This window comes from Pholcus phalangioides, unplaced genomic scaffold, assembly GCF_987345545.1.
Source record: "Pholcus phalangioides strain wild (caught in Gottingen) unplaced genomic scaffold, Ppha-v1.0 ptg000015l_1, whole genome shotgun sequence".
Taxonomy (NCBI): domain Eukaryota; kingdom Metazoa; phylum Arthropoda; class Arachnida; order Araneae; family Pholcidae; genus Pholcus; species Pholcus phalangioides.
In genome coordinates this window covers 114,805,738-114,931,327 of record NW_028301608.1, presented here as the reverse complement: position 1 = coordinate 114,931,327, position 125,590 = coordinate 114,805,738, and the positions used below count along the sequence as shown (strand labels likewise).

The window sequence follows — 125,590 nt, the reverse complement described above, 5'->3', positions numbered from 1 at the left end:
AAAATAGTTGGACTGTCGAAAGTCTCCAAGTGCAGGATACCCACTAAAATGTTCTAATGTAATAATTATTAACCTAATAACGTTTTGTATTCAAGTGCTGAAATGCTTCATGTAACTTTTGTGGAACAGTGAGGCAGCCCTCTTGTGTAAAGAGTCATGTTGAGACAAGTTGGCATCCCAACTGAGGGGGGAGGGGCATGTTGACATATAACACGTAGCATATACCAACTTACCGATTTTGTATAACCACAGCGAAATTTTGAGAAAATTATGTATAACCACCCACTTAATTACATCACCAAATTACAATCAGCTCAAGTGAGCGCGATCGACCTACTTTCTTTTCTTGGTAGGCTGTAATTTCTTTGTGGGTGTGAATTGATTACTTCCTTGTCCTTTTTGGGTTTTTTTGTAACTTTTTTTATTACATTCGTTTTCTTCTTCAAAATATTGAGTACTTAACATGCACATCACTTTTTTTTCAGCATTTTTTACACCTAAAGTAGGAGATTCGTAGTTACTAACTTACGTTTATTCCTCAGACCCTATTAACCATCATGCTGTTCAACTTACCTCAGAGGTTGTGCCTACTTTCCCCACATCTGGGGTAAGTTGACATAGTTTTTAACAATTTTTAAACAAATTTGACTAAATTAGCGTACAGTTTTAAATGACATTTTCATCATTAATTTGTAGCTATGAAGTGCCGCGATGCACAGCATCGGTCACATTTGCTATAATTATTACAGGAAAAAATAGAAAAATCAAAAAGGAAAAACTAAGCCAACTATATATAGTCCCGGTCTCCCCTCCCTTCATTCATGAAACAGTGTGTTAATATAATAATTTTTGACGTGTGTATTGCCTTTACAGTCGATATGCATGTACGTTTTCGTGCATATGTGAATGCATAACTCACAAAAGTTAGCATGACGTGTATATATATATAATCTGTTATGTATTATGCGTCTCTTTACGTATACAATTATAATCTAATACTGTATATATAACATGATATGTACAGGTATATGTAATCAGTACGTATGGTGTTGAATGCAAATCTCGATAAGTCGAATGTGCAGCGGCTGACAAAAACTTGGAGTTATCGTTAGTTTGACTTATCGGGAATTCTGATTTCAGAATGAGGGAAAAGAAAGTATTAAAATGACAGTGCTATTTACTAATATCGGCATTAGTGAAACATGTCAAACTACTGGAGAAGAAGAAATTCAAAAAGATAAATTATTCTTATGTAATCCTGGTATAATTATTGAATGAGAATATTTAGAAATTAACTAGACGTGTACATACTGTATAATAAAAACGGACGCATATATAATTCTCGTATAAATGAAACGAATTACGGATAAAGTGTGCACAAGATTATTTTCTGTCAAAAAATGCAGTGATTTTCGATTGTCTCGCTTTACTTTGCCCTTCTTTCGTGAGAAAGTCATACTTTTTGCTAGCTTCCAAATGAATTCCTTGAATGAATCTGCTAAATTATATTGCTAAATGCTACATTCTATTGTTAAATGCTATTTTTTAAATTATTCTCATTCCAGAAAACTTTGAGTTATGGGAAATTTCTAATACTAAAATACAAAAAAAGTTCTTGACTGAGTGAAGACTGAATTAAACAGATATTCAAGTTATCGGAGTTCGACTTATCGCGAATTGACTGTATATATAATCTGATATGACCTGTATGATGTATTATGTATAAAAATATCATATGCTAGCTTTCCGGCATCGTCTGTGATGAACTGCACATCTGCAAATAGTGATCGGCCCAAGGACGATGTTCGGTAATTATCTATCAATGGGAAATGAAAGCGGTTGATGTCTGAAATTTTAAATTTTATGTGAGTTTCGCGTTGAAGATCTGCCTATCGACGCATCCACTGTATTTTCTACCCATATCTAAAAAAGGAACCTATTTGAATGGCATTAGTTCACAGAACGCAGAAAAAGTAGGCGAATGTGGAATGCCATACTCATGCTCAGATAGTGCTTGGTCCATACTTGCCAACAACTATGGAATTTTCGCAGTTTCTCTACATATTTTCGTCATAAGAACGGATCTACGGAGGATCGTGAAAAACTACGCAATTCTTTTTTTTTAAAAGTATTACTCAAACTTAAAGACAAATTTCGTCAATTTAGACTATATATGAATAAATTTATTAATTACTACGTTTTACTTCTCTGTCTTCATACTTCTGATTGTGTGAGATTTAGCTGACAAACAGCATTACGTACAAACTATGTTTCTTTATAAAAAAATTTAAAAGCAAAGCTATAGAATTCTGAATATCCCTCGCAAATATGACAATTCTAAATTTATTAAGATCGTTTTCTTCAATTGAAATTCTGATGGCATTGTCGATATGTCACCAAAAGATGCTCATTAGTGAAATCTGGTGAGATGAATTTGAGCGGTTTTTCCATATTTGTCTCATCTATATCAACAAATCCAACGGATTCTGTCATTTCAATTATGTCATACCTCTAATGTGGAAGACCATTTTCAGGATTAAAATCAATCTACAGACCAAATTTTTTGCGGGTAGCAAATTTATAAAATTAACTTTTTAAAATCGCGTAAAGCGAGGGGCATCTATCAAAAATCGTATTCAAAATATTTTTTTCTAGGCCAATAAAAAAAAACTGTTATGATAATTTTCGCATTATTAATTAAAACTCATACTGACCTGATAATACTATCCCACCGGAATATGAGAAAAGAAAAGTGAAATCCTCGGTTTTTCTTTTTATGGGGGAAAAGAAAATCACGCAATCGCACACGATTTCTCAATTCACGATCCTCGGTTTCTCAAACGCAACTAGATCCCAAACGGCAACCGAAACAGCTGGATCATCGCTAGTATCTTCAAGTTTTAGTTCTATCAATAGTCACAAAATATCTCACCAGTTCGACCGACCGCCTAGCTGCCCAGCTGATGGTAAACCCCGTTCGTCTACCCGTGTCTTCTCTTGTTCAGACTTTGATACTCGTGTCCTTCTGAAGCCAACGGAGGCTGATTATTATTATTATTATTAGATTGAGCGTTGTTTATAGAAAGAGAGACAAGCTGTACTCTCACTCTTTTTTCATCCTCCCACTTTTTACGTAAGAATTCCACCTAAATTAGATAAGATGGAATTTGTCTTTGATGGCCCCCTATCCACAAAAATCGTGGGTTCAACCGAGAGCGAAACCCGATCCTTTGAACCTTTCTGGGATGGGTTTTCTTTTTCTCCTTGCGTCAATCCGTTATCGAACACACTAAAAGTGGGGAGGGGTTGAGAACGAGACGATTGGCGGGATCTGATATCTACATATCTAAGAAACTGACCTTTTGACTCATTCCCTCATTCACAGACGGCAATGGCCAATGAGGTATAAAAAATAATATGTATATGCATTATAGTAACAGACATGCTGTGAAAGCACTTGGATGTTTCATATCCTTCACCAAGGAAAAGATATTTCAATTCTTTCAGCCTCTACCCCAAGGACACTAGAGCTTCGCAACTGGTCATGCGGTGGTGGTAATAAATTGTTTCGATGCTGTTTTGATATAAAAACTAGCTGTTACCTGCCACTTCACTCGCGTAAATTTAGTTATCGGAAAATTGGTCGGCTATGATTCCTTCATATATCATTTGAATCCCCCCCCCATGACCCCCTTAGGGGGGGGGGGGTTATTGACAATGATGAAAAGGACAGCCTGATTTGTGACACTGCAATTTCAGTTGTTCTCTATTATCATTATAAAGTTGAAAGTTGATATATGTAGTTTTATTAAGATTCAGGACTAGTTTATTATTCAGCCAAATATTTATTTTACACAGATCTGCTTCTGCATGGTTTTTCAGAATATCATAATTTTCTGCTGCTATGGTTATGGCTGTGTCATCAGCATAGCTAATTAAATGCCAATTTAGTTTAAATCATTAACAAAAATTAAAAGCAATATGGGCCCAAGAACTGATCCTTGAGGAACACCCGTGTTAATATATTTATAACCGCTAACCACATTCCCAATTTCCACAGCTTGCATTCTATTTGCAAGATAAGTTTTTAGCCAATTATACACAGCACCTCTCAAACCAGCACGATAAATTTCATTCAGAAGAATTTTATGATCAACGCTATCGAAAGCTTTCTTTAAATCTCAGAATATGGTCAGTGTTTTATTATCTTCATTTATATTTTTATGGATATTTTCCATGAGTTTTAAAATTGCCATTTCCGTATTTTTATCTCGTAGAAAACCAAACTGAGAGTCCGAAAAAAACGAATTTGTATTTAGGAAATCCATTATTTTCATTTTAATCACACTTTCAACAACTTTAGACATTATTGGAAAAATTGAAATCGGGCGATAATTATTTAATTCATTTTTGTTTCCATTTTTATAAACAGGGATAACAAGAGCTTTTTTTAGTTTTTCAAAAAAAACACCCTCTGTAAGAGATCTATTGATAAGATATGTAATAAAACGAGCATGATATTTGCAAACAATTTTGAGCATTTTGGCGGAGATACCGTCATACCCAACTGCTTTGTTGTATTTTAATCCAAATATTATTCGTTTTACTGTAGATTCTTCAACGGGAATTATAGCCATAGAATTTGTGAATTAGGTATATATTGTTCAGGAGGTATGTCAGTATTTTGGTAATTACAAACATTTATAAAAAAAAGATTAAAATCATCTACAAGGCTATGAGTATCACTATTTGTTGGGATAACAAAATTCTTGGTTTTTTTATTGACAATATAATTTACAATTTTCCACTGTTTTTTGGAATTTGTACCACAGAGGATAAATTTAGTATGATAATAATCTTGTTTAGTTTTTTTTTTATTTTATATTTCAACATTTTGTTGTAAGTTTTATAGGCTAATTCGTAACAATTATTTGAAGGGTTTTGTTTATGCTTTTTGTACAATTTTTCTTTATAATCAATAATTTTTTTAATTCCAGTTGTGATCCATTCGCTTTTGAGTTTTTTACTGTTATTTCTCGATGATTGCTGTTCCCAAAATTTTTCATGTTTGAAAATAATATCAAGAAAATTCTCATACAAAAATTTTACATCTTGTTCATTATACAAATTTTCATCTAATTTTTAGCTTCTAATACAAGTTTCAAATTTGCAATAATCAATTAAATGGTAATTTTTTAAATGTGTTTCATTACTATCCAAGTGTTCAATATTATCAGAACATTTACATTTTATGATTAATGGCCAGTGATCAGTAATTTTTATCGCAGTACTAAAATTCCAATCAGATTTACAATTTCTAACAAAAAACATGATCAAGACAAGCATATAAGCGAGTGGGTTTATCTATATATGACTGAAATCCATATTCAGCCATTAGACCTGTGTATTCATCTGATTCATTATTTATCTTCAGTATGTCTATATTTATATCACCTACATATATGACATTTTTATATTTTATGGTATTTACGATTAATCGAAATTCATTTAAAAATTCAAAGACAGTATAATCAAAAGATCGATATAAAAGGATTACACAAAAACATCAAAATGATCATGATATAAATACAATGCTTCTGCAGTAATCATATTAATTTGCAATTTTCGAAATGCACTCAAATGGTCCTTTATGAATGCTATAACACCTCCCGATCTATTTCGGGAACGACATTGGTAAAAACTATAGTAACCGGGGATATTATAAAGGTCTATTTCATTATTTTTTACCCAAATTTCTGATAATAATATCAGGTCAAACGAAAGAGCCAATCTATTTAAATATACTAATAATTGATCAAAATTTTCTCTCATACTTCTTATGTTTAAATGAAATATGTTCAGATTACCTGCAAGTTCCATGAATTGCGATATCGCAGAGAGAGAGAGAGTTAAGGTAAGGCGAGGAAATATATATTTGTATATCGTCTTGAAAATCCATTTTCTCTGAGTAATTTTGTCGAAGTCATCTAAACAACGAATGCGATTTGTTTTTTCACCCTCTTCTTTTCGAAGCAATGATGCACAAATTGTCGACACATTTTCTGAAAGGTAACGAAAACATCACCTCGACTCCTATTGAGTCCACCTCTGATGCTGAAAAGGGTAGGAATAAGAGAAAGAAAAAAAATAAAGCAAAAAAGACAAGAAATATCTCGAACTCAGAAAGTGAGGGAAGTTCTGACAACTCTCAAATTGACACGACAACTAAAAATTCTGATGACATCCCCAGCACTAATTCTGATTTAGAAAGAGGGTCAAAAAATAATAGTGATATTTGCCCTGAACTTTCTAGTAGTTTTCACCTGATTCCAAACGATGTCGACCCAACTCCCCCAGTTGAGGACAAGAGTTTGTGATAACTCTTTAAGTTCCTCAACGAGTGAGGGAAGCTCGAAAAATAATTCAACAAGTAATTGCTCAACGTCTGAGTCAGAGTTGGCAAATAATACGGATGAAGGTGTAAATAGCTCTGCAAGTGGAGATTTAAGTATGAAATATGAATCTAGACGCAGTGGTGATGATGTAATAATACCGGCATGCACAGAAAATGACACTCTTATTAATACTAATCACGCACAAGCTCAGGGATCAAATGGCTTGACTAATACTGACAATGCAGTGGCCGGTACATCTACCACCACTGTCATTGATGATCTGAATGCCCCGATTAGATAAGGCACTAATGAGGGGTCTTCTGAATCGCCTTTTACACCTACAGGTGTCAACAATGGACAAATATCAAATCCATGAAATCTTTTGGCTGTCACTGACAGTTCAGAGAGTGACAGTAATGACAATTTCACAGTAGTCACTAAGAAAAAGAAAAAAAAGGACACACGCACTGGGACTACATCTCAACCAACAAGCAAATCAAACAACAACAACATAAACACTAATAGACGCACAAAAATTCCAGCAATCATTATATCAGACTGGGGTAAAAATTGGATTAACGATTTCGTGGCAGCCAAGAAGCTGTGTGATTTCCCACCGACAGCCAAACCTACAAACAATACTGTGGTTGTCCAGGTCTTCTCTGAGAAAGACCATAGAGCTATTACTAAATTCTTCGACTCTAAAAAATTCAAATATTATACATATTTCACCCAAAGCGAAAGGACTCTCAAGTTTGTTGTGCGAGGCTTGCCTGCAAACATCAACACGCAAGAGATTAAAGCAAACTTAGAAAAGCAGAAGTCCAATCCCGTTAAAATTAGCAATATGAAGAACTATCACTCCGGAAGAGCACTTCCACTAACAAATCCAATCCCAATAACAAAAAAGGACTTTGCAAATATCACTAGTATCTCAGATTTGCCTATTGAAATTGAACGGTACAAAGGGCTGCAGAGCCCCGTTCAATGCAGATCATGTCTAAACTACGGGCACAGCTCCTTTCGATGCAAACTTACGCCTAACTGCGCATTCTGTGCCAATCAACATGAGACTCGGATGTGTCAAGTTAAAGGAAACATCGATAAAATCAAATGTTATCATTGCGGAGGTCCGCACACGGCGACCTATTCTGGGTGCAAGGCCAGACCCTTCGTTAACCCAGAATAAGGCACGATTATTTGTCCCCAAAGTTCCTGTGAACTTTCAGGACTGGACTTTCCCTGGACTTTCAGACTGGACTTTCCCTCTCTACAGAGTAATGTGTTGAATGAAGAACAAGATGATGAATTTGCAATTGGGCAAGAGCCAATTACTATCACACGTAACCTGAACAACAAGAACTGGACTACAAAAATCTTTTTTTCGGTTGACAATGATTAGTTGACACAAACCAATATCCAGAAACAAAAAGACCTTGACAATACTATTAGATCTGGAGCACATCCTCTTGCAAAGCAAGGTTCAAGCTCAAAAACTTTGCAAGAAATCAAACTTGATCTTATAGAAAGACACGCCAGAATTACTTATAACAGAGTGTTAAACCAATTCATTACATTCACCGAGAGGCTGAACATTACATCAATATCCGAAGCAAATGAATCTCTCCCAGATCTGCACTCTGAAAAGGACTTTAACGCAAACACAAATTGCTCAGCTATAGATGATGATGCTGCCACGCCAATCGCCAATTCCCCAAATACACACCCATTCATTAACAACACTTACACCATCAGCACACTTACAGATCACCCAGCAAGTCACCCTATTGACACAAGTGATACACACAAGGCTGTGTCTACAGCAGGCTGTGTGGCCAATAACTCCCCAGATTCAAACAACTTCTCTAATGGCAACTCGGTAGAAATCAGTCACCTTAGTGATAGTTTTTGTCAACTCCTGAACAAAGCAGGTATCTCCAAGGACAAAATTGAACAGATTCTCCAATTTTTGATTTTGATCCTACAGCCCAAAAATTAATACATCGAATATCACGTATAGTAGGCCATTGAGCGTTATGGCTTGGAGCGCCAATGGTCTCAAAAATAGTATTAGAGAATTAAAAGAGGAATTATTTATCAATCAGGTGGACATTCTCTTGGTCTCAGAAACCTGGTTGCTTCCAAGCCAAAAAATCAAGCTTTATGGATATAGTGAAGTTATAAGAGATCGGCTGCACAATCGAGGGGGAGGGACGGCCATTTATATTAAGGCTGATAATCCTTATCAGATTAATACCCTCCCACCCTCCACTCAGATGGAAATTTGTGCAATAACAATATACATTAACAGAACACCACTGAATTTTTGTGCAATATATAAACCTCCAAGGAACGCCATTGATGTGCCCCTCCTTGAGTATATTTTTAACACAAACATTCCAACGCTTATTGCAGGTGACTGGAATAGTAAAAGCAGTATCTTCCATAGTAGAGGTAGTAACAGGTGTGGTCGTATACTGAGAAAATTTTGTCTCGATAATTTTCTCGAAATTCACTCATCTGATATTCCTACACATATACCTTCATGTGCTAGATATAGTCCTGATGTCATAGACTTTGGTATATCAAAGAACTTTTTATACAACATACATATGTACACCAAAACAGTACTTAACTCCCCGCATAATCCTATATTCTTCCAGATTGATTACCCTGTTCCTCACAAACAGAAAATATATCGCAAAACTGACTGGAGTAAATTTAAAGAGTTACTCGTGAACGAAGGCACGCATAATAACATTCCAACATATACCCCTGCAATAGATAGTGCAGCAGCTGATCAACTAACAAACAAAATTCAAACAGCAATTGAGCAATCCACAACCATTTCTATACAAAAAGAAAACAAATATGGTCTAACTAAAGAAATATTGCAGAAAATAAGACACAAAAATCGGGTTCGAAGCCTCTGGCAAAGATTTAGACGTCGATCTGACAAAATTACACTGAACAAGCTAAGTAAAAAGATTAAACTTGAGGTTGAGAACTTTATAAATTGCAGATTCACAAGCTTTATAGAAAATGCCACATGTGAAAACAACAACATATGGAAAGCCTGGAAACTTTGCAAACCCTACAATAGTAGGCGAATAAACAAGATTCTAGGTTCAGGGGGCATGGTATTTACAGACAGTGAAATAGTTGAAACTTTTGCGGAGGCATACAAAAGGCAACTTTCACCAAACCATGTTCAACCGCTTCACACTCAAATAGAGCTCAAGAACAGAGTAGTAGGTTATGTCCACCAACATATCAACAAATATGATGAAAAATTCCACCAACAAGTGTGGACGAAGTGATTGACATTATATCTGCTCTCAAAACTAAAAAAGCGTCTGGATATGATAACATATCCAACATGACACTGAAAAATTTACCTTTTAACATAATTTTGGCACTCACTGATATCTTTAACACGACTCTCAAAGTTCATTATTTTCCAAAACCATGGAAACATTCCATAATAAAAACAATACATAAAAATGGAAATGACATATTACTTCCAACCTCTTATCGACCCATTAGTCTTTTGACTAATATTAGCAAAATCTATGAAAAAATCATAGCCAGCCGGTTGGAAACTTTTATTGATGCTAACAATATTTTAAGGCCAGAGCAGCACGGCTTTAGAAGAGAACACTCTTGTGTGACGCAGCTACTCCGTGTAACAGAATTTATCACGGACGCCTTTAATCATAAAGAATATGCAGCTGCAGCTTTCCTCGATATCAACAAAGCATTTGACAAATGTGACTTTGTAACTCTTCTCAACAGAATGATTAATCTCCAATTTCTATATTTCTACATAATCTTTTTCTACCACTACATAACTGGTAGAACATTTCAAGTAAATATTAACGATACATTGTCTACTACACAACCTATAACTGCGTCTGCACCGCAGGGCAGCGTTTTGGGCCCACAGTTATTTTTGTTATACATCAATGATTTTCCAGCGCCTCAGTCTGGCATTTTATCACTTTTTGCTGACGATGCTGTTGTGATCTGTAGACATAAAAAACCAGGCGATGCTGCTGACATTCTTCAGGATACAATATATGACATCACAGAATGGTGTGCAGAATCAGACATAGTCTTGAACAGCAATAAATGCAAATTTATCTGGTTCACTCGATGTAAAATAATACCCAGATTGCGCAGACTATACATTAACAATTGTTCACTTTCTCCAGCTGACCAGACAAAATATCTGGGAGTCATACTCAACAGTGCACTTACATTCAAACAGCACATCAGATATGTGCGCAACAAAGCCAACAGCATACTTGGTGCTTTAAACAAAATTACTTTCCCTAGAGCAAAGCTCTCTACTAAAAATAAAATTTTACTTTTCAAATCTATCATTAGACCCACCCTTTTGTATGCCTCCCCAGCTTGGGCATATGCTAATAAAGCCAACATCAAGTCGTTACAAACCTCTCAGAACAAGACACTGCGGAGGTTCACTGGGACACCATGGTTCATAAGAGATAAGAACATAAGAAAGGATCTTAAAATTACCTGAAATTTGGAAATTCATAAAGAAGCTTAATAAAAATCAATTTTCTCGTATGGCTAACTTTGTCTACCCACACATCAGTGAAATTATCGACTATAGTGAAATTCCACCACCTAGGACCTCTAGAAGAAAGATCTACAGACGTCCTAAACAGATCTTTCATCTCCCTTGGGGAAACATTTGAACGTCTATTTCACTTATTTTTCTCTTCATTGTACAAAATTGTACATAGTGATCATTTTTCATTTTAATTTTTCTCAGAAACGTATTTCAACTTGGCTCCTATTTATCTATTTTGATGGGAGAATTCCCATATCGTTTGCTTTTGCTCGATTTGGCACTTATATAATCTTGACACCTATATAACCTCTTCACTTATACTCTATTGGCTATCCCCTGTGCATTATTACTAGCGCAGTTTTTTTTCCTCTTTGTATATTGGCACCTATTTACTCAATATATATATTCTTGGCACCTATTTATTCAATATTTATGCTCTTGGTATCAATGTTTTTGCAAAAAAATACACCTGGACGGAACGAACTTGCTTTGAAAGATGGAAAGGGGTAGAATAAATAATGGTAGCAAAATATTTGTTGACATACAATATTGATCACTACTAATTTTATGTTATCCTTGCAATTTTAAGTGGACTGCTTTTAGCCTTGCTCTCCTGGTTCTTTTTTATTTTTTCTTCAGGTGTGGCGGCATTGCAAAAAAAATTTCTACTTCACTAGGCTAAAATTCTTCTGAAGCATGACCATTTTTGACCAGACGTTGACAAAGTTTTCTCAAACACAACACAACATACACCCACTCTCCGACACACACCAACCACAGTCTCTTCTTTCAACTTCTTCATAGGTCTATCTGGACCCGTCTGTAACCCCCACAGTCAGCCCCCTCGGCTGCGCATGGGGGTAAAAATCTAATGCTGGTCTGGTCTGGACGAAGCAATATTTTACCGTTCTTGATCCAGGCAAATTTGAAATTGTTCGTTTTTTTAAACTGACGAAAGTGGAAAAACAGATTTTTCAGGTTTTTTGTGAGATGTTCGTTAATGAAGATCTTTGAATTTGGATATGCATCGTCAATCTCTTCTGCATTTAAACTTTTTTAAAGTTTCATAGCTTTCAGCCATTTATCACGGACCACTGTCTAAATTTCACAATGATTGGTCTAGTCCTGTTTTTATTAACCGCGTTCACCCTGTGTTGTTTCACAATGTCTTCATTTTCATACACGTTTAGGACTTTCCCAATATTTGATACGATTTTTGGCACATCTTCTCCAGTTTCTTCCGGGACACCTACCATTTCAATATTCATTGATTTAGATCTATATTATCTAATTCATCATACACATTTTGAATTTTTCTCCGCAGCAGAATATTTTCGGATTGCAGTTTCTCATTTGCTAGTTTCATTTCCTTTAACTCAGTTTTCACATCCGTCAACTCAGATTTCATTTCTCGCAAGGTGTCATCGTTGAATTCGATCGATTTTTTAAGTTCAGAGATTTCACCACGTAATCCACTGCATTCCTCGGAAAATTTATCAGTAATTTTTTGATACATCGCACGCATTTGTTTCTTGAAACATTCATACATTGTCAAGTCCTTACCCTCCAAGGACTCACAGGTCTCGCATTTCCAATTCTGCTTAGAAGTTTTAACAATTGGAATATACTGAGCCTTTCAGACGAGCCGAAATATCTCCGCACCTAGGAAATGTTCATGCGGGTCCGGACGTCGTCCGCATGTGTCGAAACCTAAGTGCAGGTTCCGCATCCGCACATAGAAGTTTTCACAATAGGTTTATTCGGAGCTATTCACACGATGCATGTCGGGGCCCAAATCAGACATGGGGGGTATCCGTGACCTGGATCAAAGACGTTTTGTGATGCGTGCATACTTCCCTTAATCAGTGAACGCATGTTGTTTAAATGTTGGAGCTCCGGATCCTGGGTTAAATTTTCGACATTACAAGGGGACGCCAAAATACTTGCTTGCTCCGACTGACCAAGTATCTATTTGCGGTCCTGTCCCAGAGCAAATGCTTCACTTCCCCATGCGGAAATCAGGCCCTGTTCTATGTTCTACAAGTAATGTGGGAAACCGATGCTTGGTCAGCCAAGCAAGTACATATTCTGGCGTTCCCTTGTAATCAGCGTCGCAACTGGGGGGGGGGGGGAGGGGTCTTGTCCCCAGTGCATGCCCCCCCCCCCACAAGGGGTGGGCTGGCAAGGCTCCAGTTCTGGGGCCCCGGGATGATTTTCATTATTTTTTGTTTTTCACGCTATAAATCCAGCATAAAAGGGCTCGTGAAAGTCTGGTCGGGGGGGGGGGGGGGTGGGGTCTGCAAATTCCAGCCTAGGGGTCCCACTCCATGATGTGGGGGCCATCACCCTGGACAAGAGGGGGCGCAAATTTTATTCCCAAGCCTCTCCTTCAACATTACAAGGGGGCGCTAAAATGCGCACTTGCCCCGGGTGACCAAGCATCTAGTTGCGGCCCTGCTTGTAATGTTGATTGAAGGAGAGGTGAAAGGATGAAATTTGCCCCCCCCCCACCTGCTCTTCCCTAGTTGCGACTCTGAATGTAAGGCCCAGTTATACGAAAAAGATGAAAACATAACTTATTCCAATTTATACATTCCCACTGAACGTTGAATATCAAAAGGCCATCATTTATGGAGAAAATGTTTTCTCCCATTCTGATAATTCCCTTTTTGATTTTACAAACGCGCATACTTCCCATTGATTTAACACTGCATGCATGGGTCGGAAAAAAAATCTGCCAAAAATAAAAAAAAAACTTTCAAAAAAATAAAAAATATATATTTTGATAATCAGCGGTATTTGTGGCATCTACTCTGAAAAAATTATAGAGTTTTGTAAAAACAGTAATTTTACTCAGTGTTCCAAAGGGAGCCGGTCACGTGAGGAATCGGGTGACGTCACTTGATTTTTCGAAAAAAGTAGCTATAAAACCGGTTTTAGGGCATCCCCTGGTTCTCAGCACTGCCAAGGCGAAGACCGCTGACGTCATACTCCCTCCAGCTCGATGGTGCAAACATAGTGCGTCTGCATTTCAGATTCCGAAAACTCGCGTCGTCTTCGATTGGTTAAATCCCGAACTTTTTGGCTTGAAATTCGTTTTTTTAATCAATGGGAGACAAAGCTGCATTGAGAGTAACTTACAATGCATAACTTACAAGCGGCTTTGATCGGAGACGACCTGGGTTTTCGGAATCTGAAATACGGACGCACTATGTTCACACCCAAATACAGGAAACCTTGGCAGAACCGGTTATCTTGATGAATTCTAAAAAAACCGGAACTAAGTTGCAGTAGCAACACCGAGGTTGACGTCACAGCATGACTCAAATGACGTCATCGAAAGCGAAAACTGAAGGAAATTTTAGTGAACCCCGATCAGCGCCAAATTTTCTCGGAAAATCAACGTTATGGCGCAGTACGTAGCAGGAAATTGCTAATGCATAGCTGCCAACTTTTGAAAATGAAAATTCGGGAGATTTTCGCGCAAACCCGTATTTTATGCTAAAACCACTCCCTAATAAATACAATAGGGATTTTTCCAAATAAAATAGGGATTTTCCAAATAAAATAGGGATTTTACAAACATAAAAGATATTGTGTTCAATCAGAAACGCTGTCAACAAACATTCTGCGCGAATGACCCCAAAATCATCGGAAGATGAAGGAAAACACCGTCAATTTTTGAAGAACACTGACTTTTTGTGACACTTGCTTGATGTTTTTTTTTTCACTTCACGACTGTTGATGGCAGTCTTTCCATGACCGATGTTTATGTCCGTAACACAACTTGTACAAAAAGGAAAAGTCAGCCCTCTTCTGGAACGTTTGATGAAAGGAAATTCATCGGAATAAGTATCTTTAAAATTGATTAAATATGTTTTTGCTTATCATTATTCATGCTTTGTTATATCGCACGTACGTAACTTCAACAAAAGAAATTTTGACCATATGCGCGTGACTATAATCTTCAATTATTATGCAGGACTATTGGCTGCAAAGCCTTTTCCCTGCACGATAAGACAAACAACTTTCTTGTTACCATCAGAGGGTTTGTAAAACTTCTTTAAAAAGGGAATTTCCCCATTTACGACGTGTGACGTCATTTCGAAAGGGAAAAAAAAGAGGCTTCATGCCCCACAAGAAATTTCTTAGGGATTGTTTTCATAAGCGGGGATTTTTTTTAATGAAGTAGGGAATTTTTAGGGACAATTAGGGATTTTTGTGATTTTCGTAAAAATTCGGGAGATTTAAGAACTTTTCGGGAGATCGAGCGATGAAGCTAAAATTCGGGAGACTTGGCAGCTATGCTAATGGCACAGCTATCCCATCCCTGGAAAAGTCATCATTGAAGATAAATCTTCGTATATCTCTAAGCGAACACAATTTTTTCAATTTTATTGACGTGACAGAAAACCCTATTAAATTTCCGCATTTCTACAGTAAAATCGGCAATTTTAACACAGATTTTTATAAGATCCTTCGCCTGACCCTCAAAGTGATGATGGCGTCTATTCAAAAAGCCTCATTACTGGGAGGATTGAAAAAGGGGTAAACCATTATAAATGCATAAACTATTATACATATTATACTGGCAGCATTAAAGTAACAAACCATTGCTACTAGGGAACCACAGTAACTAAAGTAAACGTTCCGAAAGTGATTGTTGAGGCCCATAAACCATTTTTGCCAGAGTTTTTGGCCCACGAAATTTTAAAGTAGCCTATCGTTCGAGTCAGGTCCCATTTGGTATACATGCAAAATTTGGTGATGATCAATCAAAAATTGTAGATCTGCAGAGAGAACATGCACATTATATATTCATCATTCAAATTTGAAGACCACAGGAAAAAAAAAAAAAGGCAATCCCACAAATTTGTGGACCATAGGCACCGTATTCTAGGAAGTCAGTGAATGATAATCTGTTCTAATGCTAGGAAAGTAGCGTAGTACTGTTCTACAAGGAATAGTTAAAGAAATTCTGATCTATTATGCAGTTTATATTATCAGATTGGACCATACAAATTTTATTCTAGTACGAGGCCAGAAATTCACTGGAATCCAGCAAACTTCATACCTCTGAGTATATTTCATGATCACTACGTGGTAGTTATTATCTTTGCTATTAAGCAACTTTCAATTCAGCTTGGAGTCTGGGGTCAGTTACACGACATACAAGCTTCATTTCAGTCTCAATTTTTGACATTATAAAACCATGCCAATAAATGAAGACTCCCTTCCCCAAACATGGGAAAAAATTGCCCCTTGATCGAAAATTGAGTGATTCAGTAGTTTTATGGTTGAACACATTTTTGAGATTGTGAAAATGTAATGCAATTACTTAAATGAAAATAATTTCATAAATTCTAAAACTGAACGTGTTTCATTGTATTAAATATTCAATCTACATATTTCACATGTTAAATTTTTTTTACGAAGTCCATTTTATTCCACTATTATTTCTAAGAACTGACAATTTTACGATATTTTTCAGTGAAGATCGAGCGATACCCCAGTCCGCATACTTGTCATACGGTCCTAATAACTTGAAGAAATACAAAAGAATCTCCACACATTAAAACTGGCAGTTGGAATATTTTGTAGAGAAAAAAAAAATCAACTGGAGTTAGTATCAGTTTTGAAGTTTTTTTTATTGTTATCAAGAGTCCAAAACAACAGTGACCGCTGTTTTCAAAACTTCATCTTATGTGGATACATTCTGTTTTGTAAAGAGAAAATAGACCCCAAGTAACGGAACATCAGCTTCTTATCAGGATGAGCAGCTACCACATCCATTATCTGCTTATCAACCTCTATCTGATCTTTTTTCCTCTGCTCCGTAACAGCATAATCCTGAAAAATATCCAGAAAAAGAAAGTAAGCATCTTCAATAGGAGAGAGATCATGTCTAGATCTGTAAATTTCATGAATGATTCATTGATGAGATCTTTGAGAATCTATAAATTGTGGGGGGACAGCGATTTCAACACTTTCCAACTGGTATCGATTCATTCAAAGCTTTTCTCACAGAAATATTTGTGCGATATATGTGTGGTTCCAGTAGTTTAACATGGGGGAAGGGGGAACAGTATTCATTTCAAGAATTTCAACTTTTATAAATTTTTCTTTGGTACTGGTAAGTGTAACACAATGACAACTATTGCCAGTGTGTGGTCCCCTGTGACCATCGTAATGGACTAGCACTACAAAGACACAGACTTGACCCTCACAGGCGACAATGGTTGGTTGCAGTTCAAAATATGGCTCTCGCTGGATGGCAGCACCAGCAAGAGCACAAAACAATCCCAATTCTCACAACATAAATACGTTAGGGCCACACACATACTCAGAACACATGATCCGACATGTACCAATTCGTTAGAAATTCTGCAGAGGAACGTGTACGAGGTACATGTATGGTTAAGTAGTAGTGGCTGGTGAGGTGATTTTTATGCTTTCCAACTTTAACGTGGCAATGTGAGCTGGAGTGCAACATAACCAGAAAAAGGTTGCTACAGAAGGGAGGGGGCTTAGCACACCAACCTGTGGGAGAGTAAGTTAAAATGCCAAACAAAGGCAAATGTCAAACACTGCTGTTCAAAATCAGCAATAAATTGCAGGTCCTAGTCTAATAATTAGTTCTTATGTGAGAAAATGACAGCATAGCTGCCAACTTGTGAAAATGAAAATTAGGGAGATTTTTGCATGGACCCATATTTTATACTAAAACCAATCCCTAATAAATACAAAAGGGATTGTTCTAAATTAAATAGGGATTTTACACACAAAAGTTAAATCGTTCGGAATAAAATCCCTATGCAAAAAACAAGTGAAATTTGAAGGCAAAAACTTCAATGGTGATCTAAAAATATATAGTGTTCAATTAGAAACGATGTGAACATACATTCTACGCAAATGACCCCTAAATCATAAGATGAAGGAAAAAGTGCCAGTTTTTGAAGAACACTGACTTTTTGTGACACTTGCTTGATGTCTCTTGATTTCACATGGGTGATGTCAGTCTTTCCACCATGCATAACAAACATTACACAGAAACAAACTTCATGCGAGGTTTCACTACATGTACATTTCAACATGTACCAATTGGTTAGGGGTTGTGCAGGGGAATATGGACGAGGTACACGTATGGTTTAGTAGTAGTCTTTCCAACCATGACCGATGTTTATGTCCGTAACACAACAAAAAGTCTGCCCTTTTCTGGGACGTTTGATGAAAGGAAATTCATCAGGGGAATAAGTATCTTTAAATTTGATCAAATCTTTTCAGTCATTCAAATTTTCTTATCTGTATTCATGTTTTGTTATCGCACGCATGTAACTTCAACAAAAGAGGAAGTTTTTACCACACGCGCATCACTATAATCTTCAATTCTTATCCAGGACTATTTGCTGCTAAGCTATTTCCCTGCACGATAAGACAAACAACTTTTCTTGTTACCATCAGAGAATTTGTAAAACTTTTTTAAAAAGGAATTTCTCACTCTTCCCCATTTACGACACGTGAAGTCATTTCGAAAAGGGGGAAAAAACAGAGGCAAAAGACTTTTTGCCCCACAAGAAATTCCTTATGGATATTTTCAGAAGTGGGGATTCTTTTCAGATGAAGTAGGGAATTTTTGTGATTTTCATAAAAATTCGGGAGATTTAAGAACTTTTCAGGAAGTCGAGAGATAAAGCTAAAATTCGGGAGACTTGGCAGCTATGTGACAGCAGTGCGACAAAAATGATCAAATGACAAGCAAGTGAATTAAAACTCTCAAATCAATAGATCTTGTTTCACCCAAATAGCAGCATATGTAAGGTGATTCTGTAAGCCTTGTTTACACAAGAAATAAAATATCCCAGGAAGTTACTAGCAACAGGGATTTATTTTCGCTACAACCGGTTTACACAGTGTTTAGTTTATGCTAGTATCCCCCCCCCTTTTTTAGAAGTCATAACAGGTCACGTGAGTTGAATGGAAGTGGTTCGCTCAAAAGCTGACAGTTTTCATGGCACAAAGGATTGTTTAGGATGAGGTCAGAGTCACCCCACCATTATTCCGCAATAAAAACAGGTCTATTTCGAGGGATCTCCCCCTCCCCCCAAGATGAAAAAAGTTGCCACGCAGGTAATAATCACCAATTTTTAATCTAATTCTGAACTTCCCTTCTTTACTGGGTTTATGCCTCACCTTTGCAGCAGAAATGAGATCTCACACACTAAAACCCCCAATTTTTAGGTGGACACTTATAAAATTATCGAATTCCGAATTGGTGGGAGCGGCAAGACAGTACAAAAATCCTAGTTATGGCCCTGCGTCATACTCCCTCCAGTAATATAAGCTCAATGGATTTCAGCGCCGATTCACCCATTGAAGAACAGCTCGCATTTGGCGGCATTTTTGTCTGGCACACTCAGCAACCAATCTTGATAGAAGGGATTTTTCAGCCACAAGTAATTAAAAGTACACACACTTGCTACTCATTTTTTGTTTTCTTTCTTTAAAGAACCTTGTACAAGCGCTTCACATCACTCCTAAATAAATATTTTCTTGACAGCATGGGCGGAGATACGGGGAGGGGGCCTAGCGTGAAAGGTGAAGTTGACTGATCTAATGTATATATGCATATAGATCAGAGCGGGCCAGAGCGTGCCGACTGAGCTGAAGAAAAAAACCAATGACCGGAAGTTCATTTTGAACACTAGCTTTTATTCCATAAAAGTTGCAAGGAAAAAAACAAGATCATTTACGATCATAAAAAAAATAAATAAAACGGCCGACAAATAACAACCGGCAATCTCAGGGAGAAAAAAAACAATGCAGACATACACGCGGGAAAAAAACCAGCCTACAATATAAAGCAGAGCTCCCGTGAGGGCGAGAGCACGATGCCCGTGATTTACATATTGCGTCGGGCCGGCGGTTCCACGTGCACAGAGAATAAAAAGGGAAAAAACATCCCAACACAGGTTTTTGGCACCGCATGAACCGAACTGGATCATTTCGCGTCGACAGAAACGTGTTACATAATCACACTACGCGTTTCTGTATTTCTACCATGGCGCATCAGCTACTCTGTCATTTGCATACTCAGGCTTGAAGGGAAGCATCGAGCTCGATGAAGGGAAGTGAAAGAAAAAAATGAGAAGATCTGTAAAACGAGTGGCGCACAACCCATTTGACTCCTCCAGAAGCAGTCGGCCAATCACTACCGACGTAAAACAGCCGCACTTGTATTATTGGTGAGTGGACGGCGTGTCACGCTGGGCGATTCACTTTGCACGCGGCACAGAGAACCTGCTCCTACGAAAACCCAGCTTAAGAATAATGGGAAAAAACTTGCTTTAAATCCAATTATCCAGGGTTATTGGCTGCTAAAGCTTTTTCCCTTACGGAGTAAAAAAAAAGTGGCGAAAACTATTTCGGAAAAAACAAATTTTTCAAGGACTCTCACAGAATTCTTAAAAAAAATTTCTTTTTCAAGTACTTTCAAGGCCTTGAAAATGAACTTTTATTTCCAAGGACTTTTCAATGTTTTCAAGGACCGTACGAACCATGTTTAATCCGCAAACATTTCCATCCCCAGGGTCAGGTTTCTTCCAGAAGAAACCCAACAAAAGAAATGTTTCTGGGGCAGTGGAAGAAATTGGAAAAAACCCCCCAAAAGAAACTGAAAAAAAATTTGCATTAATTACCAGTTAGTTGGAGTACACATAATTAATGCTTGTTATTTCACCTCACCAGTTATGAAGTATCAAATGTTTTAAAAACAATATTTAACATTTAATTATAAATATCTCACCAACATGTGTAGTATTAAGTTTTCCAAATAAGGAACATATTAAAACAAATTTCAATTACTGCTCAAAATGTTAATATCAGTATAAAAATATTATACAATTTAAAAGTATAATTAATACATGTTTGTAGAAAATGATTAGTTTCATATTTCAGCACATTCGTCTAATTACCTGACAACATATAACTATAAGGAGAAATGTCGTGTTTAACAAAAATGTAAAAGGACTTTAGGAATTATCATAGGACATGTGTATGATCAACAGGTGTTCCCTATGCAATAAGAACAAAGCTGCTGAGAGACAAGCTGTAATAGCCAAGTGAAATGCTAAGAAATATTTTTAATCGTAATGTTTTTTCATTATTGTGAGTGACTATCGCCACGAGGAGGATAGAAGCATACTTGACATAATTATATAAATTGCACTTAATATATCAGCTACAGAGAGATTGTACAAATAGTGCTGGGGCTTTTTACAAAATGCAGACTTGATGCCTTATTTGTAAGTCATAAAAGTAAGATGAGAACAAATGATAGAGAAAAATAGTCTCTTCATGTGTCTTATCCTAATAAATATTAGGATGAAAGATTGCATTCTGAACAGAAACTGTAGCAAAGTATAGTAACTTATGATTTTTTTTAACTGCTAGTGAAAAACTCCTGTCATACCATTCAAATTTTAATATTGTATTATGGTAAAAAAGATGTAATAAACAAGTAATGTGTTCAATATCTGAAATTCTCAAAAAGGTGTGATTGTGTTGAAATGCTTCCAAGTTCTATAATTCAGCAGGTTTAAAAAGAATTTTACATGTGTTTTTGATTCCTCCACTCAACTTTGGAACAACCTAATGGCTGTCATACCAAAAAGGTTTTGTTACACTGAACTGATGAAAGTGAACAATTTTAAAATGGTCATATTTCTTGGCAATAAAAGTAATTTGAAGTTCATAAATCAAGGACTTTTTGTTCATATACACAACTAATAAAAACCTTTCAAAATTAGAATATAACATCACAATTGATAAAATCCTGTAACAGGAAACCTATTTCTCCCTGCTGTTTTTTTTTCACAGTTTTTTGCAACATGGAGATCCTAATCTTGGCAGTGACATGCATGATGAACTTTGTAGATATGTCAAAATGCTAATAAGCAACCTTTCAAGTTCTATAGACTCAAAAGAATTTACTCTTTTCAATCCACACACAAAAAAAAACATAACACTTGTTTTTCAATGTTGCATTAAAGTGAGGAAAATGAGTATTTTTATATTTTCTGATATTTTGTAATTATTTTTTTGTAACTATGTTTCCTAAGTAAAATAAAAATGTTCATAAATTGTCTCATAGACCGAATTCAAATTTATTAGAGGTGTTAAAATGTTGTAACACAAATGATGAATACAGAAGGAAGACTAGTTTCTTTCACACGGAAGAAAATCCAACTCTTTAAAAGACTGATGCAGTTATTAATTTGCATACATAATTAAATTAGTGAAATTAAATTTACTTAATGTTATAAAAAATAGAATTTATGCTTTAGATATAGCAAATGTATAACTTATGAGGTAAATTATTGAAGGAAAACTAGTTTCTTTCGGCCGGTTTTTTGGCTTTGTAAGAAACTGTCCAACCCTGCCATCCCCCAACCTGACAGATCAACTGCCAGTGGGGGAAGTCTGCTATTGTTCAAAATTTGATAACAGAAGGAAAAAGACTCATTTCCCTTCACTTTGGGGTCTTATAGGAATATGTGTACAGTGAAAATAATAGAAAAAATAAGAATTTTCTTACTTGATTTCTAATAGTTCTCAATATTGAGAGGTAAAAGCACATGTCACTTATGCAGCAGTTTGCAGAAGGTTTAGTGATTTTTACAGTGGCTATAACTGCCACTGTACTGCCACTCTTTGTTAACTGAAGTAAGTTTGTCAGGGTCTGATGAGGAAATTGTTAAAATTCTCTGAAAAAATTCAAAATTTAGAATTGAAGAAAATGTGGGTTTTTTCTATTCTGTGTGAATACTATAATTTTAACTCTTTAAGCGGTTTCTAAAATTCTAATGTAGGTCAGGAGAATTTTAGAAACCGCTTAAAGAGTTAAAATTATAGTATTCACACAGAATAGAAAAAACCCACATTTTCTTCAATTCTAAATTTTGAATTTTTTCAGAGAATTTTAACAATTTCCTCATCAGACCCTGACAAACTTACTTCAGTTAACAAAGAGTTCTGAACAAACAAGAATGGGTAATCAGGGTTCTACTGTATTGCCATGAACTTCTGGATATTGATTGATAATAATATTGAATTATTTCTCTCTATCACATTAAATAAATTTCAAAATAATACAAAGATTATAGATACAATACAATTCATCACTCACTTCTTTCTTTGTTTCAAATATTTCAACCTCGTCTTTCTTGGATTTCTTTTCTTTTTTCTTCCTTCTGAAGTATTTGTCATCCAGATGTTCTGGAATGTTCACTTTGCTAATATCTAACTTTGTGCTGGTGGCTATTACATAAATCTGATTGATCCTCCTCAAAGGACAGCCATTGACTTTGAATGGCCCTATTGGAGAGAAATCATATTCTATTAACTCCCTTGTTCAAAAAAAACAAAACGAAGAATGAAATTTCAACTCCTCTCAAGGAAAATGGGAGTGAGAGGAAACTTCTGGCTAATTATTTTTGCAACATACTACACAAAGTAGGCTAATTATACAATTAGCCCAACATATGCTAAATGTGCCAGTGAAGTCACTAATGCATTATCATATAACATGAAATTTCTGAAAGTGGTGCATAAAAATTTTACTCGCACCACTCACCAATGCACTTTTACTTGGTAAGGCCTAAGTGACAAGGCCGCCTGAGAGTTAATCAAGGATTACACTATAAAAGTTTGATAAAATATGTCTTACAAAACTTTTATAGTGTAATCCCAGCTTTAGAATGTAACAACATACAGAACATATGCCAGATTTTTTTTTTACAATCTATTTTTAAGGATATTCAAAGCTTTCTAACAATAAAAAAAATATAAAACAAAAATATTATACCATATGTACAAAACACCCTCTGACCATATTTTTGATGGTCATGTTTGTGGTTCCGAATGTCTCTAAATTCTATGAATTGTCACACACAAGAGATCTTTTTCATTCAGTGGTAACTTAATTTTTTGTGTGCGAGTTCTTGATTCATAATTTTTTGATATGAATAGGCAGCTGTCATCCATTATATTTTTTTCCAAACAGGGATTTTCCCATAAAAAATGAGAGTATTAGTTTTTCTCAAGTGGCACCAGTACTTCAAAGAACACCACCTTAGAGGAACATAATTACTGTTCTTGGCAAAAAGGGGAGTGCCAGCCCCCCCCCCCTTTACCCAAACATGTACGGGTAACATCTTTCACACTTATTTGCCACGTGTAATTCCACACCCCCAAAAATTAAAAAAATTCCTAGACTTGAAAAATCTGTAGTTTGTCACATGGCAAAATATTTTGCTGCCAAAAAAAATGAAGGAAATCAGAGATTATATAGGATGACCATATGTTTATGACACTTGTTTTCGCAGAACAGCCCCCCCCCCACCCTCATCCATAATTTTGGCAGTCTTGATTTCTTTCTTTTATATGAATAAAATTATCCCACATTTCCATAATAGAGAAATTGGAAATTTTATCCTTCACTGAAATCAAGAGACACAAAATTGTTTTGTCAAGTGAAATAAATTATGTTATACTGTTTTTTCTTCAGCCCCAGATATCAAGATTGACTTTTTTTCTATACATAAAACAAAAAATTAGAAGGCTAACAAGTAAATCAGACTTCATGAGATAGTGCTAGAAGATAAAGGTATAGATACGACATACATTCCACAACATGGCTATATGATGCAGGTGATTTCATAACAATATCAACTGTTTTTAATTGAAGAATTCAGATTACATAGCTGCCAACTTTTAAAAATGAAAATCTGAGAGATTTTCACGTGAACCCATATTTTCTACTAAAACCACCCTTAAATAAAATACAAAAAGGCATTTTCCAAATACAAAAGGGATTTTTCACTTATAAAAAATAATCTGTAGGGTATAAAATCCCTACTCAAAAATTTGAAGTCAAATAAAATAGGTATTTTTCCCACATGTACGTTAAACCCTTGGGAACAAAATCCCTACATAAAAAACAAGTGAAATTGGATGCCAAAATTTCAATGGTGATCTATAGCATTTACAGAAAGAACATAGAAAATTTATTTTAAAACACGTTCAACTGAATACAGCCTCTTTAGAAAAAGTACTTTAATGTAAATTTACTCATATGTGGGAACGCTTTCTTTAAAAAAAAAAGTCAAAGGACTTTTAACAAGAAAATAAAAATGTGATGTAAAGGTTTGACTTAAAAGTGAAGTTGTGCATGTATAGCAGACTTAGCTTACTTCACAAATTCATTACTGAAATCTTTTTGAAAGCACTTAGTTTCCTGACAATTGTTTAGCTACTAGTAAACTTTCCAGGTTATCATTAGAAAGAGATGATCTAAAGTCAGTTTTTATTTTTCTAACCTGACTGAAAATTCTCTCGCATTCAGCATTGGAATGAGGAATTACAAGTATAGACAGCATCACTTTGAATAGTCTTTTGTATTTTTTCCCCCAATTGTGCTTGTGATTTTACCAATCCGTGTCTATTTATAAACTTGTTTTTCGTTATTTAACAAGTCAACAAAATCTTCCATCTGCAATTCGCAGAACTGTGACTCTAAATTATCCAAGACCTTTTCCGTAGTTTCATCTTCTTTCTTAAATGAAATGACAGGAAACTTTTTTCAACAAAATACTTGACTTTTGAAAAGTCAGAATATGAAATACACTGCTGGCCAACCGTAAATGCAACACCCTGAAGGAACCATGCAAATAATATGAAATTTACAACATGCATTAGCAGAGGTGAGATATGCAAATGATTAGAATTTCAGCGCAGACGCACATCACGCGCGCCTGTGGCGCCACTTCAAAACCCTATTTAAGGCTTGAGATTTCGACGATTTGAAGTACGGCAATTGTGTTTTCCTTGTGGTTTTTTTAAAAAAACGATCAATTATGCCTCGTAGAAAACAGCGATCATCGTTTGATCAAGTATCCGAGTTCGACAGAGGAAGGATAATGGCCTACCGAGATTGTGGATTATCTTTCAGGGAAATCTGTAGTCGTGATGGACGAAACCAAACAACTGTAATGCGGATATGTGATCGTTAGATGCAGGAGGGTACGACGGACCGACGTGTTAGATCGCATCCACCTCAGTGCACCACTTCACATGATGACAGGCGTATTGTGCTTATGGCAGTGACGGATCGCTCAGCCACATCACAAACCATAGCACAGCACATTCAGTCTGTACCGCATCATCCAGTGTCTGCGCGTACCATGCGACGCCGTTTACAGCAGAGTGGTCTGTCCGCAAGACGTCCATTGCTTCGCCTACCCTTGACGCAGAACCACAGACGTCTCCGCCGCTAATGGTGCGATGAAAGAAGGATGTGGATGGCACAATGGAATGAAATTGTCTTTACTGACGAGTCACGCTTCTGTCTGCAACACCACGATGGTCGGATTCGAGTCTGGAGACACCATGGAGAGAGGATGCTGAGCAGCTGCGTTATGCACCGCCACACTGGTCCTGCACCGGGTATTATGGTATGGGGCGGTATTGGATATCACTCTCGCACTCCTCTAGTACGCATTGCCGGTACTTTAAAAAGCCAGCGCTACATCTCCGAGGTGTTGGAGCCAGTTGCCCTTCCTTACCTTCAGGGCTTGCCCACAGCCATATTTCAACAGGATAATGGGCGACCACACGTGGCACGCACTGTCCAAAGGTTCTTCGTCAATCGCCAGATTGAATTGCTTCCCTGGCCAGCTCGCTCTCCGGATCTTTCGCTGATAGAAAACACGTGGTCCATGGTTGCTCAACGATTGACCCAGATTACATCCCCAGCTGCCACACCAGATCAACTTTGGCAACGCGGGGAAGCTGCTTGGTCTGCTGTACCCCAAGAACACATCCAAAGTCTCTTTGAATCAATGCCGAGGCGTGTGGCAGCGGTGATCTCCAACAATGGCGGCTACTCTGGCTACTGATTTTGGCAGAAACCACACTTCACAGAAGTCTATAAATTTAATCATTTGATGCTTGGTCAACATGTTATCTACAAAATAAATATTGTTGCGATATCTCGTCTTTCTTGGTGTTGCAATTTGGGTGGCCAGCAGTGTAGTTACTGGATTTACTACTTTAGCATTGACCAAAATTAAGAGGGAAAGTGTGATGTAATCCAAAATATTTTCTTACATTCAAAAAGACAAATGCTACCTCTATCTGGCAAAGAAACTAAGTTTGAAGTTAGACTGCCAACGACAATCTCAAGATAGATTTTTTTTTTTTGGGTTTTCAGGATTATGGTAATCCACAAGCAGTGGGGATTTTTTTCCTTTACAACATCTGCTTTCACAAACTTCAAGAGCAGCTCCTTAAAAAAATCTATAATCATTCGTCGTAAAAGGATACTGGATACTGTGACTAAAAATAGAGCAAAACTTCTCCAATACAGGTACGATATTTTTCAACAACAAACAGAGAATACCTTATTTAAATCAGATAAAAGAAATTCAACGATTCCTTTTTGATTTCTGGGTGTATCAATTTTCTGTTCGTGTTTTGATTTTGTACCTGTTCGCTCCTTCCCCTTGAAATTTTTACTCAAGGCTGGGAACTTCGGGAATTTTATTGAAATTCAAACCTATATTTGTGGTCTGGGTTGTTTCTGATAATCCCCAAAGCAGAATGTTTAGCACTGTTCTGCAACGAGCCCTCGGCTGACTGGAAATGTTCTGCGGTAAAAATCCCTATACATATAATAGTGTCTTTTGCCGCAGAATGTTTAGCACTGTTCTGCAACGAGCCCTCGGCTGACTGGAAATGTTCTGCGGTAAAAATCCCTATACATATAATAGTGTCTTTTGCACTTTTTCTTAAAATTCTTCCAAATTGTTCTGCAGTAGTGGTAATTGTTCTGCGACACACGTCGCAGATTTCGGCACATTCTGCTTTGGGGCTGATAATTTTCGAACTTTTGGAATTCCATAAGAATCCAAATTTGTGTCTGTTGTTTTTTTCCTACAAGTATTTGAAACTTCAGTAAAAAAACTCAACAGTGGGTCCCACTGTTCAATCAACCTATTCACACATCGACCCATGGATAACCACTGGTTTCGACACGTGAGGCCTTTTCTCATTTCTGTTCCATGCAGTTCGTGTAACTGCTCAAATTTACTCTTTCTTTACACTCCGTTTTAAATAGTAATAAACATCAAGTAAAATTTCATCTACATTTAAGGGCAAAGAGGCCATTCCTTGTCCAGCAGCGAGATCAGTGACATGGCTCACACAACCCATTACAAAAATTTCACTGTGATTGTCAGCTATAACTCAAGCAACACCTTTGCAATGCCCAATCATCACATTTGTATTGTCACAACCAAGGGCAATACAATTTTTTATTGGAATTCCCCTGGACACCAAACTGTCAATGTTTCTCCTTGTTGCATCACCATTCAAAACAGGAGCCCACAGTAAATCACTTTGAATTTGCAGTTTTCCCGTCGAAATACGTCACAACAATAGGATATAGTTTGTCATCCTTGTTACTACCATTGGTAGCAATAGCAAACGGTTTCTGACATAGAACCACAATTAATGAAGATTGTTGTTCTTCAGAAATCACACGAATTATAGCTGTTGCTTTTGTGCAAGCACATCCATACTTTCAAGCAGTTTCGGAATCCGGAAACATTTTCTTCAGTCAAAAGTTCATCAAAAATGATGTGAACAAACATTCTGCGTGAATGACCCAAAAATCATCGGAAGATGAAGGAAAAAACACGTCAAATTTTAAAAAGAACATTGACTTTTTTTGGCATATCACATGGGTGATTTAATTCTTTCCACCACGACCGATGTTGATATCTGTAACACAAACTGTACAAAAAAGCAAAAGTCATGATGGAAGGAAATTTATGGAAAGTATATAAAATTTAATTACTTTTTCAGCTTATCAGTATCCATGTTTTGTTATCACATGTACATGATTTCAACAACAAAGAGGGTTTGACCACATGCGCGCCACTGTAACCTTCAATTATTATCCAGGACTATTGGCTGCTAAGCTATTTCCCTGAACGATAAGACAAGTAACTTTTCTTGTTGCCATCGGAGGGTTCACACTGTAAAACTTCCATAAAAAGAAATTCCCACTATTCTCCACTTACCACACGTGACATCATTTCCAAAAGGGAAAAGAACAGAAGCAAATGACCCCCCCCCCGAAATTCTTAGGGATTTTTACAATTTTTTATAAAAATTCAGGAGATTTAAGAACTTTTCGGGAGGTTCCCAGAAAAGTCGGAAAAACCATAATGCATGGTTTGGCTGACCTTAACAAAAACCGCTCTTTAGCCAGCCATCGCCAATTCACACTTGACGGCAGTTTTATAATGTGTAACCATTTTTCTACATGCTAATCAAAATTACACTAAGAAATTGCATCAAGTCATTTGCTGATAGGGCAAATAAGCAATTGGCCTTCAGATAAATTTGAAATTTTTCTCGAAACAAAACAGCGCATTGCGATTTGGCACAAAGACAATAGCATAAATATGAATTGCCACAATGACTCCAAAACATGGGCATTTAAAATTGTACAGCTAGCGCTATGCATGTGGTGCAAAGTTTGCAGCTACCCAGAAATGATTTACAAGTGGAATACACAAAATAATTCACTCACCAGTCACAAGCAACAAACCAGTTGAAAGCTGCTTCAGAAACACAACGCGCTACAAAAATATAATGGGGAGAGAGATAGAGTTAAAAGATGCAAAAAATATCATTTATAAGAAAATTCTGAAATTTACATTATCATTTGGTTTAAAAAGCATTAATCACAATTTTAATACTAATTTATATCATGCTCTTCACTGTTCATTACTACAATTATAAGTCGTCCACATGGAAATATTCAATGTTTTGCTATAATGACCCCTCCCTTATCGTTTCACACAAAAGACACATTGAAAATTGGAAGAAATGAAGTTCATAGGACTCTCATTTGGACGGAATAAAAAATATTTTGTTGCAATGTAAGCAGTTGTGACAAAGCTGCATCCAGGTCAGAAAATGATGAAACTGTATTATATCAATTATTTGCATGCCCATATAATATACTAAACTCTCCAATATCAAGGGTCAAAGTCAAACACAATTTTATACATTTTTCACAAAAAAAGGTGGGGCAGAATAGAGTTCAAATGGTGTATAAGACCGAATGGTCTTTATTGGCCATTTGGCAAAAAAAAAACATGGGATGAATAAAGAAAGATTGTGGGACATTGCACTGGTCACAATAACACCTCGTTGTTACAATGTGCGATGAACTGCATATGCCAACAAGTATATAGAACTTCCCCACTAAAATCGCCATACGACTGATTGAAACACAAGCTGCTGTTTAAAGCTAAAACTGCTTAAAAAAAAGCAAATCAAATAAAAATTGAATTCATGAAAAAAATACATAGTGCCTTTAAAGTTTCCAACTTATACATTTTCATGGATTGCGACATTACATCATTTCCTGCCAACCCCAACTCATTTAATCTTGCTCCCAGCTGAGATTACGGTCTTTCTAAAGACAATTAAACACCACCGAATGAGAAAATCCTACATACACAATGTATGCTTAAATTAGATAAGTAGAAATTTTCAGCAGGGGTGCATTACCCCCCCCCCCCCACCAACTCTGTCAGTCTAAATACTACCCGCAAATCATCGCCAAAAAATTGATGAAATGCAACCTAAATTGAGACAATCATTGAAAGACTAATTTTTATTATTGGACGCCCAAGAATAAATAAAATTCAACCAGATTTCAATGAATTAAAAACCAGGTCATTTAGCCAGTTTCACCAAATACTGCTTATTTTTGACCAGTACCATGACAAAATCTATAAATTCTATCAGCACAATTCACAAACCAGCAAGGATACGGGACAACCTCATTACCAAAAAAATATGATTGCTATCTCCAGATTATTATAATAGACAATTCACACAAACTGTTTACAACAAAAGGATTATCTGAACAAGGTAGGTAGGGCAGCCTGTTAAGTCATCTCAATTATTAATCATTCTTGTGGTGAGCAGGTTAAAAAAAAAAAAAAATGTGCTATGCTATCTTGAAAATAATTAAAAGTAAACACTCACTTTCCCTCTATGTCGTCCAGCCAATACTATCAGCACAGTTCCAGGAGTAATACTCTTGCGCAAATATCGCTTGTGTTTACTAAATGGCACCATCTTCCTCGTCTTTTTAAACTTAGGCTTGTCCTCAGTTGGATAATATCTCCTCTATAAATAAAAACATACATGAAAATTGCAGTCCATTAAGGAATACAGCAATTGGGCAGGAAAAATATTTTATTGATTCTCTGCAGCAACAGCTACACTAAATTGTTCACAGAAACATTCATTTTCTCTAACACAAAATTACTTGTTAACAGTGACATTTGACGGAACAATCCAAATTCATTCTAAGACAACTGGAATTGGAATTTTCGTTTGGTTTTCAAATATATTAGACATCTCTTTTGCATACCTTCACACTGACTTATTATAAATACAATCTTAATTCCCAAGATGTACAATGTTAGCACCACTTCTAAAACTTACGCATAGGTGCCAATTCACAAAGACGGAAAATCTGTACTTTGGTAAATTCCCAATATACAATATACCACAATTTGATAACTTTATCACCAAAATGCTTCGGCACTAGGGTTGCTGCCCAAAAAAATATTAAAACAAGTGGAAATAAAAATGTATACATATATCGAATACATTAATAATTATTAAATTAATTAATTAATAAAAATCAAGAAACACCTGTAGGCCGTATGTTGTGCAGCGCATGCCTGTGGCACGCAAATAGCTTTGCCAACATTGCAACCCTCGGACGCAATCAGCCACAAAAAAAAAAAAAAAAAACCACAACCAGGAAATAGTGTGGAAAAAACGGCACAGGAAAAACCAGCTTTGAGCAGAACAAAATAGCAAAAATAAATAGGGAAAGAAAATCTGATGTAGTGGCACCATCTATGTTTTAGAACCTGGATGAATTAGGTAGGTGACACTGTTTTGGGACATATGAAAATTTGGAGTCAAAACAATATACCGGATATTGGGAATTGGCCACTTTGCATGCTTTTAGCATCATATTTGGTAACAATTAAAGATTTTGGAACAGGTGCTGTATAATGCAAAAAAAAAAAAAAAAAAATCAAACATATACATCAATACATATTCTTATGTATAAACAATTAAAACCCAGAGTTTTTCTGGGTATCCAGATTCTTATAAATAAACAACAGTCCTGCATGTTGTATAAATAAGTATATTCTATGTATGAAAAATTAAAACCTGGACTCTTTCTGGGTATCCACATTTTTTAAATACTAATTCTCAGAATGAAAAAGACTAAATGGCTGTTCAAATGTTTGAAAATACGAGTTAAAAATAACTAGCGCCAGGTAATCAGGAATAATCCTAGCAGTGACGCGTTGGAAAGTGAAAATGAAATGACACTACTGAACAAAGTGAAAAACTTATCCGTTTGAATTGCCCGCATTTTATACTACACAATCTATAATGGATGGGCAAGTTCTGGAAAGAAGCGAGAGAAAAGAAAAAGCAACCCACCGCAATTATGGCAGCAACTTATAGGACACTTGGCGATCTGGATTATACTGCACCTGTTCCAGATACAAAAAAAGGGAAAGAATCCAATTTCTGACCAGAATTTTAATAAGGCTGAAAAATCAGAAGCACTGGCACCTATGCTTACGGATGCATTCACAAACAAATGATAATTAATCCCAATGTTTGACCTTAAACAGAAACAGTTTACAAAGCTCTTAGTAAAATCTGCTTGATCATTTCCTTGACTAAAACTCAAAAGGCAGAGAGTACGTACAGGGGCAAAAGATTTGCAATGACATCACGCACCTTGCCGGGCATTTTAAGACGCGTATACACTAGCGCGTGGATCGCCAACCTGTCCCCTATACCGAAGCTGTTCCGGGAAAAGATATCCAAAATAATTCCAATTAATCCTATACACACACTACATCATATATACGGAAGAAAGAGAAAAATATGAAGAACTATCCCAACAGTTTTTCAAAACACTGCGGCTATAAGGTGACGTCATTTGGAAGAAAAAAAAAAGAATAGAATGGAAAAAAGAGAAACCAGTTTTAAAATGGCAGTAAAACCTGTTTGAAAGACACGCTAGGACCACGGAAAAACAACCAGCAGCGCCACTGCCTCGCACAATTCTTCGAATATTCTGGAACGACAACACAGCAGAACAACAACAAACCAGAGCGCGCCAACAATGGCAACTTATCGCCGGAAAAAAAGTTGCCAACTTGGCGTGTCCCCTATACCGAAGCTGTTCCGAAAAAATAAATCAATAATTATATATTACTGATAAAATTCTGAAAAGTTTTGTTATGCAACTTCTTGGACTATTTAATCACCCTTTGACTTAATCTAGCACAATAAATCAATAATAAAAAAAGTCATGGAAAATACTCAGTTACATATTTTTCAATTGATTGTTTATTCACTTAAGGGGAAAAAAAGAAGCTATATGATAATCAAATACCTCTTTCTTCAGCAAAACTCGTCGTTTTCCACCATTTTTCTCTCCCCCAATAGGTTTGATGATGTACTTCGGCTTCCTCTTGGGTTGTTGTTTCTTTGGCGTTTTAACCATCTTAACCTTGAACAGACCCCTTCGATGGTACATTTTAGATTTGGAGTAACGCCATACTCCTCCAGGTAACATGTAATTTCTTGGAGCGCGGGGCTTTTTCGCCACTGCCTCATCTTTTTTCTTGGGATCAGTCATCTACACAAAATATAAATTCAAATACATAGAACAATATTTATGACATATTTTAACACTTTTTACAAAAATACATAAAGTGAGGAATTTGCTGTTACTGCCATCATGTATGACTAATTTAACAATCGAAATGACATCATTGCTCTTTCAAAAATTTTTTTTAACAAAGCCTTGACCGTATTTTGTATATAATATAGCTAATCCCCACTATTAAATCCATCAAAAAACTATTATAAATTAATGCTGTAGGCAGGAAAACACTTAATGGGAAATCTCGAATGAATATTAACAAAAGTTGGGACCACAAAAATGTCCTACAGTCAATGCTTATTATCACGACCATCATAGAGAACATGTCTTCCAATAACTATACTACATGTATTTTCCCTTTGATATTGCTCATCTTCATATAAATGAGATATAGTCAAAATTCTCAAGAGCGAATTAGTGGGAATGCATTTATAGCTAAGTATTCCCCCACCCCTCCATGCTCTGGAAACGGCCCTGCTACTGGGCATTTCTGGGGGGGGGGTGAAAGTTCTCTCTACTCTAGTTACGATTCATTTTCAGAACTTTATATACTTTGTTACTGACAAAGAATGATGCATTAGGTCAGACCAAGTGACCATGACCCCCAGCATGAAGGGGGGACGTTTCCTGTACCTAATAACTTTATTGTGAATGGGCCCAGGGCCGTAACTATGGTGGTGGTGGGGGGGTCGTACTTTTTTTTTCACTCCTTGAACATTACGGGGGTGCCAGAATGCGTGATTGCTCCAGCTGACCAAGCATTAATTGTGGCCGTAAAAAAGCCTGGTCAGATCTAGTCTAGAATAAGCGGTCACTCCACTCAACATCAAGGATATAGGACTTCATTCTCTCATTAAAAAAGTATAAAGCATATAAAATCAGCGTTGCTTTCCATCAATGAGAAATAACTAGCGTTAAAATAATAATTCAATACAGTATATTATTTCCAATGGACACCCATCAATATTTGATAAATGAATATGATCACAGTCAACTCCTAAAAATCCTTAATACCCAAACCCTTGCAAAAAACACATATTTAATTTACCATTGACTTGATCGCACTCTTTTATTTCCAAACAATTCGTAGGATTAATTGGATTGAAAATTAACTTACCTTACCGCTAATGTTTTTACGACGGCACCATGGAGTATTGAAGGTAAGAGTTGTTTACTTCGAATCCACTAACAAAAAATGAAAAAAAAATGAATTAAACTAATCCAACTGCCTCGAAGAAAGAAACTGATTACGCTTCTTGAAAAATTCATTTTATGAATATTTAATCATGAACTTTAACATTGTTTCACAAAATTATTGATTATTTACGTGAAAATGAAATTTTGAAGTGAAAATGATCGATGGGTGGAAAGACCTCGTGAAATGATATGAAACTTCACAAAAACTGAAGTAAACAAGGGGGACGTGTTTCCATTGGCGATCGGCCATCAATCAGATGTGATTTCGTCGTACATAGAGCATCGTACAGTTTTTTTTAATAATTATTTTCATCGACTAATTATGAACTTGGGTCAGTCCAATCCTCATGGAAATAATATGTTATTCGCCGGTTTCAATCAAGATCAGGGTGAATGTTTATGATGACCATCTTTTCCGACGTTGTTTATATAATATATTTGACATGGTCTAGTTAAATGTCATGTTATATTGCGTGTTTCCATTGATATTAGTATTTTTCCCAGTGTTTTTGTGAAAAGTATGCGTGATTTAACAGGATCGTGTGAGGATGTCAATCATGAATGTTTTATAAATATTGACTCTTTAATATGGAGTACTAACCCGGTTTATTTGATTCATTGTAGCACAAACTGACGATGGTTATGGTAATGAGTTTTGGTGTGTTTAATATGTGAAAATTAATTTGTTGGACTTTTGCTTTACATGAATTATAGTAATTAATAATTAACTTCTCAATTTAATGTTCGAAAACTTAACCATGTAACTCAGTTAAATTTATACTTTCAAACTGAAATTCGTGTAAGTTCTTTGAAGGGTAAGATACTTGTGAGAAGTGTTTCTCACAGGTATCCTATTTCTTTTTCATCAAACAATTCTTTTATCGGATCTACCAATGTCGGTTTCCGTAGTATATTAGAGAACAGAACCTTACTGTGCTGAACTGAAACTGTCTAATTATGGACCCTACATGTGAAAGATGAAGCTGTGCCGCATAAGCATATGCGCATGAATCAGATGTACTTTAAGCTAGGTCACAAATTGTGGGTCAGTTTTCACACAGCAGCCAAATTATTCATTATTGTACAAGTTATAGCGCTGTATGAAAAGGGGCATTTTTGTCCATAACAATGTTTAACACTCGAATAACTCTCCTTTGGGTTTCGTCTCCAGGCTTGCTTGCATTTGGGGGCACACTCTGGTCTGGTAGGATGAACGATGTTGTGACTGTCTTGTTCTGGCCTTAGATGGGTGTCAATTGGATGGGACCTGAGAGTGCTGTATGGTCAGCATTTCACATGTGGGATGTGATATGGAGAGCAGGTCTGGGCGACAGCGGTCAGTCCACCTTCTGCCTACCGCTCTGGCAGACTTCTTCCCCCTATGGGGATATGGGTCAGGACTTTGTGCTGAGCCGCTCTCCAAAGAGTCAACCCATCCCTTCGGGGAGGGGGGGGGGGTAATAGGCACTAAATTGCCCACGCAATAGGCTTGGATTGATGTCGGCACTAATAGTAGTAGTGTGCTATAAAAATAGTGGAAGTTGTCCTGGGAAGGTTTTGGACACCTGGTTTCTTTTGGATGGCATTGCCCACAAAAAAGAAAAGAGAAACCGTCAGCTCTTGTGATCATGCAATGTTTGGCAATCAGGGTGTACAGTTACAGCATGGTTGTGTAGACATTGTGCTGGGCTCTTATCTTGAGAATCCAGGTTCGAATTGGGAGCACAATGGCTGTTGTCTGGAGTTGGTTTTTTGCAGTTTTCCAACTTTGAGGCCCAAATGAGAGCCATCTCCAATTTGAAAAGTCTCTCCCCAGTTGAATCTCGTTATAACAAACTCCAAGAGACTAGAGAAATCACTTTTTTATAACGAAATTTCTTTGTAAAGGAATTCCAGATTTTTGCATTGTTCTTATGTAAACTTATCTGTGGAATTAGAAAAGTGTTTGTTAAAACGAGATCTTTGTATAACGATATTTTTTAAAATGGCATTCAACTTTATTTACTATCTTCTTCAAAATATAGAAGAAAGATAGCAGTGCCAGCTGAAACACAAAACAGGCACAACTCTAATGGCATAAATGGGCCATTCTCCCGAAATAGGATAAAAATAAAAAGAAAATGTTACCAAAAATTCCGTCAAAATTCTTTGGGACACTTCTTTAACTGCTAATAAATGAAATATAGTCAGCAATGAAGTTTGTTTAAAATTCATGAGATGAAAAAATTAATTTAAATTTAACCATGTTAAGAGATAAGCAAATCCAACTAGGTATTTTTCCTGTTACAGCACTTTATTTGATATCTATGGGGTCATTCAAGTTATTACTTCAGCATCGAGAGGGGAGGAAGAGGGTTTCGGATTTGCTGACTTTTGATGGTGGGGGGGGGGGGGTTGAAAGGTTGCTTACGTCATCAATCACCCTTTTTGAAGATATGAAATATTGTAAGCTGCTGACGAAATTTTGCTGACAGGGGGGGGGGGTCAGTGTTTTGCTGACGGGTCAAAAATGGCTAAAAAAATCTGCTTATGTAATACTTGAATAGCCCCTATCCTTTACAATCACAGCATGTTCTATATATTTTGGTCATTTATTTTTCAACTTTGTTGTTTTTATCAATTGCATTCTGGTTCTTATTTTTATTTGTTTATTGCTCCTTTTTTATTTTCAATTTTATGGGAGACAACAGCTTTCTAATTTGCTTTGATTTTGCTAGAGCACGAGTTGCATTCTCGAAGTAGTCTTTAGATGAAGCATTACTGCAGCTGGATGTTGCAACCAAGAAATATGGATTTTGTTTACTTTTCCCCCTTTAACTTATGATCAGACCCATGGGTGGTTCGAGCTGACCTGCCGGCCGCACACAAAGCCTGATGTGCCACTTTTAAAGGCGGCTCCGGTGAGAGGCTGACAGGCCTGCAATCTAGGGGGACCTCAAGATAAAACCAACTTTTTCACCATTGTTATCGGGCAAGTTTTTTGTGGTTATACGTCACGCTGATAAAAAAACGGGAATCAAAGAAAATTATTTCTGTCTGCTCTGGAGGGGCGCCAAATCCGAGATGAGAGGGTGAAAAAAAAATTGAGAAGAAAACGTTTTTTTTGTCAAGTATTAGATAAGTTGTGAGGGAGGGGAGCTGACAGTGCTCCAGTTTGGCCCAGGACTCTCCATCCTTATCATTTTTCTTTTTCACTCTATAAATTAACTGCAGAAGGGGCTCCATGAAGAATCTGGCTTGGGTACCCGATTCAATATGCCATGGGGAGGGGATAGGCTGGAAGCTCAAAAAAAAATAGTCCTGCATGCCTAGAGATTCTGTCTGGAGCCGCCCCTGATAGATTCCATTCTTGTTTCTGGGATTGCAGTCCCAGGCCCTGTCTGTATTCTCTCAAGTTTTCTTCTCTGTTGTCAAATAATGGTTCGACAAAAGCGTGATGTCATGTGAATTTTTATCATAAAATTTTTTGGGGTCTAACTAGTCTATTCTGCTGCCCAAGTGCACCGCACCCTTGCTTAAGCCGTCTCTGATCAAACCTTTCTGCTGGTTACCTAATGCCAGGAGAAACACATTTTTACATGTTTTTGCAACACAGATGAAAAAAAAAACAAGCATGTTGAAAACATGTGCTGTTCAGGGATAATAGATGTCTCCGAACTGAAACATGTGGTAAAGTGAAAATAATTTTTGATTATACAACCTCTGACAATAAAGTTCAGTGAATGAAGTCAGAACGGTCAATCTGGCAACACTGCCAAAGAAAAACGCTGCACATGCGTAGCGGCAGGTGTTCACCATCTGCTGCCACCGTTGTTCAGTTGAGCGTCGTTTGTGTTCCGTGAAAGACTTGTTTTACAAAGTGCTTGTTTAGTGCGTTGGTTCTTAACTAAGAACAGGAAAATGAATGAACTAAAGATCACTGAGGATGAGTCCTGGTGTCTCAGGTATGACCCTGAAACAAAACTGCAAAGCATGGAATGGCGTTTTCCTGCATCATCTCGTCGGAAAAAGGTCAGAGCAGAACAATCATGCATCAAAACGATGCTAATCACCTTTTTTGATAGTCAAAGCATTATCCACAAGGAATTTCTACCTGAGGGAACGACGATGAATTCTGCAAGGTATATTGAAATTTTGACCCGTTTCATAAAACATCTACGCAGGGTACAACCTCAGTACGCACAACAAGGTTTATGGTTTCTTGTTCACGACAATGCTTGCCCTCACACAGCCAATATCATCAAACAGTTCCTGGCAAAAAAAGGGGTGGTGCAAATTGAACATCCACCATACTCTGCAGATCTCAATCCTCCAGACTTCTTCCTATTCCCACGACTCAAACTCGCTTTGAAAGGAAAGAGATTTGACGATATTCCTGACATCCAAGGAAACATGACGAAGCTTTTGAACTCCATCCCAAAAGAAGACTTCTTGCGAAGTTTCCAGGACATGTATAGGAGATCTCAGCGGTGCATAGTAATGGGAGGTGACTATTTCGAAGGACAGTAAGGTAACTTTCGTTAACATTTCATCTATGTTAATGTTACAGGACCATTCACCAAATTTTATTGTCAGAGGTTGTATATTTCTGACAAAAAAAATAGCTAGGAGGAGGACATTTAATAAAAACACTCGCCTCCTTTTTTTCCTGAATACTAATTTGTGAATATATTTACAAATCTAAATTGATTTTAAAAGGAGGTTCAAGTAATAGCTACATTCTTCTCTTAACCTTTTCAACACAAAATTTGATAGGTGGCAACTAGTGTTGTAGGACTTGAATTAATGTTTTCCAAATGTCATGAATGGAAAAAAAAAGCTAGGGAGAATTTTCATTTGGCTATAAACTAATGATAAAAAATGTTTAAAATTATGAAAAAGATTAAATATGAAAGTATACTGGTCCTAAAAATATATATTATTAAAGAAAAATAATATATCTTTGTGTTAAGGTAGAAAGTGATTTTAAAATCCAAAAAATTGGCTGGGGACAGCCGGGAGAAGGTCATTTCCTTAAGAAATGGAAATTGGTTTGAGCAAATTTTTAAAATCTATTGATGAAAAAATTAAAAACAGTGGTGACTTTTTAGAAACTGGAATATAGACTGAATAGAAAGTGATGTAAAAAACAAGTTCTGTGTCAAATATATTTAATGTAAACTTTTGGGGACACAGTTTGGGCCAGTTTCATGAGAATCGTCAAATATGTTAGTATGGCCTCATATACACTCGGAACACATTTCCGGCATTTTCCAACCCACGCCAGTGGGGTTCAAACATGGGCCCTCGTCCTCGCGATTTGAGTTCATCACTATCACCACATCGATGAGAAAAACCAGTCTAGTCTAAATGAAGGATTGTTTTGGTCTCAGGGGTGCACAACCTGCATCCTGTAGGTCGAATGTAAGGTTCACCCACAAGGAGGTCCCATCTGCCCTTAAAGCAGAACATGCAGGAAACTACTGCTACATATGTTGCAGAACAATCAGTGCTGCAGCAGAACAATCTTCCTTAATTTTATGAAAACGTAAAAACACTATTATGGGAATTTTCACTGCAGAGCATTTCCATACAGCCGAGAGCTTGTTGAAGAAAAATGCGAAACATTCTGCTTATGGGCATCTGGCCCTGAAAAAGTTTTCCGGTACACACAGCACGATAGGACTCCTACGCAATGCGTAGATTGACCCTATTTCCTTTGTAAAAATACGGGAAATTGCAAACCATATAGTTATCACCAATTGAGACAACCAAAATTACAGGAATGTCCCATAGAATACGGGTCAATGGTCATCCACTATATATACATTTTTTGCCTATATCTGGCCCACAGACTGAAAAGATTATGCATCCCTGGCTTTGGTGGTTTGGGAAGACTGGAAACATCAAGAAAAAATTTGTGTTTTGTGCTAAGATAGATTGAAATGACTTGATGTGACAAAAAAAAAACGTGGCAAGTCAAATTTCACTTAACAAATTAAAGAATTCACATGGGTTTAAAAAGCTACATGTGTACTGAGAAAAGTGCTTATCAGGCTAAATTAAATTACCTTTGATTGACAACCATTTAATTTTTTACATTCTCTTTAATTGCTCTACTAACTGAGGTGCTTAGTGCCCCCCCCCCCCGTTTTTGGTGTTAGTAGATACACAAATTCGAAAATTTTTGTTGTCTTGGGGTCCTACTTGAATGTGTGTAGACAATTTTAGATGCAACCCATTTTAATCTAGTACCTAGGACAGTGCTTGAAAAAATCACAGGTGTCAGGTTGCCATAGTGTACTTGTTTCGGCAGTACATATACTAAAATTGGAACGATACAGAGGTTGCCGTGGTGACTAAAAACATTTCTATGTGCTATAACTGACGCTGGGAAAAAAATTCACTTGGCTTCTAAAGTATTTGATTGGCTCCTAGATTTTTTTCCCAATTTGTCAAGCTCTGGTTGAATCTAACTTCAATTATTTGTTACAGGGACTGCCAATTTGTAATAATATCCCTGGAAATTTTTTTTCATGGTTTGTAATTAATGGATTTTCTGTATCTATCTTTTGTAGGATGCTTTGCTTGTGGAATGGAAAATGGATTTCGAATTTATAACTGTGATCCCTTGAAAGAGAAAGAAAAACAAGGTATACACAAATTTAACGTAATCTGATAATTAACATATTTTCTCTTTGCATCAAATTAAAATTTATCAGTGAACATTCTTTTATTGTCTTGAATCAAATATGGCATTTCATTTCTGTATTTAGATACAGCTTTTTTTGGGGAGGGACAGGGCACTAGCGTATAATAAGAGTTCGTAGGAGCTTCTAATGTAGTGTAGGATCTCCTGAGTTTGTCAATATTTCATAATATTTTGATGAGAAAAAAAATGTAGAACAAACCCCATTTCTGCTGTTTTTTTTTTTATTATCAATTCATTTATCAGCACTTTTCCAAATTGTTTGTCTCACACTTTTGTCCATTGTTACAGATTTCCAAGATGGAGGTATAGGATATGTGGAGATGCTATTCCGCTGCAATTACCTGGCTCTTGTTGGTGGGGGAAAGAGACCTAAATATCCGCCAAACAAAGGCAAGCGAATTTGTGTGCTTAATCTGTGCATATCCTGATTTCTTTCACTTTTTGCTGTTTCAGATTCTTTTTTTCATATATCTTGTAAGATATAATGTCTGTTGCTCGCCCCACCCCTAAGTGAGCCCTGTGTGGGTGCACCTGCCTAGTTACGGCACTGACCACATGTATACCCTTATCACATAGGACAGTTCTGTTTTGCTGATCACATGGGAAAATGATTTATACGAAAAATAAAAAATGTTGCAGTCAAAATAGTTCCAATTCATTGTAAATAGGTCTGTCACATTTGCAATATTTGTTTCACTGGTGTTTCAATTCAATTTTATATATTGTCCTCTGCATGCCAAAAGCACACATGTGAAAATTTTCCCTTTTCTTTTATCAGCTGGTTTGATACGTTATTTTGCCTGAAACGTGAATGTTTAACCCTTATTGAAACATTTGTTACGAAAAATTTTATGAAAATAATGTCTATAGAGTAGCATGAGTAGAGTAAACATTCAAATGACATTTCAAACGTTCTTTTTTTTTTCAAGGACATTGCACATTCGTGCTTCTGGCATGAGGGAGACAATACTTTTGTAGACTTTTATGTTGTTTTTAAGTGTTTTATTTAATGTTTTAATGTCTTCAGAATATTTAAAATGGTATTATTCTAAGGATACCAAATGCAAGTGTACATAACTAGCCTATTTAAATATATGAAAAATTTCATTTATCTCTACTATCAGGGTATGAAAAAAATATAAAAAATCTGATTTTTTTGAAATTTAAAGCAGATTTTTTTGATTAAAATGAACTGACTGCTTATTATAACAAATTTGGTTGATCATTAAGAATGCATATTTTCATATCATCTAACTGCTTTTTTCCTCCTAATTGCTCAAATTTAATTAAGCATTAATGAATAAACAAACAAACTACAAGCAAAAAATACGAACACTAAAAATCTGTGTTTATGTAACATAAAGGTCATTGAGCCCAAATCAACTTTATGGATTAACATTTTTTGTAGAGAAAAGTGTTTTTATTCATAAATTACCCACCCCTATTAAAGTGAATGAATGGTGGCAACTCAGCATCACACATCTGGTGCAGACATCTCAATTCACTCAATGTGCAACCAAAGGGCCATTCACCATCAACTAAATAAAACAAATTCTATTGGCAAGATTGTTTCTTGCACAATGAATGAGTGTGTTTCTGACTTGCATGATGTTGCTTAATAGTTTACACATTTTACATTCTTTCACAGATTTAATGATTTTGGTAAAAAAACAAGCAAACTCAAAACTTTAATAAGAAAAGTAAAGTCGAAAGCCCAATGATATCTATGTTGGTACAACATCTACTATTATTTTGAATCAGCAATTAGGGCAAGGCTATGTGCAAAAAATTATTCTTCTATTTTTTTAATCATGGGAACTCTAGTGCCACATTGCAATGCATTGAATATAGTGTAGTTTAGTCAAGTTTAGCTCCCTATATTTTCTTCAGTGTTTTCCATGCATAAAATCTGGAAATAGAACAGCTTCCTTTCTGCACTGTATCTAGGGATTAAGTTCAAGTCTATATTTACCACAGAGATCTTCTATGCTTCTTTTAATCACAAACTTTATCACATACCAGTAACATGAAAACCATACCAGGTTACATTTACTTCAGTATCATTGAATTTATATAAAGAAAAAACAAAATTTAAATTTTGTGATTTAAATGAATGGTTTTTTAAAAAAATCAAGTGATGTAAATCTTGATTTTATCATGATTTAAATCAAGCTGATTTAAATTGGCGTACCCTGTGTGTTATTACTATAAATAACTTGGTTCAATTTTATGTTATTTTCATTCACATCGCTTTTGATTGGTACATTGAAAATCATCTATGCAGTTTGTCAATTATAATTAACCTCAGAGACTTGTTTTAATTACTTGCCAACAACATTACAATAATTTCCTCTCGAAAACAATGTTAAAATTAAATTATTAGCATAAATTTTAGAACCTTGAACAAATTATATATTGTTCCCCCCATGCTTGAAGCACGAATGTGCAATGTCCTTGAAAAAAACACAGAAAATGACGTTTTAAATGTTTGCTCTATCTATGTGACTCTATGGAAGTTGTTTTCCTAATATGTTTTTTAATGTGTTCAGTAGGGATACACATTACACATTCGCGTATCTTTTTTCAAAATTTAGATAGCAAAATAAGGTATCCAACAAGCTGATAAGTCCAAAAAGTGAAAATTTGCACATTCATGCTTCTAGCATGAGGAGGACGATATAGAATTAATAAGTTTTATCGTCGAATATTTTCCAGTTCGCTTCGCACCAGAAATATTGCTTTCTCATGCCCCTGATTAAGAACCACCGCTTTTTTGATTAAATTCTCGTGTAAAAAAAGTTCACATTTTGAATTTCCTGTGTATTTCATCACCATCAACCTTTTTCGATCCACTGCTGGTTGAAAGTCTCCTCTAAATGTTTCCATTTTACTCTGATGTTTTTGCCATCCGGTTGACTCCAGTCATTTTTCATCGATCCATCTTGTTTGGGGGATGCCTTCTTAGATGTTTAGCACCATGTGTGGGTGGGGGGTACCAATCCAGAATAGTTGTGGTCCATCTGTTGTTGTGTCTTCTTGCAATATAAGTCCAGCCCATTTCCATTTTAAACATTTAATTCTTTTCATGATATCATATACCATTGGGAGGCTTCTTATCCAAGTGATTTGTTTTATGTCTCTCCCCTTGTGATGCCTAACATACATATTTCCATGTTCCTTTGTATTGTTTTACTTGTGAGTGGCCACGTTTCATCTCTATAAGTCGGTGCTGGTAGTACACACTGGTCCAATCCAATCTTGATTCTTCTGTGTATTTCATTAATGGTTCTGTTGCCCATGGTAATTTCTTGTCCCAGGTATACATAGCTTTTTACTTCTATCTCTAATGTTGAGCAGGATCTTCAAAGCAAAGGAGTTGAACATAACTTTAGTCTTTTACAGATTCATTTTCAAGCCCACCTGAATACTCGCCTTCACCATTTCTTGTATCATTTCTTCTAGTTCGTCTAGATTACTGCTGATAGTAACAATGTTGTTTGCAAAATGCAAATGCTTGAGAAATTCTCCATTTATTTTAATTCCTTTCTCATCCTGATCCAGTTTTCTGAATATTTCTTCTAAAACAACGATAAAGAGCTTTGGTGAATTAGTATTACACTGTTGGACTTCTTTACAAAGTTTAATCTTTGCTTTTCCTTTATCCAAACGAATGGTTGCAGTTGCTTTGTCATGTATTTTCTGCATGATATTGATGTAAGTCTTCGCTACCCCAATTACATCTAGAGCTTTAACAACAGCATATGTGAAGACAGAGTCAAACGCTTTCTCAAAATCAATGAAGGCCATGCACAATGGTAATTCGTACTTCTTGTGTCTCTCTACGAGTTCCCTGATTGTTTGGATGTGATCCATTTTACTAAATCCGCTTCGTAAACCTGCTTGTTCTTTTGGTACTGTGTGTTTAGTAGTTTATCATTTTGTCTTGCAGTAATGGTGTGGGATGATCTGCAGAAGAAGAATGTTATTCAACTTGATTTCACATCCGATGTTAAAGCTGTCAAACTGAGGCGAGATAGGTAAGCAAGTTCACACTATGAAAGATCAATAAGTATTACAATATATCAAAATCTTGGTTATCTGACATATTGGGGATAGTGCTCATGCCAATAAATTGAAATTTACAGATTTTCCATAGTAATAAAAAAATGAACAAAAATTTTTACAGACATGTCATAAATTTGGCCAGGGAATTTGTAATAATTATGTGATCACCAAAGAAAGAGTTACTACAAAGGAAAAAACTTTGATTAAAAAATGGGCTTAGGTAATGAATATTTTACTGTATGTGTAGTTTTATAACTTATTTTTTTGCATGCAATATGCAACATAATTATAAGACCACCTCTTGTTTTTTGAGAAAAAGTCTCGCCACAGAGAGCAAAAGGCCTACAACTTTACAAATATTCAATCATTACACTTCACTCACAATTTGAAGTATAGATGGCAGCACTGAAATATCACACACAACACTAGCTACACACTCAGACTGTTAGGTGCCCTCACTCTGTGCCAGACTCTGCCACAAAGCTGGGCTGGAAGAGATATCTGTAACGGGATAAGTCCGGTGGCAGGGCCCCTGGCGTTCATTCATTCATTGTATTGCAATTTACTGTCATTGATAAGATGTGTTGGAAATGAAGACGCTGTCTATCGGTGGTTGCCTCAAGTTCATTAGGGGAAATATCTATATCTTCTCGTCGAACCCGGAATCGTGACAGCAACCTTCACTGCAGTAGACGAGCATCTTATTGTAACGTACCAGCCGTCATTATATCCCGGATTCTATTTTTATCTTTCCCAACATAATTTTTACATTTGCGAATGACAACAATTAAACAAACAATTTTCTTTCCACTAATAAGATTTATTACAACATTAGAGTTTTTTACAATTAAACATAAACAATTTTTTTAGAGTTTTAACTTTGGTAAATATTGCACATTAGATAGATTAGGTCTCACCGATCTGTCAATCTGTTAGACTGAGTTCATTTCATCTACGCTCCAGCATCTCCTTCAACTGTGTGGGCATCACCGGTCAGTATCCCATAAGGTCGAGTCTGCTCAGCATCTCGTGTGGTGGAGGTTCTATGACAGCATCAGCCCTGCTCCACTGTTCCTGCCGAGGTCTTGTTTCTCCATATGAGGCACACAAGACTAGGTTTCGGTGAAGAGTCTATGTCCAGAAGAAAAGGCTAATACTCCATCTCTCTCGTCTTACGGCTGATAGGAATAAGAGCCTGGTGCCGCTAGGTCGCTGCATCTAACTTAATTAGACTGTCGATTCACCAGAACATAATGACGTACTCTGCTCAAGGCGAGACGCCTTATTAAACACTGATCTTTCCATGTGTAAGTTAGATCTGTGTCTTTTTCAGCACACTGTAGGCTTTTAAGGAAAAACTTCATTCCAAAAACCAATCAGACAGCAGAATCAATAGCCTGTAAAAACTTAGTAAAACTCATTTACATATCATACAGAATAAAACACTATTTTCAACTTTTGACATGGAAGCTGGCAATATAGAAAAAGTAAACATTGAAGACCTGGCCAGGGTCCGCAATAATAGGCCTATTACGCGCTGAAATTCTCATGAAATTATTGACCATGAAATGGTCCATCGCCCACAGACAGCATGAAGGTAAAAACATTGCACATTTTTCTTGTATAATATATTGCAAAACATTTATCACAATTTGATTATTGCACATTTTAATATTTTGAGTTTGATGACGATCCTGTGCAAAACCCCCGTCGATGATCCGTGGGACTTTCCATCAATAACTAGTGGGTCACTTCATATGCCCCCAGTTTTACTAACTAACTATGAGTGAAGTGTTATGGTTGAATGATTTACTGTTGTAGGACTGTTGCTCTCTGTGGCGAGACTTTTTAACGGGGAGATCGGCTCGCATTTGCGCCTTGAAGTTGGGAACCACAGAAAACCAACTTCAGCCGACCACCACTGTGGGGTTCGAACCCGGATCCTCGCATCACGAGTCCGGCATTATAACCACTCGACCACCACAGCGGCGACTTATGTTACATTACCACCACGCCGCTCAGGTGTTTCCATCTCTGACTGGTGTTCATTATGGCGGATGCCTATCAACGTTTCAAAAATATTGCTCATGACAGTTTCTCCAAATTAATTCCCCTTGAATTCTCATATTCGATCAATAATTTAACTGTATCCCGAGTTTCTGAATTTAAATACCATGGCATCATAATCTCAGCTGACCTATGTTAAAACAAACATGTTGATTAAGTCTTCTAGAAATGTCTCGATAAACTTTTCTTCCTCTGTCACAAATTTGAGCACTCCACTCTGGATATGAGACTACTCTGCTACCAAATTTATATTGTTCCTGTATTCCCCTATGCTGCTAAAATCTGGGACCTCTGCATTTCCAGTAATATAGAAAAACTCAAACCTATCCAAAATAAATCCACCCATTTTTACCAGCCACAGGTAGATTTGAATGATTTCTGAAATATTTGAGCAAGAGATAGTTGAGAAAGCTAGATCAGAATGTTTTGAGAGGAAGAAAGTGGTTTTGGGCAATTGCATTGCTCATTTACAAATGACAGATCTTTCAACAATTTAAATATACTTTTTCCACCTAACTATTCTCAAAACAAAAACTTTTAATAGGAAATTGCAGATCAAAACATTTCACGAATTTGTAGATGGAATATAGAAATGTCCAGCAATATAAAAGTATATATACATACATGAAAGATTTTTAAAAATTGTTAAAGGTAAAATGAAGTAAAACCTCATTTACATGACATCCGCTTTAGTATACATGTTTTTTGATTCCCCCTTGGGTTGTAAAGTTATCATGGTGTCACTGCTTAAGACTAAAAGGATGGACTTATTCCTATATGAAATTTCATTCAGTATTATATTTTAATAACTAACTATGGTTATGTCATTCGCCAATGATGGCACAACCACATAATTATAAAATTTTTTCAATGTTTTGAAATAAAAATCTGATACATACGGACCCCTTGCAGAGGGACAGAGGCTAATATTACCAATAGCTGATTTAGACAATGGCTTGTAAACAATTGCTTGGCAATCATCAATGACATGAGTAAATGAAAAAAATTGTTCTCTCATGAAAACTTTTAAAACATTTTATAAATATAAAAATAATATTTTATTTATGATATAATATTTTTAGTGTTTATTTTTTTTAATTCAGTCGATCAGAATGTGTCTTTTTTTTTTTCACAGGATTGTTGTGGTTCTTGACACTATGATCAAAGTTTACACATTCACTCAAAACCCGCAACTCCTTCATATATTTGAAACTTGCTCAAACCCAAAAGGTAACATTTTTTTATACTAAAACACATTGTATAAAATTTACTTAAGGAATCATGTACAGGATTTTTTCAGTCAATTTTCAAATGAAATGATGGTTATGTATGTTTCATTTAGGACTTTGTGTTTTATGCCCAAATACAACCAACTCTTTGCTTGCATTTCCTGGTCATAAAACTGGGCATGTACATATTGTGGATTTAGCCAACACGGAAAAACCTCCAATAGACATACCTGCCCACGAAGCTCCTGTCAGTTGCATATCCTTAAATATAGTGGGTACAAAACTTGCCACTGCCTCAGAAAAGGTATGGAAATTCTTATTAAAAAATAAATTGTTAATGGGATGGTTATACTTCAAGCAGTTACTTTTCATGCAATCCCTCGTGTATTTTTTTTTGGCATACATACAGTCACTCTAGAAACTTGTATCCTAAATTGCGTATTTAACCTTTTTTTTGTAAATGTTTACACTTTAGTTTCACATGGCACCATCATTAATAGTTTGCATTAGGAAAAATAGCTCAGTGAGGAGATTTTTCCACATATTTTGCCTAAAACAATGACTAGCACTCTCAGTAGAGGTGAGAGAGAAACTGCAATGATCCTTAGTTCAGAATATGGTTGTACTTATAAGTACTGGTGAAAAATACAAAATAGACTTTTGTGATTCTACTTTTTTTAAAAACCAAACACACTTTTTCTTAAGAGTCTGTGCAGTAAATGTTATTGTTACCATAAAATGCTCTCATTATTGATTTTTCTTGTACCTGAATCCATTTTTTTAAATACAGGGCACTTTAATCAGGATATTTGACACCAGTACTGGAATATTATTATGTGAATTACGTAGAGGAGCTAACCATGCAAACATCTATTGGTAAGTTTTTATTAATTTTCTATTAACAAAACTATATCATTGATAGCTATTTTTCAAGTTCAGCTATGAGTATATTATACAGTGCATGCTGATACAGATATAGTTGCGATTTTCTATTAAAAGTCACTTCAAAAGTTCCACTGTTAGATACGGATGTAATAAAACTTCATCCAACTATATTTGCTCAGAAGTTACCTGACACGTTCTTTAAGCTAACAGTTTAGTTACAGTTGTAAAAGCTCTTTAAAGTTACAGTTGTAAAAGCTCTTTAAAGTTACAGTTGTAAAAGCTCTTTAAAGTTACAGTTGTAAAAGCTCTTTAAAGTTACAGTTCTAAAAGCTCTTTAAAGTTACAGTTCTAAAAGCTCTTTAAAGTTACAGTTGTAAAAGCTCTTTAAAGTTACAGTTACTAACTAGTTTTTTACACTCTTGAAGCTAATTTCCTTTGGCTCAAAATAGCATGTAAAGTTTTAGTTGATGCCTGGCATTAACATTAAAGTGTTACTGCTATTAAGACTTAAATTAAAATTTTAACATCTGGAGTTAATGAATGATACAATGCCTTTGAAGTAATTATGTTTTTTTTACTCACTGTATATCATCAGACTGTGTCTAGTTAATCTCTGAGCTATTTTTTCCCCCTGATAATAAAGTTTGTTTCTTTTTGCAATTAAAATTAATTGAAGTCGGTGTTGATAATTACTAGGAATTGCACCCAGTTGAACCAAATTTGGCCATATTTGCTAATTTGCTTTGGCTTAAAATAGCATGCATTTTTTCTTGTCTATAGGAAAAAATATTCAAGTGCTGTTGTTTCTCAATTTTTTTAGCATCAACTTCAATTTCGATTCTTCACTGATATGTGTATCCAGTGATCATGGTACAGTTCACATATTTTCCGCCGAAGATAGCAAAAGGAATAAGCAGTCAAGGTAGTTTTTAATTTTTCTTATATCATTTTAATCTATTCATACATTACAGTATAGTTGTCTTATGCATAAAGTGATCATGGTTGCAACAAAAATTATATCATTAAATTATTTTTAAACCAAAGAATACATATGTTTAAATTTTTTTACATCATTTAATGCACAATAGCTACTCAATTTTACAAACTAGCACGTTTTCACAAACTAACCTGTTAGTCCCACACAATATACCATTTCTTTCAGTGCATTTCCCATGTATAAAATTTTGGTTTCGCAAACGATTCTTCAAATTTGTAAAAACCAGCATTGACTGTGCATGAAATTTTGATTATTATAACAATTTTCTAATCAGGTTTCAAAATAATGTGATATCCTTAAGTGTTGTAAAAAGTATATAAATTACAGTAGATATTTTTCTTGAGAAATAAATATTAACTTAAAACAATTCCTGAACAAGCAAAAACGACCATAGAAATTTTTAACACTAAAATTATGAGATGCATAGATTATTGAAATAAATAGATGTAACATTAATGTGCTATATAAAATAATTTTTTCTGTTTTCAGCTTAGCTTCTGCGTCATTTTTGCCCAAGTATTTCAGTTCGAAATGGAGTTTCTCTCGATTTCAAGTGCCTAGTGGGGCTCACTGTATTTGTGCATTTGGGACAGATCCGAATTCTGTGATTGGTATGTTATATTTTATTTTTTCACACAGAGCTTAAATAATTTTTTTTAAACCAATAATTGGTGACCAGACCGAGTCTTTTTTTTTTTTTTGCTTTAGTTATGTGATAGATGCCATATATTAATTCAGGTTTAGCCTAAGGAGTTTCATTAGTGAGATGCTAACTGAATTAGCTCAAATCTTTGGAGTTTAGAGATATTCTTGAAGTAAAATATTATTGTTTCATGTGAAACATGCAGGCAGATATTCATGTTCTAATCATCTTATAACTATCATCATACTTATTGCAAGCCATAAAATAGTGAGATGTCTTACTGAAATCGATGAGTTGAAATTCAAATATGTTGATAAGAAAAACTCACAATTGTGTTCTGAACTAGCTGTTACTATACTATCTAATAATAATAATTTAAATTAGTATTTATTTTCCAAGTTTAACTTTGTAAAATTCAAGTTATCAATTTTTTTGAATGAGTTTACATGTCTCGAATGTGCTGTCTTAAATCTTTTCTTTTCCCCTCAGCTATTTGTGCGGATGGGAGTTATTACAAGTATTTGTATGACGCAAAAGGAGATTGCACACGGGAGATATATGCACAATTTTTGGAAATGACTGATACTGACATTTCTCGAATACAAAATGATTATTCATAACTATATCAATGACTCCAAATTTTTTGATAGATTGTGAGAGAAGTCACTCTGGATGCTATCATAGCATTTCATATGAAAAAAACGAGCCAAAATGTAATCATCTTTTTCAATAACTCATTGTGATTCACGTCATGAAAATAATGATGGACAGGTTTTTCCCCCCGTCTCCTAAAGATAGCTAAATTTTCATAGCTATCTGAATGTTCTGAAGGTCAGCCAGTTTTCACGTTTCAAATGAGTTGAAGCAAAAAATATTTGAGATAGTTCAGAGAGCCAAGCTTTTTTTTCTTTTTTTTCCATTATGCTGTATAAATCAATTTTTGTATAAAGAATTGTGAGAAGTTTTGTGTTTCATAAAATTTTCAGAGTTTGTGGTGGAGCTGGTTTTCACCAGTTTTGTATTATTTTATAGTTTATTAGCATGTTTTACTTTTGAAAACTTGTGTGGAATAACTGGGTATTATCTTGAGTGTTAAAACAGTTTATTGAAAGTATAAAATAGTGTTAACAGAAAAAGCAGTTATTTCATAACTTATTTTTTATTCATTTCCTTTGGGATTTTTTATATTTCATTTTCCGATTTAAAAACTTTTTTTTTTGGTTCCAACTTGGTTGTCAGATCTACTTTAGTGAATGTGTGTGGGTTTTATGAATTTTGTATTAGATTTAAATATACAAAATTATCAAAAAAAGGGTTTTTTATACCTCTATTTTTCAATGAAAACTCTTTCTTTTTTTCATGATCTTGGTGTAATTCACGTCGATAAGCTAATTGTATTTTCAACCCTTTCAGACTCAAGCATTCACTTTTTGGAATTTTTATTTTTCAAGATGTTTTTGCATTACTGATATATTACACAAAATATATAATACATTAAAAACATTAATGTCAATAAATCTTTCATTTTTTTTTTAAATTTTGAAGCTTCATAAATGAAATAATTTACCTCATTCAATTTTTTTTCAGCACTTTGAGTGCTGCCCTCTGATAGAAGCCCTCAAAGTTCATATTCATCATATTTCTAACTCAAAACCCACAATCCTTCAGATCAGGGCTAAACTTGCTGAGGTTGGAAAAAAACATCTACAGTGAGAAAAAGCAACCACCACATTTTTGACTACAGAGTCTGAAAAGATTAAAAAAACTAAATTTTGGAACAACTTTGGATGGCTTGGTGAATATTTTCATACCTAACTATCGTATTTGAACCTAGCAGGGTTCCTGTTGACTTTTTAGTATTGGAAAGAAAAAATATAGCCTAATGGGAGAAAGGGTTAGCTAAATTGATGTGCTATTTGACAAATGGGTACTTTTTTGGCGCAGCTGGAATTTGGTCTTGTGGAATAAAAAGTTGGTTTATTGCCTTGCTTATGACTTAAGTGACAGACAGTTGTGAATTTCTTTTGTGCATTAAACAAATTTCCTCAATTTACAAGTTTTTAATGCAAAACATGCAGGTCTTGTTTTATTTTATACAAAGTATTACTAGTGATCCATCCTTATTAAAGAATGTGTATATTACGTTTGATACAATTAAAACTTTTATTAGAGGGATGGATCTATGTTCCATCCCTTGTTGGTGTTACAGTTGTATCATTTTTGATGAGATAAGTCGATCATTTTGGGGAGAGAAAAAATGAGCATTATTTACGTGCCAGCATTTTGTGAAAAGTTTGGTCTTGAATCTAATTGAACTTATTGATGTTATCAGCCACAATTTGATCGTTTTTCTTCTCTTGATCACAGATGGCAAGGTTTTTAAAATTTTTTTCTTCAAAAACCATGTTGAATTTCGAGCTTACTTGTAATGTATGTATGTAAATGAAAGAGAAGTAGAGATTTTTTTAAAATAGATATTGCATGATTCCAAGGTGTAATGTAAATTACTTTTTATAGTATTACAATGCTTATAATGAAATTGATTCAGTGATTGTGAGAGAAATTGTTGTGTAAACTTCCATTGAGCAAAATCCCAAAAATATTAAAAATGTGATGAGATTTCATGTGATCACATTTGCAATGGCAAAAAATGCACTTGGGCATATTCAAGTTTTTAAGTTTCAGTTCTCAAATTTTTTCTAAAATCTTTAATTCTTATAGGTGTAGAAATAATCATAATACTAATGCCCCTTGCTTACAATAATAAGGAGGAATGCTACCTTCATGCCATTATTTCACCTCTTATATCTTAGTCTAATTTTATTTACCTAAGAAAATGCCATTTTTGTTAAGGAATTATTTTTGTAGTAGGTCCCGTAAGTTTCATATTTCAGTAGAAAAAAAAAATTGAAATCAGTCACTCACTCAGATATGTTTGTGTGTGTGTATTGTGTTACTCATTGCTATATTCTGGAAAAAAGTTTCAGTAAAATTTCATTCAAGCAGTTGAATATTAGCAAGTGTTTCTTATGAAAGTTAGGATTCTTATGCAAACACCTTGAAGCACCCATTTCCGTTTGAGTTTGATATGATCTGACTCCATTTGATTGCAAGTCTGAATTTATTTTTTAAAACTAGAATGAAGATAAAAGTGCTAGCTACAATTTTGTTTTATATAAATTTTAATACTTGTTTATTGATAATAGCCCCTTCCCGGTTACCTGATAGTCATTAGTCATCTTCCTTGATATATATGTATATTTTATTCCTTCAAATAGATCTTGAAAATATATTGCAAAGTAAGATTAGAACTGTCGAAGGATTTTATGTCTAAAAAAATTGATGTAACAGTTCCTATTTCTGTGAAATCAATAGTTGAAATTTGTTTATTCTACTACTGGTGAAAAATTCCAAAATTTTTCTTTTAAATAGATGTAATTTTTGTTTTTTCAATTTACAAAGACAAGATTAGTTTTTTTTCCAATCATGTGTTTTAGTAAAACATCCGGGAAGAAATTTTATTATATATTAGTGTAGATACACAGTGGAACTTGGTTAATTCATATTTTGGATAATTTGAACTTTAATGAGCTGTCTTTAAGTTTCTATTCAAGTTAATGTTAAAATTTCCTGTTTTTTTTCAAATGTTTCAGGCAATTCGAGATCAGAGGGAAAAAAATCATGGTTTTCGTATGAGCAAATTTAAAATTTAGAAAAATTCTATAAGCTGTCAGACTTTTATCTCTCAATCGAGTTGAAGACTAAAAATACATAATTTGAAAATTATGATGCACTTTCAGCACACCACATTTTTTCTATCTTGACTTCTGGTTTGAACTGCTATGCTAACATTCTGTCTGCTGAGCAATGTGAAAAGAAATGTAGAGCCAGTTCTGAAGATATACCCAGTGCTGTCTTAACGCATGGGCCCACCTGGATCTCACAATAATAAGATCTGTTTAAGATTTTTGAGATTAAGCATGACAGGTTGGAGGCCTCAGAAAAATCTCTGGCTGGGGGCCTGTGATGCGCTTAAGACAGCCCTGAATATATCCAGGTTTTATGATAGACTTTTGCTGCAAAAAATGAGTGCTTCTTTGAAAATTCCACCCTTTGTATGTTAAAACATGCCGGAATATAATTTGCTTTTCACGTTAAGTTTATATTTTTAGCAACTCAATTCGCCAAAAAAAAAATTAGTTTTTACCAAAAACCGGCAAAACTCAGTGATCAAATTTCATAAAAAAACCTATCCATGCTGAATGAATAAAAAAAAAGTGCTTGAATGATGAGTGAGCTATTTCAAATAAATGAATTGTCAGTGTAGGAAAATATCAAAATGATAATTTGTAAATTTTAAAATTTTAAGTGTTTTTTCTTTGATCATTTGATGCCTGTTTTAACATTGTTCAGCTGGAGTGCATCAAGAATGTTTACCACTTGATATGAATTATGTCATTCAACCTATGGATCAGTGGGGTGTGCCATTCAAAATCTGAATCTTTTTATTGTCATTTTAAGAGTAAGGAAAGTATCGGAAAAAGTACGAAAATTGCAGTTCTAAATTACTGAAGTTTCAGAAACAGTTTCATAACTGATGATCAAATTTTAATAATTGATAATTATTATCCTATGTGAATATTGATGATTATAATTCAAACTTTTTTCCAGTGACTTTGGACTTTGAATTAACCAAGTTCGACTGTACATATAGGCATTTCTCATATATACAGTAAAACTATGATAATCCTTCATAACGGAGATAGATGAGTTCATATTGATGAAACAAAATTTAATAAAAGTCTGTTTGCCTTGATGAAATCTAAATTATCTATTCAAACACAATAAATAGTATCAAAGTTTTTAATCATAGTGATAATATAAGGAAATCTATTTTTCTTCTATTCTTTCTTTATTTTAGCACATAAAGTGTTTCTTCCATCACCAGTGCTCAAATATAAACAGTGTTTTGTATTTATATTGTATATATTAAAATTGGATTATCTCCGTCTTAGACTCTCCAGCTGTCAAATATATTTTTGGTTGAAAAATAGTCAAATGTTTGTAAATTATTTTAAACCAATTTATCATTATTTTTAAATTGCATTTTATTAACTCATCAAAAATTACCTGTTCTTTCTGGATTTCATTGTAAAGTTTGTTTCATATTACCATTTTAATAAAACAGCCAAGAGGAAATTATATTAATCTAAGTCTCTGTAGGCATTTCTGATGTACAGTAATCCATCATAATGGAGATGAGTTTTCGTTAGTGAAAAAAAATTTAATCAAATTCTCTTCACACACTTTTTCATTGAAATCTAAATTATCCATCCAAAATTTGAACGCAATAAATAATGTCAAAGTTTAAAATCAGTGTTTCCGAACCTGGGGTCTGTCGGATCATTTTCTACCATTGCATGAATGGCACATTTTTTTGTGCTCTGTCAAATTTTAATTTACTCAATTGATAATGATGTGCACATTATAAAAACAATACATTTTTGATTTTATGCTGGGTGGGCGTGTCCTCACAAGGGTGAATCTAATAGGGCTCCATCCAGGGGGTATAGGACGATGCTTGTAATTTTTTTCTCATATAATAAATTCACTGCAGACGGTCCTGCGAAAAATCTTTTAAAGGGGATTTGCCGAAAGTCTTAGCCAGGGGCCCATGGCTAAGCTCACAGTAGTGGGGCTGACAGGGTTCCCAGCCCTGGGGCCCAGACTTATTCTCATATTTTTTTGTTTTCTACACTATAAATTCACTCATAAAAGGTCTATTCTAAAGGCTATTAAAAGATCCCCCAGCCCGCTGCAGGAGCCATGCATGTGGGGGGAGGGATGCTCGAAATCAACCTTCACTACAAGGCGGTCTGGGACATCAAAAACATTGGGAAACAGTGATTTAAATCGTAGTGATAACAAAACGAAAACTATTTGTTTTTTATTTAACACAAAGTGTTACTACCATGTCGACTCTTCCAATGCTCAGTATATTTTCAGTTAAAAAATTATTATTCAAATTTTTTCAATTTTTTCTAACCAATTGATCACTATTTTCAAATTACATTTTATTAACTAATAGAAAACTACAAGTTTTTCTGGATTTCATGGTTCTTAGTTTCATCTATATCCAGTCCGTTATATTGAATTCACAAAAATGTCTTTGATTACTCAGTTTCAAACTGTTGGAAATTATCTTCAAATACTGTGTGGAAGAAAATAAAATCTCTTCCGATTTTCTTCTAAAATTATTTCTTGAAACTATCGAATCTAAGATGATTGGCGTAACTTTGGTATGTGCTTTAGTCGCTAGATTTTCACTTCAAGTAATATACAATAGAACTTTGATTAACCGGGCTAATGGTGAGGAAGGGAACATGGATAACCGAAAAACATGGTTGAACTGCCAGGAGTGAAAAAATAATATTATAGATTATCTTATATGTTAACACCTTACATATGTGAAGCTTTTTCACAAAATGTAAATCTTAAAAATGAAGATCATGCTATGGCAATGTCTGGTTCTCAGGTCTTGTGTGTGCATATGGGGGCTGCCATTCCAACACGTTGCCATGGGACCACTAAGAATGGAGAGGGAGTTCTGTAAAAGAATGAAGAAATCCAGTTCTACGAAACGGAAAAGTATTTTTTCATTACCGCCTTCACAAAATTTCACGTTACCTATGGGGGGGAAAAACAAACAACAACATGGATAGTGAAATTTAAATTTACTTACCTGGTTAAACCATGCCCAGGTAATCAAGGTTCTACTGTGTCAACCACTGGAAAGCACATATGTGCATAGTATATTTTCATTTGAAATACAGTAGACTCTTGATAATCCGGCGTTTTCTAGGTGGGATTTCTTTGAGCATAGAAGAGGAAAACATGTCACTGTATGTCTGTGCACCGAATTTTATATCATTTAAATGGGCTTTTTCAATTGACTTTCAGTAATCTGGTGATTTTGATAATCTGGCACACCCTGGTCTGCTATTTGCCGGATTAGTGAGAGTCTACCGTACAACTACACTGGATTTGTTCATAATGCAGGTACCCTGTGTTATATTGCACATATTGGGCAACGAAGAAAAAGCGTGATATACTGAAAGCGGCATTGAACCAACAACTTTATGTTGCAATTAAAAGTCATTGGTTCAGTTGCACTTTCAGCGTATCATGCTTTTCCTTTGTCTCCCAACATGCATCATATAACGCTGTTCAGTAGTTTCAATGAAAGACAGAAAATATCCAAATACATGTTATAATGAAATAATCTATAACTAAAATCAATTTTTTTTAATCACTACTTAAACTGTGCAAGGAGTCTGAAAATCTGCCAAGCAGCTTCATTAATGGAAGTTTATCCTCTTCCTTCAGAGGAAGGACATGGAAATGAAATGCAGACGCTAAATTAAAATTTACTCCCATACTAAAGTTAGATGGGCGTTAAGATAAGTTTTTTTATAAAATATTAAATGACATGCTTTACTTATAAATCAAGTTCATTGATTTAATTTACTAAATATCAAATAACTTTGGAACATTTTAGGTTAATATATCATTATTTGGGTGTCAAATAAGTGTTATTGAGGGATTTATATATAGCAATTCTTTTTATACAAAGATCTGATGACATATACGTAAAAATTATGAATACAGTGAACATTGTTTATACTTTGCTCAGTTTTACAACTTTCATGTTTATACATTTCACTTCAACCGTAATTGGTTCCTATACATTTTAATGTTAAAATAATTGATAATGTATAAATTTTGTATGCAGTGAAAACGCGTTGCTGCAATGGTTCTTCTTGCATATTGTCACTGCAAAAGCCATAAATTTTAGGGTGATTGCTGACATATATGAAAGTAGCCATTAAGAGTGGATACTCAAGTGATTTGTTTATTGTTTCTGAGAATGGGCAGATGCCACAAGTCCAAAAAGAAACAGGTTTCAAGTGTTTTGAAATTCGAGAAGATTTTGTGGCAATTTTTTACCCAATGTCGTGTCCTAAAGGTAAAATGTTCTGCTGAATTTTATTTCTTTAAGTGATTTGAAATGTGATTTTATTTCTCCCCCTCAGGTATGATTGAAATTTTATTTTTTTGATAACAGAATTGGAGATGTGATCGAACACATTGAATTTTATAACATTTTGTATGTCTGTGGGGGAGAGAAGTCTCAGTTATTTGATTTACACATTTATACAATATTTTGACTTGGCCTTTTGAACGTCGTATAAACAAGGTTCCACTGTATATTAGTTTAATATAAATCCAAAAGAAAAGCAGAAAGTCAATTTCAATATCTTTTATTTTATTAATGTTTCGAACTTATACTTTTTACTGTTCATCAAATTTCTCAGTGAATCAAAAATATAGTGCTGATGAGCAATCGATTTTGCAATTAAAATTAAGGGGGGGGGGGTGTTCATGTTGGATTTGTGTGCAAATAATATCATTTTGGCTCTCTGGGTTGTAACATTTTGTTCTTTTGTAATATTTGCAGTTTCTTTGTAAAAAAAATGTATTATCTGAGAACAGTTTTTTGAGAATTTATGATTGTTATCTGTCCATAATGTAATTATTTTTGTGATATGTATAATAATATTTTGTTAAGAAAAATAAAAGTATGTTCGTTTAATATTTCCATGTTTGTGTTATACAAATACAAATACAACGCCACAACAGGGAAAATGCCCAACGAGGTGGGTGATAAAAAGATGCCCATAAAAATAGGGATGTCATATATTTTAAAAAAAAACAGCAACCCAATTAAAAATGCAATTAACACAAATTATAAACAATATATACACATGATAAAATACTATACAATGCCCATAAATAATACTTATGGTTGTCTTATTCTAAGTATGGACAGAGCTTCTCGATTTACCCCAACATGTTTATTCTTTTTAAACGTGTCAATTGTGTTACAATTTACTACCTCTGGGGGTAAGCTGTTCCATTTATTAACAACCCTATTAGAGAAAAATTCCCTGCGACACCATAACCTTGCCCCTCACCAATCGAAACTGGAGTCCCCTTGTAAAAGCAGTCGATTGGCGGTGTACTAAAAGTTCATGGTCCATCCCATTGAAAATTTTGAACACTTCGATCATATCTCCTCGACACCTGCGTTCATCCAATGTAAACATATTCAAAAAATGAAGTCTCTCTTCATAACTCAAGCCCTGTGTGCCAATAAGGACACGCGTAGCTCTTCTCTGCACCCCTTCAACCAATTCTATGTCCCTCTGTAGGTATGGTCTCCAAAACCTTACAGCATACTCCAGCCCAGGACGAACTAATCCTCGAAAAAACGGAAGAATGACTTTAGGAGAACGCGAAGAGACCTTTTTGAAAATGAGACCAAGCATTCTATTCGATTTTTTTGACCACCGCTGAACAATGTTCAGAAAACCTAAGTCGCTCGTCAATCGACTTATCCTATCTCTTAACCACGATTCTATCAAATTCAGCAAGTTGCCCCCAATTCCAATCTCGTGTAAACGCTTCAAGAGTTTGCCATGTTGGACCCGATCGAATGCCTTCTGGAAATCAAGGTAAACAATGTCTACATTTTTGCTCTTACCCAAAGCCTTAGTCATGTGATCATAAAAGCAAAGGAGGTTAGTTACACATGACTTCCCCTTCCTGAACCCATGCTGATTATCCGTCAATACAGTATTCTCGTCTATTCATTTCACAAACTGCCTTTTGATGATAATTTCCAAAATTTTCGAGAGGGAGCTCGTCAAACTGACTGGACAATAATTTGACACCACTTCTCTACTACCCTTCTTAAATATCGGAACAACGTTAGCAAGTTTCCAATCTCTTGGGACGATACCCTCAGCAACACTACTCCCGTATATCTGTGCGACTGGCCCCAACAATTCATTAGCACATTCCCTGAGGACCCTGGGATAGATATCATCTGGTCCTGGTGCTTTGCTTGCACATACATTTCTTAGAAGATTTAGGACCTCCACGTCTTCTACTTGAATATCGTTGAGGGTTTTATTACCCCATGGAACACCCGTATATTGAATATCATTATCTCCATTAAAAACCGACGCAAAAAAGTCATTGAAAGCACTACACATGCTTACATTGCTCTCTACTCTAGAGCCTCCTATCGAGAGGGGGCCAACTGTCCCCTTATATCCATTATTGACGTATCGAAAAAATGATTTTGGGTCAGAGCCAATGTTATCTGCCAACTGAGATTCAACTTCCTTTTTACTATCCCTTATCGCTTTCTTCAACAGTCTTCTCTTATCAGTAAACAATGATAGGTCACCTCCACCTCGTCCACTTTTATACTCTCTGAATGCCCTTTTCTTCTCAAGATAAAGGTTCCGCACGCTATCCGTGAACCATAGAGGGTGCGATGTACAAACACGCTTTTTTCGAACAAAGGGTATGACGTCGTGCAAAACAGAGGACAGCTTCGTACTAAATTCTTCCCATTGACTTACCGGTTCACGGAACCTTTGCCCCTGATATTTCGCCTCCGACATCTCGCCCCTGGCACGTTTCGTCCCCAGTACATTTGGTCCCCGGAAATTTTGCCCCTGACATCTCAACCCGGTACATTTAGCCCCCGGACATTTCACACCGGGAATTTCGCCCTGACCTTTCGCCTGCCCTGACCATATCAGTGACTCAGTAAGTAATCAAGTAAATCGGAAATTTATCTCTGATATTTCGCCAGCCCTTATCGTACGCGTGACTCTATGAGGGAACATATGAATGATGGTACAAGTGACCACATGAGTGATCAAGTGAGTTGGACATTTACTCGTGACATTTTGCTTCTCCTGATCGCATGAGTGACCAAGTGAATGAATACATGAGTGATCGAGTGAATTGAAAATTTATCCCCGGACATTTCATCTGCCCTGACCATATGAGTGACCCAGTGAGTGATCATATGAGTTACTCAGTGAGTAATCAAGTGAATCGGAAATTGACCCCGTCATTTTGCCTACCTTGACCGTATGAGTGAATATATGAATGATAGTGTGAGTCGTAAATTTGGGAAAAATATTTTATGCTTAAACTGAAAATTCTAAATTCTTAGAATTCATTAAAGTGTGAGGATGAGGAGGATCATCTTTGCAGACAACTCCACCCTTTGCCAATCACTCAATTGCTCACTCTGTCAATCACTCAATCGTTCACTTTGTCAATCACTCAGTCGCTCACTGGGTCAATCAGACGGTCATTCACTTTATCAATCTTTCGGTCACTCATGCAGTCATTCACTTTATCAATCTTTCGGTCACTCACTTGGTCACACATTCACTTATGCGTTCCATCACTCAGTAACTCCCTTGGTCACTCACACGGTCAGTCCCTTGATTACTCACTTGAACACTCGTACCGTCACTCACCTGGTCACATATACAGTCACTCACTTGGTCATTCATGCAGTTAACCACTCGGTCACTCATGCGGTCAGTCACTCGGTCACTCATACGGTTAATCACTCAGTCTCTCCCTTGATCACTCATATGCTCAATCACTCAGTCACTCGAAAATTTATTCAAGCATTCACTCTGTCTTTCATTCCGTCTGCCACTCGGTCACTCATACGCTCAATCATTCACTAGGAAACTTACACCAGTATTTAATTAGCCACTCACTTGGTCACTCATTCGGTCAGTCACTTATTCACTCAAACGTTCCATCGCTCAATTCCTCCCTTTGTCACTGACACGGTCAATCCCACTATCACTCACTTTATCACTCATACAGTTAATCATTTGGTTGCTCATGCGGTCATTCATTTGCTCACTCATAGGGCCATTCGGTCAGTCACGTGGTCACTCATACAGTCATTCACTCATAAAGTCAATTGCACACTAGTTGATACGGTCACTCACGTGGTGAGTCATTCTGCCACTTGCTCAGTCATTTGTACGGTCACTAACGCACTCCTACAGTTCATTTCACACTCACTTGGTCATTCACACGGTCACTCGATCACTCATACAGTCAATCACTCATACGGTCACTCATACGTTCAGGGCAGGTGTGAATTTTTCGGGGGCAAAATGTACTGGGGCGAAATTTCCGGGGGCCAAATGTAACGGGGACGAAACGTTCCAGGGGCGAGATGTCGGGGGCGAAAGTTCCGGATGCCGACTTACCACCCCTACTGATCCCAACCGGTCAGGAAAACTTCCTCTCAAAACATCAATGTTCATTGAGACTAATAATTTTGGAGGTCATATTTTCCTTTTTTGCATAGAGGCAGTTAAATTTTCCTTCCTAGATTTATCTTTACATCAACCAGCTGTCGAAACCTTTGCATTAATAGTGGAGAGGGGACATCATCTTTGGTTAAGTGGCCACCTGGTAAAAGAACAGTATCAATAATGTGAGCTTTGGCCTGAGTTAGGTCTAGCTGTGTGTTCATGTATGGCTCTGTTCAGTGCGCACAAGCGCGAAGGAGAGAGGGTTCGTTGCTTAGTGGTCTTGTAATGACACACTGTTTGGCTGAAGTTGGTTTTTTGGCAGTTTTGAAGCGTGAATGGGAGTCAGTCTTCCATGTGAAAAAGTCTCTTCACAGTGAGCAAGCAGACCTACAACACGATATTGACAACATGTCAATTCAGGTATTTCCATCTTTACTTCAGAAAATGGAAAACAGATTGCAGCACGAACACAAAACAAGTGCAACTTGACAACGTAAATATGTTAGAGCCACACATACACTCAGAACACACATTCTCCAGTATGTTCTGAAGGAATGTGTATGAGCTGTAGAGTGACATCTTCAGATAGAAATTGGTTTAACTTGTTAATTATCATACTTAACAATTTTTGTCAATCCTTTCTTTTCATATTCATTTTGTGTGTTTCATGTTAGATAATCATATTTGTACGGTGAATGGGAATTTAAAAAAAAAAAACCTTATCAAACACTCAATAAAGATACATAGTCCTTATACTTGGAAGAGGAAATAGTTCATGAGCCCTGAATATCAACAGGCTGGCTCAAGATGACTCAATAAAACTCCAAAAAGTATATTTTTGACTTATGCACACCACGAGAAGGGTGGAAATTGCCTCTAAATATCCCCAAATACCCCCAACTCTGCTTACATGCTGTCCACTGCAATTCAATGTGAGCCGACTCTCCCATTGAGTACCATACAAAGTGAATCTTTAAAAATGCTGATATCTCAAAACTTTGTTGCCATCTTGAACCAGCCTGTCGATATAATTCCCACATCGACATGAAGCCCCTTGAGAATTCTTTTTATGAATTGGAAACAAATATTGACACATATCCATCATACACTGCTAATAGCTACAGTGATTTCCTGCCCATATACAGGGTGCATAGTGAGAGGGTATGGCATTTTACTGGCAAACCATCGATCCTAGAGGTACACTTCCCCCAGTTAGAAATAGTTTCCAAATAACATATAGTACTTGGATATGTCATTCATGTTTTAAGGGGTTGTATAATAATTGAAATAAAACAAATTTTTATACAGTCTCTGTATGCCCCAAAACCCAATTGGGCAGTGGTTGCCCAGTCTCTCCTGATGCCAACGAAAAAAAATTCCATGGTTCTAAGTGCAATATTCACCAAGATATTTGAATTCAAAAAACGAAGGAAATTTGAAAAAAAAAAAACATTATATGCAAGTAAAACAATTTTTCTGCATTTAGAGCTGGTTTTTCCCAACTATCTTCTGTTTTCATATTTTCGAATATCTCTGAATAGCGCACTTAAAAACATGGGAAGTTTTTTTGTTGCATCAGGCGAGACGGCAAAAACTGCCCAATTGGGTTTTGGGGCATACAAAGACTGTATAAAAATTTGTTTTATTTTAATTATTATACAAACCCTTGAAACACGAATGACATATCTGAGTACTACATGTTATTTGGAAACTTTTTCTAATCCAAACTGTACCTCTAGGATCAACGGTTTGCCAGTAAAACACCCTACCACCCAGTTTGCTTTGCACTCTGCATATATCACAGATTAAAAGCAAAAAAATTCTTAATTTCGTAGTGTGAATTGCAGACTGCTGCATATCATCTACAGCCATTTCTGAGAGATTAGGATAGAGTTTTTAAAGTCACAAAAAAAGCAAGCACATAAAAGCGTGATAACAGTGCATAGATGCAAACGGGAATAGAAACGTGTTTTTGAAAAATCGAGACCTACACAACCAGACTCATTTCTACTGAGACAACAATGCACTGTGGACTTTTACAAGTGTGATGCGATTGATGTCAACTGCTATACAAAGCCTCCTCAGGCAAAAAGTTCTTCCCCAGGCTGAGCTCGTGTTGAGGCCCCCAACCCTCCTTTCATTCTTTGATTTTGTTAGTGGTGATACATTGAACATTGAAGGACCGGACACACCCCGCTTAAGTGGTGATACAGCAGATGACTACTACTTGACCGTACATGCAACCAGTAAATAATCCTCTGAGGAACTTTTATTGAATTAGCGCATATCAGAATCTGTTGTTTCATGTGAAGTTTGTTTCTGAGGAATTCTTATGTGTTTTTTCGCAAGTAGTGCTGCCACCTGCCTTCCAAATTTGGAAGCAAACATTTTGGAGAAGTTATTTTGCCTGTTGTGTAAAGCATGAGTTTTAACTGTTGTAAGTCTTATCGCTTGAAGGCCTGCACATGCTTATCGCATGCACTGCTGAGGATAACTTTTTTTTCCCTTGAGTGTGTTTCCTCAGAGGTGTATTTAATGGTGGCGCATGCCCTGGGCTCGCAAAACCTCAATTCTTTACACTTTTTTCTAATATAAGAGGGCCTTCAACTGATCTTAATCTGTCGGTTACATATGCATATGAAAGGACGTTGCAGATTATACACGCAGGGGTGGAAAATGGAAATTTGATTTTTGTAACAGCAAAAATGTTTTCGTAGCAGCATCTATCAGTTTTCTAGCACTTTAAAATTTTGGTAGTAAATAAAATACACAGTTTTTATATACATATATGCAGTAGCATACACAGGATTACTTTTTACTTTAAAAACAGTGTTATCTCAGCTCAGAAGGAGAGGCGACAAGGTACAAAATACATAGAGATTCCCTCTAGAAGAAATATATATATTTTAATTTTTAAATCAAAAACATTTTGAGAGACTTCTTGACAAGGGTGTAGCAAGGGCCCCCAAAATGTGAGAAAATGACCGAAAAAAGGGAAAAAGATGGCCAAATATATTGTTCTATCATTTTGGTCCTCACAAACAAAATTTCTGGCTACGCCCCTGCTTCTTGATATTTATATTTTTACATTCTCTAAAATATCAATGAATGAGAAGCTTTTTTAACATAGAGATATTTCAACATGGTATTTCAGATTTCAAAAATAATTTGAAAATGAGTGTTTTTAGATTTATTTTGTGTAAACTTGGTAATCACTAATTTAGGAAAAAAATCACCACCACGGGGGGAGAGACTTGAAACACTCATTAGAAAAGCAATTATTTGTCTTGTTTTTACCATTGATGCAAGTCTAGGCTGTGCTTTTGTCCTCTTCAGTTTCAAGCATTTTTGAGAGAATGTTTCATCTTTCTTCTTTTACTATATATATATAGAATTTACCCATTTCATATTTAAAGTGATAAGTGTTTCTTTTTGAGATCGCTGTTGATCATTACCTCAGTTTGACTCAACATACTTTGAGATGACTGTTTGCTGGGTCATTCTTAGAATATTTATTAGAAATTCTAAGAAATTTACTAGAGTGAGTAAAAAAAACTATAGACTTAATATTTATTTATTATTATTTATTTATTAAGTTATTTTTAACTTAAACTATGGTAATTTAAACCATACAATTGAATTATTTTTAATTTAAACTATAGAAATAAAAACTGTAGAATAATGATTAAACTATTATATACAATACAAATACAAAGCCACAACAGGCAAATTGCCCAACGAGTTGGCTGACTTAAGAACATCATGGATCCCCGAGCCATTTTTTGGAGGCCCTACCTACTACTACTACTACTACAACACACATGAACCCCCCAACGAATCGGTACATGCGGGAATGTGCGTGTACGTATAGTGAAACCTGACGTGAAGTTTTGTTGTTTCTCTGTAATGCTTGTTATGTGTAGTGCTGCCACCTGCCACTAGTTTTTCTAACTATGAGTGAAGTGTTATGATTGAATGATTTATCGTTGTAGGACTGTTGCTCTCCGTGGCGAGACTTTTTAACGGGGAGATCGGTTCGCATTTGCGCCTTGAAGTTGGGAACCACAGAAAACCAACTTCAGCCGACCACCACTGTGGGGTTCGAACCCAGATCCTTGCATCGCGAGTCCGTCACTATAACCACTCGAGCACCACAGTGGCAATTAGATATTTAATAGAATGACTCTATTTTCACAAAAAATTCAATCCGAGTACATCTGTTTTCACTCCTTATTTTTCACTTATTTTGTGACCTTTTTCTCATTTCATTGCTTTTCTGGGATTTTGCCACTTTTCCATGATCATAGACACCCTGACTTTATTGACAGCTTTTGGGTTGCAACTCCTGATGGTGAAGTCAGATTCATTATTTCTGTTTTTCCAGTGCGATATGTTCTTTCCATGAACTTTTCCATCCTGTTAAAGTATACACAAATATTTTGTCACGTACAGCCAGTCAGGGAAAATTGGCGCAATTTAAAATATAATTAACATAAGGAACATAAATCAAAGGAGTACTTTTTTTCGGAAAAAAAAAATAGCTGGAAACAGCGATTGAAGTTTTTTTTTCCCATTGTTCTGCAGATTAGTGGCAATTTGCATAGTTTTACGCTATTTTATATGTTGTCAGAAGCCTGGATGCTGAATCCTAGGGAGGGGCCTCAAACTAATCCTATTTGTGGTCCAAAGAAATCAAATTGCGGGGAGGATAAATGATTGAAAAGTCAGCTTCTATTGTGATGCAACTGCAAAGTTTCTTAAGGGAAAAATTTTGTTTTTGGCGTAAGATGATGCAGAATTGAAGAATTTCTGCGTTTTTGTAGCAAATGGCCAGAAATTGTGGCAGATTTTAAACCCCTGTACACACACAGGAAATTATAGTAAATTTTTTTAAACAAATTATTAAATAGAAGCTTGAAAACATTAAAATTAAGCAAAACAATCTAATCAAGCAAGCAGTCAAAGCTCTGCATTATCCACGTTAACTCATGAAGCTTCACAAGAACCTTTTTGATCTATTGAAACATCAGCCAGTGCCTCACAAGCCATTCATTTACCTGATGGATGTTTGTCTTGTGACTCATCATCCTATTCACATCACTAAGAAAGTCAAAAGTACACACCTGAACAGGAGCAGTATCTACCTACCTATCTATATGGAAACTATTATGCATATATGTTATTAGTAAATGTGATAAATTTGGTTATTATGCATAATCTCCAAGCATTTTGATAAGCTTGATAAATTTCCTTAAATTTCAAATTTAAATATAAAATTTCCTTAAATTTATGCCTTTTACCAATGATACATGCATACTACCCAAGCATTGTTGGCAGATTTGTTAAATTTCCCTAAATTAATCGCTTAATATCAATGAGAATTACCAGCAATTATGCATAGTACCCAAGCATGAGTCATTGGTAAACATGATAAAAATCATGCTATATGATATACTAGGTAATGATACAGGGTGATCAGCGAATAAGCCCTTATTTCAAAATTAAATATCTCTACAAAAAGATCAATAGAATTATGCGGTAAATGGTAAGGTTATTAGCAAAACTGTAAGAACGTTGTACAGAAATTTCGAAAATTTAGTTTTGTTTTTAATTTTTTAAAATTAAAAAAAAAAAATCTGGAAATTTTGGGGTTCCGAAAATCCTCATTTGTGTGAAGAGAAACCACTGCATTCGCCTAAAGTTACTGCATGGGCTGCGGTATGTGCCATGTGTGCTGACAAATTGTTCCAAAATTGTAACGTAACGTTCAGTAGTAATCGTTTCTCGCATGAAGAAGGGGGCCGATAATGCCTCTGGTGCATACCGCAGCCCATGCAGTAACTTTAGGCGAATGCAGTGGTTTCTCTTCACACAAATGAGGATTTTCGGAACCCCAAAATCTCCAGTTTTTTTTTGTTTCTTTTAATTTTAAAAAATTAAAAATAAATTTTAGAAATTTCTGTACAACATTCTTACAGTTTTGCTAATAAACCCTTATTTCAACCCTTATTTCTTCGTTATAATTACGTATTTAAACCCTTATTTCTTCGTTTACCGCATAATTCTATTGATCTTTGTTGTAGAGATATTTAATTTTGAAATAAGGGCTTATTTGCTGATCATTCTGTACTTCATATATGTATCGCATCATTACGTTAGGGTATGATCGTAAAATTTGTTATTATATTGGTGTCCTACTAAACCACACATGTACCTCGTCCATATTCCTCTGCGAAATTTATAACGAATTGGTACATGTTGGGATGTACATGTCAGTGTTGTGACATGTAACAATCTTATTGTTTCTGTGTAATGCTTGTTATAGTAGTGCCATCTACCACATATTTTTCGAACTATACGTGAAGTGTAATGTTTGAAAATTTCATTGTTTTAAGCCTGTTGCTCTCTGCGGCAAGACCTTTTAATGGGGAAATAGGCTTGCATTTGCACCTTGAAGTTTGGAACCACAGAAAACCAACTTCAGCCGACCACCACTGTGGCAACGGAGGGGTTCGAACCCAGGACCTATTGGTGTCCGACTGTATCATCGCATACTAGACTAATGTGATGTAATAATAGACTCGATGGTTTCTTGAACTGTACTTCACGTCGGCCAAAAAACCCAAAAACTTTTAAGCTTAATTTTAATTTAAACGATAGCCATGAAAGCCTTTTTTGTTTCATACTAGACTAATTAAGAATTTTTCATTTTTATCAAATTCACCAATTACACTAGGGCAGCGGTTCTCACCCTTTTTTGACTTGCTGAGCCCTTTTTAGTAAACAATTCTATGGCGGAGTCCCGTAAGCCCATTTTTAATTATTCATTAAAGTTAGTGGTTTATATTTACTATTTAAAAATATAATTATTTTTTTAATTAGGGCTCCACGGAGCACTGGTTGAGAACTGCTGCACTAGGATATTATGCACAATCACAGATGAAGGCAATAAATTTCACGTTTTTATCAAATTTTCAAAACAACACTTGGGTATTATGCATAATTGCCAGTAAAAGTGATAAATTTACAAGGACATGTTAAGTATGTATAATAACCGATTTATCACATTTACCATAACCATACAGTGGATACCATACATTGGATATATTTAAATATTATAAATATTATGCTTATAACATTTAAAAAAAATCATGAAAAAACAGAAGTGGGAAAATGCTTTAAACGGAAAATCTCAATCAGAATTCGAGTTAGCACCACAAGAATAAGTCATACTAAGCAGGAAAATGTTCTATAAATGGGATCAGTTGGAATTAAGACTAATTATCTGTTCTTCATGAAGTCATAAAATTGTTTAGGCACTGTAAACCAGTGAAAATACTCTAGCATTTCTTACACTGAAGCTTTACTTCACTTCTTTCTTCTATGTCACCCTTAGATAATGCTAAAAAAATAGATGAAAAGCATCAGAACAAACTGGTTGCAAAAATTTTCTTTTATTTACATATTTCTGTCTATCACAATTCATGACATTATTGCTATCACATTCTTTTTTTTCTCTAACACACCATGATTCAAGTCAATGAGGCACACAATATTCTTAATGAGCACACATAAAACGAGCCACTGTTTCACACTGCAATCAAGAAGGCATTTATGGGGGAAACAGTTTAAAAGAAAAAAGCACTGAATAATATTATGCATAATAAATCAAGAGCTCCTACTCATTGCATGGTGAACTTTTTGAAAATTCACATCTAAATTCTGCAAAAAAAAAAAAATCATAGAAAAATTGATTTTTCTACATAAATACATGGTCCATACACACACTTCAGCTACCACGTTCCTGATTATCCCAAATGTTGACTTGTGTTTTTTCAGATCACAAATATATATATATAAGGAAAAAAAAGGAAACTTGTTCTGATTTTTTCAACTTCGTTTCATGAAACCTGGGGGGGGGGGGGGTCAGAGAAAAATATTTCTGAGCAGTTTGTATAAAAGGTTTCTTATCATGCAGAGAAAAAATAACTTCTTCGAATTTATGGAAGAAGAAGAAAAGAATTTTAGCAGTTAACAGTCGACCTGCTTATAACAAAGTTGGGAAAAACAGCGAAACTATTCATTCATTGAACACGTACTCAATGTATTTTTATATATATATTTGTGTGTATATATATATATATATATATATATACCATTTTTAGTGTATTTTCAAAAGCCGGATATTGCCCCCCCCCCCGACCCCCTAAATGATGGGCCTGTATCCATACCAGCTTGAAAAATGACGCGTTTAAGAAAAACTAAAATATTTTACACGCACTATATGCATTTTTCAGTAAGCTGAGCATTCTTGAAATGAATAGATTAAAATAATATTTTTAATAAAGATTAGTGTTGTGTCTGATTTTCAATGCTGCCATCTATATTTCAGAAACAAGGTGAGCAAAGTATAATGATTGAATATTTGTACCATTGTTTTTTTTAATAGTCTGTGGTGAGACTATTAAAAAAATTTAGTATTCGTTTTCATTGTAAGCATGTCCAACTGTATTTAATTTTCAAAATTTGATGAAACTAGGAAAAATATCTAAAAAATTTTGAAAATGAAAACTTCTCTTTGGGGAGGAAAAAGGATTCTTCTTCTGAAGAATTCTGAAGACTTCTAGGAAAAAAGGAGACATAATCATCAGTTGCAGAAAAGTAAATTTACAGGTAGAAGAGATGTAGATAAGATCACAAAAAGAAATTCATTACAATTCCATGTTTGAAAATTGGTTGAAAATTTGTTATAGGTGTACTTTGCTGAAATCAGTGTTCAACATAAGCAATGAAAATAACATAGATAAGCAATATGAAATTCACGGGGGACACAGAAAAACTTCATTGTATATAAAAAAATGTAATATTCGTTTTCATTAGAAGCATGTCCAAATGTATTTGGTTTTCAAAATTTGATGAAACTAGGAAAAATATCTCAAAAATTTTGAAACCTTTTTTTTCTACAGAACAATCAATATATCTTAGTTTGGCAGGAGTGCTCTCCAAAATGAAGAATATACAGCATGTAACTTATTTTTACTCAGACTTTTGTTTTGTGCTTTTTTCTCATAATTTATTTAAGTTTTTGCTGTGTAGTAGTAGTCACAACATCTTCCAAAGTAGAGACTCTGACAGGGCTAAAGCCTGGGATCAAATTTTATTTAAATTTTTGTATTATAATTATTTTTTTTACAAAAAAAATCAATTTTAAGGGGATCTGCTAAAATCCCTGGTCTAGGACTAGAAATATAGTCCTCCCCCCCCACTTCCGGATGTCAGGCATAGCCACAACTATATACTTCGTCAGTCAGGACAAGCATGCATTTTGGTGCCCCATGCAATATAGAAGAAGCAGTGAAGGGGTGAATTTGGCACCCAGTGCAATGTAGAAGGAGCAGTGAAGGGGTGAATTTGGCACCCAGTGCAATGTAGAAGGAGCAGTGAAGGGGTGAATTTGGCACCCAGTGCAATGTAGAAGGAGCAGTGAAGGGGTGAATTAGTGAAATGTAGAAGGAGCAGTGAAGGGGTGAATTAGTGCAATGTAGAAGGAGCAGTGAAGGGGTGAATTAGTGCAATGTAGAAGGATCAGTGAAGAGTGAATTGGACATGTCCCTCCCACTGGTCCAGCACTCGGGGTACCACACCCGCCTTCTCTCCCCCCCCCCCCCAAGTGGTGATCCTGATGTCAGGTAACCAATAGTTATAATCAAACAGTTCAATTATAAGGCAAAATTTCACATAAGAAAGTCACATTTAGAAATGAAAGGAAATAGAATATCAAACATTTAAAGTTAGAAGCTGATAAAGAAACTCTTTGAATAACAACTGAGAACATATTGCTTACAAAAAAGAAATGTTATTCTCTAGCAAGTACCATTTTAAGATATGAAGACAAGTATCACCATCATCATGCACTAAATCTGTACCATTGAATTTGGGCTCTTGCTAGATCAAGTTCAGTTCATCAGCTAGAAATACACGATGTTTAAATATTGGCTTGAAAAATATGATAGCTCTTGTATGCCCAGACAATGTCAAATAAACTTCTGAACATAATTAATTGTGAAGAAAGCTGTATATCAGTAACGAATCACAAACCAGAATAATCATTCGGGTTATGTAATGGCTACAGATGGTTACCTTTGATTCAATATTGAAAAAAATGATTTCTGATTTTGAAAAAATATGCAAACTTTACATAAATTGAAACAAAAATAACCATTAAAAACCACACCATTTTTTTTGTAAAGTAGATACATATTTGTGTACTGCATGCATAAATCATGTAATTTATGTTGCTTTATATTGTGTAGATTGTTTTTCATTACACATTTTTAAGACATTAATTTGAATGTGATTAGGAACTTTGATAAAACATACATATTAAGAAGAGAAGAGAATCAGGGAAAAAAGTAATGGCATAGAGCTTTATAGTTACAACACACAAACAAAATGTTGAACATCAAAAGGCTCATCCAATATCTTTAGACTTCTAAGTGCGACCAAACTCATATTATGCCACTTAAAAAACACTGCCTCCACTGGAAATATCCTAATATGAGAGTCAATTGCGGTATTGATATTACTATGGCGTAGACCTAAATGGCTCTCTAGTCCCATTTTCCTTGGATCAGGTTTTTAGCCAAGCACAATGTTAATCACCCAGCGCAACACATATGCTTTACGTTGGCCATGATATGCCATCTGGTTATGGAAGAGTCAAAGGTGATGTACGGCAAGCATTTCGTCAATTTTCTCTGCATTTTTGTTGTGTTACAACGACAAAAGGAATGCTTGAATGGTGATATATAGACGTCAGAACAGCTGATGCACCAAGCTTGGGAAAACGCAAAGGCATATCACGATAAAGTTACACATTTCTGCTGACACGAAATGGTCCTATTCAGTTCACATAGTGCAAAAAACCTGCTCCTAGGAAAACACCGCTTCAGTCAGTAAAATAGTAATACTGTAAAATGTAGCAGTAACTCTGGATTCACTAATTCAGGGTGGGCGATAGTATCCATGTTGATTCCCCTAGCTGTAGAGGGTCAGTGTTATAAATTAGTCACAGTGTTTTCAGAAATCATAAGATAGGTAGAGAGAGGATAGAAAAATCTTGGAACATGTAACTAAGATTACATTGTTGAAATTACGCAAGGATCAATACATATCATTAATCCAACTAAAGTAGATTATTTTTGCATTTACCATGGATAAAATAAATAGTCTAAAAACTTATTTTTTTTCTTCAAGATTTAAGGAAGCCATACATAAAAGAATTTCGAGAGGAACACAAAAACATCCCAATTTGTACAATTTCATGATAAAAGCACAGCACAATATAACTTTGCTTTCCATCCTGTCTTAGCTTCAGAATTTAGATCTTTCTTTCAGATGCACGTCTTTTGCTCCATACTATTTACACAATCACAACTGTTTGTTTTCCGTATGTTTCATATATATATATATAATAGGATTTGATGATGATTCTAAACGGCAATTTTTACTAAAATATAATTCCTACAATTATAGATGATACATATTTTACAACACCACAAAATATGTTTATTTATATATATTTTTTAAATATAGTGCTCTGTATAATTTACAAAATAACTTTTGTCATTGACATATACATTTTTTCCATGCATACTGATATACACATACACATGGTACATTTAAGGCAAGAAACGTTCAACTGCAGCACACTCCACATCTTGTGCTCTTCTAACACACAAAAACACGCACACATGTATAAGTATTAACATCAGATATGTGCATATCACATGAAATTGAGGATTCAAATTTGGAATTGGAACACTAATGCGATAGTAACTTGATACATATATGTAGTATATTCAATATTGCAACCTTGAAAAGTCAATAATAAAAGTCAATCAATATTTAAATTTGAATTGGTAATAAGTCAATAAATCAGGGGGATTTGCAATACAGTCGAATCCCATTATAATGAACTCCAAGAGACCAGAGAAATCACTTTGTTATAACCAAATTTCATTATAAAGGAATTCCAGGGTTTTGCATTGTTCCTGTGAAAACTTATCTGGGGGGATTAGAAAAGCGTTAGTTAAAACAAGATTTTTTTTGGCTATAACAGTATTCGTTAACACAGGATTTGACTCTAATTGATATTCTTTTCTCGTTAAAACTGAGCGATTCAATGGATATGTGCACAGTAAAAAGCACAATTTTTCTTTTTCAAAATCAATACTTGCAGAAAATCCAGAATGCAGGTATTTCATTGATATTCAATTCAAATAACTTTAAATTAGTGGTCCCTCAATCTTTATTGCGCCTAGGTGCACATGTGCTATTTTTTCCCGAGGGCAACAGGGTGCAAGATTATTTGTTTGCAGCAACAAATTCCCTGACACCAAGGAAAGATGTGGCAGGCACCAGGACACCTGTGGGCATTGGATCGGGGACTGCTGCTTTTGGATCAATATGTTAAGTGTAGAGCTGAACAAATCCCAGGTGTCAGGTCGCCATGGCGACTATAAAAAAATTCACCTAGCAACTTGAATTTTTTTTTAATGTGATTGCTAAATTAGAGTCTATGAATGACACAAAATTTTTTGATTTCATCATAGTGTTTCTTTTAGCACAGGAAAATTATATAAAATTCTGAAAAAGTCGAAAGACCATTATTTAAGACTTTTTTCTTGAGATTAAAATCATTCTTGGCTCTTAAGAAATTTGGCTGGCTGACACCTGAATTTTTTTTAAATTGTCAAGCCTTGGTTTAGTACATGTCAATCATGGTGATGAGCTTTCATTTCCAAGTCATGTGGCTTACAAAATTAACTGGACTTTTCTGTTTTTGTTACTGAATCAAAAAGGAAAAAAATTTCACAGCCATTTAAATTTATATTTTGCTAATTGTAACGTAACCATTAAAATAAAATAATGATATTTCAAGATTCACAAATTGTATTTCATTTTAACTTGTTTTTTTTTATATATATTTTTTTATATATGAATATGCTTCGCATCCTCAAGGAAATTCATAGACATGCCATAACTTGTGCTTTTTGAGGATTGTTCATCTGCGATATTTAAAAATCATTATCATCATTCAAACTTTCAATATGATAGATAGATGATCTACTTCAACAAACACTACATATAAAAATTTGCAATCGCCAAAACTGTCTGTTTGCAAGCCTTTGAAATAGATGTTGATATGATTTTGTGATGAATAAAAAAAGAAAAGCACTGAGCAAGTATTAGTTTTGAATGTTCAGGGCAGCGGAAAGTTCCAGCCGACATTCTTCAGCATTTTTTTGAATGATAATATAAGCAACAAACTTGCCTTGTCTTTATAATATTTGGTCAATTGAAATAAAATCATGAGATTTTTCCTAATGATTTTGTGTTTGGCTACCTCACTTTGAGCAGATGCAATGGCGAGCTGAAGGTACTTCTTTTTCTTACTAAATTTGCTGCCACTGAAAAAATAAAATATTCCTCATATTATATAAAAGAAGAATATGTAACCAAATTATCTGTAAAAATTCACATAATTGGTTTTATGAACAGTCGCAGAAGAAATTTCAAATAAGTATTTTCCATTGCATTAGATGCACTACATTATACACAGTACTGGTGTACTGTGATTTTAATAGACAGATTTTTAAAAGACAGAAACAGTGCCTTTGTTATTATTTTTTTCCTAAAGTGATCATCAGATGTTTTTTTTTATAAGCATTTAAAACGATGTGGTGATTACAATTTATAGAAAGGATACCCTTTTCCTCATAAAACTATTTTTAATGTCAATATTATGTATATGTCAATTTACAGGGCGGGGTATGAAAAAAATCAAAAAAATTTAAATCAGATTTTTTTTATTTTAATTAACTGACTGGTTATTAATTAAAACAAATCCTGTTAATCATTAAGAATGCATACTTTCATATCACTTACCTGCTTTTTTCTCCTAATTGCTCAAATCTAATTAAGCATTAATGAATAAACTACAAAGGAACTACAACCAAAACTCTATGTTTATGCAACATGGAAGGTTATTGGACCCAAATTAACTTCATGGATAACCATTTTTCTTGTAGAGAAAAGTGTTTTTGTTCATGAGCCCCCCCCCCCTCAATTAAAGTGAAGTGAATGCATGGTGGCAACTCAGTATCATACATATAGTGCAGGTATCTCAATTTATTGGATGTACAACTAAAGGGCCATTCAGCATCAACTAAATAAAACAAATTTTATTGACAAGATTGTCTCTTGCCCAATTTGTGGTTGTGTTTCCGACTTGAATGATTCTGCTTAAAACTTTACACATTTTTATTCTTCCGCAGATTCAATGAGTTTTGGTAAAAAAACAAGCAAACTCAAAATTTTAATACAAAAAGTGAAGTCAAAAGACCAATGATGTTGATACAACATCTATTATTATTTTGAATCAGCAACTTGGGCATAGAATTCAAGGCTTTATACAAAAAATTATTCATCTGTTTTTTAATCAGGGAAACCCTAGTGCTACATTGTGATGCATTGAAACTACTTGGTGCAATTTACTTAAGTGCCAAGTTCAATTCCCTATATTTTTCTGAAATTCTTTCCATGCACAAAATCTAGAAATAGAGCCGTTTTCTTTCTGCACTGTATCTTGGCATTAAGTTCAAGTCTATATTATAACCCCAAAAAGATTTTCTATACTTCTTTTAATCACAAACTTTACCATATATCAATAACATACACACCTTACTAGGTTACTTTTACTCCAATATCATTGAAGTTATGCAAAGAAAAAACAAAATTAAAATTTTGTGATTTAAATCAATGATTTAAAAAAAAAATCAAGTCATTTAACTCCTGATTTTAATCATGCTTTTAATTCAAGCTGATTTAAATTGGTGTATCCTGATACAGGGTATCCTATATGTCCTAATTCAGCCTTTATGTCATCAACTGTGTGTCGTAGAGGGGTGGTTCTAATTCACGAAATACTTAAAATGTGTTCAGCAATCACACCCTACCAGTTTCGAGAGTGAAAATACAGTCATAAAATAAAAAAAATTAGTTTTTTACACTGTCCCCTGTCCTCTATTTTCCAATTAGAAAGTTGTTGCCCTGTCTTTCTTCAGGTCAACAAAAAATAATAAAAGTTAATGTTTCTAAGTGCAATATACCACTATAACCACTCGACCACCACAGTGCCGCTGTGGTGGTCGAGTGGTTATAGTGACGGACTCGCGATGCGAGGATCCGGGTTCGAACCCCACAGTGGTGGTCGGCTGAAGTTGGTTTTCTGTGGTTCCCAACTTCAAGGCGCAAATACGAGCCGATCTCCCCGTTAAAAAGTCTCGCCACTGAGAGCAACAGTCCTACAACGATAAATCATTCAATCATAACACTTCACTCATAGTTTGAAAAACTGGTGGCAGATGGCAGCACTACACATAACAAGCATTACAGAGAAACAAAAAAACTTCACGTCAGGTTTCACTACACGTACACGCACATTCCCGCATGTACCGATTCGTTGGGGGTTCCGCGGGTGTGTGTGTGTGGGCGGGGTGCATGTGTGGTGTAGCAGTAGTAAGTAGGGCCTCCAAAAAATGGCTCGGGGATCCATGATGTTCTTAAGTCAGCCACCTCGTTGGGCAATTTGCCTGTTGTGGCGTTGTATTTGTATTTGTATTTGTATTGTATTTATATTCTCTGGGATATTAGAATTCAAAAATTTGAGTACAGTTGGGAAAGAATGGCATAAACTAAACGACAATATATGCCCCCCCCCCCATTTATAAAGTTTTTCCTTAACTTCTGGTTTTTAATTCAAATATCTCAGCGAATATTGCACTTAGAAGTACGGAATTTTTTTGTTAGCCTCAGAAAAGGCAGGGCAACAATTTTTTAAATCAGAAGTTAAAAGGACCATATAAAATTTATATATTTTTATTTTATGACACACTGTATTTTCACTCTCAAAACTTGTACAGTGTGATTTATGAATAAATTCTGAGTATTTTTTAAATTGAAATCATATTTTCATGCATCATATGTACATCAAATTTAATTTGATGTACATATGATGCTTTCTATGATTATTTATTAACCGTGCCCGTTGCACTTTGACTTTAACTTTATTAATTTGATTCTTCGATTTACATAATTTTTTATTTCCTTGCACTATATGTAATCTTTGACATATCAATAAATTTTGGTTTTGCCGGAGATGCCCTCCCCACCTGCGGGCGAGGGGGGGGGGGAGAGTGCTTACGTTGCTTCTTGTGGCAGAGCTTGGGTGTCTTGCGGTTTGTCCAGTTTCTCCAATGGAGCCCATGCAGAAATGAGATCTATCTTGAACAGTCCCCAACGTTCCAAAAACCTTAGTTGGCAAATTAACTTCCCCAGCATAACTTTCGTTACTTAAACTGTTCCGTTTGGGTGCATAGGATTTTATGGTGACTTTTAAACATATGGCAATGCTGTTAACAAGCTCTTTTTTTTAATGGGAGCCATAAAAATAGTCTGTTCCTCTTTCTCAAGCTTTTTCATAGTGACGAGTTAACCGAAATTAGTGACGAGTAAATGAGGGTTTAATAGCATTGTGGTCTATGAGAGCTGGAAGGGTCTAAAGAAAAATGACGACTTAACCGGAGTGACGACTTAACGAGGTTTTACTGTACTTTATTTATAATTTGTATCATGTAAGTGTCCATTTCCATAAGTACGTATGTTCCATACAGTATGTATGCATCTAGTTTATTTTTCTAAATATTTTTCTTATTCAGTAATTAAATATGATTAAATTAGAATAACTTAATCTTTTCAAATTTCTTCATCTCCAGTAGTTTGGCATGTTTTACTAGGACGATATTCATAAACAGCGCTGTTATTTTTAAATCTTTCTTTATCCCACGCTGAAATTGGGATTTCCAAGAAGTTAAACTAATGATAACTCAAAGTTTTTGTCGATTGATGAACATTCACTTATTGAGATTTGATTGCATATGTCAATATATACAAATACAAAATACAAATACAACGCCACAACAGGCAAATTGCCCAACGAGGTGGCTGACTTAAGAACATCATGGATCCCCGAGCCCCTACCTACTACTGCTACACCACACATGAAACCCCCCCCCCTTCCGCGGAACCCCCCAACGAATCGGTACATGCGGGAATGTGCGTGTACGTGTAGTGCAACCTGACGTAAAGTTTGTTTCTGTGTAATGCTTGTTATGTGTAGTGCTGTCATCTGCCCCCAGTTTTACTAACTATGAGTGAAGTGTTATGGTTGAATGATTTACCGTTGTAGGACTGTTGCTCTCTGTGGCGAGACTTTTTAACGGGGAGATCGGCTCGCATTTGCGCCTTGAAGTTGGGAACCACAGAAAACCAACTTCAGCCGACCACCACTGTGGGGTTCGAACCCGGATCCTCGCATCACGAGTCCGGCACTATAACCACTCGACCACCACAGCGGCAAAAATCATCAGATATGCTTTTTATAAGCAGTTAAAATAATGTAACGATTACAATTTATATAGAAACAATACCCTTCTTCCCTTTTTTGAAAGATATTATTTTTAACATGATTATTAAATTCCATAAGAGGTAAATATAGTGTCCATAATTTAAGCTGGCATGTTAAGAGCTGTACAGCCTCATGTTACAGCCTTAACTACTCATCAGAAAATTATGAAACTTTTGAGATGTCAAGTTTCATATCTTTCTGACAGGTAGTTAAGGCTGTAGATAGCTCAGAAATGTCATTTTAAATTATAGGTACTCTGTATGGTTTGGTAAACTTACTTGTGTTATCCTGTGGAGTTAATGGCCTTTCTATGACACTTTGTAATGATTTTATCCATTCTGCTCTGTCTTCTTCTTTTTGACAACCCATGAGGTATATCCTATCTCTAGTTCGAAGAGTAAAACCAAAACCTTGCTCTTTCATACCAGGTGGTACACCTTTTTTAACAGCGAAACCATCTGCATGGTAGCCTAAAAACACTTCTCCTTTTGGATAAGGGTCCTGATTTGTAACAAGGGAAACAAAGTTCAGAAATTTTAGTGGGAAGTCATTTCTTGTAATATTGGTAAAATATATCAACAGATTAGTATAATCAATCTATAGTACCGATTAATATAGAACATAAGCAGTAGTTATGTGAACATTTTTGTTCTCCTTAATCAGAGAGAACAACTTTTAATTTAGATGGATATTAAATAATTCTTCCTAGCCACCATTTCTGTTGACAAGAGGCTTCTCTATGTTTGGGGCCCCAACAAAATAAAGCAGTTTTTTTAACATACTGTACAATTTTGATGTGGTAGAAGCAGTATCTAAGTGATGATCTTTCAATGATCCTTTAGTATAAATTCCACATGATTAATATCAGTTTATAGAAAAGGACAATAATGATATAAATTATGATTAAAATGAAAGATGTTATTTTTAGAGATACTTGGAGCTTGTGGCACCTACATTGATGTAGAAAATATTTTAACATACATATGAATAAATACATGCATAATACATTTAAAATGTAATTAACTTGAATTTATATTTACTTACTAATGGTTCTTCGAGATACATAAGTTTGCGATCATCTAAAGTGAACCATCTGTACTTATAAGCATCACTTGCTCTAGGCCCAGTCTTAAACATCCAACCCTCTTTTAGAAAGTCTCTGGTCAAATACTGAGCTAGTTCTACTTCACTGGTACCAGGATATGCTACCCTTAACTGATTGAGCTTTGCATTTCGTATTGCCATAAACCAATCAACTATTGTCTGTATAAAAAAAATACAACTGCAGATTATACATAAAACGTTTTTAAAATCATGCTACTCAAAAAACATTCTTTCAACACATGTTTAGCAAAACATTCTTCTTTCTTTTCCAAAAAAAAGCCTAAAATATTTTTTCCCACTAAAAATATTTCTACATTATTTTCTACGATGCTAGACAGAATGCTGGTAAAACAGGAAAGCTTTTGTTCATAAATGCAACACGTCTAGACAAGTTTTGTTTTTCATAATTTTAGCATATGCTCAAGCAAAACACAATTTTAAAGGTCTCTCAAGTCATTCTCAAGCACGGGCAGATTAGGAGTCAAGTGATTAACCATATATGACTGCATGCCCCCAATAAAGTAACAGTATAAGTGGAGAGACCGTTAAAGAGGAATGATTGGTGACTCAAGTAAAAAGAAAAAATCAGCAAAGATATATATTTATTTAAAGAGCAAAAAATTCAGCATCTATTTCTAAGGCCTTCTCTCAAGAAAGTTTCAGAAATCCATATATTTTGAACCCTAGTGTATTTCATTCAAGTAAACAGAGCTACGTCCAATAGCTCATAATTTGAAATATATTTTGCTGTTTCAGTTCTTGGTAGCTACAATTTTTTATTTTATCTTAAGATTCTAGAAAAATGCACGCTAATTACATGTTGTTCTAAGAACCTGTTTTTGTAAAGGTTATTTTGACTATCCCAAAATCTTCAATTGAATTTTCCTTTTGCTTTTAACATGAGAGCTTTCTGAAATTTGATAACCTGAATGTGTAGCAGAAATATATAAGGGTAAGTAGACGGAAAAAAAGCACAACCATAACTAGCGGAACGCTTTGAATTAAAACAAGATAGAGTTTATAACATATGATGATGTTGGAATGTCATTAGTAAAATTGTGCTTCTCTTTAGGGAGGGGACAAGTTCGATTTAATTTTGTAATGGGTGACAAAGCTGGCTTTTTTCCCAAAGGACCAAAATACAGGGTGTGTCTAAATTCATGGAACAAACCTTAAGATGTGAAATAAGACATCGAAACAAGCATTTTTGATCATAGAATGTGTGATTGAATTGGAATAGCAAAGACGGTAGAGGGTGTTTTTAGAGAGTGCCCAACAGCAATTCACCAAAAACAAATATCATATTTTTCCAACGGATTTGCTGTGATATGTGCTATCAACCATTTCAGGGTGCATATGCACTTTCGGATTGGATTTGTTTTTTATTGGTGCAAGAACCATCAAGGTTATGCTGTGCCAAGCAATGATTAAGCGGTATAATGACTTGTAGTAGAATTTGCATTACCCAGGTTGCAAATCACATTACAATACCCTGCACCCTTGAATGGTTGATTACATTTATTGCAGTAAATCCATCCGAAAAATATAATTGCTTTTGGTGAAGTGCTGGTGTGCATTATAACACAATTATCCGGGGAAAATATGCTATAAAAATGTTGTTTTTTTTCCCTTTCTGATACAAAATAAAGTGATCCAGACTCTGTCGCAAAGCTGGGCTGGAAGAGATTTCTGCAATGGGATAAGCCCATGGCAAAGTTCTGGCGTTCATGGTTCCTGTTGTGCATTCTAAAAACACCCTGTATCACCTTTGTTATTATTGCAATTCGACTACACATTCTATGACCAAAAATGCTTGTTTAGAAGTCTTATATCACCTCTTCAAGCTTGTCTCATGAGTTTAGAATCACCCTGTATAAAAAATATTTGGGTCAGACAGGACATTGACAGATATTGATGAGTTTGTTTGTTGGATTATTCAATTGTTTAATATGGAAGTGGGGGGGGGGGCATTTTTCAACCCAAAAATAATTGCATATCAATCAAGTAAAGCATAAAATTAGAGATGGTATATAAGGGCACTGTGAACATTAGCTGCCCAAATACTTTTGCCAAAGCTATCAAAATCTGACAGTATAAACAGAGAGAAGATTTGAGAGGGTGACATAACAAAGAGGTTCTACTACATAAGACATTTGTGTGATATTCATTACCAAAGGAACACAATCCATGAATATACCATAAGGATCAACAATACACAAAATAAATGTCAGAACTTTTTTTTCTGAAAAGGCCAAATTTTATAATTACTAAAATAAAGTGATAGAACTGAAAGGGGAAAAAAAACAACAACAAAGTACCTTTCCAGTTTCACTGTACAGAAATATGTTTCGGGTGGAGCCATCATTTACATAAGTTAGTTGTAAGCCGTTGGGATTGCCAATTTTCTTTGGACAAAAAGTTGCATTTAACTCAGAAAGTTGAATTGTTGCTTTTGGTTCTTTGTGAGTCTGAAAAGAAATTTCCATGAGGCAAAAGAAAAATCATACAATCAACAATTATGCCTGTAATCACAACTTTACTGTACAACATTCTTCAAGTGTTTCATATGTCAATCTTTAAATGGGACAAATCGTTATCACAGTTTAGAATGAATTATTTGGAGATTAAAACTTTTAAAATTTTTCTAAACAGGGGAAAATATCATTTGAGGAAAAAAATAAATGAAGGTGACATATCATGCTCAAAAAAACTTTTCTCAATTGAGAGAAATTGCAAAGCCTTTCTTAACTGAAGTACACAATAAAATGATAATGATTAAAATCAATCACTCACAGGTGCGAGAATCTAAGAGCTCAGGCCACTAAAGCTCTCAATAAATTGTGCCAGGTGGCTGAGACCTCTCCCCCAATAATTCATGATGTATGCCATACACGACTTTTCCTGCGTATGCCCTTAAACCCTGTATACAGGAAGCCCTAAGGTCTCTCCTACTGTAATTTTTTACATGTTAGAAACTCTGATTACACATGAATGGAGACATCTTATTTTTCAAATCAGACTGCCAGATGTTTGACATAAAATTATAGATCTCTAAAAAAGCAGTCAAAATCTCAGAACTTTTCAACATTACTATATACGTTCTTGTTAATGCTTATTGACTCTTTTCAAGTCATTTTTTCGTGATTCATTACAGTTTTGAGAAAAAATACCCATTTTAAAAAATACACACATTGCCATAATAATTTGCGCACACAGAAGAAGTCGTCAAAATGAAACGAAATTTTACACATGTAAGTACTACGTTGATATAAATAAGTAAGTGATTAGAAAATCCAAGAAAAAGGATAATTTATTGCAGAAAAAAGTACAGATGAACAGAAGTTTTAGTACTCTGTTGGACCCCCTCTAGCGCGAATGCACGATGCGATATGAGCGGGCATTGAGGCATACAAGTTCCGTATGATGTCCTGAGACATCTCATTCCACAGTTGCTGTAAATGCGCCTCTAGTTCGACCAGCTTCGTAGGGTGTCCAACTTGCCATCCCAAATGATCCCAGATATGCTCGATTGGTGACAAATCTGGGGATAGAGCAGGCCAGGGAAGGGTGGTAATGTGGCGGAGGCAGTCTTGTGACATCCTTGCTGTGTGTGGCATAGCATTGTCTTGTTGAAAAATGGCTCCTGGGAGCCCTGCCATGAGTGGCAACACATGTGGCTAAAGGATGTTATGGACGTACCGCTGGGCTGTCATTGTGCCATGGATCAATATTAGGGGTGACCGAGTATCGTAAGAAATGGCACCCCATACCATGACACCAGCTGTGGGAGCGGTGTGTCGCTGTAAAGCGAAGGCAGGATTGAAGCGTTCACCACAGGGCCTCCACACACGAACACGATTGTCATCACTGCTCAAGTTAAATCTCGATTCGTCGCTGAAGACGACCTGGTTCCATTCCGTTGCAGTCCAATCCCGCCGTGCTCGACACTACTCCAAACAGAGGCGTTGGTGGGTGGGTGTCATTGGCAGCACACGTAATGGGCGCCGCGATACCAGATGTCCTTCAGCCAGGTGCCTTGCGATGGTTCGGGAAGACACAGGGGCCCGTAGTGAAGCTGCTGCCTGTGTCTGGATAGCGGCCAATGAGGCAGTTGGCTCTACTGGTCGCCGTGTAAATGACGTCTCTTCTATCCACTGGTCCCAACACCTCCTCACAGTAAAATCAGAACGGCCTAGTTGACGAGCTACTCGCCGAGCTGACCACCCAGCTTCCATCATCCCGATGATTCTTCCCCTATCAAACTCTGACAACTGCTCATATGGTCTTCGACGGCGGCGTAACTGCATGTCTACCTCAGCATTTCCTTTGCAAACGATTAAATACACTCCAGCAAGCTCTGCTTACCTGTTTTATACTCCAAGGAGAACGAAGTTCAATGCCCTCTAGTGGCATTACGCAATGCGCAATCACGCTGCATTTCTAATCATTTGCATATCTGCCCGACATGTACCTTCAGGCCAACTTTCGTTTTGATCCCACAATTATTTCTTGGTGCGCAAATTTTATGGCAATGAGTGTAGTTTTCATTTTATTGAATAAATTGGTCTTCAATTAATTTTTAGGGGATGGAACATATTCTCCCTCCTCTAAGTTCACAATCTTGGGGTGGGAACTCAATGATAGCAGTCGTGAAATGTTGAGGCAAAACTATTATAGTGTGAAACCCACTTTTCAAAAAGGGGTATTTAATGAGAAGTAGTAGTTGGGCAGTATAGATCCCACGCCACAGGGTTAAATGAATTATTTTGTTATAAAGTCATTAGCTTATTGGGAAGGGGAAAATGTTTCTTAGATTTAGAATAAAAATAAAACTGTGTAAGATGCAGATAAAAACTTCGAATCGGAACAACTCTGCTTTTATTTTCCACATAATTGGTAGCTTGGTTTGATATCCACATTCCCCCCTTTTCTATTCTATTCTAAAATTAAACTTTTTTCATTCAGCTAAAACCCTGCAGTTAGAATGGAACTGTCGAATGTATATTGCAAATTATGATATTTTTTAATGCACAGTACATTTCATACATTTCCTTGAGAAAGACTCTCGAAAAAAAAATTTGAATGTGGTCAACTGAAAGAAACTGATCAAGAGCTGAAGGAAAGTTTTTTTTGTCATACATTTGCCTTCACTATTGGAAGGCCATTGCAAAATCAGCTTCACACGTACATGGATCACAGCAAACACTATAGATTGATTACAACATTAAGTATGGAAATATTTGTCAACAAGGGAGATGGGCTCCAAGAGACACCTTCTAGCCTCCTTCATAGTCTTGCAGCCTGATAACAATAACTTTCAGAAAAAAAAACCTAGTTAAACCTAGCTTCAGAATGGAATGGGCAAAAAAACTTTAACAAAAACATGATAACATTATCCAAAGTCCCAATAACTATAAATAATTTTTCCCTACATTATGATATTGGTCAGTTCCATTCTTTGCAAAAGCGATAACAATACCCTGAATAATGACATTATCCGTGATTCTAATAAATGGTAACAACTGTATTTGCCACTTATCATAAAAACCTATTTTTTGGGAAACATGTGACTGCTCCTTTTTTTTGTTTTCTTGCTAGCTTTATATAAAACCCCAGATTAGTACAATTAATATCTCATGATAAATTTTATCAAGAGAAGATTTGTCTTGATGTTACAATTACAAAACAAGTTGCTATTTCCCTTACATTGTGCTGTACATTATTGTGATTCATCAATTATAAAGAATGAAATTATATTATGAAAATATCTATTACAAAATCAAAGACTCACTACCTCTTTAACATAATACTTGAGGGTGCCATCTTCTTCATTGAGAACAAATTTTCGCAGCTGAAACCTGCCATCTTCTTTCCCTCTTTTCCATAGGAAATCTTCCAGTTTCCCAGCTGTGTAGACTTGCCTATCCACGTGTATGAATTCTTCACGTTCATATTTTGCCCTTATCCACTGTTCTTTTAGTACACTGTAATTGAAGAAAAACATCTAATATGATTTGGAAAAAAAAATTTCACAAGTAACAGCAAAAATTGATATACAAGAGAAACAATACTATACATATAATTTATAGGGTTATTTCATACAATGAAACCTGTCTTGAATGAAATCAAAAGGCAGTCCCGTCTGTGATTAGCAACTTGATGTGGACCTTCATAAGACAAAGACCTGTCTAAAACAAAAAATTATTCCATCCCTTGACACTCTTAAACAGTCTTATACAGGTTTAAAAGTATTTGTTTAGCAAAAAATATGTATCTGAGTGAATGTCACAGAATTTGCATTTTTCAGCAACTAATAAGTTTCTTTGCAGCAAAACGGAATGTAAAAATGTTTCTCTACCCACAACACAAAATCACAAAATTCACGTAACTGTTACATGACTTTTGAATGCAGAAGATAGATTAGCTTACACACGCAGAGGTGCCAGCATGAAGAAAATATTGAGTGGGGCTGAAAGTTGCCAGTCTTTGTATTATATGAAGCTCATATGTGGAGGGGGAGAGGTGCGTTGCATTGTATATTCATTAATTATTGGGGGAGAGACTCAACCCTCTCACAAAATTTATTGGAAGGCTGAAATAGCCTCAACCCCCCCTCCTAGGTTCTGGCACCTATGCACACACAGACGTCTTATAGTAGTCATGTATAGCCCAGTTAAATTATACATGGTCTCTTGCAAAAGGTCGGGTATAAAAGAAAAAAAGAAATAATTTTTGGATTTCTAATTTTTGTGTACAAGCTGAGTTATACTGAAAAAACAGAAATTTTTGGACTTTTTCAGGCTTAATATTATTGTTTCTATGCATCTGAGAGCAAAAGTGTAAATTACAATATTGTAAAAGACAAAATTCACAACAACTTTTGTGCTTATAATTTTTTTCCACGGTCTATACCTATTGAACCACAAAAGCAGTGAAAGTACTATAATTTTTGCAAAATTACGAAACACATATTAAGAAAGGATGACATCACTATGCTATTCATACAAAGGTTTTTAACAACTGGCTGTTGCGAAGATGAATTTTTGGAAAGAGAAAATTCAACTGCGTTTGTGGGGGAATCGAACCCACGTCCTTTCCTTTCACAAATGTCTAAGATTCATGTATAACCCAGTTAAACTATACATGGTTCCTTGCAAAATGTTGGATATTTCTCATTTTTGGAAATGTTGTAGGGGCCAAAGCCACTAGCAAAAAACCAAATTTGCAGAAACAAAAGCCCTGTGCAAGATGAGTTATATTGAAAAAACAGAAATTTTTGGACTTTTTTGGGCTGTTCCTATACATCGGAGAGCAAAAGTGTAAATTACAATACTGTAAAAGACAAAATTCGCTACAACTTTTGTACTTATAATTGTTTTCCAATGGGCTATAGTTGGGGTTAATTCATGGTGTGTTCGATTCCCAGCAGAGACAGTTGAATTTTCTCTTTCCAAAAATTCATCTTCACAACAGGCAGTTGTTAAAAACCTTTGTATGAATAATGGAGAGTGACGTCATCTTTTTATAAAAGAGTAATTAAGAGTACCTTTTGTAATTTAACTCGCTTTGAAGGTCCTGGTAATGAATGATCCTCGTCATCACTTCACTTGTGTTTACTGTAATGCGAGTGAGCAGAGGATTGGTGGCAAGCCCCTCAATTTGCTCAAGCCTTATCTTCATCTATGTTGCTGCCTTCCAAAATAGGAGTAAGAGCATTTTGAAATGACTGGCCACGACAGAAAGTGCAAGGACCTGAATACTTCAGGCCTGCTTTTTCACTGGTGCAAGCCCAATGGCACTGTTTCTTGCAGTGACATGATGTAAATTTCAATAAGGATTAAGATGCTGGATCCTTACTGGCTTGAATTGATGCGATCCCTTTTATCTGTAAGCATCTAATCCTAGTCTCTGTAGTTTTGTCTTTCAAACAACAACCACTTCTGGACTGTGTGGTATGTTTGGAAGAAATGGTATCTGGTAGCATCTTGTGTCAGTGGCAGTGAGGGACTTAATTTGCTGGTCTATGCCGCAGCTTTGATGAAATGCAGGTGATCTAAATTTTGTGTGTTCATGTCATTTTCATACAAAGTGACACGATACTTCTCTCTTGTATTGGCTATGTCTTCAGCAGAGGAGTGCTATTGTAAGAACACAAACTAATTCTTTTTAGCTAAGGATTTTTTTTCAGAATAGTGCAGCATTTGATTTCGCCTTGGCCAAAAATGGCAGATGTGGTATCACATCCACAGTATGCAGGAAAAGAGGACAATACCTGATGGGCAGCTTGATAAAACATATTTGAAGGAGGAACTACAATACAGTAAAACAGCAGACACCCCTTCCACTCTTGTGTAGATACCCATTTCTCACATTAGGAGCCAAACCAGTGAGAAGCATCAACAGATCAGTATCTTACTCAATGATGATGACTTATTTATAGGCTGAGGCCTAGGAAAGTGCAGTCTTCACAATGTCGACATCTGCATTTTCCCCAGCATGCTTTACGTCAATGCTGTGTTGCAAAGCAATGTGATGAAACATCGCCTGTTTCCTTCATTAGTAAGAAATTTCTCCTGTTTCACTGACAGAGCACTGCTTTGTCTGATAAGATGATGTCTGCACAACACTGTACAGTGGATCAATGTATATACGTTCTGTACTCTTAGTACTTCTTTGGGCTCCATCCACTGAATAACCGTCAAAAACAACAGATGCATTTCTACCAAAGGGTTTTTGTACATACGTGGCATACCTAGTCATGACTGAGCCAACAGAGTCATTGTGATGCCAGACTAATTCGTGCAACAGATACCCACCATCAACCACGACATGTGCTAAATGTCACATTTCTGGAGACTGAAGTAAAAGCTGAGTACATGGAGGATTTTGTTCCCTTTCGCATCACTTCTTCTGAAAACAAAGGCATCAGGAAGGGTGCAAGTTCATATTTTAAGTACTATTCCAACTCCACATCAGACTGTTTAATGACGCATACTCTTTGGAAAAGTGTCAGCAGATCAATTTCTATTCTTTTGTCAGCTACTTTTACAGTGCTCGTGATGGATGATAGAGTGATCACTTTGTCCTTACATTTAAATCTTAATTTTTCAAAGATGTTGCCAACGGTTCTTGAAATCCCTTGCATACCAGATTCTTGAGCCATGTGGCAATTTATCTGTTCCTATCCGACAACTCCACTGTTGATGGGCATTATTTTATTCGTCTTGGGAAAGGGATGAGAGACGATATGCAAACCAATTCTTAGTTTTGCCACGTCTGCATGGTCCACATTTATCATATTTACTAACACAAAATTATGATTATGAATAATAACTGGCAAACGTGATGAATTTGGTATGATTTTTATCATGTTTACTTACTAATGACACCAGTAAAAGTGATAATTTTTCTTAGCATGTATCAAATTTACCAATTACACTTGGGTACTACAGAATTGCTGATAGAAAGTGATAAATTTAGGGAAATTTATCAAACTTACTAAAATGGTCAGCAATTATGCATAATCACTGGATTTATCACTTTTACTGTAACATATAGGCACCAAGACTAAATATATTTGAGTTTTTCGATATTTAAAAAAATACCCTGTATGGGGGAAAAAAAAATCTTACTCTGGATCAGTTGAAGTAGGCCTTCTATAACAAACAGGTATGTGTTCCTCGTATTTTTGTTTGGCTTTAACATTTCCAACTTCTTCCATGAGGCTGATCTGATCGGAATCCCAGTGATCGAGAATCAGTGACTTTACTTTGCTAACATGCGACCCAAGACTACGGTGGAAGCTGGCACACTGAACACATATAAATACACCTATATTATAAGAGGCCCATTCTGGTCCTGTGGAAATAAACAACAATTGAGTATTTACTGAAAATACGTAATGGATATCATGAAAGGATCAGAAAAAACTTTTGTGGAATTTTTTACAATTGAGACTGAATTTATTTACATTTATTATATACAGTGATCTCTCACTTATGCGTTAGTGCAAGGGGACAAAAAAAATAGATGGGTCACTATCACGAAATAGGACAAAAAAAATTTTAAAAAATGTCAACCAAAAAATCCAAAAAAATTCTTAGGTACACTTCTTTACCTGCTAACAAATGAAATATAGTTAGCAATGAAGTTTGTTAAAAATTAGTGATGAAAAAAATGTAATTTAAATTTAATTACATTAACAGATAGGCAAATCCGACAAGGCATTTTGCCTGCTTCAGCACTTTACTCGATCTTATGCATGACACTCAAAACATATTCCATCTATTTTGGTTGCACATTTTCAATTTACACATGCTCTGATACTCTAAAATTTCTATCAATTACATTTTAATTTTTTTATTTGTGTTCCTTGCTTTTTTTTCATCAATTTTATAGGGGAACGACCGATTTCAAATTTGTGTTTGTTTCGCTACAGCACAAGATGTACTCTCCAATGTCTTTAGATGAAACATTAATGCAGCTTGATGTTGCAAGAGAAACTTGGATTTTTTTTCTACTTCCCCCACCTAACTTTTAATCAAGCCTTCCTTCTGGTTATTTAATGCCAGGAGAAAGACATTTTTACATGTTTTGCAACAATGAACAAAAACTAAGCATGTTGAAATTTGTGCTTTTCAGAAATAATAGATGTCTCTGAACTGAAACATGTGATAAAGTGAAAATAATTTTTGATAAAAAAAAAAAAAATAGCCAGGAGAAGGCCATTTAATTAATTTACTATTCTTATTAATTTAAAAGAATTCAAGTGATGACTACATTCTTTTAACCTTTTCAAAACCAAATTAGATAGGTGGCAACTAGGTGTTGTAGGACTTGAACCAATGTTTTCCAAATGTCATGAATTTTCATTTTGGCCCAAAACTATTGATATAAAATATTTAAAATTGTAAAAAAGATGATGAATGAAAGTATACTGCTACACCAAACACCAACTCTGACCATATCGCTATATTACAATTTACTGCCATTAATATGATGGGTTGGAAATGAAGATGCTTTCTATTGGTAGTCACCTCAAGTTCATTAGGGAAAATATCTTATCTATATATCCCCTTGGGTTTGAACCCAGGACCGTGAAAGCAACCTTCATGGTGGTAGACGAGTATCTTACCACCACACCACTCGAGCTATGAAAGTATTACTGGTCCTAAAAAATATATTATTGAAAAGTAATATATTGTTATATATATATGGGAATAAAAGTAAAATATTGGCTTCATTCTTAAAACATAGGGTAATAATATTTGTTCATCATAATCAAGCCTTATAATTACAATATTACCTTGTTACAAATTATAATTTTTCTAAGTAACTGAAAATCAAAGACTGTTTGTTGCCATCTATCATAAGAATAAGGGTAGAGAGAGGGGGAAACTGTCTTCTGTGCCAGCGAATTTCCTTCTTTTCTTCTATGGCCATTTTCTATGGTGAGCAGGACGAGTGATTTGAAAGCAGTTCAAAATCATTACAAAAATGACATCTGCGAGTTGCACTTATGACTGTTCCAAAACACAAGTTACGAGTCCTCTAAAAGGAGGACTTTAGGGTTTTTAAGGTTTCACAGTTGTCTTTAACATTACATATTTCCATGCTTTTGAATGAATATAAGGAATTAAGGCTTGCGGTTGCGAAAAAAGTTCATCAAAGCTTATGTTTTCTAGTGCTATAAGTCTATAGATCTTGCCATATTTTCAGACGATATTTGTCTTAACTTATGAGGGTATAAATAATTAGTCAAATAACTACACATTTTTTACACTATATCTGAAATTAGTTTACGATTTTGGCCTTTTTGTTTAAATGATGTCAAAGTATGCTTACATATGTTTCTCTTGGTAACCAAATTTCTTTGCCAAATGCGATTCACGTTTTGATCACTGAAATAGCCATCACAGTTAAATTTTTTATTGCAAAAAAACAATAGCAAAGGTAAATGAAGAGGGTGGTTGCCTTCCTCACTGTGTAGCCCACATGCGGCGAAAACCATAAATGCGCTTCTGGGGCTCCTCGCCCCCCCCCCAAAAGCCGATTTCTACATATTTTTTGGATAATCTGAGTTTTCCGTTATACAAGGTGGTCTCAGTCCCGTTCATCTTGGATTTTCAGATACTACTGTAGACAGGTATCTCTACCTCTATAGGGGTCCCCCCTCAAAAAAGAAGAAAGTTTGCCCAGGGCCCCAAACTCATGAGGAACAGTCATTACATTTTCGAAGTTGGTGCATCAATTGTCAACAATTCGATTCGACTATATGATTTTTTTTTTTGCGATCACTCTTTTCCTCGGATGGGATTCTAACCCGGGACCCCCGTGGGGGTAAAATTTTTACACCGTTAACTGGAAGTGAATAGTGACAGTCGCGTATAAGCAATTAATAACAGTGATCAAGATTGTCATTTATGAATTTACGAAATCACGATCATTAAAAAATAGAAAATTCGAGTAAATGTCTGGACACACAGAAACATAAACATCAGGTGAGAAGCGTCATTTCCTTGACAAAACAATAAAAACGCCCACAGAGGGATCGCGGACGCGGATCCCTATTAACGCGATCATGAACACGGACGCGATCGCAAAATAAGTATCGGTATCCGATCGTTAGATATTTACCTATTTTACCGCATTCAGCGCAGACATTATTGCCCGATCTCTTTAATAGGTCTTGGAGTTTCCTGCGTCGAGAATCCGCCATATCTCCTCCACCTGATGATGCTGATGATGGTGTTTTCTGTTGTTGTTATTAGATGATGACTCATGTGTGGTGCGCTTTTCTTTTTCTTTTCTGCTTTCCCGATGCTTGACTCTCGTTGATGAATTGAATGATAGATGTCAGCACTGTTCTCACTCTTTCAGGAGTCTAAAAAAATGTAAACAGAGTGAAGATTTTTTTAAATACAAATTCTGGATCGAAATGGTCATTTATCGACCGATAGCGATGAATTGTTGTCGTTTGCTTGGATGAATACTAATGAGGATGTCGAAAGGAAGTGTAGAAGACAGTGTCCCTGAAGAGCGGAGGAAGTGCAACATCCTGCGGGATGACGATCGAGTCCATGGATTGGTGCTTGCCCGCGGCGGAAGTGTAGGAATCACCAAGAAAAATGTACGAGTTGTCGCAGGTTTTCCTCTTCTGTCCTGGGTATTGCGTCCGATGCGGAAGTGCGCCAGTAATCTCTACTTTTATTTTCATCACTTTACCATTCAAATCTAAATAATGAAAGTATTCACTCATGAAATACCATTGCTTTTGGTCTTGGCTAGTCCTGTTTTAACCAAAATTCCTGACATTTGTAGGGGGGGAAAAGAACGAAATGTGTCCTTAGTGAAAAACTAGGAGAGGAGTTTCGAAAAATTCCATCACCCCGGATTGTCAGGAACCTCAAACTTTAGAGACTCTAATTATAGAGACAATATATACAAGGCTATCTTTATGCAGGAGTTTCACTGGCTTATATATATATCATCAGAGGTTTTGCACTTTGTGGGCACACAAAAACAAATTTTGCCACCCTTTTCTCCCAATACGGTCTAATTCTTGGCCACTCATTCCTCACACTTGCTGATACTCCAAACTTGCCGTCTTAGGCTATAAGGCTACACCCCAGAAGTCCCCTTTAAATATGTCTCTGCATACCATTATGTGAAAATTACCAATTAATCAAGCAATGGCAAAAGAAACTAGTAAAGTTATAAAAAATTGCCAAGCATTGGTTATGGTACAAGATACACAGGGATACACAAGCTTCTCCTTCACATTTCTTGTAGCATGAACGCCTACCATACATTTTTAAGATGTTTTTACCTCCTACACATTTCAAGAGGAATGGAAGCATCCTGCATATTTAAATAACGTGATCCTCATGTATTCCCAAGGGATCAGCATGATCCGTCCAGGGAATTTGTTAGTGTTAGTAAACATCCATGCCCGAACCGGGATTCGAACCCAGACCTGCACAGTGAGAAGCTAGTTCCCTAACCACTCGACTGCCAGGCGGCAAAGGGATAATCAAGCCTATCAAATTTCTAGGGATAATCAAGCCTCCTGTTTTTTTTAGCCCTGTTTACATGGGAATGTAAAAAGCCCATTTAAAAAAAAAAAACCAGCTTCAAAGATTTTTACAAAAATCCATTTACATGGAGAAGCACTTTAACCCAAATTTACACATGTCGTCATAGGTCATGTAGGTTGGCTAATTAAATTAGCAGCTCAAAGAATTATAAGAAAGGAGGTTACACCTCCCCCCCCCCCCCCCCCCGAAGCATCCCAAACAAAGCAGGGTCAATTCCAGTTCCCTATTGCTTTCCCTACAAGGGAAGAAAGTTGTCAAATGAATATCAGCCTTGACAATACTGCTGCAATATTGCACATGTAAATGGGGCTGTAGTGATAAGCAAGCGTCTTGTGCTTTTCCAGGGTTATGTGAGCTTTTTACATGTGTTCAAGTCATGATCATTTCTAATAGGGGTATAGAAGTTTTCTACACTGTTTCCAGGGAAGGAGTAGACATGAAGCATAAAAGATTGTTGAAATCAGACAAAAACCACCCTAAATATATGGGTCCAATCTGATTTTGTTATTTATGAAGATGGTTAAGTGCTCTGGATGGGGATTAATTTGAGCACTTCATTTTAACAAAGGATCATATAATAAGAGCTGTTTCATGATGTGCCTGTGTCTCTACCAGCTGATGTCATCGCTCTGACAGAAGTGGTTAGTTGTCAGTGGCTGGTATTTCAAGGTTGCACTTGAGTTGAAAAGTATTAGAGTAGTGATGTACACCTGGTATGAGACCACACCCATTGAGCCAAGGCGACAAGAACAAGGGATGAGACAGTCAATATACAGCCCTGATTTTAACCTGGCTTTAAATTGAAAAGGGCTTTGACTTTAATCATGGGATTTATTGTGCACAAGGTTGCCAATGACAACAAAAAATATATTATCGGCACTTGAAATTTTCTATGTGTGGTTACTGAATTGAAGCCTAAGAACAATAAAAAAAGTGGAATTCATATCAGCGTGTTTATTCACCAGCATGCAAGGGGTTCACTGTGTAGAACAGAAAAAAATAGAAAGAAACATAATTTATATATATATAGGCATGTTTTCATCAAAAGAAAAAAAAGTTCTCTCTCTTTTAAAAAGCTTTATGGTGCCTAGATTTTTGTGCAGTCAAGCCTGATCATATTTTTTGAAATTTGATCATATTTCTAATTTTACCTTGCTTGAATTTTTTTTATTCAGTGTTTCTTACGATTACTCGTTGCAGGGTTTTCATCGATATGGGTCTCAACTGACTGCAAAGAAATTGCTGAAGTAGCACAATCTTGTGGTGCAGAAGTTCATTTCCGTGATTCGATTTCAGCCACAGATAACAGCTCATCTTTGAGTGCTGTTAAGGATTTCATCTCGCATCATAAAGGTAGGCTGATCAGAAAAAAAAAATCAAACTTAAACACAAGAGTTTTCTTTTTACTATCACTATACTGGAACTCTGTACATTTTTTTTTAATTATGTGCTTTTAGCTTTCTCAAATTTGTCTCAAAGATTTTGCTTAAATTCATATGCATCTGTATGATAAAAATTTCTAAAACTTTTGCCATGTGATTTATAATTTGAAAAAAAAATCAGAGTTATCTTTTATTTTGTTTTAGAAGTCAATGTAGTTGGATTGGTTCAATGCACATCACCATGTTTGTTACCAGAACAATTGGATAGAGCATGCTCCATGATTTTGGACGATGATTATGACTCTGTGTTTTCCGTTTACCGTCAGCACAAGTTAAGATGGAAGGAAGTGGAACCACGTATGTTCAGTGTGTTTAAATCATGGGATGAATAGAAGCTGTCTTCAAGGTTTATGAAATGGTCTTTTTTTTTAAATATTACTTGTCTGTTTCTTCAAATTGTTTTTAATAATTTCAGCTGACCGCCATTCATTAACACCATTTATATGTAATATGAATTATACTCTGATTACTGTGCATTAATCTTTTGGTATTAAGTAAACACGCTTTATTTTTACGATAGAAAAATTCATGTTCTGTGTCGATAGATGGGTTTACAGGAGGATTCATTGACTGCTGTAAATTTTGAGACACATTCTCACTTATATTCTGAGCTTATTAGTTTTAAATACTTTAAAATTCTGATATATCAATACTCTGCAGACTGAGAAAAAATATCGTTGTAGAAGGATTATCATTATATCACGAGGCAACTGATCACATGCTACCAAATTACTGCTGTTGTTGACATCTCTTCTAAATTGGAATTGTTTGCATGTAGTACCAGAAAACACACTTGTTTGTGCATTGACCATAAAAAGTTATTATTGATTAGTTGATTAATAAGATTCAGATGTTTTGCCCCCCCCCCCCCCCCACTAAAAGTGTTCATTGCATCATACTGCTGTGTACTACACAGAAAGTAACAATATCAAGATTGAACATTGAAGGACTTGACATACAGTCATATACTTCACGTCTCAGATAAATATCGAAGGGTTCTCAAAGTATGGGTGTACCCAGAAAAAAATATTGACAACTTCTTTCTCCCTCTCATAGCAACACTTTTTGATGATTGGGTGGTGCAAAATACTTATGTTTCTGACGTCTTGGGAAGAACAAAAACCGATGACAAGTTTAAAAACATATTGGAGGTAATTTTGAGCAAGATATAAAAATTGGAGGGATAGGCCTTCAGCATGGCCATGTTATTGTAGCGGCTTTGAAATCTCTTTGAAAAAATATTGTTATACAGGAATTTATTTTTAGTAGCAGCATGTAAATGTCTTGATTTATCAAGAGAAATATAATTTTAGGCTATAGCCAATAATATACAAGATCTAAAAAAAACCTTGTTGTGGGATTTATTATTATATTGGTAAACATTGCAAAGAGAGTTCACTTTCATTCAAGATTAATGGAATTGAGGTAATTTTGGATTGATAAAAACACAGATTACCCTCCCCCCCCCCAAACAATGGCTAAATCATGACAATGTTAGTGTTGCAGGATGTGTCAGTCAGATCTCATAGCATGGGGAAGGAGACAAAGCACCCCCCCTAATATTTTCAAAATTTTGATATGTTGACTAGGTTATTGAAATAATATGATTTTCTTTGTTTCAGATGAAAATACTTATGCCATGAATTTTGATCCTTATAAACGTCCAAGACGTCAAGATTGGCAAGGTGAACTCGTCGAAAGTGGCCATTTCTATTTTGCATGTGTGGACCTAATTGAAAAGGGGTTATTACAAGGAGGCAGGTAATGTTTTTAATGCTCATATAATTTTCAAGTTTTTTTATAAAAACTGAAATTTATTAACATATGCACACACATTTCAAATATATAGACACAGAAAGTAATTACGACATGACACATATAAAAACATATACGACTAATATACACGGTTAACTTCTGTTGTGGTGCACAAAGGATCAGTGAAGATTTTCTGATCAGTGATCAGTTTTTTCATAATGAAATAACATATTTGATGTAATTTTTCATGTATATATATATATTTTTTATCCACATCTATTTTTCCTTCAAAAAAACAGATAGCAGCACTAGTGCATTGGTGGATGTAGTGCGAAAAAATTGTATTATTGGCAAAGGCAGTAGACCGGAGGTGAACATTCACCCCCCCCCCCCCACTATGCATACTTTCAATTATCCTCCCCGAAGGGGATAACTATATCCGCTTACGCACCAGTATGATGCGGAAAATGAGCATAACTGACATCTGTTAAAAATTCTCTGGAGAATTTTAAAATAGATACATAGAAAAATGTACATTACAAAATACTTTTTCATCGAAACTAACCAATATAAACTGAAGAGCCAAAAAAACTGGTAGGCATGCGTATTCAAATAAAGAGATATGGAACCAATCAGAGTACAGCGCTGCGGTCGGCAATGCCTATATAACACAACAAGTGTCTGGCATAGTTGTTAGATTGGTTACTGCTGCTACAATGGCAGGTTATCGAAATTTAAGTGAGTTGAATGTGGTGTTATAGTCGGCGCATGAGAGATGGGACATAGCATCTCCGAGATAGCGATGAAATTTGGATTTTCACGTACGACCATTTCACGAGTGTATCGTGAATATTGGGAATCCGGTGAAAAATTAAATCTACGACATCGCTGCGGTCGGAAAAAGATCATGCAAGAACGGGACCAACGACGACTGACGAGAATCATTCAACATGACAGACATGCAACCCTTCCGCAAATTGCTGCAGATTTCAATGCTGGGCCATCAACAAGTGTCAGCGTGCGAACCATTCAACCATATCTGGGATGCCTTGCAACATGCTGTTCAGAAGAGATCTCCACCCCCTCTTACTCCTGCGGATTTATGGACAGCCCTGCAGGATTCATGGTGTCAATTACCTCCAGCACTACTTCAGACATTAGTCAAGTCCATGCCACGTCGTGTTGTGGCACTTCTGCGGTCTCGCGGGGGCCCTACATGATATTAGGCAGGTTCTCCAGTTTTTTTGGCTCTTCAGTGTATATCAGCGCCATAGGTAGCTGTAACATGCTGTGTAGTGGAAAAACATTGTAAAAGTTTTATATTTTAAATGAGATACTGCAAACAAATGAAGTGAACTGGGAAGATAAAGCAAAAATATGAAAATTCAAAAAAGAATGAAAAATTCAAATAGGAATTCAAAAATGAAAAAGTTATAGTCAATGTCTCATCAGAGGGGGGGGGGGGGGACACACCCTGACATTGGCTTAACACAGATGTCAGGGTGTTCCCCCTTGATGAGAGCGTAACTTTTTTCATTTTTAAATTCCTATTTGAATTTTTCCTTCCATTTTGAATTTTCATTATTTGCTACATCTTTCCACTTCACTTTATTTGTTTGCAGCATCTCATTTAAAATATAAAACTTTTACAATATATATATACACAAGTTGAATGTATGGTTTAGTAGTAGTTGTAATTTGAAGTTTCAACAATTTCAAATAAGATCAATAACTATTATCGGAAGTCATTAATTGTGTGCTTGATTTTGTATTTAATTGTATATTTGATTTTGAACTGTCTAGCAAATTATTTTCAATATGCAACTCATGAAGAATTTTCGAGTAAGCCATTCAACAAATGTGATTATACAACGAGCCATTATGAAAAACTGCTGTCCTATTAAAATCATTATTTGATATTGAAAAAAATTATGAGATTTTTGAAAATGTTCTTGTGTGCTATACAATTGTTTCTATTGAATTTACTATGTGTACATGTATGTAGATTTCACAAGATTATCGAAATTTTCAGATGCGGTTACATTGAAATGCCTAGTCAGATGTGCTTTGAAGTCGATGATGAAAAGGATTTGTTAGTTGCTGAAAGTCTTCTCAAAGTTTATGGTTACAAGGACTAAACTCTTTCTTTTTGTAGTTTTTTTTCATTCCATCTGGGCAATCCTTTGATTCCAGGATCATGTAATAATCGTATCAGTATAAACTTGAACAACATTTTTGATAAATTAGGAAGAAAATATTCTAAATATATCATTCGTTTCAATGCGAGAAATATTACTTTTGAGAGTGTTATAGTTTGTGCATAATATCACTTCAAAATTTCAATTGTATATTTGAAAATTGCATTCAAATATATTATTTTGATGTTAAGATGTGCCAATAGAAGTGAGAAATTTACGTTACTATGAGCTGCTGTTTAGTTTTCTGTTTGATGGCTCCATTTGAATAATACAGGATGGATATATTATACCTCTCTTAGAGAGAACTATCAAGCATACATTTAAAATTCAGCCATATATAATAAGAAACAGGCAAAATAACCTGCTATGTTGTTGCTTCTTAATTCTGAAGAAAGGTGGCAGCAAGTATTCTTCAGAAACAAACTTTACATTAGGTACACAGCACATTCCGGCATATACTAATTTGTTTTAAAAGTGTTCATCAGAGGAATATTTATGAGGTGCATTTATGGTTTTGTACTAGTAGTATGGATTCACTTAGGGACTTTATTTTAGGATTATATTAGGATATTTGTGTGACTAAGACTTTAGGAAAAGGCAAAAATGTGAAGTTGTTTATCTTCCAGAAGGCATTGATTGATTTCCAGAAGGCATTTGACAGGGTCCAACATGGTAAACTCCTGAAGCGTTTTTTTTTACATGAGATTGGGGGCAACTTGTTGAATTGGATAGAATCGATAAACTTGATCAGGTTATCGATGGGATTGTTAGAAAATTTGCAGAGATGGGAGGTAAGTCAGAAATCCCAGCGATAGGGTTAGTTGCTCCAGACAAACCTATACCAGATTTTATCATGGGCAAGTAAATGGAGTATGTCTTTTAGCGTTGACAAGTGCATGGTTGCACATTTTGGTTCGAACAACCCCCATTCTACTTATGAGATGGTATCACTAGCCTCTATGCAACTAGGGTCACAGGTTTGGGAATTCTCATTGACGAGTGACTTAGGTTTTCTGAACATTGTTCAGCGGTGGTAAAAAAAATGAATAGAATGCTCGGTTCCATTCTTAAGAAGGTGACTTCGCGTTCTCCTAAACTCGTTCTTCTGCTTTCCTGAGGCTTGGTTTGTCCTGGACTGGCGTAAGATTTTGGAGATCATACTTACAGAGGGGCATAGATTTTGTGTTGTGATTTTGCTATATGTGTCCTTGTTTGCACATGGAGCTTGAGTTATGAAGAGAGAGAGAGACTTCATTTTTTAAAATTTTTTATTTTGGAAGAACGCAGTTGTCTATCGGATATGATCGAAGTGTTCAAAATTTTCACTGAGATGGACCATGACTTATTAATAAGCTGTCAATAGACTGCTTTGACGAGGGCACACCAGTATTGTTTAGAAAGGGGTAGTTCCAGGTTGTGTTGTCACAGGGAATTTTTCTCTAATAGTGTTGTGTTAATAAATGGAACAGCTTACCTCTGGGGGTTGTGAATTCTAACATGATTGGCATGTTTAAAAAGAAGTATGGTATCATAGTGGGATAAATCGAGAAGCTACCCATACTCAGAACAAGGCAACCATAATATTTTTTATGGGTAGTGTGTATTATATATTTTTTCTTCATTTCATCATATATGCTCTTTGGGTTGCTGCATTGTGGTTATATTTGACATCCATATTTTTTTATGGGCATCTTTTTTCAGCCACCTCATATGCCTGTTGTGGACTTTGTGTTTGTATTTATCCAGAAATTGATATTTTGCAATGATGAGGAAAAAATTTGATGCTGGAATTGAATTGATAGTTGTGTTTGACCATTACATTCATAACTTTGCTATTTGGAAAGTTTTTGTTATGCTCTTTGTGTAGAGTTCCCTGTAGAGCAATGGTAGGTAACCTGTTTACCACACCATCCCTTCGTCATTTGATTGAGTTACCTTTTTTTCTATTTTTTCAAATTAAATCCTTTACAAAAATATGTGTAAATGCATAAATTATGAAGAGATATTTTCATTCCATAATTATGAAGATATAAAGCATCAGTCACAATCAAACACATGTTTTTGATTAAAAAAATGAGCAACTAAAATAAAAAGATTATAGATATTAGTGTGGAAAACAACATGCATAACAAAACCTCAATCACTTTTTTTTTGGTGGGATATATTGTACTGCTCCACCCTCCCCAGGAGGAGTTGGGTAGATTCATATCTATATTCTTTATTACTTCGTATATTTTTCTCTTTTCTTGATATGATGCCATCGAGGAAACATTACTTTTTAAGAGAGAACGATGCAACGTGAAAAGCCTTCAAGCTGTTCAAAATGTGTCTAATTGAGAAAAATCATTTTTAAGATGAGATGACACGCACACACGCACGCACGTAAATGTCTGAGTATTACTGTATTTGGTGATAATATACAGTCAAACTCTATTCTAACAAACTGTAAGGGACCGAAAGTTGTTAATTTAGCAAAAGTGGAAATGCTCCCTTTTGAAAATAAGCTTGTAAATAATGTAACATTCAATGGGAAAGAGGTAAAATATTTCATTCATTATACCTACAAGTTTGTTAAAACTAATACAAATACAACGCCACAACAGGCAAAATGCCCAACGAGGTTGCTGAGAAAAAGATGCCCATAAAAATATGGATGTCATATATTTCAAAAATACAGCAACCCAATTAAAAATGCAATTAAAAATTATAAACAATATATACACATGATAAAATATTATACAATGCCCATAAAGAATACTTATGGTTGTCTTATTCTAAGTATGGATAGCTCTTCTCTATTTACCCCAACATGTTTATCATATTTCTTTTTGAACGTGTCAACTGTGTTACAATTTACTACCTCCGGGGGTAAGCTATTCCATTTATTAATAACCCTATTGGAGAAAAATTCCCTGCGACACCATAACCTTGCATTGTCCCTCACCAATCGATACTGGTGTCCCCTTGTAAAAGCAGTCGATTGGCGGTGTACAAAAAGTTCATGGTCCATCCTATCCATCCCATTGAAAATTTTGAACACTTCGATCATATCTCCTCGACACCTGCGTTCCTCCAATGTAAACATATTTAAAAAATGAAGTCTCTCTTCATAACTCAAGCCCTGTGTACCAATAAGGACACGCGTAGCTCTTCTCTGCACCACTTCAACCAAGTCTATGTCCCTCTGTGGGTATCGTCTCCAAAACCTTACAGCATACTCCAGTCCAGGACGAACTAAGCCTCGAAAAAGCGGAAGAATTACTTTAGGAGAATGCGAAGAGACCTTTTGAAAATGAGACCAAGCATTCTATTCAATTTTTTGACTACCGCTGAACAATGTTCAGAAAACCTAAGCTGCCTGTCAATGAGAATTCCCAAATTGGTGACCCTGGTTGCATCCGGGATAGTGACACCATTCAACTCGTAAGAGAATCGTGGGTTGTTCGAACCAAAATGAGCGACCATGCACTTATCAACGCTAAACGTCATGCTCCATTCATTTGCCCATGCTGCAATCCTGTTTAGATTGGTCTGGAGCGACTCCCTATCGCTTTGATTCCTGATTACCCCCATTAACTTCACATCATCTGCGAATTTGCTAGTTAGTTATAACAGATTTAATTACTAGTTAACTCTGAACGAACTAGTTAGTTATAACAGAGTTTGACTGTATACAGGTATCTCCTGCTTACGCGATTAATTGGTTCTGCAAAATAATCGTGTGGGACTAAATTGCATAAAATGAGGTGAATTTAATATGTGTAAGATAGCAGATTGGGGGGGGGGGTTCCTACAGTACAATAAAAAATAAAGTTAATGAATTATTCAAGCTTATAAATAAATCTGGTTATTAATAAAATCGATAAATCTTTATTGGATAAAAGAATTAATACCTTTTTATAAATGTGCTATATATCTCTGCCAGTTTTTTTTATATTGCAAAAAATATTTTTTGTGTTTGTCATGGATCAGAGATTTTTTGAAAGTATGCCTATGTTATATAGATAGGCATGTATCTATTCATGTTGAGTCTGATCAATCAGATATTTTGTTAGACGGCGACAATCCCTCTTAACTCTAGTAATTTATTTGGGTATATTTTTTTTGTATTTTCATACAGAAAGGAGAAAAAATGGACAGTTTTTGAGGCTATTTTTCTAGTGTGGCTATTGTTAAGTAATTCTTCTGGTTTTGGCCAGGGGCACCAATTTTGTGATGGTATCCTTCTCGTTGGTTTCCCGGTCACATGATGATTGGCAATGTAAAAAAAAAGCCAGACGACTGGTCGAAGCTAGACATAGACCGGAGTGGCCGATTTTGTGATGGTATCCTCCTTGTTAACCTTCCAGTCATGTGACGGCAAACATTGAACTTCACATTGCTTCAGAATTCTTGAATAAAATTTCCTCTGTGGCGAATTTTTTTTTTTTTTGGGAAAGGATAAATAAAAATTCAAAAATTTTTTTAGACAATTTATTTTGTGGGTGGGGGAGGGGGTGTAATGTAACATGGAGGTTCCGGTAGCTGAGGTCTTGGGGTCTAAAGCAAATTAATGAGAAGATGGAATTTATACGAAGGATCCTAGATCATCAAAATTAATTTTTTTTTTGTACCAACTCATATCTAGCACTGTCAAAACAGACATGTTACAATTCAGAGACTAGGATGATGCAATTTGTGAATAGCTACTCTTTATTCTTTGCCCAGTCACTTTTAAACAATCCCTACATTTCTAGCTGCATTGTAGAAATTTAACGCATCATGATTGGCCAAAATGAGTGATGAACACTTGTGGTGAAATATTTGCTGGCAACTTTTACCAATAGATACATTTAACTGTGCTCGAATCCGACATCTACTGTTGGAGTAATGGTTATAGTACAAGACTCACGTACTGAATGTTGTGTGTTCGATTCTGTCTGGAACCCATCTAAATTTCCCCCCCCCCCATCTTTGCTGTCATTCATTAAAAAATGTTTCCATTTTTGTTTGATTTAAGAAAATGTGGTTCACGTGCACCGAGAAGACAATAACGGCTCGCGAAGCTGGGCCCACAGCTATCATTTACTGATTCAATAAAAAATGCTTTCATTTTTCGTTAATGAACTTTGAAATTCTATTTTACCTACACTTGCCTCTCATGATGTCTTGCTAGTTTTTTTACATATACAAATACAACGTCACAACAGGCAAATTGCCCGACGTGGTGGCTGAATTAAGAACATCATGGATCCCCGAGCCCTTTCTACTACTGCTACACCACACATGCACCCCGCCCACAACCCCCCCCCCCCCCCGCGGAACTCCCAACGAATCGGTACATGCGGGAATGTGCGTGTACGTGTAGTGAAACCTGACGTGAAGTTTTTTGTTTCTCTGTAATGCTTGTTATGTTTAGTGCTGCCATCTGCCACAAGTTTTTCAAACTATGAGTGAAGTGTTATGATTGAATGATTTTTCGTTGTAGGACTGTTGCTCTCTGTGGCGAGACTTTTTAACGGGGAGATCGGCTCGCATTTGCGCCTTGAAGTTGGGAACCACAGAAAACCAACTTCAGCCGACCACCACTGTGGGGTTCGAACCCGGATCCTCGCATCGCGAGTCCGTCACTATAACCAGCTTTTTGCTCGCAGTAACCAATCACCGGCATGCTAATGCTTCCCGTGTGTCTAAGAAAGTAGGGATTGTAATTACGCTGCCCAGTCTGAAATTCTTAAGGATTTTTTCGTTGCTATAGCAGTATTGTTATAAAAATTTGAAAAAGTGACGTTTTTGATGCGCACAGGTCTCCTTCCTCAGTTTTTTGAATCTGGTACGAGAAGTAGCAGGGCTTACACCATACATCAGAGTTGATCTTGGGCAAACAAAAAAGTCCTCAGTTATCCCAGCAATCAAATTCGGTTGTAACTGCTGTACTAAACCATTCCATTTAAACCACAAAGAAGCAAAAAAAAAAAGCCAACTTTTATTCACTGTTTTATTCAAATCTGTCTATAATTACATAACTTACATCACATCACTTAGAAAATGAAAAGTAAAAATGTGTCAATGTAAAAACATGTTTGATTAATGTCCCATTATAAAGTACAAACAAATGTCAGTGGTGCAGTAATTTACAGCCGTTCGAGAGACGCACACATGCATTAGTGATAGTATATTATTCTATACATCAAACACTCTGACAAAGACTGCAGGTGTATACAGATGACCAAAACAAAAATATTTCAAAACATAGTATATATATGTACCCAGTCGATTTATACTATAAAACCTGGAAAATAATTGTTCACCCCCCTTCATTTTTCCAAAACATGGGTATCATTCGTAGCAAACCCCTACAAATTTATTTCATTAAAAAAAAACCAGGCACATAATGTTTTTACTTTTCACATTTCAAAAGCAATGCTAGAATTTTTTTTTGAAATTGGGTTCCTATGCGATACTAGGAATGTGCTAATGCTTCAATACACAAGAGCTGCGTTCTTTTAAACATTCATTAGGATATTCAAAAAACAATGCACGAAAACAAAAAACAAAATTTTCCAAATTCATCAATACGATAACTATTTAACATGTGATTTCTAGTTCAACAAATACAAACATAAAAGATTATACAAAGAAAAAGACAATGACAGAGAGGTAGCATCTTGTTATATAAGCAGCTGACGAATTTAACTAAAATTACAGAATTGGGGAAAGGGAACCTTATAAGTTGTACATAATTTTTAAATGTGCACATTTTTTCCAGTGATCTAAATGAAGTCGTTACATTATATGCTATACAAGTTTATTTTTGCAATTAATCACAAACGACTTCTTGATGCTTTAAGCTAAGTACAAACAGAGCTTTTACAGATTTCCTCACAAATTTCAGAGATACTGTGACTCATTATGCAACTGAGACATCTGTAGAAGAGCTAAAGAAATTTTAATTTTACATTTTCTAAGGCAGTATTAATATCGGTTACATTGGCATCTTTTATTTGTGACTTAATTACATATTGAAAATGCATAATCAGCACCTTACAACTGATAGCAATTGAATCGCTTCCTGCAAAAACAAGCAGCCTTAAATACATAAATCATTGGCATGAAATCTCCTATACAGTACAGAATGTTTTCTGGTGACATGAAAAAATGAACTGAAGCTGGAAATAAAGCGGGGCACATATAGGCTTATGCTCTTTTTTTTTTTTTGCACAAAGCAGTTCAATCACAGTACAGAACCATGATTGCAAATGTACTTCAAATAAATGTATGCATGAAGATACATTCATCTCAATTTTTCAGCCCTTATGGAATGAAAACATCTTGGATCTTTTCCAATTTTCAATTAAAGTTGAAGTGCAGAGGACTTTATGTATGGTGAAGGTAGACTTAATTTGATATCAGTTGCTTTTCATGTGTTTTGGATAAAATTATAGACATCGCCAATACTACTATATGTTTTTCTTAGAGCTAACATTCTTTTTATAATGCAAAGGGTATCGGCTAGAATAGGTCAATGTAATATACATCATTCATGTCTATTTGTTTTAATACTTAAACTCTACGTATTTCATTTGCTTTAATAAGAAAAATAATTCTGAAAAGATATGCCATATTCCATTTCATATCAATTAAAGATGTACATTTATTTCATTTACAATGATGCAGAAGAAAAATATACATATGTGTGTGGACCCACTATACCGCATACCTATTTATAGGCTCATGAAGCTAATTTCTTAAAAATATTGATCATTTATTTGAATAAAATATTAAGGATAATCAGCTCTGCAGATATAATTGGATGCTGTCATAATCGATGTGACCTAACAATTAGGTTTTATTTTGTCAATTCATTCTACAAAACAATACCTTATATTTACTGTGATTGATGAGCAAAGGTAGGGCTTGACAAATTGAGAAATAAAATAGGTGCCAGTGAAATTTCTTAGGAGCCAAACATTTTTTCAAGAAAGATGTCAAAAAAAATATATATTTTAACTTTTCCAGGACTTAGTGACTCCTTTTAATGTTGACAGACATGCTGACATAATTTCCAAATATTTTGTAGTGTCCTCGGAACCCAATAAAATTTTAGGTGCTAATGGGTAATTTTTCTTAGTCGCCATGGCAAACTGTGCTGCCTGGGATTTGTAAACCCTTGCAAAAAGGACTTCATTTTTATGCTCAGATGGCAACATGTTATGCCACTTTTTCAAAATTTCACAATGGCAAATTTGTAAACAATATTTTGCCAACATATGATACCGCGACTTTTTGATTTATTACAATTTGCCGCAGTTGTTTTCTCATAAGCTGAACCAGAAAGACAAAATTTTATCGGACAAGACTCCAGAACACAAACTCAATTTTTTGGGAAAAGTGACATTTCACCATCCGAGCACAGATTTTCCCAAAAACAAATTATGCAATAGAAACTTGTCCTCCAACTGATAAGTATCGCCTGGCATTTTGAAAGCAAGTATCTTGTAAGGCAAGTAAAATTCTGTCACGTTTTCCTACCTATCAAAGGAATTTCAAGTTGAAGTGTAATTTTACAACAAATGAGAGTAATATTTTCACTTTCATCTTTTAGGATAAGGACAGTGGGCAACACAGTGCAGGGTGTACACTGCAAGCAGATTTTTGGCCACACCATGCACATACTTTTAAAAGTTTGGAGGATTTTTACACTCTGATTGGCACAGACTATCACAATAGTAAAATCTGCTTTCCTTTGTTTGAAGAGAACAAAGATAACTTTATAAATTAAACCTATGTCAAGGAAATTAAGCTTTTCTAAATAATGCTTAATGCTCACACTTTACATTAATACAAGGTTAAAAATTAAATTGAATATTTTTCCACATTGCAATTAAGCATGTCAGAGCTATTGACGGCACATTGGCTGGCATTAAGGTTTTCACTGAAGATATTTTAAAACTTGCCTTATATAGAAGGAAAAAAAACACATCATGGCTCACGTGTTCCAAAACTTTTTTCTAGAAAGAAACTTTCATTTAGTTTTTATAGCTGCCTTATTGTGAATAAAATGAAATGCAGTAGACTCTTGATAATCCGTGGTTTTTGCTGGCTTTTTTTTTTTCTCTCAACAGACCACTTTTTACTAATAAACTTACTCGAAAACAATGAGGAAGACAAATCTAAAAAAAATAACATACACTATGTGTGGTCTCAAGAGACTATATTCTATCCATTTTTGCTGCATCCTGTACAGTTCATCAGGCCTGTAACTAGGCTGGGGCGACTGGGACACTACTACTGAATCACACATGCACCTCGTCCACATTCCTCTGCGGATATTCCAACAAATTGATGCATGTTGGAGCGTACGCGTTGTGAACCTACCAATTTGTTTCTGTGCAATGCTTGTTATGTGTAGTGTTGCCATTAATTTTTCTAACTATGTATGAGAGAAGTTTAATGACTGAATAATTGTACTGTTGCAGACCTGCTGCTTTCTGTGGCAAGACTTTTTAACAGGGAGATTAGCTAGCTTCGCAATAGGGGCACTGTCCCAGGGCCCTCACAAAAAAGTGAACACTTATTTTGTATAATCGTAACCCTTTCGCGAAGGCAGCTATGGCCATGAGTTCAATATTTGCTTCGATTTGATTCTCCAAAGAGGACTGTCTTTCATTTGTGATAGTGTCTAGCCTGCACATCTGTTGTTTCCCTTGTGAGCAATGTCTTTGCAATGCAATCAAAGTGAAACTATAAACATTAACTCTTGGTCAAAAGAAAGAGATCATTAACATACTTGGGAAAGTTGGTTGATCTTGCCAAGGAATGTGCCCTGTGCAGCCCTAGGTTTTTATTTTAATGGAATAATAGTTACCAGGTATAACATTTTTTTTTGTGAAAAAAAAAATGTACAGATTCATTATGCAAAGTCATTTCAGTAAATTTATAATATCTACAATATTCTAAATTCATATTTAAAGTTAGTTTATTTGGTGTTTTGTTAATAAAAATTTGGTATACAGTAGCTTAAATAATTTGAATGAATTGTTTTTTCAAAAACTTTCCAGTAACCCGTATCTGGTCTGATATCTGCCGGAATACCGAGAGTCTACAGTAATTTGCAATAGAAATGCACTCTATGCATAGCAGGAGTATTTCTTTCATCTATGGAGATGAAAATGGTACAAAATACATTTTTGAAGGGGAAAAAAATCAAGTTTTCTTACAAAAGTCTAATAATTGTTTACTGCTAAATACCAAAACAAATACCATGTTATGGAACATGATCATATGAAAAAATATACACAGAAATGGCAAAACATGATTCAATCATGGGCACTACACACAAACGAGCACAAAGAAAAAAAAAATTAGTCCAATCGAAAAAAAACACAAGGTCAGACAAATGATAATTAAAAAAAAGGACTAGACAAAAACTTTTGAAATAAAAACAGGAAAACAATCAGTAACTTTACAAAAGAAAACACCCCAATTAAAAAAAAAAAAAATTTACAAGCAAAAAAACTATAACCAAAAAAAATTTTAATACAAAATGTAAACTTCTTTTAGTACTTTTCATATTTTTTTTTTTGAGGCAATACTCCATAACTACCATGCATAAGAACACAAACAAATGCTCCAATTCACACATTTGTTTTTTTTGTTTTAATTAACACAAACCTTCAACACGTTAGGAGAAAAAAAAAATTGAATAAATTATCATTCTTCGCACGCAGTAAAAAAATACATGTTCCTGTGTGTATATTATATTCACATTACATAAATATGCACTCACTCTCCACAACCAAGTACTTGCTATACACTATTTATACTTCATGGGCCAAAAACTTTTCTCCCAGAAAACTAAAAAAATTCGCTAAAATAAATCTAAAAAAAAATGGTTAAATGCTAATTTAAAAATTTTCATACAAGAGGTATATTTTGTGAAATGCAATGAAAACAAAAGAGCGAATTTTTTTCCCTTAGCAAAATACTAAATCATGAATCTATGATACACAGATCGGATTCAGCTGCAAGCCACCATACCATGAAAAACACATATGTACATGTACACAATGCATGTACAAAAGCGAAACTACTGAAACATACATAAAACATTTATATTATGGCAGTTTAATGCTCAATCTGTAAAATGTGGTTGAATCAAAATATTAGAAAGCAAATAAAATTGAATGAATTTTTTTTAAAGCAAGAGATTTAAAAGTAAACTACTTTTTCCGTAATGAAACGCATCAATTACTCCGTGGACAACCATAAAGTCCTTCAGCAGAAAGCACCTCCATATCACAAACTACGATATAAATAGTGAAACAACACTCATTATACAACAAAGTAATAGATGTATCAACAGTTCGATAACAATTACTTTTTTTTACAGCAGTATTACAGCTTGGGAACATTAGTATGTGTGTGACTTTAATAAACTGTTAAATAATGAATAATTGTTCTAATTCAAACAAATGAGCAGAGGAAAATAATTGTTATTGCATTTACAAATATTTGCTGAGTGAGCTATAAATGTGACATACCCTAACAAGCTTGAAACATAACTGACACTCCAAGACGAACAATTTTTTTCAAAAACTGAAGATCAAAAGAGCATTTGGGATCACACAGGCATTAAAATCAAATTAATTTAAAATAAAATTTGTTTTCCTTGCAAAAAAATAATTCAAATGCAATCTTAACCTGTTACAATAATTTTGAAAATATTTATCCATTATTTCATAGAATGTGTTTAAAGCAATCTGCAACTTGGTGTATATTTTTGGATTTATTTAAATTTCATACAATTTCCCCAGCATCAACGAGATATCTTGCCTCCTCGAAAGCTTCTTACTTCAGCAATGATAAGTTCAGATATTTTGTTAAGTTGATTTCTCAAAGAGAGAGAGAGAGAGAAACACTTTTTCCCCCTTTACTTTGCACTCGCTGAAAATTGAAAGAAAGCATAGTTCATTAGCCCTTTGACCACGTAAATAGTTGGAGACATGCTTCTCTCTCTCTCTCTACACAACTGAAAAAACTTCCTTTTTTATTTTGTGGAAAATAGATGGCAATCAAACTCAAGATGTTGCACACATGAAATAAAATTGGAAAAAAAGGTAATACAGTATAAGCAAACCCATCAGAAAGTGGAAATAAAATATCATGAAAGGAAATAAAAAACTGGAACATATATTTGCATGCCATTCTATAAAATTTCATCTTATAAAAAAACAGATCATCAGAGGATGATTGAGCTAACCACCAAGTCCATCATTGGCCAAAGCTATGCGAGCAGTTCAAGGGTTAAAAAAAGATATCGTACAAGGTGTTTAGTGATTTTTTATATGCCGAGGAAGGAGTTCACAAGCAGTGCTGTCTTAAGGAATGGGCCCACCCAGACACGGCCTGGGGGCCTCACAAAAATGGGATCTGTTTGAGATTTTCGAAAATTTGCCTGGTAGGGACCTCAGAAATATCATTTGGCCCATGATGCTCTTAAGACGGCCCTGTTCACAAGTACCTTTGCTTCTTTTCAACAATTTTTCTTGCTTGCCTCTCTATCTTTTGCCACAGATATTTTAAATTATTCAGAAGTGACAATTATTATATAGCATTATACAAATATTAATACAGTAGAATCTTGATAATTCGACACCCCCAAAAGTATTAATGAACATGTTTTAAGCTGATGTCAAGTTAGCAAGGTTTCATTCGATCTCTCCCTCCCAATTTTTAAAAGTCATTTATGTCATGTACTTATATGTATATGGTTACATCCATATAATGGACAAAAAATTGTCATCTATAAATTAATTAAAAAAATGTCTAATTGTCTATGAAAAGTCTGTCTGTTATTTGCAAATTTTTGTGATTGCATAACTTTCAATTTTTTAACTTAAAAATTTTGATCTAAAAAAACTTCGTTTTCTAGCTTATTCCACCAGCTCTTGCAGAAAAATTTCAGATACCATTTGAGCTTATCTGTGACTTTCATGGTCCACAGGTCGAGTTTCTAGGCTCCAAAATGTGGGAAATCACCTTACTACCAAAGTGTATGAAAATGTATTTTCGAACAAAAAACAATGAAATGAAAAATTGTTGAAATATACGAGAGAAATGTTGTGAAAATGTATTAACTGCCTAATCCATGGGCAATTTCGAAAAATCAGTTGTGATAACAATACAAATCGTAGTATACTTAAGCAGAGTTTAGCTATCTTGTGTCAAGTTAAAAGAAGTTTCTCTCATTGAATTTAGTATTACCATTTAGCTGACCATAAAGATAAGAAATGTTGAGTTATCCGGATAGTTGAGTCAGAGATTGTACCATATATTATACAGACTTGTACAATATCAAAATCAAGATATTTGGACAGATCTTAATTCAGAACATATATATATAATTCTAATTCACACACTTTAAATTTTAATTTTCAATATTACCAAAAAAAATAGAATTTAATATTAATACTAAAATATATTTGAACACTGATATACCAACATCTATTTGGCAGAGTTCTAGTGCTATGACAGATTAGCGCTGTTGAACCCTTATATATGGAATTTGTTCACTGAAAATTTCTAGTGCTATATCGGAGAGTATGACTGCACTTAATGTAAAATTGTCTAATTTTAAATTTGATTCAATAAATCTATAAAATGAGAGGAGTAGAGAAAACAAAGATTTCTCCTACCCAAATACTAACAGTCAACGACCCTTTTGGTGAACTAGCATTATATTTACTGATATAACTTTACATTTAACTTCTTTAAACTTATTTGTTCTCATCATGATAAAAAATATTTCCTTAATTCAATTTCTACTTATCAGAATACTTTATCGATCATAATTGCCAGTTACAATATTTCCAGTCACAGAATGGATAAGATCAGGGCCTGTTTCTTGCATGGGCAAACAGAACACATGTCTAAGTCCTACAAATTTTCAGGACCCAAAATTGGTTGCCTTTTTTATTTTATGTACAGCCCATATGCTTCTTTTCACCTGCGTACACCTCTGCCTCAAAGACGACTATGTATACAGAGCCCAAACATTAATATTTGCCCAGGACCCAATCTTATGAGGAACAGACCTTGAATAAGATTTAATGAGAATTTTAACTGAAATCCTCTGGCTCAGCAGCCCGACTTTATTTAATTAAAATCTGCAAATGATTTTTCTTTTATCACATGTCATTACAGCATCAACCAGGTAAACTGGAAATTAAAAACAAAAAGTAACCATTCAAGTAAATTTGAATTTAAAAAAATAAAAAATATTTGCATATAAATATATTTAAAAAAAATCTTCAAAAAATAAATTCATGACAGCTTTGAAAGAGATATTATGAATATATTTCGTACTAATAATATTTTGGTCAAGTAGATGCTATACTTGCAAACATGTTTGAGACAATATTCAAAAAACTTCAGATATTTTCTCACTCCATCTTAAATGCAAATTGAAATAGAGATGTGACACCCACATCTCCAAAAAAAAAAAAAGCCTGATAAATTACAGCTTGACAGTAAGAGAATTTTTGCAAACTAATAACTGATCTAGTTTTCAAAGTTTGAATGCATTTCAACCCCCCTCCCCCTTTTAATGAAAATAATAAAAAAAAAAAAGTGGAAAATCTTTCTTTTCTACTGTCCATCTATAAGAATGAACTGCATCTAAGAAAAATTCAAGATTGCTGATACAGCAATACCAAAGATTTTACCAATTTTCAATAGTGCCTTGTCAATAGCATTGAAGTGCAAAGGGTCAAATTTTTAAATGAATATAGTAGTGTTTATATATTTTTTTAAAGCTTGGATTTATAAAAATTTGGTAAGCAATGTACAGAAATAAATGAAGTGACATAAATGCGGGGAAAACATTAATTACAAATGTATATATCACTGAAAAAAATTTAACAAACTTCAAAAATGTAGTTTTATTAGAGGAAATAACTTATTTTCTATTACATGCAATTAATGTTTCATATTAAAAAATATATAAAGACTGAAGGGGGGGGGGATGTAGAAAGACACCAGCTAATGCCAAAGCCCTTCATGTATATTTATTAAGACTTTATTTGTTTTCGGACAGATGGTAACTGGCTAGGCATGGTCAGACATGCCAGGTGCATTTATTACTAGTATGAATATGAGGAAGACACTAATCACATTCCTTATCTCTAATAAATATCATGAAGTATGATAAGACCGACACCTTTTTGCAATTAAAAAATTATATGCATTGATTCCATGTTTATATAAAGGATTTCTTCCTTAAAAAAAAGAAATCTGGTTCATTTTTAACTGGGATATAACTTAAAATCTCATGAACAATCACCTAAGAAAGAATTTAAAAAAATAAAATTTGTTTACTTTTTTATGTATATTTAAAAAATACACAGTAAGTTACAACATTCAATTTTTTTCAACAAAATATTATCCGAAATCATTTGTTGAAGCAGAAGCGACATGCTGGAAGAACATTGATGACCAAAAGCTTATGAAAAATTATATTCACAAAGAACTTGATTTTGAAACACAAGCACATGTTGGCTATGATATGTTTCTCAATTACATGATCTACCAAGCTTACCAGACATGCTTTTAAGATTGCCTAATGAAGATAGCACAATAAAAGCAACTACAAAAAAAAAACAAAAAAACAAAGAACCACAATATTCTTCATGTTATGGTTTCATATAGTCAGCTCCACAACACATGCACCTGGAGCTGTTATCTTTTTTCTTACTAAAACATTTGACCTAAAAATGCTAAGATTTCTAGTTAGTCCACGGACAAGATTGCTATGTCATCTGATCACACTTACCATAAGCAAGAGCGAATCTTTAATTTTTTTTAAAAAGTGTTCAGCACAAAACTTCACTCAAATAAAATAAAAAGGAAAAAAGTACATATTTTTTTCACACATAACTTGCTCAACAAGCACTTAACTATACAAAAAAATTTCAAAAAAGTACTTCCTATAAATGTTAGATGGAGACGAGCAGGCTCCTCACATAGAAGAAATTACATCCTCTTTGTTGTATTAATAGCACTGTTACTGCACCAACCACGAGTATGTTTAGTCTCGTACATAAGCATATTAATATGCTCAAAATCCATGAGTTCCAAACTTAGTATATGTTCTCTCCCTATATTTCCCTTGAACGAACAAAAAAAGTGCTGGAATTATTCCCCAATATGCACCTAAATTACACACACATTATGGGTCAGCTCATATTTTCAAAGCACAACGTCTTTACAATTACAATCAACCTCTGCCAATAAAACATGTGGGTTATCTTTGTGCAGTTGCTTCAAAACCAGAAATAGGGGCTCTAGGTGTAGAACGTGTCCGGGAACGCATGCATGGCATCGCAGATGGCAGTGGAGCTGCCACTGCTATCCCAGTTGAAGCAGGGGGAGCTTGGCCTATGGTTACTGCTTGAGTCAGGTTAGTAGAAGCAGAGAGGTGGTGTGGTAGAGACCTGCCTGTGGCTGGGCTAGCAGAGTCTGGTGCACCTCTCATTCGACTACTGCTTGCTGTGGTTGGTGGAGGAAGAGCGGCTCCTCTTGACGTCGTACTCGTGTGAGGGTGATGTCTATCTCTGCGTTCCCTATCACCTTCTAGTTTTTGTTGCTGTTTCTGGTTCCCACCCTAAAAAAAAGCGATAATAATGTTAAGTCAAATGAATGACAACTATAATACATAGTTTCTTGTTAAATAGATTACAAAATAATTGTTTTATAGAAGAAATTCCCCCCCAAAATATTAAAAAGCCAGCTTACCAGACTGTCACATTCTAACAACTAATAGAAGTATTTAAAAAATGAAATTAATATAGCACATAAAAAAGTTCAGAAAATATAAGTCTGAAGTCTGGCCATTTCGCACATTGGTCGCAGTTCAGACACATCAACAGTAACACATACAGAAGAACTTCATTATAATGACTAATAGGGGCTAAAGGCTGTCTGCCCCAAAGCAGAATATGCCAAAATCTGCAACGTACGTCGCAGAACAATTAGCGTTACTGCAGAACAATCTGGACGTATTTTAATAAAAAGTGCAAGAAAGCACTATTATGGGGATTTTTACCCCAGAACATTTTCAGTCAGCTGAGGGTTCATTGGAGAACAATGTAAAACATTCTTCTTTGGGGGCTGTCTGCTGGTTTAATGAAAGTTTGGTTAAAACAAATAATTCTTAATTCTTAACGGGGTGTAATGCAACAAGCTGCACATCAATCAAAGTACAGTCGTCAGCAATAGAAAGTGTGTATTATATATCAAATAACAAACTGTTTTCAACATAGGTTAAATTGAAAAAGATGTGTACATATACACTGCATTAATTTAAATTTTTCAAGCTGGCGAGAGCGGTGTAAGTCATGCAGCGAATCCATGCTAATGAAAAAAAAAAAAAAATTGGAACGATGAATGTTTAATAATTGTGTGATTGCAAATGTAAAACAAGTCATAAAAATAAGCACCCTTTACTATAATTAAAATTTTTTTAACTGTCTGTTACAATAGGGTCCATTAAAATGAGATTCTACTGTACATACGTTACGGTTACAGTTTATGTCTGAAGCCTAGTCTTAGCAAAGTGGTTATTAATCACTCTGCTACTTCATGAAGTGACCCGTGTCTTAAGCCTGGGCAATGTGCATAGTGATTTGTGAAGATGATAGACTTCAGACCATGATATATAGAGTGGTAATAAAATAACTTTGCCGATATACGAGCCCCTACCAGCTGCAAAAATCAACGAATGAAAATAAAATTAGAGAAACTGGCATCTCAAAGTATGTGCTTGGGAATGAAGAGAAAAACAAAACTAGCTTTCATGGTGTAGTCACAGTAACAAAATTTTGAAAAATTCAAAAAGCAACACTCACTTTTACGCATTGGTAAGTGATCAGTACAGTGAAAAACCATGAACGTGACAAAGGATGAAAATCTCACTAAGGAGTTGGTGTGCAAACCCCTCTGTGAAAGATTTCCTGCTGTAGTAATGTGGTCTGCATTGGTTGTTTTCAACCAATTAGTAGTTTTCAACCACATTTTTAGTGCTGGTGTTTTTGGTGTTACAGTTCCAACAGGTTTTCATGGTTTTTCACTGTGCCAATTACCTTGCAATGCATAAAAATGGGTGTCACTGTTTGAATTATTCTAAATATTTGTTTTATAACTATTTTATAACTTACTTTGATGTTTTGAGAGGAAGGTTAGTGGAAGTTTTCAAAGACCGGTTGGAATCAGTAGGGGTGGTAAGTCAATGGGAAGAATTTAATACGAAGCTGTCCTCTGTTTTGCACAACGTCATACCCTTTGTTTGAAAAAGCGTGTTTGTACATCGCACCCTCTATCAGGGTTGTCAAATTTGCTCCCCAGGTAGATACCCATTTCCCCGCGGGCTGGGTTTTTAGCCTGAAAAACCCGGGTTTTTTTTGGAAAAAAAGGTTTTTTAGGGAATATTGTTTGTTTTCGAATGGCTAATTGGACAAGTGGAAAACACCTCCAGAGTAATGAATCCTCAGAATGACTGCTATCTTCTCCTCTTAGCCAGATCATTTTTTAATTATCACTGCTCCTTTAAAAATATTTCAAAATTTAATTTAATGAAGTAGGGATATTCCTTAACAGTGAGGAATAAGAAAAAGAGAAGCATATGAGACTTTAGCTCCTGAAAGTTTGGGTTCGATTTAAAAAAATTATTCCCTTACTTATAGTATGGTCAATTTTATTGATCAAATACATAGTTTAACATTCACCAAAAATGTATACTTAGACATAATACAAGATGTACACATAAAGGATGTGCATCAGGGTGGGTAGAAAAAAAAATTATATTTGCAAATTGCTATAGTGCAGAAAAGTAGCCTCCTTTTAATAAAAAGAAAAATGACGTAAAAAATTTAAAATCAATTGACATCTTCTGGTTGTCCATCTACTTGAAGTTTATGAAAATTGACAAAATTGAACATTTTTCTTATATTTTTTTAATATTACTTAAAATTTGACGATTGATGTGAAAAGTTTCTTATGCTTATTTTATAGTTCAATAAAGTAAAATAAATTAAAACATCATTGATATTTCAATGTTTATCAGTCACACGATGTGTTCGAAAAACTGGAATTGACCAAATTCTTGTAAGTTTCATTGTGCAGCTCTTTGCATGCTTTGTCAGAACAAAATGACCGGAGAGTGTGTGTAATTTACATTGTTACCAAAATTGACTAGTATTTAATGGTTTACAGTTTCTTCTATTGTTTCTTTTCCAAGTGTTCACATTTAAAGTCTAACTTTTGCACAATGAAACTTGCAAAAATTTGGTAATTCCAGTTTTTTGAACACATTGCATGACTGATAAACATTGAGATATCAATGATGTTTTAATTTATTTAACTTTATTGAACCATAAAATAAGCATAACAAACTTTTGAACGTCGATTGTCAAATTTTAAGTAATATTAAAAAAATTAAGAAAAATGTTCAATTTTGTCAATTTTCATAATCTTCAAGTACAATGCGCGACCGGAACATAACAACCGATCTTGAAATTTTTTGTTGTTTCTCCTCTTATTAAAAGAGGCAACTTTCCCGCACTATAGCAATTTGAAAATAAAAACTTCATTTTTTTAACCCAAACTAATGTACATACATGTTTAAGTTACATATTTTGAAGTTGTGGAAAAAGGAAATTCAATTTTCCTCCCATTTTGCCCTAAAAATCCCGCCTGGGCTGTAAGTGAACCATTCCCTTATTTTATTATTCCCAATTTTATAATCAAATACATTCATTTAACATGCACTAAAAATATATATTGAGGTATAATGTAAGATGTACACATACGTTTAAATTAGATATTTTATGGTTGTGGAAAAACCATTTCCCCATTTTGCCCAAAAAAACCGGGTTTTTTTACAAACTATGATTCACGGATAGCGTGCGTAACCTTTATCTTGAAAAGAACATTCAGAGAGTATAACAGTGGATGAGGTGACCTATCATTGTTTACTGATAAAAGAAGAGTGCTGAAGAAAGCGATAAGGGATAGTAAAAAGGAGAGAAGTTGAATCTAGGTTGGCAGATAACATTGGCTCCGACTCAAAATTATTTTTTCGATACGTCAATAATGGATGTAAGGGGACAGTTGGCCCCCTCTCGATAGGAGGCTCTAGGTTAGAGAGCAATGTAGGCATGTGTAGTGCTTTCAATGACTTTTCGCGTCGGTTTTTAATGGAGATAATGATACTCAATATACGGGTGTTGCATGGGGTAATGAAATCCTTAACGACATTCAAGTGGAAGACGTGGAGGTTCTGAATCTTCTAAGAAATGTATGTGCAATCAAGGCACCAGATGATATCTGTCCTTAGGGAATGTGCTAATAAATTGTTAGGGCCAGTCGCACAGATATACAGGAGTAGTGTTGATGAAGGTATTGTCCCAAGGAATTGGAAACTTGCTAATGTTGTTCCGATATTTAAGAAGGTTAGAGAAACTGTGTCCAACTATCGTCCACTGAGTTTGACGAGCTCCCTCTTGAAAATTTTGGAAATTATTATCGAAAGGCAGTTGGCGAAGTGGATAGACAAGAATAATGTATTGTCAGATAATCAGCATGGGTTCAGGAAGGGGAAGTCATGTGTGACTAACCTCCTTTGCTTCTATGATCACGTGACGAAGGATTTGGGTAAGGGCAAAAATGTAGATATTTACCATGATTTCCAGAAGGCATTTGATCGGGGTCTAACACGGTAAACTCTTTAGGCGTTTACACAAGATTGGGGGTAACTTGCTGAATTGGATAGAATCGTGGTTAAGAGATAGGTCGCAATGAGTTATGGTGAACAGGGACACCATAACCAAGCCTGTCCAACCAGGGTCTCTGGTTGGACAGGCATCACAGGTGGAGTTCCTCAAGGAAGTGGCCTTGGCCCGAAAATGTTTTACACTTTTTGTCAATAAACTCAATCAGGGTATCGATGGGAATTCTAGCTAATTCGCAAATGACGTGAAGCTAATGAGGTTAATCGGGAATCAAAGCGATAGGGAGTTTCTGCACCATAGGCGGAGATAGACTTGGAAGTCTGGGGGGGGGGGGGCAAGATGATGTCAATTCATATATTTATATACATATATACAATAAGATCAGTCGACTCCACCTTTGATGCTGGGTGGGGGAGGGGGCGTATCTCCGCCCATGTGCTGCACACAGACCAACTTAAACAGGATTGCAGCATGGGCAAATGAATGAAGTATGACGTTTAGCGTTCATAAGTGCATGGTTGCTCATTTTGGTTCGAACAACACACGGTTGTCTTACGAGTTGAATGATGTCTAATATGTTTTCTGAACATTGTTCAGCGCTGGTCAAAAAAGCGAATAGAATGCTTGGTCTCATTTTCAAAAAGGGCTCTTCACGTTCTCCTAAAGTCATTCTTCCGCTTTTCCGAGGCTTAGTTCGTCCTGGACTGGAGTATGCTGTAAGGTTTTGGAGATCATACCTACAGAGGGACATAGACTTGGTTGAAAGGGTGCAGAGAAGAGCTACGCGTGTCCTTATTGGCACACAGGGCTTGAGTTATGAAGAGAGACTTCATTTTTTGAATATGTTTACATTGGATGAACGCAGGTGTCGAGGAGATATGATCGAAGTGTTCAAAATTTTCAACGGGATGGATAGGATGGACCATGCACTTTTAGTACACTGCCAATCTACTGGTTTTAGAAGGGGGACACCAGTATCGATTGGTAAGGGACAATGCAAGGTTATGGTGTTGCAAGGTATTTTTCTTTAATAGGGTTTTTAATAAATGGAATAGCTTACCCTCGGAGGTAGTAAATTGTAACAAAATTGACACGTTTAAAAAAAAATATGATACACATATTGGGGTAAATCAAGAAGATATCAATACTTAGAATAAGACAACTATAAATACTCTTTATGGGCATTGTATAATATTTTATCATGTGTATATATTGTTTATAATTTTTGTGATTGTGTTTTTAATTGGGTTGCTGTATTTTTGAAATATATGACATCCATATTTGTTATGGGCATCTTTCTCAGCCACCTCGTTGGGCATTTTTCGTGTCGTGGCATTGTATTTGTATTATTTGTATTCTTGATCACATACTCAGAAACATTTTCTTGAATTTCATTCGCAGCATTCAATTTTTGAGGCTGCCAGGGGCTCATATATCAACAAAGTTATTTTATAGCCACCCTGTATATATAATGTATTTCTAATGGCCTGTTTTTTCAATAATGGAAGAAACTTTCTAAAAAGGGAAATTCTATACAATAAATCACACGATGAGAAAAAAAAACCACTTATGTTTTATTAAAAATATCCATTTCATATTTGTTCTCCCGTAATATCATATGTATACAATTTTTTTTAAATTGAGCAGAAAAAAATGACATGGAAAAGACAAACAGAAGGAAAAAAAACAAAGTTATATGAAGTATTGAGAGCCACAGCATCACTAGCTTACTAAAAAATAGACGGGAATTCATTTTGTAATCTGTTCATAGGAATTAAAAACTAATTTTACTTAAAGAAATTAACATCTAGAAAAAGAAACAAGCATTTTTTGAATAAGAATTAAAAAATAAAGAATGTGGAAATATGTATTATGATTGCTTTGGATAGCAATAAAAAAATTATGTATGTACTAGTTTTTTCTAAAAGTGAAAAAGAGTCTTCATTTAAGGCAGGAATCTCCAAACTTTCACAAGATGTCAATCACATTTAAAATTCTAATGAAGCCCACAGGCCACTAAGCTATGTAATTTATTACTCAAATAGCAGTAGGCCACAACAGAGACCTCTGCAGACCATGCATTGGAGACCACTGTTCTGGGGTAATAGATGAGTGTCTGCAGATAGACTTTTTTTTAACTGTTGCATTATATGTAGGAAAAATAGTTGATCTGCTACTACTACTACTAAACCACACATCTACCTCATCCATATTCCTCTGCAGAACCTCTAACGAATTGGTACATGCGGGAATGTGTGTGTAAGTGTAGTGAAACCTGACGTGAAGTTTGTTTCTGTGTAATGCTTGTTATGTGTTGGTGCCATCTGCCACCAGTTTTTCTAACTATGAGTGAAGTGTAATGATTGAATAATTAATCGTTGTAGGCCTGTTGCTCTCTGTGGCGAGAATTTTCAATGGGGAGATCGGCTTGCATTTGCACCTCGAAGTTGGGAACCACAGGAAACCAACTTCAGCCGACCACCACTATGGCGACGGTGGGGTTCGAACCCGGATCCTCGCAATGCGAGTCCGTCATTATGACCACTCGACCACCACAGCGGCTAGTTGATCTGCTGCAGGTCAAAGCTGAGTATTGGACAAAAAAAAAGTATTGGACAAAAGAGAAGCAAATAACTACCAAATATGTTTCGTCAATTCTCAAAAAATTAAATTTTCTTATAGTATCGGGAACAAATAAAACATTCCATCAAAAAACAAAGTCATACATTTTCAATTAATTCTCATAGATTGCTCTTGCAATAATGCCTGTTGTATTGTTTATATAAGAATCCACAACAGCAAAAAGATAACTGTACAATGACGGCATTGACATTGAAAGGCCTCATTTCACT

At 35.3% G+C, this 125,590-nt stretch overlaps 5 protein-coding genes across 11 annotated transcripts in view; 2 read left to right on the top strand and 3 right to left on the bottom strand.

Annotated features, from left to right (window-relative positions):
* Window positions 1-16,624: 16,624 nt before the first annotated feature.
* RpL6 (ribosomal protein L6) lies at window positions 16,625-35,073 on the bottom strand. 3 transcript variants are annotated; one of them, XM_089245199.1, is made up of 6 exons: window positions 34,974-35,073; window positions 33,584-33,829; window positions 31,123-31,266; window positions 29,651-29,699; window positions 23,180-23,367; window positions 16,625-16,845 (listed from the first exon to the last, which is right to left on the bottom strand). In XM_089245199.1, exons 2-6 carry the CDS (start codon window positions 33,827-33,829, stop codon window positions 16,684-16,686), a joined length of 789 nt encoding a protein of 262 aa, XP_089101325.1. In that variant the 5' UTR covers window positions 34,974-35,073; the 3' UTR covers window positions 16,625-16,683. The 3 variants fall into 3 exon arrangements, with proteins under 3 accessions (XP_089101325.1, XP_089101326.1, XP_089101324.1); XM_089245200.1 differs by having other exon boundaries at window positions 34,979-35,063; XM_089245198.1 differs by lacking the exon at window positions 34,974-35,073 and adding an exon at window positions 34,905-34,965.
* A 197-nt stretch (window positions 35,074-35,270) lies between these two features.
* LOC149077642 (WD repeat domain phosphoinositide-interacting protein 3) lies at window positions 35,271-59,810 on the top strand. Of its 3 annotated transcripts, XM_089245197.1 has the most exons (11): window positions 35,285-35,442; window positions 41,611-41,685; window positions 42,033-42,134; window positions 45,694-45,781; window positions 49,012-49,106; window positions 49,219-49,409; window positions 49,896-49,981; window positions 50,811-50,912; window positions 51,477-51,598; window positions 58,591-58,689; window positions 59,724-59,810. In XM_089245197.1, exons 1-10 carry the CDS (start codon window positions 35,376-35,378, stop codon window positions 58,599-58,601), a joined length of 939 nt encoding a protein of 312 aa, XP_089101323.1. In that variant the 5' UTR covers window positions 35,285-35,375; the 3' UTR covers window positions 58,602-58,689; window positions 59,724-59,810. The 3 variants fall into 3 exon arrangements, with proteins under 3 accessions (XP_089101320.1, XP_089101323.1, XP_089101321.1); XM_089245194.1 differs by lacking the exons at window positions 58,591-58,689; window positions 59,724-59,810 and adding an exon at window positions 52,120-55,816 and having other exon boundaries at window positions 35,271-35,442; XM_089245195.1 differs by lacking the exons at window positions 42,033-42,134; window positions 58,591-58,689; window positions 59,724-59,810 and adding an exon at window positions 52,120-54,527.
* Window positions 59,811-76,843: 17,033 nt separating this feature from the next.
* On the bottom strand, window positions 76,844-95,296 carry LOC149077641 (arf-GAP with dual PH domain-containing protein 1-like). Its single transcript, XM_089245190.1, has 7 exons — window positions 95,119-95,296; window positions 92,115-92,340; window positions 88,277-88,466; window positions 84,801-84,950; window positions 82,423-82,641; window positions 81,657-81,879; window positions 76,844-77,320 (listed from the first exon to the last, which is right to left on the bottom strand). Exons 1-7 carry the CDS (start codon window positions 95,198-95,200, stop codon window positions 77,253-77,255), a joined length of 1,158 nt encoding a protein of 385 aa, XP_089101316.1. The 5' UTR covers window positions 95,201-95,296; the 3' UTR covers window positions 76,844-77,252.
* Window positions 95,297-95,342: 46 nt separating this feature from the next.
* Window positions 95,343-102,021, top strand: Csas (CMP-sialic acid synthase). 3 transcript variants are annotated; one of them, XM_089245191.1, is made up of 5 exons: window positions 95,343-95,675; window positions 97,779-97,931; window positions 98,165-98,317; window positions 99,643-99,781; window positions 101,808-102,021. In XM_089245191.1, exons 1-5 carry the CDS (start codon window positions 95,477-95,479, stop codon window positions 101,911-101,913), a joined length of 750 nt encoding a protein of 249 aa, XP_089101317.1. In that variant the 5' UTR covers window positions 95,343-95,476; the 3' UTR covers window positions 101,914-102,021. The 3 variants fall into 3 exon arrangements, with proteins under 3 accessions (XP_089101317.1, XP_089101318.1, XP_089101319.1); XM_089245192.1 differs by having other exon boundaries at window positions 95,352-95,675; window positions 99,643-99,777; XM_089245193.1 differs by having other exon boundaries at window positions 95,475-95,667.
* Window positions 102,022-116,881: 14,860 nt separating this feature from the next.
* LOC149077639 (casein kinase I-like) overlaps window positions 116,882-125,590 on the bottom strand; it is a 38,253-nt gene continuing 29,544 nt past the window's right edge. Inside the window, exon 7 of the mRNA XM_089245189.1 lies at window positions 116,882-118,615. Coding sequence (XP_089101315.1) covers window positions 118,256-118,615 — 360 coding nt within the window. The 3' untranslated portion in view covers window positions 116,882-118,255. The remainder of the gene's footprint in view (window positions 118,616-125,590) is intronic.

Bases quoted from the DNA above. Each gene is read 5' to 3' on its own strand.
- RpL6 (XM_089245198.1), bottom strand. The intron at 31,267-33,583 runs GTATTTGATTAT...TTTTATTTATAG, and splicing joins GAGTTTTGCTGAAGAAAGAG to AGGAGATATTATCCAACTGA. The intron at 23,368-29,650 runs GTGAGTGAATTA...TCTCTCCAATAG, and splicing joins TGGTTTGTTGCTTGTGACTG to GGCCATTCAAAGTCAATGGC.
- LOC149077642 (XM_089245194.1), top strand. From the start codon at position 35,376: ATGAACTTGGGTCAGTCCAATCCTCATGGAAATAATATGTTATTCGCC. The intron at 45,782-49,011 runs GTAAGCAAGTTC...TTTTTTTCACAG, and splicing joins GTCAAACTGAGGCGAGATAG to GATTGTTGTGGTTCTTGACA. The intron at 49,410-49,895 runs GTATGGAAATTC...TTTTAAATACAG, and splicing joins TTGCCACTGCCTCAGAAAAG to GGCACTTTAATCAGGATATT.
- LOC149077641 (XM_089245190.1), bottom strand. From the start codon at position 95,200: ATGGCGGATTCTCGACGCAGGAAACTCCAAGACCTATTAAAGAGATCG. The intron at 81,880-82,422 runs GTAAGTAAATAT...GTTACAAATCAG, and splicing joins TGTATCTCGAAGAACCATTA to GACCCTTATCCAAAAGGAGA. The intron at 77,321-81,656 runs GTAAGTTTACCA...TTATTTTTTCAG, and splicing joins AACTCCACAGGATAACACAA to TGGCAGCAAATTTAGTAAGA.
- Csas (XM_089245191.1), top strand. From the start codon at position 95,477: ATGAGGATGTCGAAAGGAAGTGTAGAAGACAGTGTCCCTGAAGAGCGG. The intron at 97,932-98,164 runs GTAGGCTGATCA...ATTTTGTTTTAG, and splicing joins TTTCATCTCGCATCATAAAG to AAGTCAATGTAGTTGGATTG. The intron at 99,782-101,807 runs GTAATGTTTTTA...CGAAATTTTCAG, and splicing joins GGGTTATTACAAGGAGGCAG to ATGCGGTTACATTGAAATGC.